The 115,893-nt window shown below is 40.8% G+C and overlaps 1 protein-coding gene across 1 annotated transcript; it reads right to left on the bottom strand.

The window, feature by feature from the left end:
* Positions 1 to 25,321: 25,321 nt before the first annotated feature.
* On the bottom strand, positions 25,322 to 112,426 carry LOC142951876 (protocadherin-15-like). Its single transcript, XM_076093732.1, has 32 exons — positions 112,306 to 112,426; positions 100,905 to 100,919; positions 100,079 to 100,144; positions 94,555 to 94,715; positions 93,862 to 94,017; positions 90,382 to 90,501; positions 89,319 to 89,429; positions 87,445 to 87,615; positions 82,380 to 82,488; positions 81,487 to 81,599; positions 80,001 to 80,207; positions 77,635 to 77,769; positions 75,183 to 75,332; positions 74,963 to 75,054; positions 73,813 to 73,914; positions 66,883 to 67,015; positions 66,637 to 66,716; positions 64,352 to 64,445; positions 59,706 to 59,834; positions 53,339 to 53,458; positions 53,013 to 53,198; positions 52,109 to 52,345; positions 51,017 to 51,133; positions 49,969 to 50,109; positions 48,219 to 48,331; positions 35,398 to 35,507; positions 34,352 to 34,492; positions 31,121 to 31,248; positions 27,066 to 27,296; positions 26,618 to 26,706; positions 25,657 to 25,833; positions 25,322 to 25,544 (listed from the first exon to the last, which is right to left on the bottom strand). Exons 1-32 carry the CDS (start codon positions 112,424 to 112,426, stop codon positions 25,322 to 25,324), a joined length of 4,278 nt encoding a protein of 1,425 aa, XP_075949847.1.
* Between the last annotated feature and the right edge of the window lie 3,467 nt (positions 112,427 to 115,893).

Below are 115,893 nucleotides of genomic sequence, written 5' to 3'. Positions count from 1 at the left end.
AAGGCTGTTCCATGGGCCCATCCATAATTCTTCCTCATCCGACTGCGTTCTGTCACTCGGGCACTCCAGCGGCTCCCCCATAACGAGTCCTTCATCATTGCTGCCGTCTACCTTCGACTCATTTTCGCCTTCTTTCGGCTCGTCTCTCTCCACTGTGCTCTGCGGCGGCTCTGCGCCGCCCTGCACCGCTTTGAGCAGGTTTGATTTAGACGCCACACTGTCAGGGCCCGTGTTGCTTGTGCTGGTCGACCCTAAAGATACTCTGGATTGTCCAGTGCTAAACACATTCAGCGGTTTATGGTTGTCAGTGTTGGAGAAAGAGGACGTGGCCGTCGCCGAGCTTTGGAAGGTGCGCAGCGTGTTACACCCGCCGTCTGCTGCTGTCCTGGGGTTGTTCAGGGGAACTCTTTCCTCCAGCGTGGCAGCCATTTTGTCCAGTTTTTTAAAGTGCTTGGCCAGCCGTGAGCTGAAGACGGGTGAGGTGAGTTTGAGGTTGTTGTTCGTGGTGGTGGTGGTGGTGGTGGTGGTGTGTGTGTGTGTGGGACCTGTGGCATTTACTGTGCGTCGGGTGCGGATGATGGAGCCATTCTGGGCCACGTAGATGCTGCCATTCACATTTGCGTGGCTGTTGAGGTTGGAGGGCAAGCGGCTGCGTTGGGTCTCTGGCATGCTGTCCTCACCGGTGGAGCTGGTCTCATGTTCCCGGTCCATCACCAACTTGATCCGACGGTTTCTATTGCCTTGCTGGAAATCACACAAATAATATGTCAATAAGCTGACACAGATTCTGACAGAATAATAGGGACAAGAGGATTACAGTAAGCGTTGACTCAGTCAATGGACATTTGGGCAAATGAGTATTGTTTAAGAAAGAGTTGGGAACATGTGAACCACACCGGACACTGACATCAAGGCACTGACTACAACCTTAGGACCTTTCTCCTGCAGCAAGGCGAGCACTTGGACCACTAGAGGTCAGCAGAAACTCATGTTAGGGGGTTCTGGAAGCTCAAATGTAATTTGAGACTGTTTCCATTTTTTACCTTTACGATGTTTGTACTGTAAAATCAAGAAATATACAAAATAAAAATCACTGCAAACACACTACACAGCAAAGACAGGTCAGTGCAGCAGCGTTAACTCCAGATGTTTCCTTTAGTAGGATGATTCAAAGTACAGCCTTTGGATCATGAGGTGTTGGTCATTTTTGAAAAAAGGCAGCATTAAGGAAATGCTTTTCAAATTAAAATGTATACTAATATCTGAATGTAACTATAACACCTCTAATCTCTGTTATGTGAGGAGAGAACACTGCTGTGCACACACACACTGGGAAAAAAAAGGCTGTTGTTGAAATAACTACATAATATGAACCTACGTTTTTCCATTTAACCCTGATAGCATAGAAAAAAACATTAGGTTCACTCTTACAGAAAAAACATTTTTCTTCTGCAGATAGTAGGCACCAGAAGACTTGAGCGCACCTTAAATGCAACAAAGAGGGGTATGCGAATAACAATCTTCAGCAGAGAAACGATCAGCTGGAAGTGGAGCCTTCACAAAAGGAAAATGAGTCAGCTCAGGTTGAAAACTACGGAAGTAAACCACTCGACCGCTTCTATGAGAGTACGAGAGCTGTTATGATGGAAGGTGAGACGGACAAAGCAGAGGGAGAGGAGGATAGACTGATTGGAAAAAGGGGATTCAAGATACAAGCAAAGATAAAAAGGCAAAGACCCACATCAAGAGATACCCTGAGAGGGCAGCAGAGGTAATGCAGGCAATTTAATAAACTCCTGTGAATGTGAATCACCCCAAACAAGGAAAAAGAGATTATAGTAATAAAGTCCACCCAGGTAATGACTGCACACCCAATCCAGGCATTTTCACAGAGATCTTACTTAGTGGCAAAGAATTTAATCTTGGAGGGGCTAAGGCTTCATCTGCATCTCAATCTGCAGATTCATTTTCCAAATCCCCCTTTTCTTCATCCTCGTACCCTTCCCTGCCATGACCGCTGCTTTTCTCCTCCTCCTCTGTGTCTTCGATAATAGGCGACAAGTCGTCCGATGTGTCCATCACGCTCGAGCTGATGTCTGATTGGATGAGGTTGGTGGCTCGCCTGCTCGAGGAAGACTTTCGTGATCCAACACTTTTCGTCCCCTCCTCCACCGCCTCCTCTTCCTCGCTCTCTTCCTCTATTGTTACATGTGTAGAACGGGAGTGTCTAGAAGTCTGCGGCCTAGAACTACTAACTGTAGAACCTGAATATCGTAAGCTTTTAGAGTCGCTGCTGCTGTTTCTATCTCTCTCTTTGCTGCTTGTGGAGTGACTGCTTCTTTCTCGTTGTCTGCTTGTGCCTTCTCTTTTTGAGTTGGCACTACTTCTTCTCTTACTACTAATACTGTTGCTACTCGCAGAACTGTCACTAACATCACCTTTTGAGCGTTTTCTGCTCGACTCTTTCCTTTCGTCCTCCCTCTCCAACCCTGACTCCATCTCAGACTCTGACCCCTCTCTGTCCTCAACCTGGCTCCCACTCTCCGATTCTCTGTCCGTGTCGGGAGTTCCCTCGTGCTCGGCTGTAAAAGATGAGGTGGGGCTACTGGCGTCGGAGGGACTACATTCGGATGGAGACTCTTTGCTGCCACTTCCTGTTTCGGAATCACTGTCATGAAATTGTTTTTCTCTCTTCCACCATACCTCAGAGGAGCTATTCTCATCTTCTAACTCCCTCTCCCACCTCCTCCTCTCTTCCCCCATGACTCTCTCAGACACTGATGCAGAAACACTCATATCTCCTAAGGAGCCATACATCTTCCTACTGTTCTCTTCTCCTCTGTGCCAGCTTTTGCCATTGCTCCACTGTTCATCTCCCACCCTGGCAGGTCCCTGCAGCCTTCTGGTGAGAGAGATAAGACTGAGGGCCTCGCTCAGCTTTTGTTTCACTGCCGGGGGTTTGCTGGCTTCAGCAGATGTCTGGAAATAACTCCCGTCGATGACCAAGCCGCCGTCCAGGCTGGCAAAGTGGCCAGGGAGCTCTCCCCTATGCTCTGGCCTGATGCCTTCTCCTCTTCCAACAGCATTTCTCATCCCATTGTTTGTCACGCCACCGTTGCTTCTTCCCCATGTTTCCATTTCTCCTCTGTCCCTCCTTTCTGTTGCTTCATCTCTTCCTCTCCCTCTGTTCTCTCCTTTCCCAGCTTCCCCTCTCTCAAATCCTCTTCCCGCTCTTCCCCCCTCTCTTTCTCTACCTCCTTCCCCCTCTGTCACCGGCCTGACTCTGGCTTTGTTCCAGGGCGGGTGGATGGTAGGAGGCTGTCCAGATGTTTTACTACCGGAGGACAGCAGTGTGCTCACTCGCATCATGGCCTTCAACCTGGCAGCCGCACTTGAGCTCTTAGGCTTTGTGCTCACGGTTGCGCCGCCCTCAGTTCTTGTGGCTGCTGGGGTCTTTCTCGATGGCCCATGAGAAGGTGGAGGACGGGGCTGGAGGTAGGCAGGGTGTGGGGCTAATCTACCTCCTTGCAACTGTCTCCTCACCTGCTGTCATGATGATATTGATCCAAAACCGAATAAGAACAATTAGGAGAGGAACAACATAAGACAATAAAACTGAACCAAGTATCTTCTGAACTACTCGGCAAGAAAGTGAGTCAATATATTTCCCAAAAATGTTGAACCATTACAATGATGGTGTGTCCCAACCTTCAAAGTAGTCAGTCCATCGGTGTAACTGTTTTTTAATGACTAGTTAAGACCTTGTTAGTTTCGTTTTTCACACTTTTTGCCTGAACTACACGTTAATTCAGTACTTTCACCACATTTCCGTTTTGTAAAAATAACAATACTGTGCAAAATCTACTTCCAATTCACTAAATGTCACTGTGAGCAACAATCTATTCTCTTCACACCCTTGAACATTTGAAGGTTTCTGTTTCTGCAGTAGTTTTAGGTGCTTACCTCTCCCTCAGACTCTTGTGGGCTGTAGTAGTAGCTGCCGTCGTCATCGACGACGACTTCTCCATATTCATCGTAGAGGCCCGAGGGCGAGATCAGTTTCCTGCGACTGCCGTACTGAGGAAGGTCATACCTGGAAAGAGAAGGAGGGGAAAAGACCCAGAGCTTTACAGATAAGCAATAACCATTAAGAAGCTGCGCAGAGCAGAAATTCTCCGTTTAACCGCTTTATATTTTTAGGGATTATTTGTCTGACATTTCTGCTATGTGTAATAATAATACAAACATAAAAGGAAGTTGGGATGTTGTACAATATTTAAGTTAAGACAGGAGAGAAATATGCTTCACAAACTAAACTGTTTCACTTGGCTAGTGCTTATTCACAGCCACTTACAGCAACAACACGCAGGGCAACACTGTGGCTTTACTCCAATGATAAGAAGTGTCTAATGACTTGCCTAAGCAAAGCTGACTTAATCACAAAAGGAGCATTTTGTTGCCAGGAGACATTTTGTTAACAGAAAACACTGGAATCAATGTTTCCTCCCTTTTGTCTCTCTTTGCCTGTTGCCCGGGAGCGCTGTCTGACTCCACCGGCCAAAAAACGGTGTTGTGCAGCACCGCTCGGGCTCCATGCCCTGCAGCAAGCAACTCAGAGAGCTATTGGGTCAAAAAACACATCTTTTCAAATGCTATCCTTGAAACAATACGTCCCCAGTGTGATTAAAGCGACAAATCAGCAGGAAGTCCTTTGGCTTGGTTCCGTAACCAGAGATGTGCAGAAAAGTTGCCTCGTGTAATCACTTCGCTCACAGTCAACCGGTGGGAGAATTTGCCCTCCTATCACATTAAGCAGCCAAGCAATAAACAAATGGAAGCGGATGACTGATGTGTGTGCGTGAAGAAAAGGGGAGGTGGAGGTGAGATAAGGGAAAAAACAGAGGGGGAGAAAAAAAGAGAAAAGATAATGAAAGAAGAACAAGTGAACAATGAAAGAGTCAAAACATGAAGACCAGGCTAGTCATAAATGTTGCAGATATATCCTTACAGTATGGCCTCTGCAAGCTAATGTAATGACTCTCAACCTTCCATTAAAACCTGCTTATGAGATTTCACAGTCATTAACCCTGCAGACTCAAAGTGAAGTGCACACACACAATGAAATTAAAGGCTACAGTAACTCTTTGCTTAGAGTGGTCTTTTTCCCCCCTTCTTTACTTCTCCTTCCCCCCCTCTTTCTTTCTCACTCCTCCCCCTCTCTCCATGTCTCCACTAGGGGACACTCATGAGCTGAGAATCACTCGCATCGCAGCCAACACTTGACGTGTGTGTTTCAGTAGCTGTGTGTTTGTACGGACCAAAATGCGACCCGTTTCAGGAGGGTCTCCAAATGCTAGATCATTGTTTAATGATCAGTCCCAGGACATGTGATCACATTCACACACAGGGCCTTCACATGACAAAGAGTAGTATCGCATGCTTTAATACTCTTTAAAAGTCACCATTGAAAGACCATTTACAAAACGTGGTAAACAGTCTGTAAAACAGTGTTTTCTGTGGCTCGACAGTGAGCTTTGAAAAAAATATATCAAGTGATTTCACTTGGGCTTCAACATCACACGCTTTTAACAGAAAGCGTGTGTTACACACAAGCAGTAAGGAAATAAGAATAAGCAGAAAGGGGGGGCTCTACAGAAAAGCACTATTGAGTTGCATTATGGGAAGAGCAACTGTTTTTGGAGCTACTAGGAACTACGAGTCGTGACTGGCTCTTGACTGCTGTCCGTTAAATATGAAGCTGGAACTGGTATTGGTCTTCTCATCTAACTCTGCAAGAAAGCAAATAAGTGCATTACCCAAAACGTTGAACCATCTCTTTAATATTTGTCCCGTTTGTATTTGATGTCTTCCTACACCTTGCACCCTGCCTAAAACAAGCTGGACATGCAGCCTTCTAGTTGTTTTGTTGTCACCGTTGTCCTGCTTCTGTTTCTAAAATGAAAACTGTCTCTTCATTGAGCCGATAATGCCAGATTTCACTTTCCTCATCCTATATTTTTTCACGTGGGTGCCCTAACTCGGCACCTATCAGCTTCTAGACACGCCGCTCATCACCCACGCCAATGACGGTTTTAGAAAAGCATGCTTTAATCCCTGATTGCTCCGTGCCGTGGATGGTTGAGTATTTTACTCTTGACTAGAGGGCAACATGAATTTAGCTCGTTTTTTTTTTTTTTCAGACCTGTGCAACAAATGGTTCAAGTTATTTTCAGCATCTGTATAAATCCTATCAGAAGCATGCCAATGGCAGATGGCTACATTCCCACATGCAGAGAAAATCCCATTTCGATCTCATCTTTTGAAGACGGATGAAAGAAAAGGTCAAAAGGTTATGAAACATCCTTCAAAATGGATTAGTAAAGCCGTGGAAGTAAACACTGGAACAGCAAAACACTGGAAGAGAAAACAAAAACTCAGGCATAAAAACTTTGTCCGTGTCCTGAGAGGCGGGTTTAGCATTTGTTAGCATAGTCTTTGGAAAAAAGTCCTGCACCATTTATTTACAACTGCGACAAATACAGTGATTAGATCTGAGTCCCACTGGATCACAAATTCTGATTTCCTGCTCCTGTATACGTAGAGAGTCAGACATGAGTTTGTGGATGTTGCTCTAAGCCAACAGCATCTGGCCCATTGTCTGCTTCCACGGCTGGCTGCCTGATTAGCTACTACAATATTGCAATGCTAGGCAGAGAGAATTAGCTCTGCGTGTGTGCGTGTGTGTGTGTGCGTGTGTGTGTGTGTGCGTGTGTGTGTGTGTGTAAAAAAGAATGGGCAACAGAGCATTTCTGAGTGAGTATGAGAGAGTGAGTGAATGAATGTGTCTGCCATGAGAGAATTTACGTGTGTCTGCCACTGTGTATTTATGTGTGGGTGGGTGTATAAAATCAAGTTCCCGGGAGACTGCAGCTAAAATTATAAGAATTACACAATGCATCACAGATGGAAGTCTGGGTTTCAACATAACGCACGCACGCACACACACACACACTTGGGAAGGATGCAATAAGCCCTCAGAGATCTTGTTCATGAATGCTTTGATCTAATGTATCTCTGTGTGTGTTATTGCTATTTCTATACAATATTTCCTGCTTTTTCAACATCAGACATCCAAGGAACAACACACACACACACACACACACACACACACACACACACACACACACACACACACACACACACACACACACACACACACACACACACACACACACACACACACACACACACACACACACACACACACACACACACACACTGAACAAAATCACTGTCAGATCTTCTTTCAGCTTTTTTCACTGCCTGTAGTTCAAGAACATATTAACCACAGGTTGGTACGAGGCATGTCACCGGGGTCAAGATTTCCCAGTAATCTCCTGTGTGACTGACGGGGTCAGCGCGATATCAAAGCAGCCACCATGACGCTCTTCTGGATAAAGCACACACCACAGTGACCTCCAGACTCGGGTTGAAGGAAATATGTTTTCACTGATGTTGAGGACTAAGGTCAAAGATTGTGGAGATGGCCATGCATTTACTACCCCACCTATAATCTGGGGGAGGGGGGGGGGGGGGCACATTGGCATGTGTCCGCTCAATATCGTTTCTGGTGTGTGTTACTGGTAAATAATGCATTCCCCACACGGCACGGGGAAAAACACAGAATGCTGTAAAAAGGGGGCTAACATCATTTTACATCTACTATTACTGTTGATAAGAACTATTGAGGTATTTTTGATAATAATTGTATTGGGAGCACAGTATCAGATATCAATAAAGATATATTCTGGAAACGATATAGTATGGCAAATGTATATACGAAAAATCCCCTATGTAATAAAATGTGCTAACTTATTATTCATTACACTACATAAAAAAATGGAAATTTGAATATCTTCATTTTTCACGACAACGAGGCAACTTCATCCGCTCAGATAAAAGCAGAGGAAATACAAATGAAAGCTCCAGAACAGCTACTAAGTGGGCCTGGTGGTACGATTGTTTTCGTCAACTACAGTACAATAGAATGACAGATAAACCATCCAAACTTCCATACGTTAATATTACAGCCAAGCAAACACGCACATACAGTTTATGTACAAACAGAGATATGTGTAGGATGTGCATACAAACCCGTGATCATAGTTGTAATAATCTTGTGTGTAGTAGTCCTGGCCGGGGTCGATGCCAGATTCCATTGATAACTCCTGTTAGATTGACAAACCGTTATTAGTAGCTTCCCACACATGCACATGACAGATACATACCTACTAGTAAACCCACACAAACACTCACAACACACATCCCTCATGAGAAATTGTGTTTTTTTCACCTCTGATTACACTGACTGCACTAACACAGACAAACACACACACACTCGAGCAGAAACACACACAGGGAGTAAAGAAGTATTCAGAGAAAAGTGACAGAGTACCTCTGGTCTGAGCAGAGAAGGTCGGAGGAGCTGTTGTGTCTGCTAGAGAGAAAGAAAAGTGACGAATGTCAAGACAGAAGTTAGGAACTCTTCCCCCAACATGGTATACACCTATTCTGGAAAGTAAAACCAATGCCCGATGCTCTTCATTCAAAATCGTAGAATGTAGAGAATCCTGTCTGAGCATTTGTTTTCATTTGATGTCGTCAATCAATGTCGTGGGAGCAAGTATTACTCTTGTAATAGTGAATATCACTTTGGAACTTAATTTCAGCTTAAATTAAATATTTACTCACTTCAAAATGTGTACGCTGAGGGATTGCTGGTAATCAAATACAGTTATTTGAGGGGTTGAAATTTTACCAACTAAGAAGTCAGTTAAGTGAAAATGGACTCCTTTTTATACAAAAGAATCACCAATGCTGTGGTACATATTAAACAATACATTTCTGGTAAAGTTCTGAAAATGATTAAGAGTATTCTGCTGCTTCAAAGGCCAAAATTCAAAAGGATTGGTTGACTTTCTTATTTGTTCCTTTGTGGTTTCACATTTTAATATTCACCATCAGTGGATTGCAGACAGATATAAAAAAAAAAATGTAAATACAAAGCACTGACTACATGCTGCTCCATCGTGATTACATCAAATGGAAAAGAATAGAGAGAGCAGAACACAATGAATGGTACGACTGAACATCAAGGGTGAAAGAAGAAAATGACAATAACACACATGCAACTCTACAGCATGTGCACAGAGAAAGACACCCACCTCATGTTGTCCATATCCACGTCTGGAAGATCAAAGAGTGAAACAGAAAGACCACAAAAAAAAACTGTCATTAAACATAATCCTTCTGATGTGCTTTTAATACATGTCAGCACTTTGCTGTGCATATTCCTCACTGCGGAGGAAATGGGTTGTTTGAATCAACCCCCAAATGGAAGTGGCCGCTAGAAATATATTACATTTTGTAGAATTTAACCCAGTTTCCAAGAAGAAAGCAAGAATATGAAATGTGCATGAGTGCATGTAAGGGGCTGTGTGTGTTTTTGAGGCAAATGGAGAGACGGGGAGGTTTATACAGTATAAAAGAGAAAGAGACAGAGGCTGAAGGAAAAGCTGAAACTACACTAAACCATTCCTGCACTGTCAATAGGCTACTGTTTATTTTGCTGTTTTATTCTGGGTAAATATACGGATTCTAGCTTCATAAATACATAAAATTCACATCTCATTTACAACCCAAATGAGCTTGAACTATTGTTGAAAGCGTGAACCGTGAATGGGGTATGTCAATATTAGCCTCAGCAATAATAAATCCATATTTCAGTTATTGTGTAATTTGTGACTAGTTTAAGTGGTGGAATGTTTTATTCATGAGGACAGTGCTTTTTCTCATCAGGAAAGATACAACACATGCAAGTTGAATGTATAATAAACATAAATCCGGTACTGGGCTGGTACATACTCTCAACCGCAACAGATAGATTTAGAGTTTTGCAGCACTTAGCAATAAGCAGAACTTGAGCAATGGGGTGAACGGTTAAGCAGCTGTTCAAAAAAAAACAAACACATTTTATTGGCCAGATCTGGCCTCCGGGTACTTCGAGACCCTCGTTAGTATTAATCAAAATTAATTATGATTAATTGATAGGCGTCCACAATGGAGGTTGGATATGTTTAACGGGCAGCGATGTGATAATGTAATCATAAAATTGTATTCCTAATCATTTCAGCTACAGCGTGTCAGTCATTTTTATGGTCTGGTTGCTCCTATATCAGATACGATTGCAGTAAAATAATCAATCATTACAGCGGCCTTCAGCAAAATTAAATTCTTTCTTGATATTTGACCATTTCTTTGCTCGGTCTCGCTGATTTTTCACAACCATGAAGGAACCCAGAGAGCCTTTGCTTATGTTCTCTTCAGCTCAGGTCCAGCACATAATTACTCTCGGCTTAGATTGACAACAAGGGAAGACGGAAAATCAAACAAGTCCGAAGAGGATGCTCCCAAGTACTTATCAGAGGGGTGTAATCATGTCAGCTAAGGTCTCTGCAGGAGGCTGTAGCCGACTACATATGAACGTATTGCCATGTGTAGCCTGTTTGGATATTGCTGAGCCAGTTATTTGCTGTACATACAAGATTGTCATCAAACGACACCTGCAGTAAGTCTTGTTTGACAAACTATTCCCTTAACACCTGTACTTCATTTAACCACGTATCAGATAAGGTCCACCCAGCAGCAGCACCGATGACAGTATAAACAAACAAGCTTGATGGTGGTTACAGTACTGTGAAATTAAGATGTACTGCTCTGAGGAAACCTTACCTAAAACAAAACCTGTAAGACAAAGAGAGAAAAAACAACTAAGAGAAACAGAGAGAAAGCAACACACAGAAAGAAAGAAAATAGAGATAAACAATGCTGTGATTTAAAAAAAAAAAAAAGGTGGAGGAAAAAAAAGAAAAATACAAACAAATAAATAAGAAAAACAGACAAGAATCTCTCCGTCCATGCGTCTTAACTATGTTGCCAGCAGGATGTATTGTCATGTGAAACCAAGGTAACGAGCTGGCAAAATGAAGACGTATCACAGACCAACAAATTGTGACTTTTAGAGGACACATCAGATTATCCTCTGTTATTAGAGTGCAAACACACACAGGCACACACGCACTCACTCACACGCGCGCACACACACACACACTCACTCACTCACTCACACGCACACACACACAGAAATTGTTAAACCACTTGAGCGTTTCATTAGATACATTTGGGGGGATATAATTGTGCTTCTTAAATACACACAGACACACACTTCAAGGAGAAATAGTAGCCTTTCATTCAGTATCAAAATGCAGTTTGGAATAAATACATGAGCTTCAAAAAGACGAGATTATCTGGTTAAATAAAGGTGTGGAAGGATGTATTGACAGACATATCAGTGGATGGATTGAATATATTGAATGGGGGGATTAATGGATTAATACATGGGTGAAAAGGGTGATCAGTGGGTGGTCTACAATGAAATAGCCCTTTTTTTCTCTCCACGTGTGTGTAAATGTGTGTATGCTCTCCGGATTACAGCTGCCAGCAGTATGTGCATAGCATCGTGTATTGTGCGATCTGTGTGTGTGAAGATGAGTCAATACTGTTTCGTGTTGCTCTGACAGACACATTATTAGGTCTTCTCGAGGCAAAAACACACAGACAGCTATCTGATCTCCGTCACAAACACACACACATCTGACATGATTGACTCTCCCTCTTTGTGTCCTCTCCACCTTGTCTAGCAGTGTGTTTGAGAGGAGAGGAATATTATTAGCAGATTCAGACTATGGCTCCCAATAACACTCACTTCTCTCTTTTCTTTCTGCATTTCATCTCTTACAGAGTAACTGTAGCTCTCTTTCCCTATGCACTGTCACTCCTCCACTCATTTTACTCTCTTTTTCTCCTACCGGCTTTGTTTATTTATGGCCACCATCTGGAACGTGGCTACATTGCTAAAACAAAGTCCGACGGGGCAAGAAAAGCAGAAGTCTGACGATCTCTGCAGTGCACTTTGTAAATACAATGTTAATATCTATAGAGATCATGCTCTTAACAGTCAGCTGAAACAGTAGCACTGCCTGCAACCTGTGTTTTAATGTGGGTGTACATGTTTACATTCCTGTTCATGCCTAAGCTCTTATGTATGTATGTGTGTGTGTGATTGTCTGTTAATGCTTTAACTACATGTATGGAGCCTTTTAAATATCAACAACGCAAGGTTTGTAGCTTGATCACGATTTCGTTTGACTGTGTGCGTGTCCTAACATAACAGCTGCGTAGACTCCACTGGAGACGGTATAAATCTTCTCATAATGTCATCACTTGATAACCAGAGATATGACCATCAGGGTTTGTTTGATTTCGCTGTACATCATGATTTGATCCAATTGCCCAGATATGATCATCAGTGTCATGCTGGTCTTGCGGGACAGATGTGGTTCTGTCACTTCATGATGACAATAGGCGTCTGGAGACAACTTGTTTAAACTGCTTTAGCTGATGGCAGTAAAATCTGCTGCTGACAGAGCTGTAGTCCATATGCTTTGATTCCACTCTTACAAGTGTATTTAAGACTTTTTAGAGGTAATGTCAGTGCTTCAAAGGCGATCACTTCTTTCCACATCTGGTTAACTGTACAGCAGAGGTCAAATTAGAGAAGGATTTTAAATTCCTTTTACATTCCTTTTTCCAGCTGCAGGTATTTCATCAAAGGAACCGAGCTGACATGTCGTACAAGCAGTTACAGATGCCATTCCTGGTAAGAATCACCCGGTAAAAGAGTCTGACTGTCGCAAGAAAATAAAAAATAAATAAATGTTCATGTTATTCAACTGTGTATAAGATGGGGGAAAAAAGTATATCGAAGAAAAAGAGGCACAATCCAACATAGATGAAAGTGACATGCTTTCCAGAGGTCTGCGTGTGCATTTCTGATAAGATTTGATCTGCAAAGGCAGAAATGTACGTCAATACACGCAGAAGGAAAGTTCAACAGTGTCACCTGATCTGCAATATTACTATTTTCATGAGTTATTAGACTCGTAAATGATGTTGGCTGAATGTTTGTGCAAAGACATCTGACACATGAGGATCAAATCTGCCTAAACGACAACAAACAGTTGGAGATGGGCGCTTCTGAGTGGAACAGCAAAGTACTTTTGTTCGTTGTATTGTCTTGTATTTTGCTTTTGAGAAAAACAAAAATACTATTTTGTTCTACTATGAACCTCATGCTAACCTCACACAAGACTGGGGACTATTTCGTACTAACTACCACAGTAGCTACCGGTATTGGTTCATTTGAGGGTCAATTTCTACATGGTTACCAGCGCTAAGGCTGCTTTCAAAATGATTACAATTTTCGTCAAAAAAAAAAAAGGTCATTACAACTTTTTGTCAGCACCACATTTTTATTGAATATGACTTGTCTTTTTGTATTTTTGTATTAATTATTTCCCCAAGACCTTGCACAATGATTTTAATGAGAGAAACCAAAGAAGCAAACAACCCTATAGAAAAACATTCGTAAGAATGTAGCACAAGTATTTTGAATAAAAATATCACGAGATAAAGGTATTTTTTCTAGTGCTCTGCAATTTCCTAGAACATAACTAGCAACTAAAATAGTATTTAGTGCAGAAAGCGGAACAGACACAAAAAAGACAAAGGTAACAGACACTTACAAGGTCTGTGTTTGTAATTTGAAGTTTTCAACACAAGTTCATGTATTTAAAGGGGATTCTGGAGAACGATTATTTGAGATTAACACCTCAACAAATACCCCCCTTCCAATTTACCGTCCCCCTCGTTCTCACCTTTCTGTTTATACATCCATGGCTGTAATATTGTTGTGTGTTTCCTATTCACAGAAGCAGGGCTGTGTATGAACACAAGATTATTTTTTAGCGCACACATAGCACGGAGAGCTAGTGGATCGATATACAATAATTGTTAATTATTGTATCTGCCATATAGGTCACAAAAGTGTTGATACTGTACTGAACATATCAGAAAAATGTTAATTTAAAAACATATTTCATTTGGTTTTCACCAAAATATCCAGTCTTGCAACACACTATCTGATGGTTGAGACTACAGCGGTTTTTATATTTTCAGAATCCGGCGGCACTCTAATGGAATGATCATGGTCTTGGTTCAAAACAGGAAAAGTCCACAGTGACTTGACTCACATAGCACAACGTGATTATCAACATCTAACCAAAACCAAAAGCTTTCTCTAACCTCAACCAGAGTGCTTCTGTTGCCTAAACCTAAACTCTTGCACTTTGTAGACAAAATGTAGCTTTTCCTTTCCTGTGAACATAATCAAGCCAGAGATTAAGTTCAGCAGCACAGCGTGACTGGAAAAACAATTTAGTAATAATAAATAAACATCATTTCTAGGACACAGGGTTGAGAAAAATACATAGTTGTGCATTGACCCAAATTAAATAAAGATGGAAAGACAGACAGCAACATATTGATAGGAACAGATAGATTATGTACTTGTACACAGAACAGAATCTGTGATTTTACAGTGTTTTAGCATCAGATAACAACGTAACAGTAAATGTTGATGAAATAAGAGAGTAAAACCAGAATGTGACACTAATCATTTCACTGGTTGTAGCCATGTAACAGGGAAATACTCTCCACGCTAAGAAAATACAAAGAATTCATGTCAAGGAAAGTTCAATCTAAGTTGGCCGTTTAAACAAAGTCCTCCGTCTGATTTAGATATCCAGAGGGCATTGAAGCCACCACAAAAGAGAAATTAGCTTCTCACAATAGCAAGTGGATCCATCAGCAATCATGTCTTTGATTGATTATAATTTGTTGTTGACAAGAATGTCAATTACTAGGCGTAGATGTAAAATGGTTATGAAAACACTCAACTGAAAGTTAACCAGGAGGCATTTTACCACTTTTAATCACTTGATTTCACAGCTCCATCTGCAGCTATTGAAGACAACTTTCCTCAGCCTTAATTAAAAACAAATCTTAGAAATGTTGTTTTGTGGGGAAACTAAAATAATGGCAGCGGCAGATAAATCGAAGAAGTACTACTTGAATTCCCTTTTGTAGTTCAGGTTCACTGAAATCGGGGCACACATTTAAAATAGACTTGACCTGTTTATTATTTCCTCCTCATCCTTCACCACTTCGTCAGTCAAACAGAAGTAGAGTAGAATACAGTACCTGAGTGTGGAAGCCCTTTCCAGCTGTTACATGACTGAATACATTAGGGCTATGCAGGATGTGACCTTACTTGCTGTTTCACCTCCCCTTTCTCTTTTTCTCTTCACAACAAGTACCTTCATGTGAGAGGAGGAGAAACATGTTTCTTCTACCCTTAGAGTTTATATTTGGCCAAGTTTTTTTTCTTTCCTCATGTCGAAAACAGGAAGTCATGTTGGAGGAGCACAGTCGCAGCGTGGTAAAGAATCACCACATCACATCACAGCATCCACTGAGCTATTTTGAGCATCAGTCCCTTGACAGCTACGCAACAAGAAATCCCCCTCCGTGTGCTTTCCATATCATAAAGGCAAAGGCTAGAGGATTGTAGACTGAGAGGGGAATCGTTTCTCAAGTTCCTCCACGATGGAGTTCATGTTTGGATTGGGTTGAATCTGTGGAGGTGGAGGTGGAGGTGGAGGATTCTCTCTTTCTCCTACCGCTCCTTCTTTACCTCCCTGCCCCCCTCCTCCTCCTCCTTCTGCTGCTGCTACTGCTACTGCTACTGCATCCAAGGAGTTAAGAGAATCCATGGACGCTCTGCTCTTCATGACCTTTTTGAGCGGGATCTGTTTCCGATCTATCTGGCTGAACATGTTGGCCACCGACTTCTCAATGTCCGCAATGTTTTGGATGTTCTTTAAGATTCCTTTTAACTCTCTTCGGGGAAGGTCCGGCTCCGCAGGAAGGGGTGGCGGTGGCGGCCGGAGGGACACGGGCCGCAGGGCGGGTGCCTCCGAGAGAGATGGTAGGACAAAGATGGATGGATGCAGGAGCGAGGGCGTCAATGGGGGAGGGAGAGGGGGAGGCGGAGGAGGGGGAGGCGGAGGAGGGGGAGGAGGTGGAGGAGGGTGAGGAGGAGGAGGAGGAGGAGTCTCCTTTTCTGTAGGGATAGAGTGAGATAAAGCAGGAGGGAGAGGAGGAGGGGAGGAAGGGTGGTGCGGAGGAGGAGATGATGGAGATAGAAGAGCAGATATGGGTGGAGGAGATGATAGGGATGGAGGTGTTGGCGGTGGTGGTGGGGGGGTTGATGGAGGATCAGGGATGAGCTCGAATTGGACCTGAAGTCTTTCTTCCATACTGTGATTCACTGTTAAATTTGCCCCGAAGCGCCGCAGTACAGGAGGAGTTGGCTTGTGGCTTGGTGGAGGGGTCCCTACATCACTTTGGGTGACGATGATACTCGGAGGACCCTCTTTGACCTGAGCGATTAGATCATTGTGGGTGGGGGTGTGCTTGTGATGCTGAGGAGACTCCGGGAAAACAGAAAGTATGATATCAGGCGACAAAGATCCTCGTGAATCTATGTTTTGCCTTTGCCTCATTTCCTGGAGAGCCTGTTGCTCAAATTGTCTGGCTTGTTCTTTGACTGTCAGCTTGGGTTCCAGACTTGGGCTTCCCATTAAGTCTGAATCCAACCCACGGTCGAATCCTGAATCCAGACCAGCATCTTTACTTTCCTTAAATTCAGCCTTTAAAAGCTCCAACTCCCACTGAATGGGATCCATAACCACTTGCCGTCTCAAAGTGTCATACATGTCTCTACGATGTAACCTTGATGGGAGAGTCCAGCTGTGTCCACCTCCAGATCCCCATCCACTGTCACTGCCACTGTACGCACCGAATCCCACATCTCCTCCAGAGGAGCTGAGTCTTAGCCAGGCCTCTCGAAGGCCTTTCCTGCAAGGGGAAAAATTCCCAAGAAGGTCTCTTCTCCTCTGGCTTCTCCCAAGAGTTGTTGGGCTACTCAAAGTCCCGTCCTCATGGTAGATGGGATTTTTGATAGTCAAGGGCTTTTCATCAGAAAGAAAGGTTATGTTGGACTCAGACTTTGGCAGGTTATTAAGTACACCCCCGTTAGCAATGCACTGGCGATGGGCAGCGATCGCTCGTGTGGCAAAGTCCGAGATCAGACGTGTGCGGTCGCTTTCATCCAAACTGCCACCACTCCCACCACCACTATGGTTTAACCGGCTGGTGCATGCATGGAAGAAAGTTTGAGAAAAAAAAAGAATGAAGAGAGGGATAACAAAAGAGGAGGGTATATCGAATTGGAAAGGTGCAATCAAAGCTATATTAAGTGGAAGAGGGAGATAGGGACTGAATGGAATTCAAATTAAGAGCAGTAATGCACAGAGAGGTTAAATAAAATGTTTTATAAACAGGAGAGACAACAGAAGGATACATAAAGGATGCTAGGAAAGGCAGCTAAAACAATAAAACGTCTGCTAGAGCCTTTTGATAAATGAAATGAAAAGAGACTTCACATTAAGAGATAAATGAGCACAGGGATGAGAGGAAATGGAAAAGGGATCTTGCAAGAGGTAACGGCATTTTCTGTCAGGGCTGTTTCTACCAGAGGGACAAGAGATGGAGCGCTGAAAAATAGTCTTAAAACACAAAGGGAAGGAATGCAAATATATTTTATGTATGCTAAAAGTAGTGTGCTACAAAGACGCTACTGCATCACGACTATAGACAATGCCAGATCTGTTGGGGCAGGGATAGACAACTGTGTCTGCAGATTTCCTTCCAACAAAAGAGTGATTATATCCTCCTCTCTGGTTGAAGGTGCACTGATCTTTTAAATCTCTGGTATAGTTTATGACTTTGTTAAAACTCTGCAGACTCTTGGCACTTCATGGCACATGGCTGGCTACGTCAAGTCCACCAATGCAACATAACCAGAGTTCTAACACATCATCGATCAGGCACAATCAATCATCAGCTACACAACTTTGCTCTCTGATCTACCACGGTACAACTTACCCTGTAAAACAAGAGTAAGCACTGACGAGGACGGGACACAAACACAAAACTAAGGCAAGAACACTGTCAACACAGTATCAAACTAGTCACAGATGTGAAGCCATTTTCAGCATCCTACTCACTTTTGTCTGTCAGTCATGGGTCAATTATGGATGGATCAGAGCAAGAGAAAATGAACAGATCAGTCAACATGAGAACAAGCAAAGTAGAGTGATGAAATGTCTCACAGAGAGTGCATCTGTTGATCAGTTATATACAGAGCAATTCTTATTTTTCAACAAATGCATTTATTGAAAAACCCATTAGATATTAAGAGATTGCAGAGTGAAGAAGTTAAAGCATTTTATAAAATAAAGAATTAAATTATGTTTTTCTCTTGTTTAAGGTGTTCATCACATCACATCTTTTTTTCAAATGTTAAATTAATTTATGACACGTTAGCTATTTGCCCTTCTCTTATTCCCTTTTCAAAGTAAAAGTTTTGAAATATAAACTTTTAATATTATCAAGTAATCTAAAAATTGATTGATTACAATTTCCAATATAATTTTCATATTTATTTTTATTATATTTCGTGCACTAGAAGGTGTTATTTTCCTCCATTCCAAATTGAATGCGAGTCATTAACCTTGATAATTATGTAGAAAAAACTACAACAAACCAGACAGCTGCCAACCGTAAATATTCCAGTGAACAAGTCAGTAAGTTAATAGGAATATTATACACATTTAGTTATTGCTAGATGAGTGTAATTGCTACATAAACACAAGTGATGATAACTATATGTGGTGTGTTGCTAAATTACATGACTTTCAATTGAACTTTTAAAAACGTGCTTCATTAAATGTGCTGCTAATAATACGGTAAAGAACACTTCATTTCTCACAGGTAATTGAAAACAGACATTAAAACCCAAACCTGTCAAGAGAACAGCCAAACGTAATAAAAAAAAAAATAATGCCTCGAAATCCGTCTACTGAGCAGTTTGATAATGGACCTGAATTATGAATGTGCAAACTTTTGTACTATTCCAGGTTTTATACTCTTTCGGGGAAATGTAGTCTCCACAACACTGCAGTGATACAAAACACACACACACGCACACACTCGCACACAAGAGACCTTCCCAACCACAATTAAACATGCTCTGCAGCTTATCAATAGAATTAATTATCGCCCAGGGTGGTCTTTATAAATTACGGGCTGCATTTATTTCAATTATCTCATATCCAAGTTAATTTCCGCACACATTTTAACATCGGATACTTTTGGCTGCCACACACACACACACACGCACACACACACACGCACACGCACACACGGAAATCCCTTGTTGTCATTTGAAGATAGTTCTTCCATCTTGCAAATGAATTGCTCTCATGTTAATAGGAGTAGGGACGCATATCAAGGACACACAGGAAACCGGTGATGCATGTAATGCTGATAAGAGTTCCTCTCAACTTCTTCTTAACGCTCCAGTAAGGAATTATAAATAACTATCTGTGTATAGCCTTGAGTGAGTGTGTGTGTGTATGTGTGTGGTTGTTGTTGACTTTCAGATAAAAGTTTATACGGGGTCTCTACATACCGTCACTATTAGACTGTTGTTTAACCAAACAGACATGTCAAACCAGCACAAATTGTAGTATAAATTAAACTAAATTTGGGAGCAGATACACATAAACGGGGGAGCAACAGTAAGTGGTGAAGAGAATATAGCAGTATATAGAGAATTGCAACTTTTTGAGGCAGTATAGAGTAGAGTCAGCACATTAATTAAGGAGTTGAGACATAGGACAGCATTAATATACAGAGAAGTAATTTTACATAATCATCAAAAAGGTTATTTATATTGCCTCTACTTCCTGACCATGATTCACTGCTTCATGATTGGAATTTTTTTTTTTAATTTAAAATTATTTACAATATATATATTCTAAAACAACCTCACATTGCTTCCAAAGCAAACATTCATAAACTCAGATTGCAATCTGCTGTGAAGGCTGATAATGAAATGAAATTCATACATTTGGAGTTTTACGGTGGTATTGAAAGCCTCGAATCGATGAAAATCCTGAAGTGAACTTGAGAGGCTGCACTCAAAATAAACGTTGCTCTGTGGGCAGATTGTTGACCTTCACTTTATGTGTTGTATAGTGAGGATATTGGTATGCATTACAACAAGGAAACTGACAAGGATAGAGCTGCATGCCACTGAACTTTGTGAAGATACAATTGCAGGGTTTATCTGCGACTGTTATTGCATTTAAAAATCGGAGCTTTGTTTGGTTCTGGATTGATGTGGGGTTCACAAGGCTCTGCACAATGTCGTCTCTAAATAATGTCAGTTTCTTTGGCCCCTGCAAAATGAGGAAATAAATGTCCATAGACCACAAAAACGCCACATGCTTTGGGTGAACATATTTTCAAACCACCAAATCAAAATCCGTAATTGTCCGCACACTTTTACACGCACAAGGAGTTTTCATCAGGATGGGAGAGAATTCATTTAGCGCTTAGCACACCTACCCAGCGCACCTTTCAGCACCATGGACAGCAGAAGAAAATTACGTTTTGTCTCCCATAATCCACCGAAACATTGTTTATTTGCAAACTGTATAAAAACACTAGTAAACAGATCTCATTGCTGTAATATAACTATTTATTGCCGGATACTTTAAAAATATAAATACAAGGTATTTGTCAGTGTGCACCAGCACAGAATGAGGGCTAATTGGCCGACACATTCTCCGCCAGCTATTTTCCATGTTAGTATTATTGTTCCTTTAAAGCAGTTTTGTTTACCTGCAAGGTTTCACATTATTACATGAAATTAAATCAATTGTATGTGCTTGCGTCCGTGAGTGAGTGAGTGAGCCTACACTGCGGCCAGAGACACAGTGGGGGGACACCGTCGACTATACGTATGTCAACAGTTTCCTCCTTTTTATTGTTTGGCTATAAGTTCACAGCTACTACACACACAGCTGACTGTGTCGCCGCCGCTCTGCGGCCAGGGACACAGTTATTCTGTGCCTATTTATTGGGCACAAACCTATTGAACCTAAATAAACGCTTCAAGTCATGGTTACGCCTGTGAGACAGAGCTGAATATACAGAGCAGGTGCAGACATCTGCATACAATAAAATGAGAGCTTATCAGTTGTGCGAGATGTGCGAGTGGCAAACATGTCTGATACACTTGCTGATACATCTTCATGTTTGAATCACTTTTTTTTTTTCTGCACTGTTGTGTTATCAAGTTAGGAGGATTTTAGTATGAGCTTGACGCTATAGATGGAGTTCATTGTTGGGTTTGACGGTGGAAGGTGCATCTTATGCCAGTTTTCCTGACGTGAGGCCATTATTTCCCTCCTTTCATTTATATTTGTGATATTGATTTATGCTGCTGGTATTTTCATTTCCTGATTGCTTTCAGTATTCATTAGTGGAAATGTTTGTGATTTACCGTATCTTAATGTTTGTATTTGGATGTAGGCAACTACCAAAATGTTGAATTGCATTTCCCCCAAGTGTCTTACACGACATAGCACAGGTGTCCTATTATAGATATCAAATGTCTTTTTAATCAAGTAAATGGTATTCGAACAGCAGTTAGAGTGTAGAGAGCCTTCTTTTGGTTGTAATTGTGGTCACTGGTCTTGTCCCAACTACAATATCTGTGACAATATCTGTGACATTTTATGACCACAATCATCTTAATTTCACTTCAGATTGAAGAGTTTATGGTATCCCAAATTGCTCCATGCTTTAAAACTGAAACACAACTGGACTGTATTCTTCATGCACGAAAGAGACTACATTGGCAAATGTGAATAATGGTTTTGGTCCGCAGGGAATCAAAGATACAAGTATATATACAGCATTTTTCATGGTGATAGTTCAAATGTAAGGAGATGTAATGTTATGGGACTGACTGCATGTGTGGTTTAATAGCCATAGACATGTGAGCTAATGCCTCTGCTTTGGCTCATGAATATACCACTTTCACACTTCACTTACATGGCATTGTCACCCAGCTCTTCATACAGGTTGTTGGCAGTTCCTCCCGCAGGTTTGCCTGTTGGCAGTGCCATCTGGATACGGGCTGTTTTGGCACACTCTGCTTGGCGTCTGGACACAGCAGAGAGGAAACTCAGAGTCAGTTATCAAAAGTTAGAGAAAACTCATGACCTTAGTAAGTACGTTCAAATGTTCAAAATCTGTGAAGGGGAGCTGATATCTTTGGTACATCCATCTCTATCTGTGTTCTTAAGAAACGTTTCCAGCAGAGTATAGTCTGTGTGTGTGGGGGGGGGGGGTTTCTAGACATGCTTTTCTGTCTGTGTGTCCATTGTTTTGGTCCAGCCAAAGTATCCTAACTACAGGATGAATTTCAATGAAATTCTGGACAGACATTGATGCTTCCCAGAGGATGGAGGTAACTGACGTTATTGATCCCCTGACATTTTCGGTTTTCAGTGAAATGTCTGATGAATTGCAGTTTATTTTTGGCATTATTGGGCAAAAAAAATCAATATTATTCTTTCAGCATACTGTCTGTCGTAGGCCTCTCCCACCAGATGAGCCAAAGCATAAACACGTGTTTCATACAGTTACCTGTGCGAGTACTAGTTATTCATTTCAAACATCATCACGACAGGGGGTTGTGATCCTGATGCCGTTATATAGCAGCAATTCTATGAGAATTACCTTGTGAGCCTGTAAAGCCCTTTGAGATGACATTACGTAACTGTGATTCGAGGCTCTAGCGAGCTACAATATTGATGGAGAAAAAAATGTTGCTAATAGTTTAGCCTTGTGCTAAATGTAGATGTCAAGGCTGCATCACAGCGGTGAGCTCACACAGAGGGCTAAACTATTAGAGAGATGGAGAGAAAATGATGCTTGCCTAGAGCCACTGCTGGAGCTACCGTAGCCTGACAGCTAGCTCAAAGCGCTAGCCGCAGCTGTGAGTAGAAGGCTAAACCATTAGCTACAATTCTCTCTATCTCCAAAATGCTTCTGTGATCTTGTCAAACTCTCTTTATTATAAGTCTGTCTTCCTTTTTTGGGTTCCTTTGCATTGTAGGTAGTTGTTGCCGATGCTAGATTAGCAACTTTTCCTGCAGGATATTCTGCCATTGAATGTTAGCATTGTAATTGTGAGCACGTATCTAGCGGTAACATTTATTACAGTCTCACTAGCATGGCTGTAGGCTCTTAGTCAGTGGGATCCTGAATATTTGTGTCCCTTAAAACTTGAAATGCTGTAAATATAAAATGATGAATGATGGTCAAACGTTGAATGTGCCTCTCCACATGACAGACTTTGTAACACATATGCTGAACACTGTCAATTGTGGCAAAAAAAGTGTAAATTACAAGATAATGGCACAATGAATTTCCCTTCATTCTCAAAGATTCTTTTGAATTAGTTGCTTTCATTATCTTCATAAAGGACATGACAGAGCTTGTGGAATGGAACAACAGGCTGGAAACAGTATTTCCTGGTACGGTGGTTCAACTTCATGTTCTACTCACATATGTCATAAATCATCAAGATGTTAATCTGTGATATGCGTAACCAACTGCCATTGGTATTCTTGTCCAGTCAACATAAACGTGACCTGGACTCATGACCACGCACACACACACATACACACACACACATACACACACACACACACACACACACACACTCCATATTCTAATGAAAGTGTCTGTCTCGGACATTTACTGATTCCATGTTCTTCAGGATTCATTTATTTGACTGTCTGCTGTCCTTTCTGTTTCACCGCCCTTACCGAGCTCATCCTTTTTGTTATACATTGAAAGTCAACACATTAATCACAATGAGAGGTCTTTAAGACAGCCATGACATTAATATTTAAGCATGAGAATATGGAAGCGGTACTCACTCCTTGAATCTGGTAGGGATAGATGCAGCAGGCGACAGAAAGAGAAAGAGAGAAAGATTAGTGACTGTTAGAACCATAAATCACACAGTGCCTCTTGTTAGCCAGGTTTATTCATTGAAATTTACAACCCATTTGGACAATTGGTCTTCATTACCGTCATTTAGCAACAGAGACTAGTGATTATTATGCTGATGATTACTACTCTGTTTTTCTTCATTCAAATCTCCTCTCCTCTATCCTCGGTCTGTTATTTGTCTCTTTTTCTCAGCAGGATGAGAAGCGCTCTCCAGAATGCACTGATCCAGTTTATGTGTGTGTGCGCTTGTTTATGTGTGTTTGGGAGACGGATGAAATTAATAGCCTTTCACGGTGGTTAGCTAAACAAACTATTGGAATTGTCACTGTGGGACAGGCTGCCATTCTGAATAATCTAGAGAAGTGACTCGCCCAGGTGATAAAATGATAAACAGTGCTAAAGGATGTTCTGTGGGAATTTTTAATTTTTTTCCAATTTAAAGTAAAATCTTCCTTTTTTTTTTTTTTTTTGACTAAACTGTTTTGAGGACCTAGATTTGTACTTAACAGTTGGGCAGTATTTTCAGCTGCAGATCAATGCATCAATTGGTGAACTAGTGAGTATTTATCAGGACAGTGTATACAGTGCTCATGTTCATTCATCATTGCAAAAGTGTGGCTATATTAGCGTTTTCAATTGTTTTGGACAACAATGGAGTTCTATGACGCATAGGAATAAGCTGTATCAGGCTTAGGACACAAGCAATAATTATCTCCGCCAGTCTTTCCACTGCTAATCTTGAATACTACTGCACTCATCAGCCAAATACTTTTTGAGCTCATTTATGACTGTATGACTCTTCACTACTCTTTACGGACTGGTAGGGGTGGCAGGGGAATAACAAAGGAACAAGAGCCGCTCGTCTGCATCTCGGCGTGCAGAGAGAGAGAGAGAGAGAGAGAGAGACAGCTGGAAAAAAAAGAATAGAGTCATCATATTTTTACATGAATTAAGGTTTCATTTGAACCAAACTAGTGTTGGTGATTGTTGGAAATGTGGAATGACAAGCCGAGACGGTTTTAGCGAGTTTGCTTTGTCTCCGTTATATTTGAATGAAGTGCGTTTTACGATGAATTAACAAGGAAATTAAGCTAGTCGTGGTCTGAGTTGTTGTAGGATTCGTTAATTGTTGGTTTTGGTCTTTTTATGGGAGTTGTTGCTAAACAGAAACTATAAAACATCGGCAACACAAGCCAATCAAAGGCACAATAAGCTCCTACAGCATAATTTAGTCTATATTGTCCCTGATTAAAGTGCCATATTTACTCAAAAAAAATAAACTACACATAATTCATACTTACTGTCTGTAGGTGATGATGACAATCAGTATGGCGGGGACACAGCAGATAATGATAATAACTGCCAGAGCCAACAGCGCCCCCTCCGTGTAGCCTACAGTCTGCACAGCTTTCTTCACACTGGTCACCACTTCAGGGGTTCGGATCTCCAGAATCCGTCCACCGGGAGGGAGGAAGGGCTGGAACTCTTTATTGATGTCCAAGAGTTTCCCATCGAGAAACCTTGAGGTGAGAACCGCAGTGATGTAACTGAACAGGTAAGGTCTGTTCATGATATACACATTTTGGAGAGCTGTCATTTTACTTTTCATAGATCTGTTGGCAAAGTTCTTACTTGTAGAGCTCCTGTCTAGAAACGGCCCTATTCGTCAGCGGGTCGATGGCATAAATCATGAGGTCCGACTTGGTGTAGTCTTCCTGCTCCATTCCATTGGCACGGCGATGGGGCCCGATGGTTTCGACGACGACCTTTGCTCCTGGAATCTGCTCCTGGACGTAGCGTTCCAAAATGCTGATGATTCGAAAAAGAATGGGTTTTGATTGATGGGTTCACGCTACTTTAACGATGCCGACATGGCTGACAAAATCTCTTTGGACAAACACATTTTGTTTTCATCCTCTCGGCTAGGATGTGAAATATTGATTTTTGTCCTCACAGAAACTCCTGCTCAGTGCTCACAGCAGGAACTATCCAACTAAGTTGTGTGTGCATGTGTGTGCGAGAGAGCGACTGAGAAAGAAAGTGACGGAGAGAGAAAAGAGGGTAAGTACTTTAAAACATCATTATCAGGTGTGGGCGTGCGTCCATGTAGCGTTTTTCTCAGGCAGAAAAGCATTGCCAGGCCCTGTAAGTAATATCTTGACACAATATGACCTCTCTAACAGCCGTTGTATGATAGACTAGCATCGCTCCTTTGCCTTTAAAAAAAAAAATGTATTTGGGCTAGAACCTTTCTGTAAAATTCTGAGATTTTCAAATAGAAGTGCCGAGAGTGGCCGCACAAATAAGTTGGAAGCGTGTATGTTGGCTTCAACAAACAGATGGTGGGGGAGGACTACAATGGAGCCAACAGGTGGAACATTACAAAAGTCCCCATTTTGGAAATGTATCCTAATAAACGTTAGATTTTCGAGGCTGATTCTGATTTATGATGATATATATATATATATATATATATATACACGTTTGATTCTTGTCATTTAGGGCACATAAAGTACAGCCAGCCTAATGCTATAGATACATTATTAGTATATCATAGAAAAAAAAAAAAAACATTAAGTTTTATGAAGGTTACCTGAGGAGCTGGTCTTTGTTTTTCTCCACATAAGTCGGAGGGACATTTGATACGACCACCTGCATGTCCAGCTGGTTCACCACCGACACCTACACAACAGACAAAAATGCAAAAAAAAACTAAGTTCTGCTTTTAAACTGAGCAGAAAAAAAGCATGCTCAGCTCTAAATCATTTCAGTAGACCTTATCAGATGGAACCTCCACCAGTGAAATACAAGTTTGAATTGAAAAAGATAACATTTCTAATCCAACTACGCTACTAGCGTGTCTCTACTTGAATTTGTTGTCACGTTTTTATCTGCTTCAAGGGCATTCTGGGAGTCACATAAATCACATTGCAATTAAGTTCAATCATGTCATTCAATTTGTGTTAAGGGACGTAAAGAATTTAAGATAAAAGAAATGAATATAAACCTGCCACCGATGTCAAAAATACAAATATACACACCACTATCTCCGCCTTGCTGCTGTGTCCTTGGCCATAGTTGTCTGTAGCAACCACCTCAAACTTAAAATAAAACCGCCTCATGTTGCGGTACATGATCGCCGTCTTCACCACGCCGCTGTATGGTTCGATGATAAAGCCGTTTTTGCTAACTTTAGTGTCTTTACCGGGGGGAGGGGGAATGATCAGCCGGTACATCATAGCACTGTAGTTACCGGTGTCTTTGTCCAGGGCCTGTAAAATGAGGTAAATAAGAATCACTACACAGTCATTATTCCAATCATCATTATTACACCACCACAATATAATCACCATTATCATGAAATGTCATCATTATTGACAAAAACACTGTGATCAAGTCGTCGTTGCCATTATCATAATAATCTATTCTATGTTCTGAGATGATTATCATCATGATAGCGAGTCCTCTGCCTCCTTATCGTTTCATTCCAGGTGTCTGAGCAGCTGATCACGATGCAGCGCCTCCATGTATATTGATTAGTGCAGGACTGATATCCTGTCTCTCTTGTATTTGTCGCTCACCAAAGGCCATATATTAGTCGTTTTTCTCTAGATTTTTTTTTTTCTCCTGGGGAATCCTGCTGTTTGGTTGTGTTGTTTGATGTTGTACTCTGAATCAGCAGCAGGGGGTAAAGTGGAACTATCAAGTCTCGCCCTCATTCATTCACACACACACACACACACACACACACACACGCACACGCACACACACACACACACGCACACATGCAAACCTCACATTCACGTCCAGACACAGACACACTCAGACAGACATTGATTTATTGCCTGGTCTTTACAAGAAGGGCAGGGAGTATAGACTACAGAATCAGCACAGATACACCCACCACATCAAAGGTATTGCTATGATAGCAAGAAACAAAGAAATATTGTTCGTATGGCCAGGGAATAAGAAAATGGAAGCAGGAACGAATAGAAAATATAAAGGATATGGAGGCATACATATAGAAACATGAGGGAATAAGGGAGGACTGACAAAAGAATACATGTACAGATCTATTTTTTGTGTTCTTACTTGCAGAGGTGAGTGGCACAGTTAAGATAACTTTTCAGCAATATATCAATACCTTCAGTGATATAAACTGCAAAGAGTCAGACCTGATTATTTTCTATTGCACTTAGAAAGAGCTGTGTTTAAAATCCACAAGCATACAAATACTAACCAGGCGAAACTGGAGAAGTGACACAATTAATAATTCTGGATGGTGTTGAAACAGCTCCAAAATGAGTACTGAACTGCTTGAAAGCACTCTAATTGCATGAAGTCACAGTTTGATTGCCTTTGCTCTATAATACATGTTGTGTACAACTAAGTAGTCAAATTCCTCCCCATGATGCAAGTTAAAAGACAGAACCTTCAAAAATAGATACATTGACAAAGCACTTTCACAAAGTTAGCAAGAACTGTAAACAAGTCAGTGCTTTTAAAACCATTCCCATCTGGTCTAATGCCTCATTTAAAGCATTTTTACAAGATGACCAACAACAACCTTGAGTGAAAAACGATATCGTCCATGATGTGGTACATTGGGCCTCATGCAGGAAGTGATTTAAGAACACATTTCTTCTTATTTTTGTTCGCATCCACAAAATGTTGTTGTATTAGTACCCACGATTTCTGTGATTCACCAATGTTTTCTTGTTTTTTGCTCTTCTCTTAGCTAAGAGGACATCTTACGAGTGGTCGAAAGCACTCATACCAAGAGAAGAACAAACATCTCATTCTTACAGTCCATGAATTGTTTGTCCAACATAAGGAAACAAACCGTAAAAACACCAGTTATTTTGTGACTTGATTGTCACAGTCCTACTGCTCACTTGGGATCGCCACGATTGAGAATAATATCTACTGCTGTGTGGCGTTTTGTCATTTGGTTAGTCTTCAAACTCATTAATGCATTATTTAAACTGGGCTTCCTGGATTGCATTGTATTGTCTTGCAAGTACCTCAAGAAACACACCTACATCAATGCAGCTGTTTGAATTATTTTTGGTATGAACAGCCACTAAAAGGAAAGCTTGAAACAGTAATTGTAAGGGCAGGGGAAAGTGCTGGGGAAAGAAAGAAAGAAGGGTAAATTCCTCTTATGCATTGGTTGTGGTGGGAGAAGTGACAAACGTATTGGGTAGACACAATGTTTAGAATTGGTTTGAAGAACAGAAGTATCTTTGGAGGTACCCCCGGGTAGGTTTGCCAATGTGAGACTCATCTGCAGTCTGATCAATAGTTGTGTTCTGGCTTCCTCTGACGGACAAAAAGACTAAACTCCTGCACGTACACTCTGAAGGCATGACAGCCCTGCATGAAGCAAGACACACAGATAACAATCAAGCCTGGTATACACACGCACGCACATGCACACAGAACTCATTAAGACAATACATGCTTCAGACAGATGTGATGGAATTAGCTATACTTGAGTAAAACAACTGAGATTAAAAATGCTTCATTTCTCAAACTTTCTTTCCACCTCTTGTCTCACTCACTCTTTCATCTGAATGTTAGCAAATGTGCCGCAAGCATCCATGTCCATCTTTACGCTTACGCCCCCCCACTCCATCTATTCATCCACCCATGAATCATGCATGTCTTCCCTGCTTTCTTCTCTCCGGCCAGTTTGTCTCGCAACGGGATGCCAGTCATCTTTATCTAATCATCAATCCTCTCTCTTCCTTCCAATCTCCAGATCTATCGACTCTGCCTGTGGTGATCGAGACTACTAGCAGGCTATTCGTTTTTCCCATCAGTCTGTTAAAGTATTTAAAGAGTAGACTGTAGAGCAGGTTACTGTACACCAGCTCCAGCCTTGACATGGAAAAAAATCCATATGCAAAACCACCACCCTCGGTTGTTTGCAACAGAGGAATAATAATCTGATAAACCAGATTTAGAGAAAAGCACATTTTCTACGCTTGTGAAAGTGTGATTTGGAATACGTCTTTGTTGCATGCTCTCCCTTATTCTCTCATCTTCCCTGTCACTCTCACTGTGTATGATCTAATGCAGCAGGAATATCTAAAAATGCTCTTAAAAACTGTAATAAAATATTAAAGCACATACTCTCCTGCCAGAGACCCTGCCCGAGTCTCTTGTGGCATCCAGGCTCATTAAAACATATTGCGGCTTCTCAGATAGAGGCTGAGAGCTCTGTGACCCATTTTGGGTCCTAAAAGGCATTTTAATAATACGAGAGTCGCTTGAGTTGTTTACAGTGATATGAAATTCTCCGGAGTTTGGTAAAAAAAAGAAAGAAAGGGAAACAAAGAGATGTATCAATTCAGAGAGAGATAGAGGGAGATGTTTGAGGAAGAGAGACAGAGAAACATTTTACCAGTTAATCCTGTTACTTGCTGGATTGAATATTATCTTCATTCAATTAAACAACACAAACACAAGCACACAAATCTACACAAGCATTGTATGCACTTTCAAACTGGGCAAAACTGAATTTGGGTGGCAGCTGTCAAGGCTACTTTTGTGTCCAAGTCACAATATTTTTCGTTTCACATTCGGTATTTTAAGCCAGACCTGGTTACACAAGAGGGGACAAGTAAAAGGGACTTCATGGAATACAAAGCAATCCATGCAACAATACAACAAACAGAAGCCTTTACAGTTGTAAATGTAGAATATTTACAGCATTGCTCTGACTTTGTCGCTCCAAACTAAGAAACATCAAGCTCAGCAGAGCAGGGAGTGTGTGGACACCGACACCACAGGTGGATGGTGGAGCTTTTGAAATACTATGCGAACAGCAGTAGTGACAGCAAGCAACAGCATAGCTTTCAGGTGAGCGCTGTTGCAGCAGGCAGGCAGCAGTGAGCAGAGCACTGACAGCTTAAGTACACCACCATGATTAAAATGTGTTGGAGTGAGAGGAGCGTGCCATGTGAATGAAGCGGTGACTCAAGTTGGGCTGCGCAGACTTTGCTTCATTAACTACATTAAATTGTTTCGAGTTCCTATATTTCATCAACCCCGTTATCTGCTGTATATGAATGTGTCTGTATGTCTGTACCTGTATTTGCAAGACGGAGGTGAACGTTTTAGCGTCTTCTGCGACCCCTCCAATGTAAAGAGATCGGGTAAAAACCGGCGGGTGGTCGTTCTCATCCTGGATGTCGATTACCACCTTAGCTGTGTTGGCTAGGACACACACACACACACACACACACACACACACACACACACACACACACACACACACACACACATAGTGACACATTTTAGAATTTGGCATTACAAAAAGAAGAGCACATTTACTATTTGGGACAAAAAGTAAACAATAGATTGCAAGAGATGAATTGACAAGGACAAACACAGTCATTGATGTAAATCACCCACAACCAGTGTGTGACCCCTTGATTGACACTTAGGAACCTCCTGAAAGCCTCAACAGCAGAATTTTCTTTTTTTGGAAAGGAAATTAAAAAATATATATGATTTGTAACTTGCAATTGTCACTAAAAATATAATGTCCAGCAGTATCGATTATTCAAATTTCAAAACATTTATGCACAAAAATGAATACAGAAAAATATTGTTGTGGTGTCCATATTGTTTCAGGTAAGGCCTTCTTCAATGGTAGGCACTGTTGTAAATGGCCCGCAATGCAAATATGTAGTTTGGAAAACATTAACTTTTCTGTGCAACCTGAAAAGCAGTGGATTTTCTTTTCTGCTTCGACGTCATGCTTACTACACTCCAAATATGGACTCAGTATGCATCAAGCCTGGGTAATGTGTCAAAGAGAAAGCAAAGATCATTACTTGTGGTCCATTCTTTTTAAGGTATGACAGAATATGTTTCGACCAACTGCCAGTTTTCGGCCTTCTGTTCTGAACCTCTGCCACATATTGGCAAGAAAAGCCACATCACTCGTTTCGACCTGCAGATGCAGACATGCCATCTTTAGGAAGGCCAAGTCACAGCTCCTGTTTCGCCTGCAGATGCCACAAGTATTACAATGGCGGCAGCTTTTCATTTCTCTGCTTGTGGGTGATGAAATAGACGCGTCTACACAACATGTTATGTTGGTGCTGCTGTTGCTTTCCTCGTCTATAGTTGGTATAGTTTGGCAAGTGTAAAACTGGTCTGACAAGGATTAAGCATCCTCTCCCAGTAGAATATCTGCAGCCAAAGTTACAACCCATTTCTATGAAGATATGCAGGGGAAGAGTAAACACTGAAAACCTGGTTTCAGATATCAAGCATTTATCACAACATTAACTTAATAAGCAACAGTGAAAGTTAAAAAAAAAAAACATCCTTAGGCAAGAATATTTGAGGAATGACTGAAGCATTGTTAACTTCCAGAGCTGATGAAAGACCCGCTCTGAACCATTGGATCATATTTTTGAGATATATACGCTACAAGAATCTTTACTGGTCATGACCAGTGACAATATTACAATATTATCACTTTCCAAGTCAAAAGTCAATGCCAAGATTCAAAATCAAATTTTGCATCAATTAAACTGTAAGAGGTATTTTGAAATACACACACAAACTGCATTTAAATGACCAAAAACAGGTTAAAAACTATTGTAATTTGATTCACAGTCAGTCTTATCTGGCCAAAAACAAGGAATTGTGAATCACACCCACGTAAAACTGCAATACTATACATCAACCAAACTCTGTAAAATGGTGAATCATGTGTCTGAAGCAAAGAACAAATCCCAGAATTGTGAACTGCTCAAGTGTTACTCTACGAAAGAAAAGAAAAAACTTAAGCACGTAAACAAAAACGTAGATAAACAAGCAGATGCAAACATTGCTCTGCTTATCTAGAAGAGCCATTGAGACACCAAACCAAAATGTCTACTTAGGATTCCAGCCTTCACTTGAATTAGAAAACCCGATTAACACATTGTTAGAATCGTATTGATTTTTGCCTGATTAAAACGCGTGCTAAAAATAATTGGAAGAGATTTTCTCATGACTACAATGATTTGTAGTTTTAATCCCTGCAGTGTGCTTCAATTCAAATAGTTGGATGAAATGACAATAGCATGTGGTAAACAACATAATTAAAGAGAAAAGGGGAAACCCGGCGAGCTGAGCATCAATTAAAAAGAATGCAGATATGCTTCGAAAATAAGAAAGAAAAGAATACCAGCAGAAAAGGTCAGAGACAAGAGACGGGAAATAATAACGAGGGCAAAGAGCAAAAGACTAATCAGAGTCATTCTGTGCCAATGTTCAAGTACCGTATTTTCAGCACTATAAAGCGCACCGGATTATAAGGCGCACCTTCAATGAATGGCCTATTTTAGAACTGTTTTTATATATAGGGCGCACCGGATTATAAGGCGCATAGAATAGAATAGCGTCGTAAGCGTGTCTCTTGAAAGGTGCCATTTTGGGGTCTTTATACACACAAGTGGTGTTGGACTAGGAGTAAGCACAGTACCGGTGTTTACCGCGGTGCGGCTTTGTAGTTTACCAGTCGTACTGAAACATTTTGACAGAGCGCCGTGTACAACCAGTATGGATCAACCAATTAACCAATTGATCCATATATAAGGCGCTCCGGATTACAAGGCGCACTGTCGTTTTTTGAGAAAATTAAAGGCTTTTAAGTGCGCCTTATAGTGCGGAAAATACGGTATCTGGGGAAAAGTTGTGGCTTTACAGATGCAATCCACAATCTTCCAAACGGCACACCAGCTTCATTTGTTCACTTTGATCACAGTGCAAACATGTTTGATATCCGAGAGATGAATTCTGAACAGGTACATAATTGAATATCGGCAAGACCTGTGAGGCACACATTTAAAAGGAGGAGGAAAGGCAAGCATTTTAAAACAGCAACAGTGAAGACAGCAAGCTGCTGTAGCCTACAGGTTTAATAGACACCTGGGAGAGAGGAAAAGGCTCACTGAAAGGTAACGACAGCAGCAGAGGCCCAATATAACATGTCTTCCAAGACGTAACTGTATAGACAAGGTGAAGAGTTGAGGAGAACTTGTACAAGCAAGAAGTAGAGAGAGCTTCAGAGAGAATGAGAGCATGAATGACGGAGTGGGAGAGAGAGACATGTGCAAGAGACAAGGCTAAAGCCTGTGGCACGTTCATCGTGACAATGTCCCGTAGTAGTTAACGCATTGTTATTTTTTAATCCTTTAGCGTACGTGTGTGTATAATTACAGGGAAAAAGTCAGTAAAATCTGCCGTGATGCAATCCTGTGTGAGAAGTTAGTCCTGTAATCTTAGAGGGAGTTCATAAACATAACCACGCACTTACTCTTAGAGGGAACTCGGACGTTCGAGGACCCGACTCTCATGGAGTCTGCTTCTACCTTGAGAACATAAGAGGAGTTGGCCTCATAGTCCAGGGGCTTGGCTGTAGAAATCACTCCTGTTGTTTCATTTAAGGCGAACACACCTGGAGAGACAAGAGAGAGAAAGAATGACAGCAAGAGTCGGATGAAAGAAACAGAGAGCAGAAGAGAGGAGAGAGGTCAAAAAGGGAGGCAGATGATTTTCTTTTTTACTTTCTTTAATAGCGTATCGTTTTACAGAGTGAAAAGGAGGTGATCAAACAAGAAGCTTCAGCAAAGAACAAGCAAATTTAACTGAAACCTTTTAGTCCTACAGGCTGCTTTAAGACCCCGGTCAGACAGAGCAGAGACAGAGCTGTGCCTCGCGTTTTTGCAGGAGCGCCTGAGACCTCGAGTTGAAAAAACTTCAACTCATATCAGAAAAGTACCCAATATCATTTTTTGTTTTGTTTTTTCCCCCTTGTCCAATCGAATGAATTGAGAGTCGGGCAATCTGAGGCGGCACCGACAACAAGTGTGTTTTGTTAAGCTAACGTTTGCTCACCTTCAACGTCGACCAAGGCAAAGCTGCAAGACATATCTGAACAAATTGTAGCGGCAACTACTTTTCTTTTTACACTTAGGTTTAATGTTAAGCAACTAAATAGCTGTTAGCAAACATCCTTTTTACCCTTTTGTTGTTAGAGGAGCAATACAGAAGCTAAGACAGGTGGTTCTGTGCTCGCCCAACAACAATAATACAATAAAATACCCAAGTCAAAAGGCAGCGTGCCTTGTGTTTTGCAGGTTTCATAATCGGATAAAAAAAACAAGCTAAAGCTGCAAAGTTATGGCTACAAAAACATTCATGCTATCCATAAACGTCTACTAACACATGCATGACCCTCACACGTACACCACTTAATTGTATAAGTGAAACCAACCACTTTATTGGCGCCACACACAAGAAGTGAATCCAGCCAACTCCACGACTGAGACCCACACGGGGCACTACTCCAAGTACGCTCACCTCCCTGGTTGCCTTCGATGATGGAGTAGATGATAGTTTGATTGACAGCGGCCGCCATGATGTTTCCCACCGGGGTTCCGACAGCAGCCTCCTCGCTCACTCGTGGAAACCTGGGAATGGATCAGTCAATCAACATCAACTGATATGAGAATGAATTATGTATGTGGAGACTGTGGGCCCACTTGCTCTCAAGGATCAAACTGTAATTCTGCAAGTTATATACAACTGAGAGATGTATCTGCCAAACGCATCCACATTTTTTACTTCATGCCGACAGCTCTCTGTACCGCGACTTTATCCAAAAGATAGTGCATGTAAGCACTAGTGTGTGTAAACACTATCTTTTGGAGCTACTGAGCTACTTAGGCCATGGCTACACTTGTCTTTTCAATGTGACTCCTGTGATCAAATGCGCCAGAACTCATCGGTGTCCGCATAAACAGTAGATAGACATAATTCAATTCCTATAAATTATTCACAGTTTAAACCCCCCATTATTTTAGCTGCTTAATCTTCCTTCCTGCAGTATTCGTAAACCTGTTTTTTATTGAAGAATAGCTGCTAACAAAGCTACGCTAATTTGGTGATGAACACATTTCCCTTAACATTTTTCACAATAAGTTCCCTGTTATATTGTTGTTTATTTTGAAGCAACAAAATCAGGAAATGTTGGGTTTTATCAGCAGTAACTAAACAGGACTCAGACAGCAGGTCTCAGCTGTGCTCCAGCGCCAGTTATCCTCCTTTCTTCCATTTGTTCTCCTAGGGAGAGGAACTCCCGTGTGAGGGGGAGATGATGGGAGCCCTATGTTTGATAAATTGTCCATATTGTGCCCACATGCTGACCACATCTGTCTCGAACTCAACGCGAGCCTGGCCACCTCGGCATGTGGTCTGGCTGATCGGATCCCAATGGGTGCCAGGACCGATCTGTGAGCGTACAGACTTGACAGTCAATGCATCCTGGAATGACCTGAGTCAATTGGCTGGCTGAAAGGTACTAAATCATTTCATAAATAGGGCATTTGCATTGGGGAAAAAATAAATAAATAATTGTTTAAGTTGCAGCAACTGTCAATCTGTCAATTGTTCATTGCCAGAAAATGGTGAATATAGCCCACCATCATTTCAAATAGCATTTAACATTGACATATAACATTCTGTTTACCGAGGAAGCAGAAAAGCTTGACTGATTTGTGAAGCTGAAACCTGATGAAAGTATTTGTGCTTGATAGAAAAATGTAAAAGTTTTTGTTGATTAGAATAATAGTCACTGGTACATTTTCTGTTGATCAACTAGTGGATTAAGTTATTGTTCTAAAACATACACAGTCCCCTGCATGGTCCTTTAATTAAGGTTGTTATGGTGTACATTGTGTTTCGATAAATCTTGGTCTGATCCAGTACATTTGTAAACAGCGTGTCTGACAGGCCCTATTAGTGGCCTGAGCCAGGCAGTGAAATTACAAAAGCTTTCAGAGAGATCACAGGCACGGTCTTGTTTTTGTCCACCTGCCCTCATTGCATGTGGCGGGCACTTTTTCCCCGCTTACAACCTTGACAGATTTTCTCAGAATCTGGCAACTCTCAAATTTCGCAGCAGATTTCGCTCCATTAAATAAACCCAGTACAGTCATTAGGCCAACCGTCACAGCTGGCTAAACATTAGAACATGGGCTACCAACTGGCTAAGCTATCGAGTAATCACTACGTGATGAATGGGACTGACAGGGGAGCTACGGGGGGGGGGGGGGGAGAGTGGGTGTTTGTGTAGATGTTAACTAACTGAAGGCCCTTTTCACAGCAGACAAACATGCGCCGCATTTAACTCTGTCGATAAACAATATTCTTGATATTGTATATCTATATGTTTTTTTAAACTGACACCGACATTAATGAATTAAATAAATAGAATGTTCTCATTCACACGCCTATAGTTAGTATGTATCCTCCTACTTGTTTACTACTAAAATTAAAATGTCCCTCTTAAACCCACTACATTGATGTCAACCTACAGCTCTCCTCCTGCATCCGTATCTCCTCTTTCCTCCATCTCCCCCCTCCTCCCTCTCTCTCGCTCAGGCTGCTGCTTCCAGCTAACATCCCAGCAGACTTCAGCTACAATTGTTATCCATCCTTCCCTCGCAACAATGGCTGTTTGACAGAGGTGAAGGAGCACAATTGAGAGTATGCCCCCCCCACCACACACACACACACACACACACACACACACATACCCGTAAGCTGATACACTTGCCTACCATACAATACAATGATACCAACGCACGCAACAACTGGATGGGTCAAAACGCATTTAAGGGCATAAAGATGCACACAAGTCTCCATTCACATGTATAGTGCATTGCCTAGTACAGATAAACAGACACACCTGCACACACACAGCTCATTATCAAGCCCTTATCTCCCCTCCTGTGCTCTCTAATCATTGCTGTCCTAACTACAGCAAGCTGGGCTGATGCTGATAACAGAAACACACGCATGCGCACAAACTGTGTACTGCTTTACTTGTGGGGACGTTGTATTGGCTTTCATTCATTCCCTGGAGGCTTACTCAAACTGTAATGTAATAATTCAGACAAGAACCCGAAAAGATGTGGTCTTAACCGTAAAATGAAAGATTTAACTTCTGGTGACTTTTTGAGACAGTGTGAAGAGATTTTTGTCTACACATCGTGATTGATGAACAGCACGCGCACACGCACACACACACACACACACACACACACACTAGAAGCACATAATCAAACTGAATGTAGGCTATAGGACATAAACCTTAACAGAGCTGTGAGAGTGTTCAGTGTTTCAGCAGTGTCAAGGGAAAGACAGAATTATGAGGATAGTGATAGATGTTTGCAATGATACCCTCCCCTCCCATCCCCTGTGTGTCTTTCTCTCATAGCCACTGCCATTTGTTCGTCTCACTCATTGTTCTCACGCTTTTTAGCTTGTCTCTTTCAGATATGTATGATGCATCTTCTTCCCTTCTTGTCATTATTCCCTTCCAGCTCCGCTTCTTTTTTATTTCCCCCTCCGTCTACTGAAAGTCTGGCTCTGCCATTTCTTTTAAATTATTTGTCTGTGTCTCTGTGTCCACACCAAATTACAATATCCTCTATACCAAGCAGCGCTTTGATTCTATCGGATTCTGGCAATGCATTCTCACGGGAGCTGTTTTTTTTATTTCCACATGACAGTCATGTTTGATCTACTGTATGACGTACTGTACTCGGCGTGGGAGGCCATGCCTGGAAGACAGGAACGCAAACTAAAGTCGGTCAAGTCTTATTAGCCAACATTTGTATCTTTATCTAAGCTGTTTATATGCTGTATAATTTGATTAACCTTGGAGGTAGCATCAACACACACTATATGTTTTAGTCACCAAAATGTGCAACACACTTTACAGTTTACCTGGCACAATGTTGCACACTGAACGTAAAGATGAAAGCCACTTCTGTTGGTGATTTATGTATGTTTACAGATGAGTTTGTAATGGCTGTTTTGTCTAATGGGAGGATTAGCCAACGATAACTGGTCCAACACAAAATTATACCTTGTTGGTTGGTTATATAGAACCAGAATCTGACAACTCATGTATTGGACTCATGATCATGGAAATCATGGAGGTTTCCTACTAGCCTTTTATATGGACTTTCTCTGGTACATTTTTCTAATTTATGTCACCAATTTGGAGTGTATGTACTGTATATCTCCCATAGACAGTTTCTCTTCTCTTCTCTCAACTGCTTTGATGCCCGCAAGGTAGGACCTTTCAAGTCTGGTATGCAAAAGTCTGATATCCACTAAGACCGCTGTGCTCTTTTGCTTGGAATAAGTTAAAATAATCACAGCGGTCAGCGGCCTGAGCTAGCAGCACTGCCTACTACATGAGCACCAACCTAAAATGACAACACACTGTTCATTCCCTTCCCTCCCTTCCCAGAGGATTACTAATTGACTGTAGGATTTTGTCATTAGGAGACTGTTGAGTGAAGGGTCTTAACTGCCTGCAGTAATAACCTTTAGGTACTGGCTGGAGTTCTGTAGGTCTTCTCCTGCTGTGGCCATTTTTCAGAACTGAAAGGCAATTTTCAGTTCACATGTCCATACATTTTCAAGAGCTTAGAGAGGCATGCTGGTTGAAATCCCAACAGTTTTCTGATAAGGCAGGTGTTGCAATTTTACAACATCAGACTCTTTGAAATTAGGTTTTCCAAACTGTTGCTTCTTGGTCTTTTGGGAACATCAGCTCAGAAGGCCGTAGTTAAAACGTTGTGGTACTGCGCCAAAATTGGTGCTTCGATTACAGATGCCAGGGCTCTGTTTATTATTTCTGCTCGGCAGTGTTTGAATAATCAAAATTCATTTTCTGTACCTTCTGGCACTTTCCTTCTCTCTCTAAACCCACATTGCTCTCCATCCTGCTGCACTGGTTCACACACGACCTCCTCAATTTGTGTCACTCCTTCTTTCTGTCAATCCTTCCTCTCAGAGATACACACTGATGTAAAGACCAAACTGATTCTCTCTTTTCTTTGTTCAGCCATCAAGTGTCTCAGCTATTTTTTTTTTCTCTTTTCATGGCCCTCTTCTCACCTTTTTGCTTTACAGTCTTGTCATAATTGTCAACAGACAGTCAAATTGGTTAGCATCTCTCAAAGAGTCGGAACTTGAGTGGAGCACTGTTGACGTACTAATACATAAAACATAATGCGAAACAGAGCAGGGAGAGAAAAAGAACCAGCAGTATTTACAAGGGCTTTTGAGAAGAGGAGGGACTCAAGAGGGAAGGTGATATATAGAGACGAAGAAACAAGAAAAAGAAGAGAAAAGGGTATTATACAGTGGAAGAGAATGAAGAAAGAGAATATGTTTGTGTAGATTTGAGTGTTTGAGTTAAAATGCCAATCTAAAAAAAATGGTGATGTTGAGTCTGTGTGCAAATACGCTGTGAAGAGAAAATGCATCGAACAAAACTTCTGTAATAATATGTCTGCGAGTGTGTCTGTAGACTGATGCATCTCCCCCTCACAGTCACAACCATGCTCACGTGCACTGACATGTGCGGTACAATTATATTTGGAACTAGAGACTCAAGTCCAATAAAAAAAACCTGGCTTTTGCATTTCTGTTGAATTGGTCATATTGGAAAGAATAACGAGGACTGAGGTTGAAACTTTTATCCAACTGAATTCAAATGGTAATTAAAAAGTGTGAGAAAGGACGATGATTCTGACACCATAGTGTTGTGCACCAAACCACGTGTGGGTGGACTTTGCTGAAACTTTACATGCTGTAAGTGGAAAAAGAGAATAATTTGTAATTTATTAAAGTCATGATAAAAATATGTGAGAGTGTTTTCTCATTTCTTCAGGATAACAAAGGTTGTTACAGGCAACTGTTACAAAAATGATTCAAATGAGAGCGTTTGATCCAGACTCAGCTTTAATCCACCTGTGAGTGCTGGTGTGTGTCATTTTGTACTGTGAGACGTTTTACTCAAACATTTGTTGGTGTGTGTGTGTGTGTGGCTGTAATTTCTCGCCTGTGTGTGAGAGCGAGAGAGTGAAGAGACGTCGGGAGAGGGTCACGATTTCTGCCCGTTATCAATAAAACCAAGTCTATTCTTGGAACCGCGCCATCAATCATCCTGGAGCAATTTCTTATCAGGCGCTTGACAGCCCACGTAAGAGTAAAAAACGAATCACTAAAAATATATTGAAAACATGTTCAAAAAAAAGATAATTATTTAAATAGATACTGTTAATTAAGAGATACTCAAAACGGACCGGTTTGGCATTGATAAGTTATTAGTTTAACTAAACTCTGTGAGGTAAATTTGCTCTTACCATAGACCTACTCCAATGTGGGTGTCAAAGCCACATAACCCGTTTCTACAGGCGTTAGAGAGAGTAGTGAGCTAACCGGGAGGAGATGAGGAAGGCTGAATCTGCCCAACTGCGCTAACCCTCCTTTTTCAACTTTTCAAGTTCCACATGCGACCCTCTGGCATTGCTCGAGGGTCACGCACACCTGCAGACACAGTTGCATGATGCATTCAGGCTATAACTCTGTTTCTCAACCCTGACAGTGGAGGTTTTATTATTTAAGAAGTTGTTACATTACATTTTTTCGATTGTATGCATTACGTTTTTTATGCTTTCATTGGCTGAAATGAGCCTTTCAATGACTCACTGAATGACTACTGACATGTTAGTCCATCAAGCTCGTGGAATATCCCATCTGTCCATCTATGTCTCAGCGCTTCTCGATTCCAGTCTTTACCTGCTTGTCTACTTGTTTGTTTCAATCTGCTTCAATATGTCAGCCTGTCAGCTCATCTGCCACTTTAAAGACTTTCCTTGCCTATGTGTAGATCTGTCTGTGTGGGCATGTTGTCTGCCTTACTGCTCGTCTACCAACTACACTTGTTTTTTCTCTCGTTTCTTCTCCCCTCAGACTTTTACTTCAATTGCTCTCGTGCCCCCTCCCTCTTTAGCTTTCCTTTCTCCCTCTCCTTTCTTTTCACTTTCATTCTCAAATGTTCACTCCATATCCCAGAACTGCTTCTCTCCACTATCCTCTCCCAACATATTCCTCTATCTGTCCTTCTTTCTCTTTTTTTCAGTCTTCCCCGTTAAACCCCCCCCCCCACTCTCTCTTCCATACCTCACCCCTCTTTCTCGCTGCCTCCCAGCTGCAATCGTATAAATAACAACATCATGGTTGTTTGGCATTTGTTGCCATAGTCGTAATATCGCCAGGAGCACTCTATGTGCACTTGTTTGTAAGCACCAACAAAACAAGGTAACCTTCAACTGTATCATTTATAGACATATACTGGATTTATAGAGCCACACATCGGATGAGCTTGTTTTGAAATGCATTAAGGGCGGACGCGTTTACCTCATAGTTAAAGTGTGGACGGGCCTCTTGGATTTTATTCCTAATGGTAGAAGTGAATTAGAAATATAGTGGATGAAACATGCAGACGACATTATATACAGACAGCAAAACAGGAAGGAAGCAAAAAAAGAGGTGAAAAGAGGAATACAAATATTTTCAACAAAGACCAAAGGAGAAAACTTATCATGTCTGAGAGTAGTATCATTTCAGAACACCGTTCCTTTAGCTGTAACTGATTTTCTTTCACAAATGTGTGTTGTGTATTGTCTATTATCACATACAGTCTCCATGGACTCTACAGGCTCACATGAACAGTTCCTGAACTGGCTAAAACTCTCTACAAGTCTACAAGTATATCTTACAAAGTACAGGTAACAATCCCTGTGACGGGAAATTCAAAGACTTAATTAGAGTTGTCGTTTTTCGTTTTGAAGAACAGGAGTATCAAAAAGGGGCAAACATAAAAAAGAGGAATAAATGTTTGAACTGTCGTCCAAAGGAGAATACTTGTTTAGAGCACTTTGAATTCACTTTGTGTTGAACTAAAACCTATACGAACGATGCTATACATATCAAGATTGACTGATGCATTGATTTATTGATTGGTGTTTCAGAAAAGCCCGACTTCAAATGCTTGGCACAAATCTGAAAATGTACAATAGCAATTTCACACATTTTTTCTTTTCACATTTGCTTCATCCAATTCCAAACCTTCAGTAAATGTAAATGATTAGATCCATAATGCAGTATATTTAACAGCTGCGTGCATCATGTGAAAGAAGTGTTGCCTTTAGGAGAGGCAGACAAAACTATTCCGTCTTTTCCAGAGTGCCAGATTAAATATTTGCTCTTCTCATCAAAGCTGAATATTATCTAATATTCTCCCTACTTGAGTTTAACTTCATGGCAGACAAATGGACTTGTCTTTCAAAAGGACAATTGACAGTTCTGTCTTTGTAGTCCAGCTGGCTGGTAGTGATAGAATCTGTGACCTCCTGCCTGTGAGTCTTGAAACAGAGCGTGTACTGCATCAGTGCTGAGAACCTGATAGATACAGTAGAAGCTGCTTTATCTAAATCCATCGCCACGGTGAACTGTTTTATCTCTGTCGTCGTAATGACGCAAGACAAAGCAACATATTGCCATCTTTGATCACACAATTTCTTGATGGAAAAAAAAGCTTTGATGTTTAGAAGATGTTCTCACAACTCTCTAATTATATTCATTAACAAATGAACAGGCTATGGGGCATTTTGATAGCGTGGGGGAGGGGGGGGGACCTATACTGGCATTAACAGATACTCATACACACACACACACACACACACACACAAAGCAGACACATACGTGCTCACATGCATACACAAGCAAGAGAAGTAGAGGGAGGACTTTCAATACTCTTTGAGAAGGCAATATTTTCTTTCTATTCACTTAACCTCATGCTGATAATTGCCACTGGGTGCTGATAACTATTCATGCGCATGTGATACTGACTGCATACTAATTCTGCAGGTGCAAGAATGGTCCTACAGTGAGAGAAACACAGAGAGAGAGAGAGACAGAGAGAGAGAGAGAGAGAGAGAGAGAGAGAGCGAGGGAGACATCCTGCTCTACACACAGTTGCTACAATAATTTAGCAAACCCCCTCATCAGCTTGTTCACTGTTTTACTAGCTGAGACACCCACAGAGGGGAAATGCACAAACAGCAGGTCCCAGTGCCAAAGCTTAAGTCCTAGTGCACTGTGTGTGTGCGCGCGCGTGTGCAAAAGTGCATCTTTGTGTGCTTGTGCATCTGTATCTCTTTCTCTTTCTCTCTTTCTTTGACAGCCTCTCACAATATTGGTTGGTTGGTCTGGCCATCAGGACTAAGGAAAGTTCTCCTCATGAGGATAGCTGGGTCAGTGGGGGCTTCCATCAACAAATGTTATTGAATGTCCAAGTTTTGCGGTTGAATGGCCATCCTCCTCTCCTCTATTGAAGCCTGAACTGCATATAGAATTTCACATCTCATGGCTTCATGTTTTTCTACGTGACACTGTCAGTTTGCTATCTTCTATCTCTGATACCCTCAGATAAGACTGACAGGATTTTATTGTGCATATATTGTCCTTAGGTTAACCTACAGTAAATTGAGCACAGAGTGGGTTTTACCTAACATGCCCTTTATACTGTAAATAAAGCCACAGACAAGGTGCTTTTCAAAGTTTAGGCGTGTGCAGATAACTAATTTTGGATCCATAAAGCCATTTGTAATTTTATATAATCTGTTGTTGTGATGAACGTTAAATGTTCACAGCCTTTAACAGATCCCTTGATTCCGTCACTCTTTTAATTAAAGGAATTAATATTACAAATTCTGCCTTACCCATGGGTAGAAGTCTGTCTGTTGAAACCATACAAAATCATTAAAGAGCATTAGTAAGCTCCTAAAACCACACTACAATTAGCTCTGATTCAATAAAGCTGGGATAATTAATTGAAAGCTGTACATACACTGTGCTTTTAGTGACGACAACATGGAATTAGAAGAACAAAAAAAAAAACACAATTTCTCATACACACGCAAACACAAAAATACAGGCACAGAAATGTAAAATATAAGGCACACATGCAGGCAGAGAGACATGCAAAACACACAGAAAGGGACATCCACAGTGCACAAAAATGTGTTGATTAAAGGGAAACGTTGCAGATTTTCAACCAGCTTTGTATCACTACAATGCGGGCATGCAAATGAACAATTTGCAACCTCCCTCCACGCTGCCAGCACCAAGAACCTACCGCTCACCCGCCGGCAAAAATCAGCCAGAAGACGTAAAATGTCTAATTTCTCCCCGTCTGCAAATATGCAGGAAGCTCTGGGAGCCGGAAACACAGAGGGAATCCAAACATCGTCCATTTGCACAAACCAACCACATTGCAACGACACAAAGCCAGTTGAAGATCGACTAAGTTTCCCTTTAACAAATACAATAAAATACAAATACACACATATTCTACAACCTGCACATATATACAGGCAGGCACACACACACTCTTTTAGCTTGAAGCTATGTTACATATTCATAAATGCAGTATTATATGGCTGGCTGACATATCTCTTTCTTGCCTCTAACCCTGTTCCTAAAAATAGAGGGGAGCTTTAGTGTGCTCTGTGTGAAAGACAAACCTTGAAATGTTGTCAGTAATAGTGGGATAATACTGTATTTCTGTATTGACACTGAAGTTGCAATTACTCCAAAACAAGCTCATTGTCTTAGAACTTATGATGCTCAGGTGTTTCAAAAAAGAAAGATGCAAACTGAAATTTAAGTAAAGACACATTTCTCCTATGACGTCCACTAAAAAGCTGGGTGAGTCTTGTATATGAAAGTGAGTTACATCACAGTAAATGCCTAACCACATACTCTCCGCATACAATTGTGAAATGCTCTGACTTGTGATGAAGGTAGACGAGAGGAGAGAAACAGGAAGAACTTAAACAAAAAAAGTAACCAAAACCTGCGAGCGGAAATAAAAGAATGACACAAAACTAATGCTATCCCTCTAACAAACAAACAAGCCGTCACAAAAAGCTCATTTTGTTTTGAGCAGGAAACAGGGTACAACTATTCAGTCAATCAGCCATTTTGAAAAATATGGAAAAATATGATGTTTCATCCTCTCCTGCAATTTACATCTCAGTCTGATGACTTGGATATTGTGCCTGACAGATGACATAACAAGCAGGCAAATGGAAGGAAACCAATTGTTTCCCTCTGTCACTGTTGGGGACAAATAGATGTAGAGAGGGGCTGATAATAACAAGGGTGGCAGGAGGAACATGAATCGAGACAGGAAATTAGAAGCTAGTGGGATGCGGAAAAAACACATCAGGATAAAGAATGCCAGAAAGAGTAAATAACAACAAAGTTCATGTATTTAGTGAAAGATAAAGAAATGAGAGCTAATAGCTGTAGATTATAGGCCAATTTCACACACACACCCTCTGTCTATCCAGCCAATCACAGAACAGAAAACCTGAGGTGAACCAATGACCTCATGAAAGCAGCACCAACTGGAAGAGTTATAATGATGACTTGAGAGTGTGTATGTGTCTGCACGTGAGGTGAGAGTTATGTATTCTCGTTTTCTAAACAGCTCTCTATATGCTTTCCCACTGCCGGGGGCACAGTTGGCCATTTTTGCAAAATTCAAAACACACTAACGTGCGCAAAGTTACTGAAAAGCCAGCCCAAAAACCAGTGATGGTGGGTCATAGACAGACCAATGGTTAGCATGGAGGATAGGGCCGCCCAATGTCCCCTTATACTTGCTTTATATTGAGTTTCTGCTTCTTTCAATGATTTTCCAGCAGACGGTGAAAAGCATGCTGCTACCCCTCAAAGTTGGTGCTACTGTGCATATTTGTTTTGACTTGGAGTTTTGGGATTTCTATTATGAAAACAAACTTCAAAAAGTTCCTACATTTCACTTTCATCCTTTTCTGGAATCTTCTTACACTAAAGCACATACTTTGAGTTGTAATCAAAACTGAATTAGGCGAGCAAAGACCGTGCTGTTCAGACTTAGCACCTTCTGTTTCCATCTACTGCCCTGTACTGTGATTTGGCATGGTTGTGCTATAAATGTGGTAGAACCATATTAAGTGCTCGTTGCGTTCATTCATTAGGGAAAGGTTAATATAAATATATTCTGTTCTTTGAATGTTAAACATTCTTCTCCATATTTAATTACACCTATATTAATGCCATTTACTACGTTGCCAGATGAAAAACAAATCCTCTGTCAGCGACTGGATACAATCCAAAACTTCAGATGCATTTTTTAACCATTATTTGGTTGTCTTGAATTGAGATGAATGTCCCACTATCGAAATTATTTATTTATTTATTTAGAAGACGAGTATAAACTCTGACGGAGTGTGTGATATCAGCCCGAGCTGTATTAGCGTTTCATTGGTAATTTGCAACTTCTACAGACAAACGTCCAGGTAGCCAGACATTCTTTCTTTTTTTGGGTCAGAAAAGCTCTTTCAAAACTGAGCTTCATAGCAAGATCTCTTCCTACATGTCACCGTTTACATGGGTGCATGAACGGCAAATATAAGTAGATGGAAAAATTCTGCATGCAAGTCATAATTATTCAGGTTTCCGTCGCATAAACCTTATTTTTACACTACTTAAATGTTTTTTCATTGTTAGTTACCTCTCTATATAGTAGTTTGTGTTGTTAGTGGCGGAGTCTGCCATCTGGTACTGAGATTTATCCTCTGCATTAAAGCCATCCTAAACATTTGTAGGAGCAGTGGGCTGCTGTGAAACGGCCGGAAGCAACTTGGGGTTCAGTGTCAACAGAGTAGCTGCACAAACGGCACTTCCTGCCGCCAGGGATCCATAACTGTGTAATTCCAACAGGCCTCTGGTATTTGTACTATGATGTTCTTAATGCTATCACCAGTTACAGCAGTTGTTGCCAGAATCAAATCAACCAGAATTTAAATTCTGAGGATTATAACTTCAAACTATGAATTGCCACCTCTGCGCCAAACAGTCAAGTTGCAGTTTCCACTGTTTCTGTCCAAAATGTCATCACTTCATAGTTATTATCCTTTCAGGCATTTGTGTGAAATTCTCATAATAAGCCTATTCATTATTGAGTTATCGCAAAAAAATGTGACCTTTGACCACCAAAATCAAATCAGTTAATTCTTAAGTCAAAGTCGACGTTAGCGCAACATTTGAAGATATTCCCTCCATGCGTTTCTGAGATATCGAGTGAATGGAATGGCGGACAACTGCAAAACATAATGCCTCCAACCGTGGCTGACGCCAGTACAGAGGCATAGAAAATAGCATGTACTCTGTGTGTGTGCGTGTGTGTGTGTGTGTACCTGTATTCTTCCTGTGTGAACACAGGAATGACAGAGGGCTGAAGGACTGTGATCTCTACTAGAGTTGTGTTTTCCTTTACTGGCTCACCATCATCATAGGCCACCACCACCAGCTGTCAATCAAATACACACACACACACACACACATACAGGTTAAGAGTCAGTAGATATCCACATGCTCGCTTGCAATATTGCAGTCCAGTGCTGCCACGGCTCTTGTGGCATTTGCAAATATACCAGTTCACACCATTTTACAGTGTGCAGACAGCAGAGACAGCCAAACAAATCGATGCAGCTAATGCATGACAGGCTGATAATAAACCAAAATGAATGTCTACATTTTTGCTGCCCGCATTCTAAAAGCACATAATGTGCATGGGAATAGGAGAACAGGATGAGTGTGTGTCCCGCTGGTGTGCTTATTTTTACTTCTTAGCCTTTCTTCTTTATTTAATTGGGGGGGGGTAACTACTGTTAACCAGGCCCAAAGGACTCCTAATGAAGGCCAAATTTAAATATCAAGATATTAAAATATTGTCTTTTCTGCATCTTATTTAGCCAGGAAATTGCTACTGATAATGCATTGCATTGCTGGAAACTTACACACTTTGTTGGAACATGTGGTAGTTAAGGGCCTTGCTCAATAGCATAATGACTTCCTTTCAACTGCACCGACGATGTAAATGGGTTGCTTTTTATTTACAAACCTGTTCCTAGCCTTGCGCACTTGCTTATGCATGCCAAGCTGCTCCAAAGACATTTTATGAAAATACACTGTGGTGCCATTATAATGTGATGCAAGGAAATTAGGTAGACATTTGCAACATATCAAATTCATTGTCTAACTGTGTCATCTGTCGTCGTAAAGATGATACCTTGGACAGTGTTTATCTCGGTAATAATCCCAAAATTGTACACAGTGTTGGACTGATTCATTTTGTTTAAGCCAAACGAGGTAAAATTAGGCCCCTGAGTGACATCTTCAGGGGACGCTGAATCCTTGTTGTGTTAATTAAAGCCCAGTGAAAAGATGAAATGAGAATGGCCCAAAGCCCCATTGAGGAGTGCAGCTGGGAAAAGGCAATTTTGAAACTAATAAGCTGCTGCGGTATACTTTGTACAGCGGATAGGGATTTATAAGAGTGCTCTGTACAAAGACACCTTTATGCTTTACAAATAACACAAGAAAGCAAGTACAATCTGCATGTACAAAATCATCAAATTCATTTCTAAAGACTTAATTCGTGTGATGCGGTCCCAATCCTCCACCGACTAAATCTAAAATATGCTAAAACTAAAGCAAAACAGGGAAGCGTCACATAAATCTGCAGCAATGATGTCTCTATTGGACTACAGTCCCAGTGCCAGAGTTTACAGTTAGAATAGATCAATTTGATTGATTGGGGATAACATTAAGTGATGCTGCATATTTCCATTATGATAAACAGTAAACACTGCACCATGGTTATTGTTAATAATACACAGAATACATTATAGTTTGATGGAAGTTAATATCTTCGCCGTAGGACAATCTTCTACTGCTGTTTTACTCCATTGCAGATGTGCATGTTTTATAATGTCTACAATTCAAATCACATCTTGTTTTACCCAACTACCATAGTTATGCAGTCACGTAAATGCCGCATACAACAGGGGTTGTTTTTAATTCAAAGCAATTTCTACTTGCAACCCCCCATCACAGGGTGCATGTCTGTGAGTTGTAAATTAAAATGTGCGTGTGCATACTTACACTGAACTTGAGGTTGGGCTCTTCGTTGAGGTTAACTCTGGTTACAACATTTCCCGTCTGTTCCTCTACGTCAAATATACTGGCAGAGTAATGAAAAGCCTCCTGGTTCACTTTATAGCGCACCAGGCCTGCTGGGGTACCCTGATAGGAGAACAAGTACACTTAGGATGACAGATTCAGATGAATGTGGCATTAGGATGAAACATATCTTGCATTCTTCCTGGAATACCGACGTGCTTACAAACTTTTTACAATGCATCAAATTAAAATCATAGTGTGGTAATGACTACTACAGTATTTATTATCCAACGCAATCATTTTGGGCCTAAATAAAACAGTGCGTCTCTGTCCAAGTACATATGAAGCAGTTAAGACACACGTCACAATTAACAAGATTTACAATTCAGTTTTGTGTCAGTGTAAACCTTTTTAATGGAGCTACCGATTGGTCAAAAATGTTAATTCCAGTATATAATGTAGAATATGTACATATATAGAACAGAATTAATTGATAATAAGTGACATTGACATCCAAATATTATATATATATATATAACTACGGCTGCTAAGGTGCTATTTAGTTGGTTGTTTTCTGTTTTCCGATAAAGATGAGAGCTATTTTTCACAGCCATTGCATCTCAGATCTGCATCTAAGCAAAAGGCTGTGTGACTCAGCAAATTCACACACGCTTTATTCACACTGCACTCAGACCCAGCTTTGATTTTTACAACCTTTTAAACCTGGAGTTAACTGCACCAGGCGATCTAATGGCTCACAATTGAACTATAAAGTGAGCAAACCTTCATTTTACAGCAAGCTGATTAAACCAGCCTATATTACAAATGTTTAGAGTTAAAAGCCCAATGGAGGTATCATTAAGTGCGACACTGGGGGTTGAAAACACGGCTCCACTGGAGAAAACAAACATTTAAAACACACACACAAACACTGCAGAGAAGCACAACTATCTTACATTATATTCCCAAACACAATTTGAGGAGCAGAGTGTGAAAAACAGTTTGAATAGCAGCAGCTGGAAATGCTCACCGCAGGGTCAGAGTCATTGGCCATCACTGTGGTTACAATGGTTCCCTTGAAAGCATTAGGGGCAACCAGGCCTCGGTACACTGACTGGCTGAATACCGGAGAAAAGTCATTCATGTCCTGGAGCGAAATAAACAAACACAGTATGGCATTACGATTGTAAACATACAGTACATCAAGTTGTTTTTGTTTTCTATTAAGGGCCTAAAATGTACACATTTTTAAAATACTAATGATGTGCAAACTGACTTTGTTGGCATTTTGCTTTCACTACAATTCTTAAATTGAACTTTATTCTTATTTTCACTTTCTCTCTGCAGCCCACAAAATTACTCACTAAAGCGGGTTCACTTTCCATAGGTTCAGGAACATCTGGCCTCCCCAAAGGAGAAAAAGCAACAGCTGTTTACAGTATCAACACCTAATCTAGGTAACATAACCCCTGAGCCCTTAAGGTTGACATACAGTACAATATGGATTCTTTTAACTTTTTTTTAGTTATAGTGCTCTCTTCAAAGCCTTTAGACCTTGACAAAAGCAGTAATGTTACCTCACAGAACACGGGACTTGTTGGTCTACTGCAGCATTGATTGGTTAATTTGTTAGGGATTTTCTGTGACTTTCGTATTCGAACTAACGTGTCTGCTTCTCCAAACTGGGAGCTTACCAACGACCATCTAAGTTACTTTAGGAAATACAGTGACTATGGATAAAGACTTACGTGTATATATATATATATATAAATGTAGAACATCATCATGCAGAAACCTACGTTAGGTCACGTGGGAAAACGTTTTTAGAAGGGCTTGGGGAGCAAATTGTCACTAAAACATATAAACTCCGATCAAAGTTTTAATGCTGCGATTTGAATACATAAGGAACACCACTCGGAAGCTACAGTATGATATAAAAACCTAAAAAAATAATAATAATAATGGAACCACCCTTTAATAGTATGACTATAACTCCAAAGTTTTCGACAAAAGATGAATGTACCATGGCTTTTGCGCAAATGTAGAAAATGTGCTAATGTTATGCAAAAACCACTGGTGGGGCCCCTGGATGTCAGTATAAACACACCACCCACACACTCACCATGATTCTGACAGTAACAGAGGCGAGTCCAGGAGGCATGCTTCCCTCTGTGTCCATGGCCTCTACCGTGAATGTGTACGTGGGCCCCGATTCACTCAGAGCCTCATAGTCCAGCACTCTGAGAACCGACAGCTCTCCTGTCACTGGGTCAATGTGGAATAGTCGAACGATCCCCCGGTCCGAGCCCTGCGCTCTGATTTGATATGTGAGGTTGGAGCCGAGGTCAGCGTCTATCGCCTACAGGGCAAGACGGAGTCAAGGAATGGGACAGAAAGTAATATAATCACAGTGTGAATTTATGGCCAGTTGAATTTTTTATGTTTGCCAGAAGGAAATGTGTTGGGCTGGCCTGTCTGAAACACCTGTGGTAGTGGTGGCCTGTATCTATTTTACAGTGTAGCTGGAGGGAAAAAGATGCTTGTTTCCTTCTTTTTCTTACATTCCTTTCCAACTCAGTGTGTCTTCAAGTGTTTGCAAATTAAAATTCTGACTTTTTAAGAAGTCTCTAATGCAGACTGGAGTGTAAATAGAAACCAATTTGGTCATTTCAAAGACGGTAAATAACTTGAAGCGTGACTATGATGCTGAGTCTTATTGACTTCATTCAGTACCTGAATTAATACATTTTTGAAATAATTGTGACCATCATTGGTAGGGAGTGGGACATTTGAACATTTGAACTTGTTTAATTATTAGTTAGTTAATCATTGGCTGATGGAGATATCGAGTTAAAACCAGCCAACACGTTGACCTGGACAAAGGGCTAATTTATAAACTGGAACCTCACAATTTGCAATATATTACATTTCTTCAGAAAGCTATAGTATAAATAACAATCAACTACTGAAATGATTACAAAATTGACTACTAGATCAGTTGCATATCCATCAACCCACTCACTCACCTTGAACTGTAGTATGACTGTATCTTTGGGGCTGTTCTCCGGTAGGGTGACATTGTACGTTTGTTGGGTGAATATCGGGCTGTTGTCGTCTACGTCCAGAACAGTGACGGACAGCGTTAATCTGGATCGCCGAGGGTCCGATGCACCATCCCAGGCTTCAACGGTCAGAAAGTAGTGACCTTTCACCTTGAAGATGATGGAGAATCACAGTCAAAATATTCATCATTGCCAATGTCAACCGTTTTTTTGTTTTTTTTGTTTTTGTATTGCATTCAACAGCTATGACAGTCATGTGAAATCTGAACATATAAATCCCTTCCGCTGACCTCTCTGTCCAGTGGCATTGTAGTTCTGATCGCTCCGGTGGCGTTGATGCTAAACAGCTTCTGGTGGTTGACGAGCCGATAGTGGACTTGACCGCTCGCCCCCAGATCTGGGTCTGTAGCCTAAATACAGACACACAGAAACAACACATGCACACTGGTAATCAGAAGGGAGGACTACGGGTTTAAATCCTACAATTCATCAGACTGCCATTGAAGCCAATCATTCTTTGATTGAAAGTGAACTTCCTCTCAAATCAAGCTAAATGAGTGTGTGAATGAAGTGTGTGAATGTATACAAGAGGTAAAACACTTAACCTCTTTCAATCTTGTGAACATTTACAAAGCCTTTTTTTTCTGGGATAAAGAGAAATACATAGCGTTGACAAGGTGGCAAAGACATACCAGGGTGATCTGCTCTCTCTCTCTCTCTCTCTCTCTCTCTCTCTCTCTGTCTCACATTTTCCCCGGTGTCAGCTTTTCCTTTCCCCGTTTTTGCAACTTGTCCAGAGCAATTAAAATTATTCTTTAAGTAGAAATTGTTAAAAAATTTTCCAGAGTTAATGAGACAGTGGTTTCAATTTCCACTAGGTAAAAAAGAAGTACTTATTTCCTTTGTTGGACTTCTTTCATCTGAATATCTTTCTGCATCTATGGACTACAGTCAAACTCCGTCGCCACACCATCTCTTTCAACTAATTAAATAAGGTGTTGAGAAGGTGGCAAATTGCTAGCCGGTCCTGTCCAATCAGCATTTTGGCAGCATTAAAATAGATCAGAGCAGAGCAGAGGAAATATTAACACCGTTTGTGTGCAGGGCTGAGGTTTGCGTACGTTGCTTTCTGACTCTAAAAGTCCCCAAAAAGAAATAAATAAATGTCTTAAGAATAATTGATTCACAACTATTCATGCAGCTAACAGTAAGAAAGCTGAGTGTGTGATTATAATGTTATCAGTCAGAGTGTGAGCAGTACAAGACTCTGCACAACAAAATAAGTCAGGAGGAGGATTATTCTGAAGTGATTAATGTTAAAAACACAGACAGCCTCACGATTAAGGATAATACTTATGGTATTTGCATACATTATGTCTTAGTGTTCATTGTGTCAGCGTAAATCATGACGATATATTGCCATGACAAGGATGTGACGTTAATGAGAATTTGGTGATCACTGAGGAAAAAAACTGTGACAAAATCTATTTGATATAAAGCTAACACAATAATGAAAAACAAAAACACAGCGGGAAAAGAGTCATCAGCTGGCAGCTCTGCCTGACTGTACTGAAGCACAGCGATGCTTTGAGCAGCAGCCAAATACTCACGACAACGTTAACACGCGGGTTTCTAGCAGGTAATATTTAGTAATATCTACTCAGTTTGGCATGTTCGCATCCTAACATTTGTCAATTGAGGTTAAAAGGAATTAGTTTTGCAGGTATTATTTGATCATTAACCAAAGTACTGGAAAGTATTGACCTGATGATGGCGCTAGATGAAAAGTTTAGGGGTCAACAAAGTCATTAGGATTCATCATAATTTCATGGCAAACCATCCAATATCTGTCAAGATATTTTACTCCGATCCAAAGTGTATAACCGTAACAGTGTCAGTTTAATATGTTTATCTAAAGCTCATTACTCAATTCATATTTATATTCCATTTTTGCTGTACTGTGTCACTTCCAGCTGTTGCACTGACCCATTTTTCCCCCCCGTTTCCCCAATTTTGTATCATTAAACTTTCATCTTATCTCACACAGCGACTATTAGGATTAATAGAAATGAGGTTCCGTCTTGCCAGTGTTATGCAGACTGCAAGAGAGAGGAATCAAGTCCTCTTTTTGTGATTTGCAATCTGTGATTCATTGATATCCGGTTGTAAAGCTGTACTGTACATTTAATGGAGCATCAAGCTTTTGGATGATTATCTTGGGTTGTTTTGAAAAGAGGGAGGGAAAGATTAAAACATGGACACTAAGAGAGAGAAAGTGGGAAACAAAGGAAGGGAACAAGCATTTTGTGAACGTGTTTACCCGTTGAACGCTTTTCACATGTGCTTCCACGTGTATGTGAGACCCAAATGTGTGACAATCTCACATCATTTTCTGGAAGACATGAGAGATTTATCCCTGTGATGTCAGCCAACTGAACTGATGGAGAAATCCTGGGAAAAATGGACAGCAAATTTGTCCTGCCTATATGCAAATAACGGGGCAAATGTTTGATATTTAATAGGGAAACATTATTGTACATAAAACCTTCCTTCAAACTGCCAACCGCAGAGATGTCATAGCGTTGCATTTTAGACATTAGATGAAATCCTTTAGATAGTAGGCTAGATTAATCGTCTTGATATCAAACATATTTTGGTCTGCAGTTCCTGGAGTTGGGTACCGTGCATGTCGGTGACTTTCTCTCCGTCCTTCCTCTTTTATTTCTCTTTTTCTTGTGTCTTATACACCCCTCACAGTTCTCTCAGCATAATTACACTGTCAGACAGTTATAAGCCAGAGACACAATAGAATAAATGTCTCAGTTGCCTTACATTCGCTGCTTTTCAACAAACGCTGACAAAGAAAACCAGATTAAAGCCTGAAATCGACACTTTATCTCTACAATAGCTTGCTCTACCTGTCGCGTTTGCCGGCTCATACCTGTTTTCTTCCAATCTTCCTTGTTATCATTTTTATTTTCATCACTTTCTCACCTCCACCTCTAATTGCATCCCTAGATACAGCAATAGAATTACCTGTAACTGAAACTAAATGGCAGATTTCTTTTTTAAATCTGTGTATTATCACAGTGTGGGTGTCTTTTCTCAGTGAGATACACATACAGACAAGTCATCACTCGAGTTGTATTACTTCTAGATAGTGCATTTAAGTGTGTGTGTGTGTGTGTGTGTGTGTAAGTAAGAGAGAGGTCAAATAAGACACGGGAAAAAAACATGATCTTTGGGTGAAACTGGTCAGTCAGACATACTGTATGTGATTCTTGTTGAGGAGTTGCAAGAAGACATCTTTTCATTTTGTCCCAGGGCAAAAAATATATACTGTAAATGCTGATATGTTAAAGACAAGAACAACAGCTTGCATTCCGTATCTATTTGGTTTTCTTTGGTTAATTGTGCTTCCTAGCATTAATGGTGGCTTTTGAGGATGAACTAAATCAGACTATATCAAGCAATCTGATTGGCTCATAGCTGTGATACTACAACCAGATACCACTGCTTTGACGTCTTTTTCTTTCGCACTGTAAGTATCGCTCTGAATCTGAGATTAAAAACTCTGTGTCATCGTGGTCATGAGCTATTGGTTGAATGGATTTGTTTGTTTCCAGGGAAAAGCTGTTGTGGTAAATAAAAAAAAATGGTTGGCAACACTATTAGCATGAAGAGTAAACGGTATCGTCTGCTTTCTGTAGTTTTTTCTCTTCAAAAATCTTCAATCATTTAAAACCACTTACAGAGAAAGAATACAACATTTACAGCTAGCCTTAACGCCATCTACAGTAGATGTCGAGAGTAAACAACCACGCTGTTGTGCTGGACTGTTAGGAAAGCTTGAATCTTTTTATATGGCTGCCGTTGAGGGATCAACTTAAACTGATGAAGAGGCCCTTTGGGAGGCAGCTAGCTTGACATTAAATGTTTGATTCTGAAGCCAAACAGCATGTGCATTGGGTGCCATTGCAGCTGCTATGATGCAGCCTTGTCCACTGTTTCTCAGGGTCGCAATGGCAACATTACAGAAAAGGATTTCAATTTAATCACTTCTGGAGTCTTTGCTCCTATCTGCCACTATATCATGCAAATGAAGTGCTCACCTTTCTTTATTATTTTTGACCTTCTATAATCCTATCTTTAATGGCCAAATGACCTCTCTCGGAATTCATCCAGTCTTTCCTTTTTCCAATGCATTTTTCACCTCTTTAATAGAAAACATGTCTCAAACTCATGCAAGTCAGATTAAGAATGCAACCGTTCTCCCTTTGCTCTGTTGTCTCCCCCCCCTCTCTCTCTCACCCCTATTACCTTTCCCCAGTGTCTTTCTCCCATTTCTATCTGCCACCCATGCATGTCTCACTTCCTCCCCTCTTTCCATCTCTCTCTTACCTCACCAGCATCAGAACATCAAGGTCGGGTCCATTCATTCTTCCGGAAATCTCTTTAATACCTACAGGTAGGGACCATGGTTTGGAATGAGGCCCAGAGTCGTGCCTTGCACAGACCGCTGAGGGATCACCCCGTCTGTTTTGGTTTGGAAAATATCCAAGGGTCCTTGAAAGGTAGGAAGTTCAGGATTGGAATACTTTCGAGTGCCCTCTCTAAAGATTAGGGTGGGTTTTTGGATGTTGAATTTGGAACATATCCAAAAATCTGTCCAAAACCTAAAATTTGGAATGCTTGGAATGAAATGTCCTCTTTGAAGATATGGTTTGGATTACGTGCTTAGAATACCCGAAAAGGTATTGAGCTTTTCACTTTGGAACCTGTTAAAGGGTAAAGCCTTGTTCAAAATCCTAGACATGGGTGTACAAGGGCCATGCATTTATCTCAGGAGTAGTCCTAGTGTTCAACCAAAGAAGCACGATTAACATTTAAAACCTGGCAAAGTGTCAGACTGATCAAACACCCCCTGACACTGGTGTATAAAGGCTATGATATAAGCTTGGAGCAAATCCAAGCAAGCGTGCAACCGAGGGAGCATCTTTAAAGATCAGAGCCTATCAACGTGTCAGATTTCCCCATGACCCCTGTCTGGGTAATACATGAGTCAGTTATTAGGTCTGGAACGAGTCCAGGAGTCTTTGTGGTAAGTGGAGGCGAGGGTGCTGATGTAGGTGAAAATGCATCCCACAGTGTTGAGGAGAGATACTTTTACTTATATGTGCTACATTTTTTTACTTGACATTATAGTATATATGTTGCAGACTAGAAATAATTATTTTTATGCAATATACATTTCATTCATATTTGTTCTTGATTCACCACTATTTCCACAGAGACAATAGGATTGAACAGAGTGAATTAAGATCATGGTAACCCCAAACGCTTGTCAAAATCTGCCCCTTTGCTCTGGGATCAACACCTGCAAGAATTTACCAAAACTTAAGAACACTGCCACACAACAAAATGCTGAAAAGCCTGATCTTGAAATGCCATCATTATATCAATATAAGTGGATCAACTTTTCAGCTGCACAGTTGAAAGCACTGACACAAGTGAAAGCACTGACACAAGTGAAAGCACTTACGTTGCATGCTAAAATGGCTGCTTACAGTTCACTAAATGACAAAAAATGAGGATCTAATGATTTTGTTGATTGCTGCTGACATTTAGTTTCTTGGACAATAGTATAATTTTAGGACAAATCATTGTTCTACCGAAAATAACATAATGGAATTTGAAAAAGTCAATCCATCGCAAACAATAGAAAAATCCCTTTTTTGATTAAAAATCTGCAGCCTTATAGTTAAAATCAAACTAAGCCTTAATCTGTAATTTCTTAACTTCTTATCTTCAAACACAGAGGTCATGTGATGACATCAGTCCTGCATGATTAGGCGTCTTGGTGATTTGGTCATTTTGGTCTTATTTTAGGAGTTTTGTTTTCTCCGTACATTTTTTCTGCCCCTTTCCTTTTCGTGAATTATGGAGGCTGCTTTGGCAATTCTAAAAGAGTTTTGACAGCATTTTGGTTACAAATTGAGGAAGCTTATCTTGCTACACATGGAGACCCAATCGCAGAGGAGCAAGAGACCAGGGGACCTCATGTGATTTAGATATTTGTCTGTGTTAAGTTAATCAAATGTATCCCCCGGATATGATGTCCAAGCATGACATCTGCTGATATTAAAATATAATACTTTATAATACAAAGATGTGATATTATAAATAATATTGTACAGGCCTATTTATGTTTATATAATACACACACAGTCCTCCAAGCATAGTAACAGACAGTCCTAATTACAAAGCTACCAATGTTTACAGAGTCATGTTAGTGATCACTGGTCCCCATTGTAAAAGATTATAAGAACAGAACTTAATTAGAGCCTCTGTGAATCTGTGTGTGATGCCTGTGTGTCTGTATGTATGTATGTATGTGTGGTAAGGAATATAAAGGACAAGACATGCAGTAATATAGTTAAAGTAATTATGTCTTTCTCTCAAGGTCTCAATGTCCTTATGTCTGGATTGCTTACACTGAGACATGATGACCACAATAACAAAAAGAGTTACAGGTGTAATAACTTGACATGCTCTCCCAATGTGTTTGGCCTTCATCAGAGTGTATTTAAGAACATGCAGTGAGCAGTGAGGTGAGGGAGTGGGAGAGAGCGGAGCGCTTCGTGTGCATCCTCCTACCTTGACCTGTCCAACGTAGGCGTGATCCTGCTCCTCGATGACAGTGAGGTTCACTGGCAGTGAAGAGTCGAACAGCGGGTCATTGTCATTAACATCTGTCACCACGATGCTCACCGTCACAGTGGAGGTCTACACATGCATACACAAAAACACGCACAAACAAACACAAATTTGTCTTACTATTGTGGTCATCCAAAGCTGAAATTTGTATTCCATTAAACATATTTTTCCAGGGTTGTTTTTTGTTTGGTCCACTTTCCACTTTTTCTTGCCATGTTAAAAGGGATTTGGGTTAAAATATGCATAATTAAGAAATCCGTGTGAAAAATACTTTAGCAAGGCAGCTAGAGGTCAAAGAAAGAACACTTCTTATCGATCATATGGCGTCATTTTGGACCAGACAGCTCAGCTGGTATGATACGGGGTTTTCTTTTGGGATAGACTGTGCCAAGAAACTTAACTGATCCCCTGAGGCATTAGAGCACGTTTATGAATGTTTGGAGATATTAAAAAAACTATTTTACAGTAAATGTCACCAATTCTCACTGTTTCGCAACAGTATAAGAAATGTTACAGAGTGAGCACGGAAGACAAGGAAAGAGAGAGAAACTGGTAAGAGGTCACCAATTTCTTAATTTGACTTTCATAAGAGCGAGAGAGGGAGAGAGAGAGAGAGAGAGAGAGAGAGAGAGAGAGAGAGAGAGAGAAGATTTGACTTTTGAAGAAGGGAACTGGGAGGAAGTGGAAAATGAGGAAGAGCTAACCGATTCACAACAATGGGATGGAAAAAGAGAATGCAGTGTGTGTGTGGGTGTGTGTGGGTGAGTGACAATCACAGAGGTGACAACAGGCTATTGAGGTTGGCAGGGCACACGGTGATGCAAGTAATTTGAGGTTAAGAGCTCACAGTTGACAAAACTGTTTATCCGAATGCCAATATATGTAAAGCGGTAGAGCAGAATGAGCTCTGATATAATGAAAGGAAGGCTGTGAGCAGCGCTGGCAAACACACACACACACACACACACACACACACACACACACACACACACACACACACACACACACACACACACACACACACACACACACACACACACAAATAGAGAGAAGGAGATCTAGTAAGCTTCATTTTGCATCGGGGGGCTCTAAGCAAATCATTTTTTCGATAACCGTACAGCTCAGAGTTTATTATCCTGCTGATATCATGGCCAAATGCCAAAGTTTCACGCCCATCCAAATTTGGTGACACAATATTCTTAAAGGCACAATGAGTAGGAGCTACGAAAATGGCATACACAGCGACCAAAAAAAAACCCCCGTGAATACAGCGAGGCGAAACGCGAGGCGGACAAAGCTCATTCCCAAACGACAGTGAATTTGGAGGCTGGCTTTCCCCCGCTGGCGAGCACCGTAATCCTCAATGAGCTGGGGAGGAGGGGCTAACAAACCGCCACCCACGGTTCATATTCACTGTGCCTTTAAGGTTTCAGATGTATTCTCTACCATGCGTTGTACAGTACAATTTTCCAATAACCAATATGACTAAAAGAGGAGAAACTTATCAATTATTACATATATTACATGTTATGTAACTTTTGGTCGCACTAGCTGTCTGTGAAGGTTTTACATGAGCATCCTGTGGTAGAACGAGGAGTAGTAAAAGCTTAAAAAGTCCGTGCTGTGGATTCCTCCCCTTTTGTGTTAAATGTGACTTGGGCTTTATTTGAGTCTCACGAGTTCCTCAGCAACCGACTTGTGATAGATGGGGAAACCACTGATGTCTGCCAGCTTAAAAACTTTTCACAAACTGCAAGCATGTTTCCCCTTCAACGCCAAACTGCTGCGCTTGCTCCGTGTTGTTTCAATTAAAAGATACAGCAGGCAATATTCTCCTCATTGCCTTCAAATCCTGAGAAAATTAAATCCACAATTACTTGATCCAACTAAAAAGTATTCCTTTGTGCTATAGAACTCCATTGTTCAAAAAGTATTACAAACATTTAAGCCACATTGTCGCAATGGGTCACATGTTCCCCACTAGCACACCAAATATGTAATATAGCATTAGTTGACAGAAGAGCACCGAAGCTGTTTCATTCATGCTTCACATTCAAAGGTTCATTTTCAAGCTGTTTGGCTGCCAGCTGACTAGCAACGTCCAATCATATTCCTCTAGGTGTGCAGCGCCGCCATAACAACCATACAGATCTCACTATTACCCCGCTGCATACTACGCTCATGGCAATGCTTTTTGTTGCCACGGCTCCCTCGACCGCCCCAACCTCCTGAGACTAGGCTGGCAACGTTTTTGGTGTGACTAAAATGTATTAAACCAAAGCTGAAATAGTCCCCAACAAATGTTTTATTGAAAAACTGCACGGTCCAGCTGTCTTAAGAAATGACTTGGCTTTTTCAAAAATTAAACTATATATTTGTGGCCAATGTTTTTAAAATAGTTCAGTCTGCTGTAGGAATGAATGGGGTTGGAGTGTCACATAAAGTTGTTGGATAGTATTGTAGGAACTATTGACATGTCGTTGTTTTTTTGGTCTTTACATCGGATTTGTTCAAAAAATAGACATCAGCGTTATTCTTTCAGCTACTTAACAGACTTCATTAATGTAGCTTCTAAAAGGAATTAATGATTAAAACATGAGCTGATTCCCATACTCACATCCTTGATACAGTTTTATACAACAGCGCACTGTCCTGCACCAAAGCTTAAGTTGCATCCGACAATGCACGGTGCCCTTACAGTGGAGCTGTTTTACTGCACCGGCTTGTAGGGCCCTCAATCTGTGGCAGTATGATGGATTCACTGGCCAAATAGCCAATTAGGCACTTTGTAGTCTGACACTCTCACAACCGGACATTTAATAATAGGGGACACAGACGTGTGTGTGTGTGTGTGTGTGTGCACACGCATATGAAGACAACCCAAGGCCTTTCGAGTGATACTGATTAATGGGCCCGTATGAGGCGACTACACCCCAATCTTTTATTCTCCCTTTTCTATTTCTTTCGCTCCTCGTCTTCCCTTCTGTCTCTCTGCGTTGCTCACACCATTCCTTTCTCATACACCTTCTCTCTCTTTTTTTCCGCTCGTTCAAAATATAATGGAGTGTCAAGCAGAAAAATGTCCAAACTACTTTTAGCCATTTTCTGACTTAAAGACCTTTGGGGCACAAAGATAATGCACAAATTGTCAAGGTCCAGAGAGCAATTGACTAAGTATATGTGTGCATGTCCGTGAGTGTCTATGTGTTAAGACTCCTTTATATAATTGCATATTAACACACAGTGCAATTGTTAAGGTGATAAGAGCCCCCTGAACACCTCCCACATCTCTCTTCCTTCCTCACTCGCTCTGAATTCCTCCCACTTGTTCTCTCCCTTGTTGTGTGCGAGGGTGTGAGAGAAGGTCAGAGTATTCAAATCAGCATTTTCTCTCCTCGGAGGGACCTCAAACTTTACCTTTTGCTTTACTTGACATGTGGGGGAGGGGTGTCGGTGAAGAGGAGTCAGGGAGACAAATGTCTGTTAATGCTTGACTAATGGATGATGAGGGGGAGAAGAGAAGCTAGAAAGGGATATTGTTGAAAGCCAGAGGAGTAGAGAATGAGGAAAGAGGGGAGGGCAGGGGGACTCCCATCCAATGTCTTTATCTGACTTTCATGTGAGAGCAACTGAAGATTTGACTTTTAAAAGAGGAACGATGAGAAGAACACAAGCAGAGAGAGATGGAGAGAGCGACTCTGATGACCTGTGATCAATTAAGTAAGTGAGAAAGTGAGGAAGGGCACACACTCCATCTTTACCAAGTAGCTCTTATAGCAGCGGAGTGAATAAGAATTTCTGTGGCCATTTTTGTATGGTGATATGTTTATTCCACACAAAGCCATAGTTTGTGTGTGAAGACAAACATGCATTCGCAGCGGCTTTTTCTGGATGTTCAAGTGCTCACCTTCACTGAAATGGTAAGGAAAACATATTTAAATCTCCTCTTGTCACTTTCAGTTGGAAAATAACACTTGCTGCAAAGTGTTTGCACTCACAGAGACATAAACTCTGACAGTGAAAGAATTTTAACTGGTAGTAGAAGTAATCACATTTTTTTTAAGTGGGGTTGTATGAGGCACATACCCTTTGTCAGTATATTACCATAGACTGTAAGCGGACGTAGTCACACATTGGTTTGTGGACTGCAGTTTTATAGCCTTGAGTTTGACATTTTAGCCGTCGCCATCTTTTTGCAACGGGAAGTACAAATGAACGCTGAATAAGACATTCTTACACTTCAAGGTCTTCTCCATCACATCTGTTTCAGTTGTAAAGGCCAGATGGGACTCACTTGCAAATATTTTTAAGTATCAAGTATCCATATTGCTTTAAAATGAATTGTTACAATATATTTGGGCTTTTTTTTATTTTGATTGGGATTGTTATTATGATTACTATTATTACTGAATAGTTTTCCAAAATGTCTTCTTATATCCCTCTTCTCACACAATGCCACAGCTGTTGTTTGTGACATTTCACTGTGTAGGATTTCCAGCCAGGCAGCCACTCCGTTTACTTACATTGTAGATGTGAGACATCTTAAGTAAAAACAAATATGTGAGCGGTAGAGCTCAGTTTCTTACCCCATCTGTGTGTCCGTCTGAAGCTGTGACCACCAGGGTATAATAATCCACTGACTCCCTGTCCAGAGGCTTATCCAGCACCAAATACCCTGAACTGGAGTAAAAACACACAGATAGTTACTGTTAACCCGGTTGAGCATGAGCTTAAAAATGAATCAGAACAGAAAAAAGCAGTACAATAAAAACACAGGTCCAAGAGGAGCAAACACAACCGAACAGAAAACTTTGCTGAAGAGTCCTGAATTTTATGAGAAGTTTCAGTTCATAATTAATTGATTGCTAAACATGTTAATCATTCTCATGCTGATACTTCCAGGCTTTTGTAAGTCGTTTTATATGCTAACTCCGGAACAAGGGGCGAATTTGGACACCTATTTCTCTTCATAGACACCACTTTGGAGAGAACACTTTTCGGAAAGTTGCAAGCACTGATAACCACTGCTTAAAAACATTAACGCCCATTAAGGGTGCTTTACTGATGCAGATGATGCCTCATACCCATCACCTCACCCACCATGAAATTAAGGAAGGCCCTCTTGGGTGCTGTTGCTATAATGGCTCAGACAGTGGTGCGTCATAAAAACACCTTTCTTAAGTCACAGTCTTTTCACTGAAATAGAGTTTGTATGCAAAATACTTCAAACCTAGAGTAAGAGCTTGTGAATCTCAATGCTGATTAATTACACATTAAATAGAAACTTCATTATATTCTATTGACCAATGGTGATTAAAAAAAGGTCTTACAACATCAATATATTAGTAGATGTGTATCATATGTATGATAAAAAGAAAGGTGGAAAAACCTCTAACTAGCCCCTTGACTCGTTTTTTTTTCACAAATGAATGAATGTGAATTAATGATTAATGCATAAGTCAAAGTCTACAAGTTCACTGACGAACTAGAAGAACTGCTTTCGTGCAGCCTGTCTGAGACTTCTGACCAATCAAAACCAGCAGAAAGCTTTGATGTCGGCCTGATTGACTAAACTATTTACTTGCCAAGTGAAGATTTACATAATGATTGAAGTGTTTTTAATTTAAGCTTTAAGAAACCATCTGAAATGCTCATTTCTCAAAAATATTGACTGTGTGTGTGTGTGTGTGTGTGCGTGCGTGCATGCAGATGTTAAATGGTCTACAGAGGGAAAGATTTGAAGCTCTGTGTGTTATTTTCCTAAAAGCTCACCACTGATCATTGAACTGATGCGGGCCCTTTTAGTTCTGTATTAAGCTAATCAGAATCTTTTGGCCATTAGTGTGGGCTCCTCCAATACTAGACCCGTTCGGGTGCTCTCCCCCATGCACTGGAATAATTTAACTGAGCCAGATTCTGCACAAAAGCAATGAAGAATCCCTCCATCCTGTGCCAATATGAGCTGAACGGCATGTTGTACTTGTGTGGTAGAAAAAGAAAAACTTGGCTTGTCCTCTGGTGCCATGATGCACAAAGCACAGCTGAGGCACAGACAACTTTTTGGCACATAGTGGAAGATTTCACAATGTCCGACAGAATCAGAAACTCCCAGAATGCAGAAATTAAAGCCCTTCAATTTATTTAAATCTTTTCTCTTATGAAAAACTGTGCAGGGGACTCCTTTACTTGGTCCTCATCTTTCGATTGAAATCCTCATTTGTCTGTCATCATTGTTCGTTGTTTCCTTCCGAGCTCTCTCTAAAATGTTGTGTAACTTTTACTTTGTCCCTGCCCTGCTCTCTTATCTCTTACTCCCTTTCTCTCCCTTTTTTTCTTCCCCATCTCTTCCAGTCTTTCACCTCTCTCTGCTTTGTTTCTCTCTTGTCTCCTCCCTCTAGAAATGCAGATGGGATCTCTCCCCAGCACAAGAAATGCATTTTTAATGTGCAATAAATGAATAAATACAACAAAAGCCCACAGAGTCAGTAAGTGTGTGTGTGTGTGTGGAGGAGTGTACGGGTGTATTTATGTGAGGCCCTTGGTTGAGCCCGAGCCCTGTATGATATAATTTAGACTACTTTAAACCCCACACACACACACACACACACACACACACACACACACACACACACACACACACACACACACACACACACACACACACACACACACACACACACACACACACACACACACACACACACACACACACACACTATTGCCGTGGTTGCACAGTATGAACATAATCACAGTGCGAATAAACAAATAAGAAAACTGGTAATGCTTTAGTTTGTAAAAACCTAAACAAGCTCCACAGTTTTGATCAAACATGATGCAATAAGATTGTGTGTGTGTGTGTGTGTGTGCTTACCTCTGCTGTAGAGCAAAATGTCCAAAGGCGTCTCCTCTGTGGATTTTGTATGTGATGGGGTCCCTCTCACGATCCACTGCCTTGAAAAGCAAACAATGACAGAAACACTCGTTTAAACGCATCTTATATCCGTCAGAACTAAACATTTGGACATGAATTGACTTCATCTGTAAGGAGCTGTGGAGGTGACAACCACTGGAGTGTGTGTGTGTGTGTGTGTGTGTTTGAGAGAGAGCAGGAGTGTACCTGCAGATTAAGCAGTGTAGCCCCAGTCCTCATAGCTTCGCTGATCTCCAGATTGTATTGTTGTCGGAGGAAACGTGGGGGGCTCTGGTTGTTTGGGGGCAACACTTCAATATAGACTGTAGTAATGGATGATCTAAAGGGAGAGCGAATGAGAGGAAGAGAATGGGGTAAAGCCAAATGGAGAGATTACAAAGACAGATAGAGAAGCAGCCTGTAAGACAGAAGGAATAGTAGCAGAGAAATGTTGGCGAGGGATGAGAGGAGAAAAGGTGGAAAAGAGAAGAGCTGGAGGGCAGCACAAGAGGATAGTGGGTAAAAAAAAAAGCAGTGTCAGGGATAGTGAATGGTCTATTATTTAAGTGAAGAGTAGCTGGCCAGTTTTTGTTTCTTTGCGCTTCATGCTGTGTTTAACTAATCGATAAGAGTGTGAAGTCAACAACAAAGAGTCTGGACAGTGTTCTGCTGGGCTTTAACAAACCGTTTTTCCAGATCTTAACGTTTCTATCGTGCATTTTGACAAACTTACACTACTGTTTCAATGATTCATTCATGTAGAGGCTGATTCATCTTTCTATTCATTCATTTTAATAACAGTATGTCTGCATAGAGGAACACCATCTTTTATTATTCCTTCAGAATCTTGAAGATACTGTGAGGAACTTTTGACTGGTTATAAAACAGTCTCAAATGATTACTGATGCCTCTAAATGACCTACATTAGTAAACAAGACCATCAGCAAGAAGACTTTCTATTTGTATATAGTTATTCTTAATGGTCGTCATCGGTTCCACTGGGTCAGATTCCATGCAAAATCACGCAGGTACACCAGAAACTCCTCTAGCTCAGTGACCCGCCCACTGCGGACGGACCCAGATCCCGCTTCGCTGCTGCCTTCCACCTGCAGGACACAGCTCCAGTGGAATTGGAAAGTTCTGTGCCAGGTTCTTCGGAGACTAAGGGGCCGTATTGCTGGGCCCACTGAAGGGAAGGGTGGCACCGAAGAACCAGGACCAGGACCGCGCGAAGCAGACTGTCAGATCCTGCTGCAGTAAAATGAGAGGTTTTCTTAAAGGGACTCCGGTGCTCGGACCACCGGACCACTTTTGTCCACAGGGACCGTGAAAATCAACACTAAAAAAAAAGTAAGCTTGTGGTAGCTCTAAAGGTGAGCCCTGCCCTTGAACACAAACTTTTCACATCATATTAGAATTAATATCAACAAGGGGTTTGTACACATGTATAGGACTGCATTTACAAGGACAGTTATAGATCAAGGCTAAATAAACCAACTGTGTATGAAATATGGATTCGGAATTTCTTTGACAGTGAAGGGAATTTTAATCAAAATGTTTCAAGAGGGAATTATAGATATAAAGGTTTTATATAAGACGTGGAAATAGGCTTACAAGTGAATTAACAGAGATAAAATAAATAAGTTAATTAGAAAGTCCATGACACCAAGGGGAAATGTATTTGGAGCACTTTCTGAGAGTAGATTGTTTCACTTTGTAGACTTAGTGTTTACTTCCCCTGTGATAAACAGCTTTGGCTGTTCAAAAAGCTGTATTCACTGACTTTTCTTATAAACATTTATTTAAAAAACAACAAGTTACCTCGATGACCTACAGTTGACAGAGCTGCTTATTTCCAGCGCTGTAAACAGCTTGTGTCCTTGTGTCAGTTTTTCTTTCTGTAATATTTGATCATCTCGCTCAAAGTTGTCATATCAAACTTCATTTTTCAGCCCCCTAGCAAATCGACTGCCTTACATAATTGAGATAACAACAGACTAACTGAAAATTAAATTAACATCCAACTGGCATCTGGAAACTGGCTTGACACCTGCTACACCAATTATCTTAGATAATTCAGTCATGTATTTTGATCATGGACACAACCTTCCCAAAGGAACAAGATTCAAGAGAGCTGGGACTCTCAATAATAACTTCAAAATAAAGGTATCCACTGGCAGGGAGCATGACAGGATACTTTGTGGGAATGATATTTCTTGGGTATATATTACAACACTCAAAATTTGCATTAACAAAAGAAACGCCCCCCCCCCCTCCCCACCCTCATAAAAAAGAATAATGTACAACCTCAGACCTATTAAGATTCACCGCATATCTAACATCGACAGAGGTCAAGAAGAAAAAAGTATAACGTATTAAATTAATATTATATCAGAACCACCTGAACATACAGTTGCAGCCTTTTTCTTAGTTAGTAAGTTAGGAAAATAATCCTATTCACCTCAGTATCAATGTGGGCTAAACTGTGTATACTTTATCAGCTTGTTCAAACTGTTTCTTTGACGTTATATGTTTAAATTGTGTTTAATATTCAAGACATATTGTTTTTTTTTTTGAAAGGTATTAACGGCCATCACATGGGAATTTTCGAAACTTAATGTTTACCGGTACGCATTTCCCAAACTTCTTCAGCCATATTTGGTATATTAAAAGATTTCTGGATCACTTCTTGAATTCAAAATAAAGGTCTGAGTTTGAGACAGTGTTTGGCTGCACAGTAGGATTTTTCATTGACTGGCCCCGCCAGCGTGTCAGTGAGGTTTATGGGTTTAGACATATTGAATTATTTTCCTCCTGCTTTATAAAAACAAGTGTTGAGGTCTGATGCTGGCTCACATGAAAATAACAGTGACTCACTGAACATCATCTGGATGAAAATGTCACATTAGGAAGAAAGACTGTAGCAGATAGTAAAATTCCAGCCCTTACATTTTTATTAAATTGGTCCTTAGTAACACATCTTAATTAGCTGGTTGGAAAAAAAATCGCAATTACTCCCATTTCCCAGTTTCGCCCACACATGACATGAGTGATGTTTGGTTTTACTCACCCTGAATGTCAGGGTAAGAAACTGCAGGGATTCAGTTTGTGTTCCTACTTGGCGAGAGAGCTGGTCTCAGCAGGGAGAGATTAACTCCACTAAAACTGGATCATCGACTGAAAAAGCCAAAGAACCTCGGATCTAAACAATAGCCCACAAAATCTGTTTACGTTCACAACAATAAATAAATAAAAAGATAAAGGCTGGAAAAATGTAAGCTACCAGGGAGGGAGAAAACCCCCTTTTTTTACGAAAACAATTCAGATGGCATTATTGATGGAAAACGACTGAGGGACTGGAGATTATTCAGTCGGGCTTTCTACTGTAGCTATTTTTCGCCTTCTTTTTCCATTTGAAAACTCTTTTGTCTACCGATGGTAGACAGACTCTTCTTTCTTATTTAATATGCGTTATCCATTTCATAGCCATGGCTAAATAAAACTGTTCCTACTTGTGCAGTACAAACACAAACCCACACACGTGTACATACAAACTTTAAGCTGCACAACAAATGCTCAATACATTAACTGACTGGTTGGCAAGCAGCAGCCTAATGTTTCTGCTGGTAATAAAAACCATTGACATGATTACTGTAACTGCAATGGTTTCTCAACAGTAGTAGAAGTGGCACCATTATTACCACTACTTCTAATATTACTACCACTGCTATTGATCTGTTGATATACATGTTGGATTACACTTGGTGAAGTGCATGTAATGAGGACTTGGTGTTGACTTGGGGCTTCAGTGATCCCAGGGTTGGGCAATAATCTCTTACTTAGTTAAGCCTTTCAGCAATGCAGATTTTTTTTTTGTGTGTGATAGAGCAATTTTAAATTGAATAATTACGTTACAGTTACAAATCCAGTTTGTTCACTGTCTCAACAGGAGTTTAATGGAGGATTTGGTAACTGCGTGTTTAGCTTGGCTCACGACTGGAGGTGTGGGTACGCAATCGGCCACTACCAAATGAGGGAAAGTGTGTATCTCGGTAAATGCAAAGTCTTATTTACACTTTTTGTTGTTGTTGTTAACGTTAGCTAATGGTAAGTCGACGATCAGGAACCTGGTATTTCTAAAGTGCTGCAGCAGGCTTTATGGCTAGCCGCTTATGGTAATAAAAATAATAAACATAAATAGTTAGTATTACTGTACTTCCGAACTGTAGGCTGGCTGCTTGTTGAACCATTGAGTTTTATTTCCTATTTCAACATATGTATTGTGTAGTTGATTGTTTCTTTAAAGTAACTCGCCCAACACTGCTTGCAACTTGCAAAACAATGACTTTGTACCACCTCTATATTTTCCTAAATGCCTCTTACGGTACAGTGCAAAATGGCTTATTTATCTTGACCTCTATCTAGCTATTATCTAAAATCTTATCCTGTCTTATCTATTCTCTCTGGTGGTGCCCTCTTTCTCTCTTAGCCTACAGTGTGATGAAAGTATAAATGAGACCCCCAAGCATTGGCAGTTTTCAGTATTCTGGGGTGCATCTATGTAGGCCATGGAAAAGCACTTCTAATCTGAATGAAACATGTATCTCACGCGTTCCTCTTCAGTCCCAGCCCCGTAACATGGAGATGTAGTACTCGCAAGCTAAGATCCAAAGTCATTTAAAAATGCTGTCACCCGTGTCTTGTTGGTTGCCGCCAGGAAGAGGGACACACGACTCATTTTAAAGTCTTGACCCATAGTTTTTACAAATCAGGTAGCAGAGATGGATATTGATTTGCTATGCGGGTTATGTTTTCTGCTGAGATAAACTGAGGGTCTGGGGAAATTTGGGGACAATCTGTGGGCCAATCACTGGAACCACCTCAATCTGTTGTGGTTCAGATTCTGTATTGATTTGGCAACTACACAGCTGGAGCCATGTACGAGAGGGGAGACAATTTCAGCTTTTATGACAAACATTGTTGGAGAGAGCAATACATTGCTTTTGTGATGAATAAATCATTATCTAATAAAGATATACTAAAAGTAAGCCGTGAGAATAATTTACACACTATCTGTTTTACGTAACTGGATTGATTTATTAGACACAGTAGATTAATTCATTTGGGGTAAATCTGAGGACAAACCACAAGTCAACTGATGGAGCTTTGAGCTTTGGACATGCTGAGAGATGTCAGAGCATGTAATTATTAGCTTCCATTAGAGATGTCCCAGGGCTGATGCAAAGGATCCAAACAGCCAGGTTTTACACTGCGAGCATTCGTCTGCATGTGTGAGAGAAAATTAGAGTGCTTGAATCGGATAACATTTTGGGGACACCGGCAAGTGACTTTTGAGTACAAGTTTGAAAATTACAAATCTGGGGGTGTGGAGTTACCAGACCTCTGTATTCCACTCCTCACCTCTACTTGAAGGTATTACTAGCATAACATACCTGAGTATCCAACCAAACTGCCGGTGGTCGAGTTGCATTGTGGGTAACATAGATGTGTAGGCGCTAGGAATAAGAAGACGTGGCATAAAGAAGAAAAGAAGGATATGTCTGATTCTGCGGCATCATTTCTTTTTTTGAAACTGTCCATTGCGAGTCCGACACTGTCACAGGAGTGCAATGCCAACTCTTATATTTATTATCGAGGCATGGAAATGCTCACAGGGGAGGTACCTGCTGATAAACACACTGACGTATGCAAAACATTCATACAGCTTTCCCATATTCTAAAATGTAACCAGGTGAGTCGATTAAAATTGGCCACTGACAGCTCAAATTAAAGTGACTGTCGCCTCAATTTTGTACTGGGCCTTTTCCTCAAACAAAAATCGTGATTAAATATTCCTGTATGTCTGTAACTTAGTGTTGTTTTTGTTTGGTGCCTCTTACTTGAGGAGCAAAGACTTGGCGTATTCGTCCTTTCTGCAAGGACACTGCAGTCTTAATTTATCCTTTTGTTGAGAATTCCAAAGCAAAAGAAAGCAATTCCAAAGCAAAAGAACTTCACCCAAGTGTGCTTTGAGTATCAGCAAACAACAGGATGTTGCTCACGCTGGCGCAGTACTGTTTATGTAGCTTTTGTTTTCATTGATGCCTATTGCTCATGTTTCTTTTGTGTCTTTATTAGAGGATATGTAGGCAAGAAAACTGTGGGGGAAATGAAAAAGAGGGACATCGTGCATCAAAAGCCGTTTTTTTTTCTCTGCAACCTGCAAAAGCACATGGCCTTGTTCTCTTATGGTTCTTATGTTGAGGTATTGCGCAGTGAAAAACACTAAAGGAATGAAACTCTGCTACATCAATCTGTAGAGCAAAGCAGAATAACTATGTTCCAGTGGCTGAACGGTTCGATGGCTGGATTTGCTTCTCTTTTGAGATATTGCACGATAATTGCTAAATCTAAAATTTCTAAATTGAACAGGTCTCTGGCAGACTTTGCTACCGAATCAATACACACAGACCCAGAAAAAGAATGGTGGCAGCTGCATTTTCCATGAAAGAGTTTGTGAGTTGCTGAAAGTTATGGCTTCTTATTGATTTAATCCATGAAGGAGAGATGACGGGCAGGAGACGGCAAACAGTAGGCAGGAGATCAAAAAAAGAACACAAATGTCACCGTATCAAGTCAGTCCTCATCCTTTAGAATGGCCAGATTTCATTACATTTAGTGTCTTTATCGTGTGTCATATTTCTTCTAGATATCATGTGTGCTTGCATTTGTGGAAATTGTCCCTTCTCTGACATGCAGACAGTAGCCTATCATTTTCAGTCCGTTTCTCAAGAAGAGGGTAACTAGCAGTGAGGCACCATTCATTAACTTTCAGTCTGCGACACTCTTCTCCCTTTTTATTCTTTCCTTCTAACATTTGTCTTATCAATTGTCCTCTCTTAGACTCTTTTCTTGCCATTTTCCAATATAAAACCATAATTCATGATGTATCTCTAAAATTGAACGCGGCTTACCCGAAGCGGGTGAACAGATAAAGAGAATGTCAGAGAAGGTTTGAGAGTGCTGTGGAGTGTCTGACAACGAGTGTGAAAGCTCTGGAAATCTGATGACCTTTCAAGCCTCAGTTCTAGACGGATGGGAGTAAGACTGATGAAGTCGACGGAAAGAAAGTCTTACCTTCTCTGAGGTGCAGGCCCATTGTCCATGCCTTCTACAGTCAAAGCGTAGCTCCGCCCAACAGTGAGCTCAACACCTGGTGCCACAGTAATAACCCCAGTGCTGTGAAAACAGTCCATTCATTATAGGATTATAAGCACTTTCATTCAAATTGCTAAAATGAAGGTGGTACGTGAACTTCACACAATCTTTACACAGCTTGTGTCCTCCATCAGTGTCTACACAGGATGCATTCAGGCAGAACCGAGGGGTGTTTGCGACAACTATCTGCTCCGTCTCACTGTCCGATTCACAAAGGATTATCTAAATTCCGTTATTTGTCATGCATTTCCCAAAAAGTAATTTAGCAGAGCTTTATTCATTTATTTTTCATAACAAAATTGGCATTGCATCCTGTCACTGTAAAATAATTGAGTTTGAGTGCACACCCCTTATAAATGTGCTTCAGTTACCACCAACTCTCTGAAGACTTATTTCACTGTAACTGCATGTGGCTATTAGCGCTGATCTTTGTGAATCGGACTGTTTTTGCAATAGAAAGGGGACGATTTCCTGCTAAATGCATGCATATAACCTCATTTAAATATGAGCAAATAGCACTATTTGCTTAGCAGCACAGTGAGGGGTGCATTTCACTCTTTGAGGATGCTTTTAGGACAAACGGTTTCTCTTTGTCTTGTTTGCATAGGTTGAGCGGCTGCAAAAGTCGCACAATCCTTTTGTTAATTTGCCCCTGAGTGTAGATCTTACGTGTTTTGGCAGCACTCAGTCACTGTGCACTTAAAATGGAAGAAAATGGACTAAAACTATGCTCCAGGTTGGGTTCACACAAGAATATGGAGAGTTAAATGTGAGCTGTTCACCAGCCCGTATTTATAATTAAAAGCTTTTCCGTTCTGCCAGACGCGCGTGAGAAGGATGACTTAAAAACCTCATCTGAAACTGTAGACAAGCCTTTAGAGGTGCCATTAGGCGTTTTGTTCTTTGCTTTGGACAGAGCCAGGTTCGCATTTTCCGCCTGTTTTCAGTCTTAATGTTGAGCTAAGGTTACTGGCTGCTGGTGGTAGCTTTATATTTAGATTATAAACCTAAGTGGTATTGATCTGAAATAAACATTTTAATAATATTACAATGCAAGTGATATATTTACCTTTTGCCAATAAGAAAATGTCCCTGGTCACCAGCTAAGATCCGGTAGCTGACCTGACCGTTGGGACCTGCATCAGAGTCGATTGCTGCCAGCTGGGTGAGATACACAAAGACACAAACTGTGTCTAAACACTCACCATCCATATGAAGTGTAATACGTATATTGCAAATTCTACATCAGAACTGTTGTTAATACATTGTGTGTGTTTAGCAGTGCATACCTGTAACACAGTTTCTCCAGGCACCATATCAGTAAACAGGTTGACATTATAAGAGGCATTAGCAAAAGTCGGAGTGTTGTCGTTAGCATCCAACACTGTTATCGACACGGTAACCGGAATGCTCTGCTGGACTCCGTCTGATGCTAAAAGCTGGAGGGACACAGAAAAGAAGAAAAATGACACCAGCAAAAATAAATAAAATGTTCCTTCAATGATGAAATGTTTACACTCAGCCGAGCTACAAAAAGCTACCCTTTGAGAACCCTGGAGTGGGCGGACTGTGTACTCTGCATGTCCCCTTGACATCTTGATAGTGCCTGTTTGTTTCCTTGTTTCTTTTGAGAGTTGTTCAGTGTTTTTTCAATCTAAATCCGTGTTTTGAGTTCATTTATATGCGTTTGTGGGTGCAACTGAAAACTCTTGAACGTATCTGTGCGGTCAGTCTCTCTTTATTTCCCCTTCACAATTTCCCCTCAATGATTGCTGTTTCCCACTCCCTTTAAACATATGTATCAAACCCAAAACATTGAACAAACATTTCTTGTTTCTTTGTATTATATACAGTTTCAAATTCAATTCTTCAACACTTTGGCAAGTATACGCTTGCTGGCTCAAGCTTATTATTTAGCGTACAAAAATGAGAGCACTAAGCGAATAAGCACGTTTTCGAAAATATTGAGTTATTTATGTAAGCAGAACTTATTCATCCTTGTCAAATGACATGATGCTCCCTGTCAATTTGAAATCAGTTGTAATTTTAGCTTTTTAGATACACAGAAAAAAGCAAAGGTCCACTATGCAATTTGGCATTTCTGAAATGTTGCAAATAGTCAGTAATAGTGAGATGAAATTGAAACACTCAAAGTTAGGTAGGCTGTCTGAGATTGCTTAGCTGCCAAATAAGCTTTACAATTCTTTCCGACAGGGTTTTTTGTCATGATCTTGGTCTCCTCTGTCATTCATTTAGCACACAAACATAAAAAACAAAAACAAATGAAATGTGTCCATGTGAATAGTACATCAGTGATTCATATCAAAGTGCATATCAACAGACGCGACAGAAGCTTCTTCACTGATAGCAATCTTCTCTGGCGCAAACTCATCTGCCAAGAAGCTGATTGACTCCGTTAAAATGAAAATCATCCTCCAGGTCTCATAGCTCTCTCTCTCCCCCTCTCTCCCTCCTCCTCCTCCTCGAGTTTAATTTCTCCTGCAAGGCTTTCATGATGATTACTGTACACCTCTGCCTTTCAATCAATACACCAGGCTTTCTGCTTTCCCCATCTTTAACTTCCAAATAGATGCGTTTAGACACAAGGATGCATAAACTCATACAATATGCTGCTTTCAAACACACACACACACACACACATACACGAGCACTGCCAGCATGACCAGGCTGAAACTTGGCAGGTAACAAACTGCTGTACGTAACTAAACATTACTGTACATCATATGGTGAGGCACACCCAGATAGTGGTGGAAGTAAAAGTAGCAATACAACGTTGTAGAAAGTCCTGCATTCAAAATACAGGACAAAAAGTATTATTATTAGTAAAAGTAAATGTACTCATGATGCAGAAGTTACCCCTTCCAGAATAATGTATATTACATTCTTGGATTACAATTAGTGATGCATTAATGTGTTCATTATTTCAATGTTGCAGCTAAAGGTGGGGTTAATCTTAATGACTTCATATACCTCCAGGTAGCTTGTAAAGTTTTACCACAAGGTAAACTAGAATAACACAACCATAAAGAACATAAGATTGTCTGACAGAAACAGAGAAAGCGATGGAAAGAGGTAAACACAGAGGGACAGCAACCACTGTAATAAGCCTTGTTTTCTACACCTATTTCTGCATTGAGCTACTGAGGTGCTGGCCTGCATGCAGAAAACTAGACAATCATTCAAGAAAAACCTGCAAGTCATGCTCAGCAAATGTATAGAAGCAGTGCTAAATACAAAATGAAACCCGTATTTAAACATTAGTAGGTAAACAAACGTTCCTGGTTTGTGAAAAGATATGAGTGTAATGCACACGTCTTTCATTCTTTGCTCTTCCCATTTCCCCTCCCCCCTCCATTTATGTCGCTGGTTGATTTTCACTGTAACCTCCTGCTCTCTTAAAAGTGTGTTTTCTCTCGTTCACGAGCGCAGCAACCCCCTGCCATTTCCCTCCCCCTCACTTTTTCCTCACTTCTCTCTCCTAACTGGTTAAATGGGTAAATTAGGCTTGACACATGACTGACTTTGATGAGCTACAGGTGCACGCCTGACATTCATGCCTACACATTCCTGTTCTCTCTCCAATCTATCCTTTCCTCCTATTTTATCAAGGGTCTGTGGATGGAGGTGAGTTATTCAAATGCATTCAGAAGCTTATCTCTCTCTCTCTCTCTCTCTCTCCCCCGCATACATATTGTATATAATGCGAAGGCTCTAGAGTACCGTGAATGTGTAGGAGTCCTGTGTCTCTCTGTCCAGCGGCTGCACCAGGGTGAGATATCGTCTGATTCCAGTAGCAGACACAGAGAAAACATTGGCATAGCTGTCCAATGAGAGCTGGAGTTGAGGGTCCCTGGTCTGTTGGATAGAATGAAAGATGTTGAGGGGAACAGAGAAGACATTAAAGTCATTACAGATTTTCTTTTTTAAACGAGGAATGGTACTGTTAAAACATTTACACCCGACAGCTGCCCAGTACAACCACGGCGATAAAATGATGGCTGCTAAGCACCTTAATTGGTTCAATTAAAGGAATACACTGACATTGTAGGAAATTGGATGCTTGATGAATATACAGTGAATAATCAAAAGAGCACTGGCAAAAGTGACACAAACTTTAGGAAAGCAGTAATGATTTCTCTCTCTCTCTCTTTGAGAAATTATTGTATTTCCCAAATTGAAGTTAAACCGGAGTGGAGAAACAGAACAAATTAAAATGCTTCCAAAACAGCTGAGAGCAAAGAAGTGCTTAGACAGGAGAGGGTGAATGAAAAACATCTCCAAGGTTTGCTCGACATAAAAATTCTCCTAAGAGGGCTGTGTGTGTGTGTGTGTGTGTGTGTGTGTGTGTGTGTTTTAAACTCTGTGATGGAGAGGCAATCCCCATCCAAGTCCTCCTCTGACATTCCCCACACGGTCCCCTCCTCTGTATATGTATGTGTATGAGAGTGTGTGTATGTGTGTGTGTGAGCTCTCATTCCAGATAAGGCTGGCTCAGCAGGGTAGGGGGGCTGATAATATTGTCGATGTAGCCAGTGTGGATATTGAGTCATAAATAAACACACACACACGCAGTCGTATGCACACACCTAAATAAAAATGACGGATGGTATAAAAGCAATTAGGACTAATCATCATTGTTGGTACTTAATGCTGGAGGAAAGACCAGGGTTAGCAATATTTAAAATAAGTCAATGTATATCAATCTCCACACACAGACACAGAGTCTCAGGAACACACTGAAACACACACATGATCCCCACTAAGCTCATTCCCTGCTGTGGGGGTCTTTTAGAAAGCAATGAACCAAAGCTTGTTTTTGTCAAAACGCCTATGCTACATCTTAAACAAACTAAGCTCTTGGGAGCAGCGGCGATAACAATGCTGCAGCACTGTAAGTTCTTACATTATCACTGAGAGGCAATTTAAGAGGGAAATGGTTTTACCATCCAGATTCTCAGAGACATTAGATCGGGCACTCCACACACTGCAAGCAAGGCGCAAGCATGACACAAAGAAGGGCTGAAATGGACACCTCAATGGTTCGATCATTCCAGGAGTTCCTACTGTTTGAACACCGTCACCATGCTGGGGTTTGTTTACATGGTGATTAAATTGTGTTGGAGACAGGAATTAGCATGTTTACTTCTGTTAGCATGCCTGAGACCTTGAGTAAAGTTCCAAAGTGCCAGGATATAAGGGTATAGCAGTACGGTATATATGATAACAAATGACCGTTGGCCAAACCCCGCTTCTAACAGCAATTGTCCAATCGTAGCTTTGCAATTGTAACAAGGTATGGCAGACCTAAAGAGTTTGGAGGGTTGTGTCATTTTGATTCATATATTTATCTATGTATTTTGCTTTACAAAATCAACAACAAAAGAGCAAAAGCTGAAGGAATGGAATAAAAACCATGTTTGTCTGCTCTAACATAAGCTGTTAATGTTATGACGGCTAACAGCCAGTTCCTTTTTATTTCAGCTGGCAAACTCGACAAGACGCCTGTTAGAAATAACACGTTTTTCAAATACATCATTCCAAAATCAAGGGCACGTTGTTTAAAACATTTTGAGGAGTAAATCTGGCAGTATTATCGCCGTAAACGGCGTATGTGCCACGCGGCAAGAGAGAGCTCAGCAGGGGCCGAGCGAACGGCCAATTTGCCATCTGGCAAATTACACCATGGCACGTCTTGAATGCAAACTAAAGCTAATTATTGACAAGTTGCCATAAAACATTGGGAAACAGGCATTGGAATTAAGAGCAAATCAATTTATACTAGTTTTTGTTGCCAAAGGCACAACCAGTTGAAGCTTCAAAGAACTCAGCAAAAGGAGGTAAAGATATGAAGAACAACTTCAGCTGACACCTACAGGCATCTCATTGGATATCAGCTACAAAGGAAGTAGATGCAACAAATGCATATTAATGCTATAAACAATGTTACATAACATTATTCCGTATATTTACACCATTACAGCATTATTCTTTCTACTAAGTGTGATAATTTATTTTGTCAAAACACGAGTATTAATAGGATTTTGATGTCTTTAGTCAACGACAGCTCTTCATGCTTTTATCCTCACCTCCTCCACATCGTTATCCAGAGCAACGATGGCCAGCGGTGCAGACAGGCTGGACGCGGTCGCTATGGTGGATCCCACTGGTGATGCTTCACTAACGTAGCCATGGTAACTGGTCTCCAGGAAGTAGGGTGCCTGGTTGTTTTCATCCAGAACTTCGATTTGGAGGTTGGCAAAAGCTGGCAAAGGGTGGCCATTGTCCTGCTCTGCCTAAAGTGGAGGAAGAAAATAACGGTTCATTTTGGCTGCAAAGCTTCACCTTCAAGCACCTTTTTTTTTTTTTTTTTACTACCCCTTTCTGCTTTATAACTACACTATTTAAAATGTTGTTTGTTTGTTTCATGATGACCCTGACGCAGGCCACAAGCTGACATGTGCTGATCTTAACAAAAAAGTTGTTCTATATACTACAAATGATTTGACCTTTCAGACATATTCCCTTCTCCATGCACCTTGGAATTAGGCAAAGTTGAGCCAGAAAATCCCAGTCTACGTCTTATGATTAAAAGTTATGAATCAGATTCACCTCACACAGTTTCTTTGTCTCACATCTCCCCTTCAACTCTCTCACTCCCCCTTGGGAAGGCTTTTGGCTTTCTCCTTGTGTGGAAAGTCTATTACAGACCATATCCTGTAATTTCCCGACGGTTAAAAATGCCATCCGGAACGACGAGTTAAACTATTGTGGAACACGGTGTTCATTCCCAACCTCCCCCTGTAATGTTGACCCTGTCTCTATGGGGCTTAAGGACAAACTCAGCGATTTAAAGTTGATTGAAATCTAAAATCTAAAGCACATGTCTATACAACGGTTTGATTGCCTGTGTACCTGTGTGTTTTTCTGTTTGTTTACCTGTACTGTCCTCTGCGTTTTCTTTTCTGTTTGCATATTATTTCTGGTCGCCATTCTCATCTACATCTCATGGTTGTTGCCAGCTTGCTCCCTCGAGTTTCTTCCTCCTCTTACCCTCATTCATTAGTTCATGTGGGATCAAACAGCTTTACCATCCCAAAAGTACACCGAATGCATTTTATAAACAACCTCCCTACACTCTTATACGCACACCTTTAACTTAAGCAAAAACATTCTATAGAGGAATATTAGCATTTTAAACTTCAGTCGAGCCAAACAAGATGTATGCTTGGTGGTGTAATTCAATTACCAGCCTAATTAAGACAGAAAACACCTTCACACAGCATGGGATAGTACTAATGCTTCACAATTACTGGCACCTAATATGTTCTTGGTAAACTATTTGTAATTGAGAGAAACCAGGAAGCCCCTAATAAATGAATTGAGGAGGAGCAGCTGGTCTTTACTTAAGAGTACAGATTTGCCGATCAACAGCTTGATGGATATTTCGGGGTTAAGTGCAATAAAATAAAAAAGGCACTGCACATTGAGGGGGGAGGTTGCTGTTTCCATTGGAAACATGCTGGGCGAAAATCAAGTTAAGCCTCCCCTTTTTGCAGTCCTAGTGTTTCTCACCTTGATAACCAGATCAAATCTGCGGTAGAGTTCTCTATCAATGGGCTTTAGTATCAGGAGCTCCGCTGTGGTGCCGTTCAAGCTGAAATATTCTGCATAGGACTCTGGTTTGCCTAAGAGAGAGAGAGAGCAGATAGTAGGACACAAACAGTAAGAACTGAGCAAAAACTGAATATACAAACATTGGGTATAGTTTGTGTATGAGACAGGGAGAGACATCAGTAATTGGTTTAAGAATCAATATACGTTTGCCTGGTGGGAAGTATAAAATATACAGGAAAGGAGGAGAGGGGGAGAGGGGGAGAGCAGGATGGCTAGTGCTCCCAGTTTTCTCATCTCTGCTCTCCACAGGTGGGAATGCACAAACACACGTATACACAATACATATGTGGCGCTTTAGAATGCTGCATTGCTCAGTGGGGAAATCAAGTTTTGGTGAGATGAGCAGCAGCACAAGCACTTGTGCACAAGGCAGCATCATTTCCCAGATATCTGCGGTTACGGATGTTTGTGTGAGCGCCTATATCTTCTTCTTGAGGTATGCTCCTTTGTCCACCAATCAAGCAACTTTGCAACAGTATGTTCTTTGAAATAATTTTGTTGTACAGAGCAATTACCAATTTGTCTGATGAAGACCATTAGTACTAAAATCATCTTTGAACATTTAAGTTGTCTATCAAGCGTTTTCTTTTTCACATCACAGATCTTGGAGAAGCTTGGATTTGTTTCTTTTGCTTTAAACATTCAAATTCAAATAATTCGATTTTCAACACTGTAGCCTACAATGGTAAATCTGTCGGTGGCACAGAAATGTATATTGTCTGGCCGTATTTGTTGCCTTTTTGCCCAATACTAGTGATAACCAATCTAAAGCCAACACAATGTAAACCTACCAATGAGGAAGGAGTATAGAATCCCTGGCCTGTCCGAGGGAGGTTGTATGTTTCTGTCTTGGTCCACAGCTTCAATGGATGGAGTCACATTGACAGGATTCACCTTATTCTGGAAACAGAAGCAAGGAGGGCATTGAAGTTATCATCACTTACAAATATGATATAACCGATAGATTAGTATGAAAAAACATCAGAACTAGCAAAAACAGGAAAGAGTAATGGAGAACTTGCGCCACAGGCGAGTAACTACATTGCTCACACTTTATGGAGTTTAATTTCGAGGATGAAAAACAAAGAAAGAAATAATCAATCAAGCAAACCTGAACTTGTAGAACATGTTCAACTTTTCACCAACAGTGCCAGCTTTAATTAAAAACAGCGACCGCTTCAAGCAACAGCTAAAAAACGGGGAAGGATATAAAAAAAATTGAGTTGTTCTGAGGTATTAAGAAAAGCTTTACCTAAGCTATTTATTTATGTAACAGCAAGCGCTGAGCATGCCAGCAAAGCAAGAGAGAATTAAACAGGAGGAATAGGAGAATCAATTGTTGGCAAAAGCACTCTGTGGTACACATTAAATCACATATAGAGCATACATGCGCGTGCACGCCCACACAAAAAAGACAATTAGGACCGATTATTTACTGTGCATATGCATTGTACTGCTCTGTACACATACACATACTATATGAGTCTGCAGGTGTGGATCCCCATCTGTATGCGAGTGTGGCCCGGCTATAATGTTGACTTATAATAGTGTAATATGCTGAGGTGTGGGTAATACAAAGACCCCCACTGGGGGAAACATTACATGGCTACAGGATAAAATCTCCAATCACTAAAGCTATAAATGTCAAGCCAACACACATATGCAATGTACACGATAGTGCGCTCATACACCTGCTTTCATACAATACTTCACCGCCGCACCTGTCGCGCAGCACTTAAAATCTACAAGCCATCATGGAGCTATATCTCTTTGACTGTCAGTGAGAGAGGAGAGGGACACAGACAGAGAAGAAGTTATGGCGAGTAATGAAGTGGAATAAAAGGGGGTGTAAATATATGGAAAGGAGATGAATCTGCCAGGAGTTGAGGGTAAACAGGCAGCTGAGGGATGATGTAAACGCAGCAAAGAAGAAAGGGGGAAAGCGAGCCAGGTCACTGAGAACACTGAGGTACTTTAAATGTGTGTTATGAACAATGAAAATCATCAAACACACTACTTCACGAATGACAGAAAAAAAGAACCCCGCTGACAACAACACAGACGTATAACAGCGTCAGAAGTGACAGTGAACAGGGAAAGAACGGTCCTGCGTTAAAATGAAAGGTGTAAGGAGTGACAGTAGACAGTCCCACCCAGTGTCACCAACCCTAACAATTAAGGGCATTGTGCCAGATACTTTAAATAATTCATATCATTGATAGTATCTGTGTTTTCAGACCAACACTCACAGTTAAAACCAGATAGCTCAATGAGAGCCTGATAAAACTGAACCCACTTAACGATGCATGCCCAACATGTTGGACCCCCAGCAACTCACAAGCTGAGCAGCTTAATTTAATGTTAAAAGATTGTTTACTCACTAAGCGTTAAAAGGCTTAATGACATGAAACATGAATTGTAGGTAGAATCAGCAGGTAGAACATCAGCAACAGGTATCAAACAGACATGAATGAGTCTCAGACACTACAACAACAGCAGCCACCTGGCAAATGTGTGTGGGGAAACTGCCTATATTGTGGAACTAATGAGCAGCAGCTGTGCAGGCAGGTGGCTGATCACGAGAGAGGCGAAGGAATCAATAGCGGAGGGGAAAAACCCTGCTTGTGGTCAGATGAGGCTTTGTGTCAACGACTGAGCTATGCGGGAGCACACGGCAAGTCATTCTTTGTGGTGCAAAGGAGACTCAGCACTCCCCTATTGCATAAAAAAACAAAACTAATTTCCACAATGAGGTGTACCGCAGTCCTGCAAAGTTGAAGCCATTGTTAAAGGCGGCTGCAAAATAAAGTTAGAGCATACAGTGATGTAGTCTTTGATAGCTTTGTTCATCGTTATGTAACTTATAGCCAATCACTTGCCACGTAATGGCAAACTAAATAATTTGCTCGGGTCTTGGGAGAGTTATTTACTGGAGTGTTCAATTATCTATTTTCCCCTCACAGCTATAAATTTCTGAGTTGCAGAGGCAGCAACACTTTTTGAAGTGCATGTGTGAACATGGCCTGACAGCCAACTCCTCAGCATAAATGACCAGCATATTGGTGTGTGTGTGTGTGTGTGTGTGTGTGTGTGTGTGTGTGTGTGTGTGTGTGTGAGAGGGAGAAAGACACAGCCAGAGAATAGTTATGTTGCCTCTAAGGCTCTGAGGTTGTCATATCGTATCAGTCTGATTAGGACTCAAACTATTATAGTGCCTTGACTCTCCTCTTCATTCATTCCTCACCTCACCTCGCCATCTTCTGTATATCACAGCGACAGCAGAGAGCTGCTCTTCTAATCACGTCTCCAAATTATATCTATCTGTCCGTCCGTCCGTCCGTCTGTCTGTCTACCTTCATCAAGAGTTTGAGGGGAGCAAGCGTAAATGTAAATGAGCGTTCATTATATTGGGGTTCATTCAGGCAGAATGTGTCAGAGTGCTCATGTTGGGTAGCTTCAAAGTTTAGGAGTGTCCATGTAGCGCTGGTTGCAGCGATTTTTCTCTCCTCATCAGTAATTGAAACATGACGCAGGCATTCTGAAATAAAAAAACAAAAAACGCTACATGGACACTCAGCCTCAATCAATCACATAGGGCCCCTGAGAGACAGCTGCTTTGAAAAAGATCAAAGCGCATTCAGACGGACCCAGTGGGAGAGATCATGCTGTTGGCATGAACACGTTTTGATTCAAATGACCGGAGTTTGTTTAAGTTTACGATTGTTTTTAAATAAAGCTTTGGATTTTTTGCGCTGCGACTCACAATTAGTGCGTCTCCTTGGTCGAGGCTATCTATGCTAGCTATCTATAAAATAGCTGCTACCTCCTCTGGAACTGAATTGCGTGCAGACCACCGTGTGCTACATTGTAATAGTTGTCAAATCCTTCATCATAAAGGTTTAGACCCCATTACATGGTCTTTGTCTGTTGTCTTTTTACTAATCAACCTTTACACTGCAGATATGTTGACTTGTCATAGCCGGAAACGCACAGGTGTACCTAATAACATTAACGATGGCTCTGTTAACGATGGACGATGCAGCCATCATTAACTTCATCAAGTACGCTTGCGCTTTGACATGTTAAAATGTCTGCGTTCCCTAAATAACACCTTTAATCTGACATCTGCAAAGGTCCCAGCTCCTGTGATGAACAGCGATCACAGTCTCATTCAAAGAGTGAAAAACACCAATAGACATGAGAAGCAATGCAAACTGAGTTTGTCTGAATGATCCCATTTCTCTTTACTGCTGTAATGTTGTAAGATTATACAGACTGGAAACAGCGAAGCACCTCGAGTCGGCAGCAGTTGTGTATTGGGAGCAGATTGACAAGTGAGAAGCAATCTTTTTATACGTGTTTTATACATCGTTTCAGATTGTAAAACCTCAAGTTTTTTCCCAGCATAACGTTTTTGTGTCTGACTTTTTCTCTCTTCTTTCCTCCGTGTTTTATTTCCCCCTCCACATCATCCCTCCATCGTAAACCCTGTCCTTGTCTGCGTACACTTGCTGCTTTTCAAAACCACGAGGTGTAAAGTTGATTTACTCCTTGTTGTTCCTCGCCGTGCCTCTTTTGGCTGGGAGAAAATTGTGTGTGTGCATGTATGTAAGAGTGTATGTGTGAATGAGGAGAGATAAAAAAGAGGTTTTAAGGAGGAGAGAGAGTCAGTATGTCTGGTGTAAAGTGAGCATATGTGAGCATACGTGCGAGTGTGTGTGTGTGTGTGTGTGAGTGTGTGACAAAGATCTATACAAACAAAGAGATGAAGTAGACAATATCAAGCGAAGCATGACTGCCCTGCTGGCTTGACAAATTTTGCCTGCAGCAACTTTGTCTCATTTACAAGGTGGTATTGTACGTCACTCTTGATAACAACATCAGTCAAATGCCTGACATACAACAGTATATATACAGCTGTGTAAGCATGAATGCATACTGTGGTGATACAGACTCACTTTGAAATAAGTAAATGGAAATTTAAGTTACATTATCAAACACTCTGGATCTTTTTCAGGAGGAAATTATACCTGGTACACTCTCAGAAGCTATGCTACTTTTTTTTGTATTTAAAAAGTATGTCAAGTTTTTCCAATGTATAACACACTTGGAAATCAGAAATGTCTCCTTGTTTCAAGTTCTCAAAACAGACTGGCGTATTCCATCCTCCACTGTTTTTCATGTTGCATTGTCTAGCTTGTTAAACAGCAAATAGCATGTTAGACCCCCCCCCCAGTGAATCAATGAGCAGGAAAATAATGTAGATTTTCAAATAAATATACATAAATACACACTACAGTGACTTCAGGAGTTGTTTTTTGTCCACATTAAAAAAGATAAACCAGAAATGGCAACGAGCGAGGGAGAGCGGCGGGTCTAATATTAATAATAATTATGGATCACAACGCTTAGTTCGGGGAAAGGCATATAGGCTACTCCCGGACCGTGACAGACTTTATTACCTCACACACATCTTTCACCATGTTTGCCTCCTGTAGATAAAAGTTGGCAATCGGAATTAATCTCCCGTAGACAGATACCCGATTAAATATAAAAAAAGAAAACTCTTTGGTGGACACAGGCCCTAACTGCAGGCATCATAGAGACACGTTATACCATGTTTAAAAGTTCAGAGGTCATCATTTCGTCATTGTTAAACTACACGCAATGCAAAGCCCATAACAAAACCTGCCTTCCATAAAATTAAATTAAAACCATTAAATAGGAGTTTTGTGAGGAGTTGTGAGGGGATCAGCTCTCACTATCACACGGAGACAAATACAAACAGCTCCTCTGCACCATACACACAAACACAATGCAGTATATAATATAGTTACATAACAGCCACACACTTACCGGTTCTATCAGCTCCAGTACATTAGCCCTATACGTGATGGGACTGCAATCACGGGTGTTTCCAACAAGCGTACATGGTAGAAACATGGGACCCAAGTCATCGCCGTCCAGTACATCCACAGTCAGAGTGGTGGTGGCCGTACTGCGCTCACTGGGATAGGGGGCCCGGTCCTAGACAGAGAGAGAGAGATTTTATTTTATTTTTGGATGATACTGCACTTTCTTTTTCAGATATTTGCATATCTTCATCTTGGAGTCTAAATTAGAAAATGACCACAGCGTAGTCCTGCTGAATAATTTCAGAAAAATGTAAATCGACAAAGCTGCAGCGAACTCATACTCATCATTCAATTCATACCTCATCAAGAGCAGATGAATTGAGCATGCTTCTAATGTGTTTATAAGAACACAGCCCATCACAGACTGCACAAGTTCCTTGATCATAATCAATGATTGATTCATCATTTCAAATGTATGGAAACATATTTAATAAAAGCTTAAAAAAAAAAAAACAGCATGAGCCATTTTTGCAGCAAGTAAAGTATAAAGTTTGATTTACAAATGAATTGTTCCCACTCTCCTCTGTCGCTGTTCAATGAGTGGCCAAAGAAAACTGTAAGAACCAAACATAGCAATTTTACAAATAAATAAAAAGTTTTTAAATTATTAACACAATATAAAAGATTCGAAATTGCTAAAGACTAAACAGATAAAGTAGTTAAACCATTTATACTGCCCTCAATGTCAAATGTGTGATCAAGTAATTAAAAAATCTCCAACAGTCGTGTTTGCGCCCCCATCCCGGACACGGTAATCATGAAATCACCTTTGAAGACACAAACCACTGCTGCATAGCCGATAAAAAGCGTTTTCCCCTCAATAGGATTTTTGCGCTGAGAGCGTCAACATTCCAAGCCCGCCCACCTTTTTAGCAGTCCAATCAAACGCTTAGGATCTTAATTAAATTCCTCTCGTAACTACACATCGCTCAAATATTCCAGTTTACTGGGGAATGCTAGGAGTACAGAAGATAAAGACGCTTCATCCGCTTCAGTGGGACTTTAAGACTTCAGAAGAAAAAACCCATTAGGGACAGGGGCATTCAAAATAGAAAATACAGCCAGTTTTTAAACGCTATCTGAATGAACGGTACACCGTGTAGCACCGTATTCACAAAAACATGACCTGAATCTAAGTAATACATTCCAGTGGAAATGTTTGTATTGTGTAAAGGTTTCAGGTTTTCGAAAAAACCCACACCAAAATGTGTCACCTTGATGCATACATACATGCATAAATGAAAAAAGATTGACGTCGTTGCACACTATTAAGTTATTTTTCCGAAAGAAGACCTTCACGAGAACTAAAGCTGAAATAGCTGGGTTGCAGTGAGGCCCCCGTTAACTATCAATACAACTATTGAACAGACAAGGAGAGTAAAGCTATCCTCAAACTTCTACTCCTGCTTAGGCATTCATGTGTAATCACACATTTCTTATTCCAGTGGCAGTTTATCTGCCATCCAATTGCAAACAAAGGTAGCTGCTCTGCAAATTCACAACAAACAGGCAAATTCGTCTCAACGGTCAATATAACTGCTGTGTTTTTATTTCAAGATAATTAAGATATACACAAACATTTTTATTTTGTAAAGCTCAGAACAGCACATAAACCCTGTATGATCAATTTTGACTGTTCTCGGAGTGTTTTCTTACTTTTAGACTCGTCTAAGTTTCAACTGCCATTTGAAATGTAGTCGTCAGGAACGTTCCTACAGAACCATGTTAGCTCGCTGTTTCCCTTTGCTTGCTTCCTTGATATATGCACAGAGAAGTGGAGGCAAATATATCAAACAATGTATAAAAAAGACTTACATTTGCCTGTATGATGACCAGGTACCGCGTTATCTCCTCATAGTTGAGTCTTTCTTTGAGAACTACAGAGCCAAATAGTGTCAGAGGGATGTCAAACGTTCTGTTGGTTGTCTGAAACACACACACATAAATTAGAAGCATAGTGAGTCCCTTACGGAGTCAACGGTTAATGATACAACAGTTATGAAATAAATAACAGTGGCATGACATTCTGTGTTATTGAGGAAAATGGCATTATGAAAAAAGCAGATTGGGCATATAATGGGAAATATAAATTTGGTTATGAGATTAGTTTCAATTTATTTCATATTTATTTATTTATCAGATATTGAACACTTTGGAACTCCCATATTATCATACCAATGTAGATTCTTTGGCAAAAAATGTAACGGATTAAAAGTGTGTTAGATATGCTGCGTGATGCAATAATGAGCTAATCTTTGAACAATAACTAGTCCATCTGTTCCTGATGTAGTTTATTACTAAACCAACAACTAAACTCTGAGATAGGGAAAGGTGGTTTACTGTACAACAGAATTTGGCTAATGGAACTTAAGAAACTGAAGCTCATGGCTGAAAACATCCAGTAAGTGGTCAACGTTTTCAAGAAATGGGTTATTTATCAACTTATTATTTATTAGACACAGAGAACAGAGAAGAGGTATTGGGCCCAAATCTGGCTATGATGTCAATTTTAAACAATAAAATAAATAACCATGTAAATATGCATCCCTCTTTGTAAAATGTTGGTTCATTTTTGCTTTTGTTTACGTTATTTGTTTACAAACTCTCACACAACACAACTCATGCATCCAGTTGTATGCTTATTACTTCCCAAACATGAGTATCTAAAACCTTACTGAACACACTGTAGCTGGACAAGAAGCTTGCCTGTGCAAGCGTGAGACTGTTTATGCGAAAGTGTTTAAATGGTACAATTATACTGCACGTGTCGTGTGAGAGTTTGTTAGTACTTCAATAGCAAGCCAATAGCTTGAATACGGAGTTTAGAATCTGGCCACTTCAAGCTTTGAAGAGTTCAGCGGGCAGATGGATAACCTACCGGGTCTTTCGGGTTGTACTGGATGGTGTACTCTATCTGTCCATTGGGACCGTCATCTATGTCTTTTGCCCCATTGTTCCCCCAGAAACCAGAGAAGATAGTGGTTCCCACTGGCGTCAGCTGAAAACACAACACAGCGAGGGAGAATATCAGCATCTTTTTCCTACAAGCTCACACTACATGATGTCAAACACTTAAACCCTTTCATACTCTGTACCACTGACATCAAACAGCTTCTTTCCTGTACTGTTGTGTCTCGTCTTCCTGACATCTACTGCCTGCATGTGGCAGAGATAAGGGAGGGGCATATAAAAAAAACTCTTCACATGCGTCTGGCCATAAGGGATCTTGATACCCCACTGTCTCTACAAAACAAACAGAAAATGACTCGCAGCTTGTTTATTGTGCTCAAATGGGGCTTGAGAAGGAAGATCAGCTTGTAAATGTTTGTGTGCTTTCATTTGCTGTGGAAATAAAATGAAACACAGGCAGCACGGCTTGTCTAACTTTCTGTCTGTCTGCAGTCGGTGCCTCAGTCTTTATCTCCGTCACTACTGTGAATGTCTGCTACACCTCATTGCCCCAACCAATTGAAGTTTTTAGATAAAAAGGGTGAAAGAAAATCACGCATGGTACGTTAAGAGTGCTTGTCTCACTCGACAAACAGACAGTGTGGGTGTCTTTATCTTCATTTTTTTTGTCGATATAAAATATATAAAATAATAATAAAAACAGAAACAGGTTGGACCCAAATACTCACTGTTATAAAATAATGAGTCAATTTCAAAAAACGATTACAGCAAAGACCAAAAAGGTGTAGGCACCCCTGTAGCTTATTATGCCAACCCTTTTATAATATGAAATTAGCAAATTAAATATGCCACAATGTGTTTGAGCCAAATCTGACTCTAGTCCAAAGACATTCTTCACCTAAATGATCTTACTCCACCCAAACAGTTGCCAAAACACTGAGACTATACTGAGGAGCTGAGCAGAAAGCACTGTGGTGGCCGCTGAAGAACTCTTTTTTTTAACGCAAAGATGCAATTAAATTTCCATTTTTCATTTTCATCAACTGGTTGTTACACATCAATGTTCATTTTAAGTTAAAACATGAAGACGTTCTCATGCTGAATAGTTTTTCAGTAGCTAACCACTAGCTACAGAGAGCTAGCGTCATGCTAAGATACTGTATATGCAGTGGTAGCTGTTTAGCTAACAGATGTTTGAGCCAGTTGCTGTAACATTAGCTATTTTGCATCCTGCAATCCTGCAACACATGATATTTCAACAGCTGGAGAAACCCTGTGATTAAGACGGCACACATTGGATGGCAACACAGCAGCAGAACATAATGCTCAGTTATCTAATGATGTCAAAGATGTCGGGGTTGCTCTTTTCAGCCAACTCCTAGCTGCAGACAGCTGCTGTGTCTGACATGATGGTAACTGTAGCTAACCCGTGTTCATTCAAGTTAAAATGAACAAAATGTGGAGATGAAAAATACGGTTATGTTTTATATATATTCTTTCATGTTTTTGGTTTTCTTTGCGTTGGTAAAAACACCATATTCAGAAATCTAAACAACTATGATGTCCTTTGGCAAGTAGTTAGCAGTGTACTGTATACCTACTGTGCATGATGTGATGACGAGTAGCCTAAAACATAGATACAAACTCTTAATAAAAGCCAGATTGGTCTTCTAAAAGAAATTCTTAACCTAAAATGTGAACACTTGCCACAGCACATGAAAGGAAGAACTTTGCCAGCCTTAAATTGACATGCTGTATTTTTTTTTTTAGCCATGCGCCTTAGGATCTGCGATTATGTGTCAAAACAGAAGTCTAATCTCCAGACAGCGCAAGAAACATTTGAGATTAAGTTGAATTAAGCTGCTGCACCAATGATTTGTTACATCATTTCCCTCAACAGGGTTATCTCTGCCTCCCACAGATCCAACAATGGTCTTCAGAAGGTCTCATGCTGTCACTTTGCCACTTGCGGATACGGCTCTAATGAAACAACTCCAGACTCCGACATCAGCGCCAACTCATGCAATCAGCCACAAGGATCCCCTTGTACACGAAAACTTTCACGTCCTAGACGTTTTTATAAATAACCATGTTGCCTCTCTGTGTGTCTTAATCTGTCACTTTCCTCACTCTCTTGCACTCAACAACTGTTAGACAAATAGAAGCAGGCACGATGATAAAGCTGGATGTAACTCCTGATTCACTCTCTCAATATTAAATTCACCGCATTAGGTGGTTGGAGATCTGGGGGCAAAGTAAAGTGAATTAGACGTAGCTGTCGAACTAATGAGCAGACTTGCACTCAAATCTTAATTATTGCCCACATCAGAATAAATGAATTAATTTTTTTAAATTATTACCACCAAACTGACCACATTTACCTTGGGCGGGCACAGGAATCATATTTTAGAGTTTTTTTACGACGCATCTCCTAAATTGTATGGCGGTCGTTGAAGTGAACGGAGGGAATTATTTTCGTAAGAGTAATGAGAAACTGGAGTGCTGTGAGAGGTGGTGGGGTGGAGGAGGAGAGACAACCAGAAATATATAGAGTGTGGCAGAGGAAAGGTGGGTAGGTTGAGGAAAGGTGACATAATGAAGAGCTGGGAGTGGTGAGGGGGCATGGAAGTGAGGGAGTGTCGGGAGCTGCAAAAACAGAGAAGAGAGGCCAAGAAAGAGAAAAAGAGGTTGAGAAGACAGATCGAGTTGGACAGGCTGTGGAATACTGTATAATGAGATATTCTACTGGGTCTGCCGAGGTCCACACTGGCAGCAGGCTAGATGTATCCTTGTCCAGTTTTCAGTCTGTACCTCTTCTAGTTAAATTATGCTCCCCCAGACTCTAGATAACACACTAACTGTGGGATTGGCATCTTAAAGACTATTCTGGAAGCCTCAGGATAACAGATTTAGATCCTTTCTTAGACTGCCCAAAGACTCTGCTTTTCCCCCTGCTTACGGTACGGCCCTTCAACATTAGTGTGACAGCAAAATGCAATGTACAAGACTATTTAGGGGAGGATTATATTCAAAATACATTGCAGTGTGTACACACACCAGGCTACATTGTCAGAGTGAAGGTCAATGCAGCCTCTTAAAGTGGCATTGTAAGCGCTACACATGACCCCCCAGAGCAGCATGGGAAAAAGCTTGGTGCTGTGCACTGTACTAAGTACCACTGTACCCCCCCCCCCCCCCCCTTCCTTTGGTCTCTAGTCTCAGACCCATGAGTCCTGTACCTGGCATCCTGATAGACAGCAGCACTGCACTAGAAGTGCAATAAATAGCTCTTGATTTAAATGAAAGACAGTAAAGTATTTCCACCACTTTTGGTATTATGTTTTTTTTTTTTTTACTTCACTACATCTCTGTGAGAGGTGGGAATGTGTATGTTTATATATGTGAAACTTTCACTGTGTATAGGTGTGTGTGTGTGTGTGTGTTTTACCTCACTGATGCCGACGTAGTATCTTGGCTGTTGGAAATGCGGTGCATTGTCGTTGCGGTCTCGAACAACGATGCGGACTTCATGTAAAATCACCGTGCCTACCAGCTCGTTGGTGCACTGAACCTGAACCACAATGGACTGAATATACGAGGGGGGCTGGAAAAGAGAAAAACAGAGGGATAAATAAACTACAATTGTACAACAGCAATAAATAATTACCCAGAAAATAAAACAAAAATAAATAAAACAATTGCACAGAAGAAAGCCGGACTCTTGTATTCAACTTTTTGTGCTGAATCAGACTTTAAAAAAACATCTGCTGGATTACTTTACGGAGCGAAACAAAAATAGCGAAAGTTAGAATAGGTGAAAATTAGCTTCTGGCACATTTATCGAGTGTAAAAAGAAAAACTGAATTAAACAAAGACACGAGCAGCTGTCTTCATCTGTTGAAACAACGTTACATTAGATTTGCTCTTATTTTGAGGTGCTATCTGAAAAAGTGGTAGTACCTGTGAGATTGTGTGACACAACAGATTCATTAAGATTTCAATCGATCTGACAATTAGGAGCCAAACCATGAGGAGCAAAATAGTTTCTGCAAGTTAAGACACTTTTAAATAAAAATTGAATGGGACCAAAAACTTTTCATAAGGCAGAACAAAAAAAAAAAAGGTAGTTCAGCCGCCTTACATCTCTATCCAGAACACGTCCGGTGCTGTTGAGGTAAAGGGCTTGTTTGGAAGGGTCAAGGATCACCCAGTAGTCGTGGTTATCCCTTAGCGACAGAGAGATGGTACGCCCCGGACCCTCAGCCACGCCATTTATCTGCATGTTGTCCACCAATAACGTTCCTGGGGATACAATAAAAACACTTGCATTAACCCGTCAGCTAGAGAGAGACACGCAAAGTCCAGAGTTCCTGGACATAGATTCAAATAATGTTTGCAGGGAGATAGGTTTGAATCTAATTTCATTTGTGAAAAAAAGGGAGGCAGCCCAAAGAGAACCCTCTGCTTTTCTTCATTTTCTGAATTAATTACAGTATAAGCCTGGAAATGACATAGGTTGTAGCCAAGGTCAAGAGGGAAGAGACAGAGACAACCACAAAGAGAGAAAGAGACAGAGTAAAAAGCATGTTGAACTAAAATTAAATTAAGGCTGACTCGATATGGGGGCTACTCTGTTTGCCTTCTCCATACCAGTAGCTGTAATACCAACTGGAACACAAAATGAAATGAACATTTCACAGAAAGAGACATTATAAAAAGTAAACACTTTGATGAGACAGATAGTACAGACGGACAAAAACTCAATTCATTAAACACAACAGAGGCAATGGAGCGATTTGGGAAGGATAGGAATATTGAAAGACAGAAAGAGAGAGAGTCGAAAAAAACAGGGCGACTAAACATGATTTGAATGGAAACTGTCTGCTGCATATTATCTCTCGATCAACGCAAAGCCAGGAGACGGTGGAGCAGAGAAGAGCAACGGGTCAGAGAAGCTAAGCTTTGCAAGAAGAAGGAAACGGCAGATGGAGAATCAGACAGACATCTGCGTTAAATTGAATCATCCTCAATTCATCGGTGATTGACAGAGTCAATGAAAACTGAGCCCTGCTGCCAAACTTTTCTAATTATTTGCTGGATTTCACTTTGAAGTATTCCTGTTCTTCTTTCACACGTTCATTCTCGTGTTCAATCACTTTCATGAACTAACGCTTGGTTGTCCAGTATCATTTTGTAAATTTAGATGGAAAATATTATAACAGAATAGCTGCAAAAAAATGTGTGAGGAAGAAGTGAGGCAGTTTAACCACTTGACTCTGTACAGCTCCAACGGGTTAAAGAGACCCATTAGCAGGCCAGACATGCTGCATTATTAATAAAGAAGAAATTATTTAAAAAAATGTTCGTGTGTGTGTGAGCACAAAACCATTCCTCAGCACATTATTAGACATTGCAGGTTTTCAGCATAAGATACAATTTTGGATGCGGTCATGTCTGTGTGTGTTATCGTACATTAAACATTAGATTAAGTGGAGAAAGAGCAAAAAAATTGTAAAGAATTTCACTCAGCGTCTGCCCTTTAACGGACGCTTTGCACACACACACACACACACACCCGCACACGTACAACTACATAAACACACACACACTAAGCGATCTCATATCTGATCTGCCAGACATAAATTTGGGTCACGGCCTTCTATGCTACCATGGAAACCATGTCAAATGCCTTGCTGTTATTCGCTAATGTTAAATAAACGGGGAAATATAATGAAATTGGTTTCTTTATTTGAGAAATTGGATAGAAAATTGAATTCATTAGAGGAGTTTAATTCCTTGCCATATTTTAGCTATTTCTCCTCTGGTTTTCCTGCTTCTGTCTTGCAAAATGAGTAAAAAATAACACCTTGTGTAACTAATTTAATTCCATAGACCTTATCATAGAAACGGGCTCTGTTCTCAGTGACCTCACTTCATGGGATGTGTGACTGAATACTGCACTCAGCAGCACCATATTAAAGTGACCCATGTGTTACGGCATACAGGCCCAACGGCGTGAAGCAGGGAGTGTGTGTGCGCAGCAACACGGAGAGCAAAGAGGAGCTGTCCGCGATTAAGCAGCACAAAGAGCAATTAGAGAGCAAGAGGAGTGAGAAAGATAGCACGGGAAAGTGAGGCGAGAAAGATTGGGTTGAATGAGAGGCTGAGAGGGAGAAACAGTAAAGAGAATATTAGGAGGAAATAGCGAGAAAATGAGCATTGTGGCGGCACATTAATAGAATTTTTACAGGACATTATCCTAACTGAATGTGGCGACAGGTACGAGTCATGGACTGAAAAGTAATTGCCACAGCCACCTGCTACTTCAGCCGTAGTAAAGCCTTCTGTGTGTCTACCAGAAAGAGCGCACACCATGTACCATTTTATTGCTGCTTTTTTACACTCATAATTCAGTCTTCATGGCAGCTTCATGATTTTATGTTTATTTATGCACACGTCATTAAAATACGATGATAAATCGGAAGTTTTTCAAATATATTGTAACATGGAGTGAAATGCAGATTGTGCAACAACTTCAGTGGACAGCCCCCTTAGCACATATATCATGCTGCTGGATAAAGCAGCTGGGATCCTTTTCTATCTATGTGCAGAATAAAAAGAAAGATTCTAAGGACCCCATTATCAGTGGTCAAGCTAGATAAGCAAAGCCGAGTATATTTACATCAGTACACTAATAATGTTAGAGCAGTAAGCGAAGATGATTGTTCACTATTACATGCAATTTTGTATGCTGATGTAGCCTGTATTATCTGCTAAATGATACATGGAATACGTTATTGTGTATATTGTGAAGACCCCTGTGGAGATACTGATGTCCTTTTGCTAAATGAGTGTGTGCTTCTGTGCATGTACGTATGTGTATCTGCCCCACTCCTATTCCCACATCGATCCACTTATAATCACCCTGTTACTTTATATTATTAGAATCAAAGCCTTAATTTCAATATTATCTTCCCTGAGAAAAAAAAAAAATCCTTAACATGTATCTTGTTACTCTTGTCCCTCCGACTCTTTTCTTTCCTCGAGTCTCTCTCTCTCTCTCTCTCTCTCTCTCTTTCTTGCACAAACCAACCAAAGATAATCACCCTAAAGCGAGATTCTCTATTAAATCGTAACACTTTCGCACAGCCACGGAGCAACACACAGCATTACGCATACAAAGCATTTCAATGCCAACATATTTTTCGACAGCCCTGTTAGGAAGACTACCACTAAGAGAGACAAACAACACAAAGTACACATTGTTGTTAGGCAATAACATGCCGACACAAACACACACACACACACACACACACACATACATGCGTGTATATGTCATATGTGAGCACACATTGTAACTGCCGGGGGTTTTGTCATCATTTCACTGCAAAACACTCAATTAAATAGATACCGACATTTTACAACCAAATGTATTGGAATAACAAAATCTTTTGAAAAGTGTGTTTTTGTGACACATGCACAATCAGGCAAGAAGAGCATTATAGCTTCCTCAACCAATCTGCAAGGCTGAACTCCCATTATGTTTGAATTGAAAAAAAGCTTAGAAAACTATTTTGCGGCTGAAGGACTGTGTCAATGCAAGGGCATGAATTCCACTAGGTGTGTTTTGCCCCCCCACCCCCACCCTGTCACAATTTGATTTATTTACTTAGATTTCCCTGACAAATATCTCCTTACGGTACGGTATGGCTGCCGAAATACAAATGTGTGAAAAGAGGAGGCGAAAATGTCGATGAGCTCCTCCGGGTATAGTCTTGTGTGTTCACAGCAGTAAGCTGAACATACTGTATAAGCGAAGAGTGTACCTGGTTAGTGTATTAAACAATTACAGAAGTTCCATTTTCTATTAGACTACAGTACCATATATTTGTTCAGCCTAAATGACAATGATAATGTATTATTTTCTAGATTTCTATAAATATTTGAAATGCCAGAAATAGCATTCACTACTCCTATAAGTTGTTGTTCTTTACTTTTTTTTTTAAAGAACTTGTGTGTCTCCCCCACCTGTGACGCTAAACATACAATGCAAAATTGCATTAAATATAATGCATATTGCATTTTATACATATACTGTATATACAGGTGGTTTCATTTGACAGAAAAACTCTGAAAAGAAAGTATGTCCTTGTCCCATTCACTCCAATTGAAAGTACTGTGTATAACAAATAATACCGTCATGGCGGCCAACATGGGTGGCAGGTCTACACGTAACTTAGAGTGCCAGGCTGATGTGAATACCCAGTAAACATGGCAAGCAGGGGAAATAAGAGGATGGATAGCTTAATAGGATGCATTAAGACATTAACAGATACAGACATGCCAGCTGGGTAGATGGAAGGCTGGTGTTGCTTTACTAATCTCCTCGAATGTCAGTTAGGATTACAGCGGTCAGGTCTCACAATTTTAAACTTTGTTGAAATGCAGACATGGCAAACATTATGACAGGTTTCTGTTGCTGGAGATTATTCTATAGGCTGGAGATAAGAGGGTGATTTAATCCCACGGACCAACTTGTCTGTGTACATTTCACCTCAGTGTAAGATTTAATGGCTTTCCTCAAGGCCTTAATTTACTTGTGACTAAAGCAACGATTAAACTCGTCAATTACTGAAAATTCTGACCCTTCCACGATTAAGCTTCTCTGAACTTCACAAAAATGATGTTCATATACGACCAAACAAGTCAGCACTCAGACACTCTCCTACAGTTAGTAGGCTCTGTGTTTGTTCATACTCTACACCCTCGAAATGGCATATCCATCAAACCGGGAGACACTAATTACTTAAAGTCTTAAACAGTTTGAGCTAACTCTGGAGACAAAAATACACTGAATATATGTCCTTTGGTATTCAGATAAAATGTGTCTTTTTTTGTTTAGGTTGCAGGGAAGAAGAGAAGAGAAGAGAAAATAGCTATTTGTCTCAAATATTCAAATTAGGAGTCCTACTCAAACAAATGCCCAGCATCAGATAGTAGCGTTTATGTTTTGTTTTTTAACTCAAGGATTCAGTTGCTAACTAACATGTTATTATCTTGTTTGTTTAATCTGTTGAAACAATGAGGTAAAAAAAAGAATCTATGGATTTGGTATTGTTCTATGGGACTATTTCTTGGTTGTGTGCAGTGACTTCCTACCAAGCAACCAGTAGAGACTCCAGGTACGGATTACCCACAAGAGATAGAGAACATGTTAATAAGTATTAGAGGCGCTGGTAGGCAAATTTGGTAATCTTTGGAAAGAGCCAGGCTAGTTCTTTCCCCCCGTTTCCAGTCTTTAGGCTAAGCTAAACTAAGCTAACTGGCTGCTGGCTTCACATTAAAGATTATGTAACACAGGCGTGCACACATAGAACGCCGCTCATATCTCGTGCTCATACACAGTGATTTAGCTCAAATTGAATGACCTAGTGTCTTTATCTCCTGGGACAGGGATCCAACCACCACACAGTTGGCACACACCTAATGAATATTAATGAGTGCAGGTTACATGCCATGCCAATCAGCACCTTCTGAAAAGGTCAAAATCATCCAACAGTGTTTGTTTAAGTTACGGTAAACAGTGATGATTGTCTTAAATTCTAACAAAAGTGTTCCCTTGTCACATTTAGAGTTAAAGGATGTAAAACAGCTGAATACTTTACCGTTTGGGCTTTCTTCATCTATCGCAACGATGGTAGCCGGAGGACCCGACCGGGACAGTTTACATTCTGGGGGGATGAAAAGAAAATACAACATTTAGAGTTAACATTGTAAGGTTCTTTAAATCCATTATAGAAAAGCTTGAAGTGTGAAACTCAACCGTGAAGCATATATGGATGATTTTGCTTGATGAATGTTTTAAACTGTTTTTTGTAAGTTTTCTCCTTTAAAAAGAAGTGGCTGCAGCAATCACTCTGTCAGAGTGTCTCTCTTTGAAATGGAATTGGACTCTGCAGAGCACAGTGCTTATATCAGAGCGAGTGTGGTTAAGAGTGGCAACAGCAACTCCTGAAAGGAGTGAGGAGTGGAGAAAAGGATTGAGGTGTAAGGGGTTAGCAGAGGGGAGGGATACAAATGTTGATGACAGGGAGACACTTGTTTTAGAGATGGAGACAAATACAAAAAGGTAAATGAAGAAAAACTATTACTAAAATATCCTACAGCAAGACATATTTAGACATAATGGATACATGATGAGCCTGGTACTGTAGATATAATCTATAGCATTCGTCTCTCCAGAGAGGAAATGGGTTGATTAGGAAAGGAGCAAAGTAATCATATAATTGGAGTGAATGTGGTAGAAAAAGGGATAAAGGAGACAAGACGTGACAGTGAGGGGAGACTAATGCCCACCAGGAACGAGCAACGTAACCCCCCCCCCCCCCCCCCCCCCTCTATAACATCTCCGCAGGGTTAGCAGGGGTTAATAAACCAGAACGGTGACTGAACACACAGTTAACAGATGAAGAAAGAGGAGATAGTTCTTACCCTCATATTGCCAGTCTGCAGTTTGAGACATCCCACCATGAAGGAGAGAAGAGGAGGAGGAAGGCAAGGGGGGGAAAGCAGAAGAGGAAAATCATGAAAGATAAGAATTAACCTTCAGGGCAAAGCAAGAAAAAAAAAAGAGGAGAGTCGAATTTGAAATGCAGTAAGTGGGTGTGAAGTTTTGAAAAAACATGGGCGAAATAAAGCACAGGCAAATAAATAATGTGCCGAGAGGTGTGCGTGTTTGCATGTGCAGTATACAAATGATTTGCTTGTCTCGATAAGCTTTTTCACCTCCATTCACAGCCACCACACGCCCTCACTGTATTACTACTAACCCAAGCTGAAGGCTTTAAATGGTCCCATTCAGAGGGGGAGAAGCAGCACCAACATTCAAGGATTCTCCTTTATCTCTATGTCCTCGCAGGGATTCCGAAAATACAAGAACACCTACATTCACAAGACAGGGTAACATTATTGTTCAGCTCTTGAGGATGGATGGGGAAAAAATCCCACAGGGAGGCTGGAAGACGGATATCTGCTCACCTAGAAAATAGACTTCATGGAACAATGATCACACTTTCACTTTCTCTCTCTCTCTCTGTCTCTCTTCCCCTCCACAATTAAACATCACAGCTGCATGAAAGCATAGCTTCTCTCAGGATTCATTGGTAATATATCTTGTTTCTTGATATGGGAGACTATATTGAGTGTCCCCAAATATAGATTAAACTGTCCAATTTGCCATGGCAAAGGTTTTTCTTAGCGAAAAGGCGTGCTGACTTAAAGGAAGCATCTAGAGGTGAGGTTGCAGATTGCAACCAACCAGCCCCTTCCTTTCCAAGTATGGAGAGAACCTTTCGGGTAACGTAAAAATGCAAAAGGCCCCCTCTTGAGCCATCGTTTGGCTTGTCTTGCTTTGGGCTACTGTAGAGACATGGCGATGCAATATGGGACAGCGACCACTCCATAGATATGAAAGGGCTCAAGCTACAATAACGAAAACACAATTCTTAGTTTCAGGTGATTAAACACAACGAAAACATTGGTTATGAATTTGTTCGAGGTAACATTCTGATGATTATTTTTTTCTGGCAGAATGAAAAGTAAAGAAGTTCAAAGTGTACCGACACTTTTATACTCTATTATCTTTATTGTCAACTTTATTAAATCCCACTTTTTTATCCTTAAAAACTAGAACAACCCCCCATTTTCCTCTTAATTTGCTATGCACTGCAGTTAATACAAAATACTTTGATGATCTTCTCAATTGCTTTGCGAAAAATATATAGGTTAAAACTTAATTTCTGCTAGGATCACCTTCAATGACAATGTTTGGTTTTTTCCAATCCGGGAAGTGTAACAAGTGTGCACTGCACCAAAGTCACAGTGAAGATGTCTGAGTGGATGGTTGGGTGTTCAAATCGCTGAACTGTGACACCAAAGACTGCGGTTTGTGTTCGGTCTCCCACATGTTGATGGGTTTAGAATAATAAATGTTGTGGATTGTGGTTTTGGGTAAATATCCAAAGAATCGTTCAGCATTTTTGGAAAATACATTTAACCACTCTATTTTTCAGGGTGCGATGAAAAGGTCAACCCAATGTTAGAAACAACAACAATATGTGATCCTTGGTCAATATTAGCCGGGCACGGTGACCTCCTGGAGTTTTGTTGACACAGCGAGGTTGGCCGGCAACGAGCTGCACACAAGTGCTGAGCTGATGGATGAACTGCTGTTTGTCAAGAAATAGTTAACCCATGTAACTCCCTCTAAAACCACAAATTGACATTTTTAAATTACTGTTTTTGTACAAATGAACATATTGTGGTAATTAGCCAGACTCAGAGCTGCTGCTGGGTGGATCTTTGAACTTTGGAGTGAGCCAGGCTTAGAGCCCAGTTATGAAAGTGGTGTTGCTGTGCTCATCCACCTCTCAGACAGAACACAAAGAAGCATGTTATATTTAAGTTGTCTAAACATAACTGTACATGCGCTAATCATGCTTTATTTGCCTGTGAACATTTTGCAGATACATTCCAGCATAAATTTCTGCAAGAAACATATTAGTTGCGTATGAACACTAGTTTTAAAGACACGGGGTTGCGCCAGCTGTTTCTTTTTCAAGCTCAATGTGCTTGAGCTTCATGCTGTACCTTCATTTCCACCTCTCTGTTCAGGTGCGCCCACCAATCATTAGCTTCATTAGCTTTCCAGACACCATACTGTACACGGGCTGATTGCTTGTGCCTTCCTCCACCATCCAAGGTCTCTGTGGCGGTGAGCGAGAATTTTACCTCTTTTCACCCTTTTGAAGCTATATTCTATGGGTGCATCTCAGTTTAGTAATCCAGATAGATGCATGAGCCATGGAACAATAGTCACTAGTTACATTACACTCTACCAGCTGGCCTGTGTGTGTGTGTGTGTGTGTGTGTGTGTGTGTGTGTGTGTGTGTGTGAGTGAACAGCAGATGACAGATGTGTATCCCCTGCTTGACTGCCTTTTTATCCTTCAGTGTAAGCTGATGCCCCTCATTTATTACTAACCAGCCATTTGTTCTCTACGGGGCATCCATGTCTCGTTCTCTCCCCTCTGTTTCTTCCCTCCTCTGTCTCTTCTCATCTGCCTCCCACTCTCTACCTGTCGGGTTGTGTCCCCCCTCAAACAATCAAAATGAAATGGGATGAAACCGTAAACAGTCTGGGTTGCAAGTTAAAGTGACAGATGAACACGATGAGATTTCAAATTGGAATGAGCTGAATCTTTTTCAAATCTATATACCCGGAACGGTTGGGTAATGCTCATTTAAAGTCAAATTTCTCTCCGTCTACGATCAAGTCAAAGAACTTGTTGCCAAGTCTTTCAAGTCAAAATCTTGATTAAAACAAATTCATGCATGTATTGGCACAGAAGTGTAACCGTGAAGTTGAAATCAATTGCCTTGCCACATATATTTAGCAGGTCCTAAATGTAATCATGTGTTACAGGGATTTCCTTTATCTGTGCATGACAGTCGGGTTAACTTAAGGGTGAGAGTCTTACTGTGGAAAATTACACCAGGGAAAAAATCCAGGATGCAGAGTCAATTGCATAGAAATGCAAATTCTCTGCTCTCTTTTCACATAAGTCACAGGCACATTTCCTCACAAGAGTGCACTTGTTTGTATGATATGGCCAATAAAGGTCTTCCTATAGAACAGTTACTGTCCTCTTGTATGCTGGTATACTCATCCTCCCAAAGTACCCACTCATGCTCACCCTCAAAAGTTTACTTGTGCATTTCTTCCATCGTTGTGTACTTGTCTTCCTGCAAGCACTCACTTATCTTTGAGAAGTGCACACTTGCTGCTTTCCTCTCTCAAAGTTTCTTGAGAAAAGAATCACCAAAATTACTTTGTGCATGAGTGAAGTGAAGAAAAATCAATTCATGCCAAGTTTCTGTCAAGATGATGAAAAGAAAGCTATAGGGAAGGGGAGGTTGAGCCTTCGAGGTGCGGACCACATAAAAACAAAATAGGAAGACTTTGAAATAGACCTCCCTTTGTTCAGACAATATCCCAGGCAGTCAACGAGAAATGCCCGCTCCCTGTGTCAGATTCATCATCCATCCAACGCCTCTTTATCTAAACCTGGAGTGTTTCAATCAATATCTTTATTATTTACTATTCAAATTCTGTCCATCTAACTTTGGCAAGCGAAATAAGCAGGTACGGGTTGCCAAGGGTGGCAGGAAAGAAAGCCCCCCCATTAAGAACAAAGTCGACTCAGAAAGAAGAGGCGGAGAAGTGACTGCAGATGAAGACCACAGCAATCGCCGAAGAGTCAAAACAGGCTTGAGCTAGTTGAAAACAGCTATTGTTGTTCAGCATGCGAACGGCTTGGCAACTGTCTCCATGATATACCACACACACACACACGCACACACACACACACACACACACGTTGCTTAGCAAACATTTCTTCATGACACACTCCATGTGCACGTTCACACCACTTTACACAGTTGACACAATCAAGCCCATATGCCTGTCTGCACTCACACGTGCTAGAGTTACCATAAAATATACATGCTGAGACTGTGACTCAGTGGGGCACCTGGGCACCAGTTTGTGTGTCCGTGTGAATTGAGCCAGGATCCATCGGATACGTAAAATGAGTCACGATGCAGAGAAACGCTCCATAGCGCAAAGGTATAGATATCGGCTTTAATGCTTCATTACTGTCACAATGTTTAAGGAATAGTTGGACGCTTCTTGAGCCTTTTTTTAAAACCAAGATGTGTTTTCACACTTTTTTTGTTTGCACAGGTTAAAAACACAAGATATAACGTTTCAATGAGCCTTAGAGCTCGGCTTCGGACAGAGCCAGTTTCCCTCTATTGCCAGGCTTAATGCTAAGCTAAGCTAATTAGGTGCAGGCTTTAACTTTAACATTAACATAACGTTATTGGCAATAACTGTAATGTTTAAAAATGTAATATTGATATAATGTTAATAATACATTATTTACATGATAATATCATGTAAATGATCCAGCTCCTCTTTAATCATGTTACATACAGTTATGGTTACAGGACTTCTCTCTACCTCCCTACTCCCAGGAGTGAAAACATAACGCACAATAAACAAAGATATGGATGAATTTGACTGATAGGCACACCATAATTGATCGTGTGTGCGTCCGTTATGTTTCTTCAAACACAGGCATCAGAGCCATCGCGCTGGCCTGCTTCCACCAAAATAATTGACTCGTCACATCTGGTGATGTTTCGGGTTTGTGAACGATGCACTGTGGGGCAAAGTCAACGTAGCAGGCAGTCTGCTAAAGATTATAATGGTCTGTGTTCTTGTTTCTTATCCAGCAGGGAATGGGTTGAATGATGCGAGTAATAGAGCCAAGCAAAACAAACAACCTGAAAAAAAAAAATAGTTTTGGGGACAAATTATTCACTGTCCTGCTGAGAGTTGAGAAGATCGACAGAACTCTCTGGTCTGTAAGATACATATGAAGCTACAGCCAGCCACCAGTTAGCTTAGCATGAAGACAACAGGAAACGGGAAAACAGCGAGTCGAGCTCCATCCAAGGTAAGAAAACCCTCCTACCAACACTTTCTTTCTAAACAGTTTAAAAAGCTTTTTAATCAGATGTTTCACTGTGCCATAATGTGAAAACATGCTCATTTGCGCTGCAGTTGTACTTGACTGCACCCTGCTTGTTACCATCTGTTAAACAGTCGCTTGGCTACACCTTGCCTGGAGTCTAGACTGTGAATGGGAAAACAAAGTTATGGTGAACTCCAAAAATACGCTGGAATAATATGTGAAAAGAAGGAAGTTATCTCAAGAGACGTCTGTGTTGATCCGATTTCTGAGGAGAGAGGAGTTTGAAAAAAGCTGCTTTCACTGTTGATTGATGGCCACAGAATTTGGATGTGGCACACTCGGAAAAAATGGCAAAGCAAACATTTTATGATGAAACTGTTCACTTTTGTGCGCAAGACTGAAGTGAAATTGATAATATAACAAGTTGGGAGATGGAAGAGTCTGCCATTCAATATGCATTAATATGAGATGTCATTGAATAAAAAAAGAAAAGCTTTTACTTTAGCCTTAAGACAAGCCTGCAGAAACATGTGTCCTTTACATACAATATGAATGAGGATTAATGGCATTAAAGTGACCTAACATTGTGAACAGTACGCGTGGGCGTGTAGCCACTAATAGTATTCCACAGGGTTTGTAAGTTAATTACATATTAGGCCTTTTTGATATAACTTAATTACTATGCAAAGAGGCCCTTTGAGATAATTTACTTATTAAAAGCACATTATTAAAACGGCGCAAATGAAAATGTTAAAACAAGAAGTCAAGCTTGTAATTTCTGTCATTCATTCAAGCAGTTGCCCCGGTGTCTGTTCCGCTACACGGCCCACAATGCTTTTCAACCCACATATTAAAACCTTTTGCTACGGTACTGACTTCTGAAAATATACTACACTTCTTTCAAACATGGGAAATAGGTAGTAAAAGGGTTGAAAGACAGGAGCTGACGGAAAGGGTGTTTTTCCTCTAAAAGTTCTTGTGTGTCATGTCCTTTTTGAGCTTCCATCAGCGTGTACACCAATCTGCACCTCTCCCTGGGGTCCGATTCCTCTCCGTCTTGCCCTCCGCTACCCAACCAGCCAGCCGTTCATCCATCACCCATTCATCTATCCATCCATCCTTCTTTACTCCCCCCTCCCGATCCATTCATCCATGGAGGACAGAGGAGGTACAGAGGGGACAAAAACGGAGAGGTGAGAGGAGACGATCCAAGGAGACAGAGAAGAAAAAAGCAGGGGATTGGTGGACGGAGGAAAGATTTAAAGAAGAGAGGAGAAGCAAAGTGTGGATGGAGGGTTGTGAAGAGAGGAGTAAAAGGAAAGGAGAGACAGTGTGACCTTGTGTTAGATTGATGCATCTCTGGAGAAAACGGATTGTAGACCCGCTTGCACACACACACACACACACACACACACACACACACACGCACACACACTCACACACAGTGTCAGGCTCAGTGCTGTAGGGATCACCACTTTGTCACTGTGCTGGCTTATCCATTATCCTGACTCTCTCCCTCTCTCTGTCTATGTCTCAGTATGTCCCGGCCGGTGAGGGGTTGAACACAGCCGACAGCAGTAGTGGTCGTAATCAGACGGTAGTTGTTCTGAGGACACATGGTGGAAATACATAAACACCCCTCCAGTAACCCCAAATGCTACTGTGGTAGCCGGCATCTGTAAGATCCACATTGCTGTCTGTAGCTGGAGCCTGGATTTGGACTCTGCTTAGGAAGAGAGAAGGATGTAAAGAATATTTTAATCGGAATAGATCGACATTTGTGGGTAAAACCGATGAGAAGATCAATGGCATGTCTCTGCTTAAAAGATACCCTGATATGTTTTTCTCTATTACTGGTAGCATTACAGAGCTACGTTTGAAAGACACTGTGGAATGAACAACATATTTCCCAAGTTGTAATCCTAAAAATCTGCTATTCAAAGGGAAATTTTGACCTCAAGGACACAGAGTGTTTGCAAGAAAACTCCACAAGTTGCCTTTAAGTGCAGAGCAGGAGCCAGGATGTATTTAGACCTGCTTAGCATGAATAATGGAGGCAGGGGGATATAGAGACCTGGCCTCTTTCCAAAGTGAAAAAAACCCACCAACCAACACCTCTACAGCTCACTAATGTCTCCTTTGTTTAATCCCATACATAAAGAAAGATGCAAACATGTCTGTAGTTTATTTCAGACGGGCTACAGCAATGCATGTGAATATGCAGCTTCGCAAAGTCTTGAACAGGTTGCCAGGTTTGTACAGTCTACACCGACACTAAATGGCAACCATGTGCTAGCTGGAATTGCTGCAAAGAAGTGCTGTGTGGATGGATAATATGTTGTTGATGCTGTATCTGAACTCTTCTTACTAAGTGGAACTTGACCAGAACACTATTCCTATGAAGACAGATGTTCTCCAAAGTGATATATATGTGCTGTATATGTAGTGTGTGTCACTATAGTCTCAGGTACAATTCATTGACTTAAAGATGTCATTGTAGTGATACAACGAAATGCCTTTGGTTTGGTAGCCCTCAGCCAGCCAGCAGCATCGAACAACAACAACGATAAACAATATAGAAGATAAAGAAAAGGGATAAAGACAAACAAAGTAGAGAAGGCAGGGCTGAAGTGAGCACAGATGGGAGAGACGTTCACTTCGGATGAAACATCTAACAACAAAGTTAAGCTGTAATAAATATTAAAATCACCTTGAAAGCTGACACCCCCACACATGCTGACACACGCGCAAAAAAATATACCATAAATCTGCAGTACCATCCCACCACACTGGCACGAATGACATTAGCGGTGTAGCATATTTGTCATGAGCACATAGACTGTCATCCTCCATCATACAGACGTTCAAGTGGTGGGCACAACGTGTCACAAACACCTGCACAATGTAATAGAGTCTAATACAAGAAAGAAATCAATAGCTCAATACCATAGTCACACAGGTAATGAACAGTGTAGAGTTCACAAAGGTATTATCGCCTGCATGATACGGATACATGATAGGACTGCATTCAACTGTTCATGTGTTATTCTGTTTCAGGGAGGTTGAAAATGGTAAATGTTGAAATGGTTTCAAAATGTATCGTGGTCAGAAGAACAACCTCCGGTACCAACAACTACATTGTGAAAACACTTTCAAGTACAATTAGTTGTCTAGATATCACCATGTGTATGAAACTATAATTAGAACATTCTGTTTTTTGTTTTGTTTTGCTATATGAATTGCAGAAAAAGAGGGCAGTGATTTAGAGATCTGGAGGGAGATATCATTTGGTCTCGTGCTATGTGGCAATTGACAGACAATTAATCTGCTTGGTTTTCCCATATTAAAGGCCAGCTAGTGTGGGGTGGAAGAGTACAATATTCAAAATAAGTGCTTTAACTTTTTTATTACATTTTTTATCGTCCCATTCATATACATGAAATTTGACCTCTGCATGTAGCCCATCTTAAGCATTGGGAGCAGTGGGAGGCTGTAAAGCGCCCAGGGAGCCACTTGGGGTTCAGTGTCTCGCTCAAGGACACTTTGACATGCGGACAAGAGTAGCCAGGGATCAAGCTTGTGACTAAAGGACGGCCTGCTCTACACCCTGAGCCACAGCAGCCCCTCTGGTGAAGAACTGGGCTGTAAAATGGGTGAACCATCACATCAATTTGAATTCTGACTTGCCATATCATAAACAGTATTTTGGTTTTGCACACAAAACTTGGATACACTTTTATGATGGTGGGATGAAAATAACACGATGTGCGGTGAACTAAAGATAAAATATTGCGTCCCTAGCTAAATTAATGTTCTAATCGCATCAATTAAAGCCCACACCATGATGAACATACAGGTGGTTTGGTACATGGGGGGGAGAGTGTTCCGCACCATGTACCTGTTTATTCCTGCCCTACCTCACAGCTGTGAGTGCGAGTTCATTCAGAGTGACACGCCGTAGTAAAGGGTTGGTGAGTGGGAATCGGTTTGGGAGAGAGTCACAGTCACACCAGGAGCTGTCATTTGCATGGAGTCAGAGTCTTTTTGTGCAACTATAGCAGAACGCTGGCTGGCCTGAGAAAGTCACGGTGAGAGAGGAGCTATCTGGAAATAATAAATCTGGTTAATACGGTATTGCACCCCTCTCTCTTTTTTTGGCAATTATTTTTGCCATTTAACACACTGCAGCTGTGCCACACAATCACAGGCATATTAGCACACACACACACACACACACGCACACAAACCAGCACACTGTTTCATTGTCATGCAGGAACCCTCACAGACAATCAGACAGGTGCGACAGCGGCCCGAACACAGAGGTACACACACACACACACATCATCACACTCAGTATACGACGACTCAAACATCACTCTTTTAATGCCGTCTGTTGTGTCTTGTTCATACTTCGAGATTACTCACATTCAATTAAAACAACGAGTGAAGCACCGGCTACACACCGCAGGCTTCAAATGAATTCATCATCAGAGTCAAGTCAAGTACAGGAATTCACCAGAGCAGAGGGTTTGCATTTCAGTCTGCTGCTTTCGGTGCGAGCAACACCGAGCGAGTTTAAATTTGAACCCGACAACAATAGCTAGAGTAAACTGTTTGTGTTGTGCTACAAATCACACTGGTCTCAGTAATGAGCATCACAATGCTATGATCTTAATTAGTAAGTTATGACAGGTTGTTCGAGGAAAACAAACAGGAGTAAATGGGTTTGGAGCTACTACACTTTCAGCCAAGAAGCCGCATTTGACACATTGTGTTGTCTCACACCCTCATTAAAAATATGCTGGTACTCTCGTCACTCAAGAAACCAATAATGAGCAAATATAGTCTCTTACTGTACTTTGGGACCGACGCTAATTAAAACACACCACAACTCTTGTCGCGCAGGGTCCAAACAGCTAAAATCAGCCGCTTGTCCCAGGACTCAAGCTCATTAAAAACCCACTTGTGTCGTGAGGGGAGCCACACAGAGTAACATGTTGTCTGTCAAACCCGGAATATCCAGGCTCGTTAAAACAAACTATTCTTGTCATGTTAGTATCTGCCAGAATAAGACCTGCAAACCTGTTGTTGAGACCCTGTTTAGGAGACACAGTTTTAAAGGTGTAACATGTGCGATGTGGAGAAACAGAGGAGGGACGGATGAATCCAGGTTGATCTGGATGCCTGCACAGGCTCCCCTTCTACCCCTCTGCACGGAAGCAAATACACTCACAGTCATTCACCTTTGGCTGCATAGCCCTGTCAGCTAAATGCCAACCAGATAAATTGCAAGGACTAAGAGTTAAATGGTATATTAATATTCTGACAAATCGAGCAGAAAGTCAAGAGAGTATTATGCTGAGCTCTCCCATCGGTGATGACTTCATTTCTGTCTTACCTTGCTTCAGTTTGCTCTCAGTACAGGTTCATATGAACGTGGGTGGTTTTTTTAAACATAAAAAATACCCCTGGCAGCTATTTATATTATCAAATAAATTTCAGATTATTCTTACATTGGGAAGTGAGAGGCTGTAAACAGGATGTAAGATTTTGGGACCTTTACATTTAAGCTATCTCACAAAATGAGCATTATGCTAAGATGCTAATAAGGCTATTGTAACATACCATGTTCGCAATCTTAGTTTAGCAAGAACACTAACATATACTAATCAGCAATAAACATGTACACATATTTTGTAGGTATTTGCAGGTAGATATTAAAGTACTGGACAAAGTAAAAATGATGACCTATTGATGGTGCTGAAAGAAACGTTACTGGTTTGCGAAACGTTATCAGAATGCATCCTGACTGGGAAATGAATGTCTGTACCAGATGTAATGGCAATCCATTGTAGTAGTTGTAGCTGTTGAGACATTAAGTGTTATAAGTGTGGCCCTAGCAAACATTTGAATGGTATACGGAATGGAATAAAAACATAAAAACGCGGTAGTAAATGATATGATAAGAGGTAAAACTGAATATACTACTTAACACCCTTTGAAATATTGTGTTGTGGCTGACCAAACAAGTTACTACTCATCTTCAGTCAGCAAAGGATCAATTATGAATCCTGAAAATCTTGTGCCACACAGCAGCTCACTGAGATGTGGCTCACTACCCAAAATAAGTCTGAAGTCAGAAAGCCATGTGCACAATCCTGATATTAAATCCCCCCTCAGCGAACTTGATTCGGCTCTCAAATTATATAACGGAGAGAAAAGATGAAGACAAAGACAGACGCATTGACTGAAAAAGAGATGGATAAAGAGACAGAGAATGGGAACTGCCTTTACCTTCTGTGTCTTGGCCGAGACAGGTTGATAGCAGCAGCAGATAAAGGACTCCTGTTCCGATTATGCTCGGGCATTTGACCCGGCCCCATGACAATGGCCCCATTAAGTGCGTTCTAACCATCTTCACCACCATGCTTCACCAAGCATCCAGCTGCAGAGAAAGGAGGAGAGCACAGAAACACAGGTCAGTCACATTCACTCACTTCATTTTCAGGTACTTTCTTTTTCAATTCAATTCAATTTATTTTGTATAGCCCAAAATCACAAATCTGCCTCAGAGGGCTTTACAATCTGTACACATACTACATCCTCTGTCCCGGGACCCTCACATCGGTACAGGAACAACACCCCCAAAAAACACTTTAACAGGGAGAAAAATAAGGAAGAAACCTTAGGGAGAGCAACATACGAGGGATCGCTCTCCCAGGATGGCCAGAAGTGCAATAGATGCCATGTGTACAGAATGAACAACGTAACAGAGTTACTTTTCAGGCTATGCCACCTGTGCTCTCAGTGAACATTGGTGTGGAAGCGTACATTAACGTGCTCAAAAGATGACATCTCCCACTGAAAGAAACGGCAGGAGTAATACAGAGTTTGATGTAGCAGAAGTGTATGATCCCCACCCATCCTACAAAAACTCTGAATGAAAATATGCTGTCTATATTGACGGTGCACTCCACTACATCCCTAAGGTGAGATGCCCTCACAATCTACAGTTCCGTGTTCGGTTTGCGTCTGCACTTCACTTCACCGACGTGGAAGCTTTGATCAATCTTTGTGCTCGTGCATCAAAGTAAGCGATGGTTTCATTGGGATTGCCACCACAATGGGAAATATAGAAACCTGTGGATGATGATAGAGATGGAAATATTTTGTGCAATGTAAAATGCCCGTGGTGGCAACAACAACATCTCAGATCTTGCAGCGGAAGATTTGACACATTTGATAAATTAGACATTCTAAAGGATGCAATACATAAGAGAGAGTGAGGGAAATACATAAAGCTGATATGCGTGTGTTGTATTCAAATGCACGTCTCCATAACATAAATCATTACATTTTAGGGTGAAGACTTGGTTTAAGGTTAAGGTTAGGGGTTAGGATTAGTCTGGTAGCAGTTAAGGTTAGGCGAAGTTTCCAGGAAATGAATGTAAGTTGACGTTATATCCTCTAAAGCCCACAAGTCATAACGCCACAACTTTGTGTGTGCGTGGGTGCGTGTGTGTGTGTGTGTGTGTGTGTGTGTGTGTGTGCTTAGGTTGAGCGTAATTACATTTTATAGGGAGAGCATGTAACGCTGAAGGGAAAATAGGTTTCTTTGAAGTTCTCAGCCAAAGACGCATCCGGGTACTGTCTGAGTCTGTACGTGTCTATAATTCGGTCTTTGATTGCTTTGTGTAATGCAGCTCAAACCCATCTAGCATCAATACTGCTCACTTACTTACTCGCACAAACATTTAAAGTGAGATGACCTGCAGGAGAAAACGTCTTTCAGCTTAAAGGATAGTGTTTGCCTAGGGGGGGCATTTATGTGTGAGGCAGGTCACACTTCTCTCCATCCACAATCTTGCCAGCCAGCCTGGGATTTAATTGCACAAATTAGCTTCTTTAGCCTCTATCTTACCAACCACCTAAATGGCCCACTGTGTGCACTGTGTATACACAATTAGTATAAAGTAGAACAGTGTACTGATGCAGCAGCATTATTATGAGCAACTGCCCGTTTGCTAAATCGTGTCCCTGAACAGCAATGGTCCATTCATAGTTTAGCAACCGTAGCTAATCTTCACTAATAAGAGCAATGCTCTTTAAGTCAATAGACGGTGGTGTCTTTAATGTAAGAATTTATTTTAAACCAAAAATAAATGAACAAAAAGTGTAAATTAGAGATTAAACAGTGTCTGCTCTATCATAAACTACAGCTGTTAGCATGCCCAGCTAACTAGCTTACTACCTACAGTAGTCTAATAAAGTTGTTTCTAAAGGCAGGGGGCCAAGATGTTAGTATGTCAGAATTTGGAGTGACAACAGCAGCTCTAGCTTTCTCTGTATTTGGTTTGGGGAAGTTTACACTCCAGTCAAACTCGTGTTGCGGTGCATTTACCAAACTCATAGCTTCTCAAATTATTTTCTCTTTTAAAAGACCAGCATAACAGTGCAGCACAAATTTAACTTCTATGTTAGCGTATGCTACCTATCAACAGCTGAGTAAATCCCCTAGCAACATTTATTACTTCAGTCGATAAAACCCATTGGTCAGAAAAGAGTTGACTTAATAGCCTGATTCATCTAATATTGCCTGGCTAAATTAGTTAAGATACAGTGCTACGGTATGTGAACGCATGATATGTTCAGTCTTCATGGTAGTAATACTGACAATATTCATTATTCTACAAAGAAAGATTATTCTGAATGGGACCTTATCTGAAATTAAACTCTGCGACTCTTATTCAGTAACAACATTAACTGCTCCCCGTCACGCAAAATCTGCCGCCTGTTTAATTAAAGCTGATTTCTGAAGTTCGGTGGCAGAGATCACTGTGACAGAGTCAGATTACTATCGCCCTCTGAACGGAGATGGAGTTAGCCGACGACAGAAATGTCGCTGCCCATCTTTCGGCACAGGTTGAAAACTCACCTCTTCAAGAAGTACTAGCCTTCCACTAAGCACTTATTGTTTTATATTAGCTCTTATTAGCATTTATTGTATTTGTATTAGTTTGTTGCACTTATTGTATTCGTATTAGTTTGTTTCTGCACTGTACTTATGCTCTGGTTTTTGCTCTTAGATGCTTGTGTAAACAAGGAGATGCACTTATGACTTCTGGTGACTAGTAGTTATCTTGAATACCTGTTGAATACACTTATTGTAAGTCGCTTTGGATAAAAGTGTCTGCTAAATGACTGTAATGTAATGTAAAAATGTAATTGTGATATTCTACCAAACCCCAGAGGTGGAATCCAGCAGCCACGGGGGCTTCAGGGCAGCTGTATTTAAGGGACACACTTTAGACTCACAATGCTACGGTGCTGCTCTTAACCAACCTTAATAGAGTTTAACAAATTAAATGCTGGTGCTTCAATCCATGCATAACGGTGTGCAGGTGGCCTGTGATCAAGCTGTAGCAGACTGTCAGTGAAAGCCCTACAGAGGGAACTGATAACGTCTCTGACATTGTAGAGTTATACTGTCTTAACAGAGAGGCAGATGGTATTTTTGCTCTGCACAGATTTTTATAGATCGCCAGGGATACTTAATGTTTGTAAATTCAAACGCTCTCTGAGTCCCTAATGCTAGCCCTGTTGGTGAGTTTTCTAAATAATTATAGTAGTTTTTTTTTACAAGGCTAATCTCTGCATGGTACCCCTGGTAGTCATATTGTGATATTGGCAAGAAACTGTCTCATGAGACTGAGCTTGCATCAGGGGCACAAAAACAACCACGAGTCCCATTCTGTCACACTTTATGAAACTATATCATGTGGGTTGCAGTGTTGCGATGCCAGGAATATATATATTTTTTTATTTGTCAAAAGTTCTGGTTGAAAAACCTTGGTTAGTGTTTCAGCATGCTCTCTTGGTGAA

The sequence above is a fragment of the Anarhichas minor genome, unplaced genomic scaffold (genome assembly GCF_050575085.1).
Source record: "Anarhichas minor isolate MPS153535 unplaced genomic scaffold, ASM5057508v1 ptg000017l, whole genome shotgun sequence".
In the NCBI taxonomy this organism is placed as follows: domain Eukaryota; kingdom Metazoa; phylum Chordata; class Actinopteri; order Perciformes; family Anarhichadidae; genus Anarhichas; species Anarhichas minor.
Note: the sequence above shows the minus strand (reverse complement) of the source record. Positions and strands in the feature narration are given on the sequence as shown.

What these genes read in the sequence shown, in the direction of transcription:
- LOC142951876 (XM_076093732.1), bottom strand. Translation starts at nt 112,426, where the DNA reads ATGGTTAGAACGCACTTAATGGGGCCATTGTCATGGGGCCGGGTCAAA. An exon ending in TGGATAACGATGTGGAGGAG is followed by an intron (nt 77,770 to 80,000) that starts GTGAGGATAAAA and finishes TCTATCCAACAG; the next exon opens with ACCAGGGACCCTCAACTCCA. An exon ending in CAGTCATACTACAGTTCAAG is followed by an intron (nt 52,346 to 53,012) that starts GTGAGTGAGTGG and finishes CTTGCCCTGTAG; the next exon opens with GCGATAGACGCTGACCTCGG.